The sequence below is a fragment of the Anastrepha ludens genome, chromosome 2 (genome assembly GCF_028408465.1).
Source record: "Anastrepha ludens isolate Willacy chromosome 2, idAnaLude1.1, whole genome shotgun sequence".
In the NCBI taxonomy this organism is placed as follows: domain Eukaryota; kingdom Metazoa; phylum Arthropoda; class Insecta; order Diptera; family Tephritidae; genus Anastrepha; species Anastrepha ludens.
This window is the reverse complement of record NC_071498.1, coordinates 35,072,430-35,216,608: the sequence shown is the minus strand read 5'-3', so window position 1 is coordinate 35,216,608 and position 144,179 is coordinate 35,072,430. Positions and strand designations below refer to the sequence as shown.

The following is a 144,179-nucleotide window of genomic DNA, read 5'->3' as shown; positions in this document are numbered from 1 at the left end:
GATGCTACATTAAATTTGGCAATAAAAATATTTCGCCTTAGATGTGGAACTGTAAGTGAGAAAAAAAAACAAATGTATGGAAACATATTATCCTCATAAATACTAAATCTTTGAAAGCAGCAGGCGGTTGGAAGCAGCTGGTAAACAGCTGCCAACATTTGTTACTATTTTGCTGCTATTCCGGCGCTGTGGCCGCTGTAGTTGCATACAATTGTCGTAAATTTTAAATTATTTAAATGTGTTCACTTACAAGCATGCAACACACAAGCAAGCACTTGCCTACATGGCTAAATATGTATATGTATATGTAGCAAACATACATACGCACATGCATGCATATGCATAAATATGTTACTCATACGTCACGTACACCATTAATATATTTCATGTGCTTTCACACACATCAAGCGAAGCTGTTGTTGCTTTGTTGTTATGCTATATTGCTTTTATATTTTTTTGTCATCTTTTCACTTATTTTTTATACTGTTTTCATTGAATTGTTTTATGTTTTTTTTCTGTTTTACTTTGCCACTCATAAAGCATATCCTACTATTATTTTAAAGTGACATTTCAATATTTAAAGTGTTTACCAATACACACACAATCTGACATATTTGTTTAAATAAAAGCTGTTCCAAAATATTGATATACACTCATACACACACACACACACACACACGAACACTTATAGTCACTTGTATGCACATATATTTGTGTAAATATCCTCTTACTTAAACCCTTGTGGCTGCTCTTTTGTTGCTTGGGATCCTTTGTTGTTGATTGAATTGTATAGAATTTGCTTTAAGCGATTTAAAGCAAAGTACAGCTGGCTGCAGACAGTAGACAATGGACAGTGGACAGTGGCAGTGAGTCTCATGTCAGAAAAGTGAACTTTACTACACATGCAAATTCCTTGAATAAAAGGTGGATTACGGACGAATAAGAAGAGCTTAACTCGATAGTTGTCACTACTGATGTAAGCCTGATAATAAAGGCAGTACTTGAACTCACGCAGGCAAATGTTTGAAAGTGAGCTGCGCAACATTTTATAGAAAACGCGCCACGCATGAATTGAGCTTAAGAGAAAGCAAAATTTGTATGCATAAGGTCTAGAGTAACGGTGTACCGATAGAAGGGGGTAAAGCAAAAATCAATGGTTTTTTTTGATACATCCTAATCAGGGTTGGGCATAATACACTAAATAAGTATTATAATAAGCAGATAGTTAAAATACTGAACAACTGAAAATTTGGTGATAAGAAAACCATAAACCATAAAAATTAGTAGTAGTAGAATTAGGTTGTACTGGAAAATTCAACCCTGATCTTAGTAATAGCAGAGTGATAGGAATTGGTCCTATGCTACAGGACAGATGGCCACGGTATTCCTTACAGAAGTCTATCGCCTCTTGAATGTGGCGTACTGGCCAATTGGGAAAAAGTGGCGGGGCAACAGTATTGGAATTTGTAGTAACAGTCAAGCTGCATTGAAAGCCCTTGCTAACCCACGCTGTTTTTCGATGTTAGTCGGTGAATGTAAGACAAAACTGAACAGTGTTGCAAAACACAACAAAGTTAGTCTTATTTGGGTGTCTGGACATTGTGGTATTGCATGGAACGAGTTAGTTGATAAATTGGCAAATAAAGGCTCTGCCAGTATGCCACTAGGCCGTGAACCCGTTCTAGGTGTCAATTCCCCATCGATTCAACTATGGATTGAGGACTTCATGAGATCTACCCACAGAGGTCGTTGGTCTGAGTTGAACTCGTGCAGAGTAGCCAAGTGCTTTGTGAAAGAACTAAACAGGAAAACAGCGACCTTTCTCCTAAAACTCAGCAGGAAGAACCTGAGAGTACTGCTGGGTGTAATTACAGGGCACAATGTCTGTGGCCAGCATATGGCTACCATGGGGGTCGTGGACAGCCCGATATGCCTATCCTGTCATGAGATTGACGACACTGCAGATCATTTTCTCTGTAGCTGACCTGCATTTTCCAGAATCAGACTTAAGATGTTGGGTTGCGATACACTGAGTATGGACAAAGTTCATACTCTTCCTCTTCCGGATCTCTTAAAATTCATCAATGAGTCCAAGAGATTTGTGGAAGAGTCGCCTCAAACTAATTTATCTGTTTTTACCATCCACCTTTTCATCTTTCCTATCTCTATTCTTTCTACTGCTACCTATCCGGGTGTAGTACAATGGTCTACTGACTGAGTGCTTGGACTTGTCCAGCCCCTCACAAATTTAATATAATCTAATCTGATACGAATTGGAGACTTATGCCTCCGTATCTAATGAACCCAAAAATAAATTAAGTAAGTTACAAAGATTTTAAATAATTTTTAGTTACAGTTCTGGTTTTGTTTAAACGTTGGTGCTTTTTCTGCCTCTCTGCCTGTAGGAAAAATTCAGTAAAATTCAATCAAAAGTTTTTTTTCAGGAATTCGTTTTTTGGAATTGTCGTATCTTATAGTCTTTGGAGTCGAGCAATTAACTTTTATATTTATTTTTACCTAAAACGTAAATTATATGACGCTATTTGGTATGGTCTTCCATAGAAAAAAAATTATTAATTAATTATTTTTAAATTTGATTAATTTTGTTAGAAAAATATTATTGCCTTGAGAATAAACTTTTGTGTTGAATAGTTTATGATAAAAGATATTACTGCCAAGAAAAACCAAATTTTTACTTGTTGTATTTATCTTAGAGAAAAAAAAAATAAATTGTGAAAAGAATTTTAAAAATGAAAATGAAATTAAAAATGTACATTTTTTTCCTTTTTGGAATCTGTAAATTTACGTCACCAACTTCGATAAATCGGTCGCGGCTGAAGCCCGAAAACATTCTAATAAACCTTCCTTGTATGTTGGAAATTAAGGACGTAATATTAAAAATGAAAAGAAAGAATGAGAGGAATACCAGGTGGCATTCAAGCTGAATTAATAATGTCTGATTCGTTAACTTCTGTTGAAATACTACGTATATCCTCACATCTGCTTGGAATAAGGAGCAGCTTTCTCTAACATGGACCAAGAGCAGCACTGTGAAACTACCAAAGAAGGGGAACCTACGAGACTGCAGGAGCTGGAGAGAAATAACACTCCTAAGCTTGATTTAAAAAATATAGCTATCAGAATACAAAAGAAGACTACAACAAATTGAGAACTCACCACGTGAAGAACAGGTGGGGTTTTGCACCCATCGAAGCTGTGTAGACCCATCAAACACACTCTGCATCATCGCCAAGCAATGAATTGAATTCAGATAGCCTCCGGTACAATTAAACGAAGAGCAATATGGATAGCGCTCTGAAACAAAGGAGTCCCCCAGAAACTGATTAGTCCCATAAGTTCACCTTGTAAAAAAGAGGAAGACTGGAACTCTCAAAAACTGCCCTCAAATATCCAGGCTGATGATGAGCTAACGTTTAAGCTACATATTGAGTATGCAGTAGAGAAAGCTGGAAAAGTAGCAGCGGCGCTACCCTGGCTTATAGAGAACTCGGATAGGTCCAGACAACAGCGTAGACTGCTATACATAAGCGTAGTAAGAAGTGTTCTTCTATACATTGCACCTATCTGGTCTGATGCGCTGGATAAAACCTCATAAGCATGATCCTGGTACCAGTTTTTTTAATATAATTTTTCAAGCGAAATTCGACACAATGTTCAATAAGCGTTTTCCAGATTCGGTAAATGGAGTGAAGCCGATTGATTTGATTCATTTTGAACTGAAACACTTACGGCTGGGATATTTTCTGTACTTTGACCAATGCGTAGTTTTACAGGCATAGGAAAATTTAAGAGTGAACATTTTGACTCAAATTTACCCCATCTACAGCATGCACAGTCCGTTTGATGGGGCGCTTATTACAACAGATTTAATCAACCTAAAATTGCGACCACCAACTCAGAGCTTAGCAATCATTTTTAATCATTTTCAAAAGTTGTTTGCTCATAAACAACACAGTGATGAAAGCGTAAACTTTGAACGACTGTTTGACATTGATAGATCATAAAAAAGTTAACTTGGCGTTTTTTTATAAACACAAAATTGTTACGTCTCTTTGGAAAACCGCGTGTGGTGCACATCTCATTATCTGTCTCGAAAGCTTTTAAAGCTATGTATCCCCATACCTAATTCTTATTTCTTAGAATGAGGTCTTGGCTATGCTTATCATTCATTTGGTAATTCCACTATTATCCTCAACTTTGATCATTTGCAGCTGAGCTTTTAGACGTAATGCCAGTGCAAATTAATTATAAGCCGTATGACACATTTCGAAACTTAAATTACTTTTCTTTCACACTTCATAAAAATTGTCTACCAACAAAGTCACTGTGCCAATTTTCGCCGTGGGAGAATTCCTTTGAAAATTTAATAGACATATTTAAAATGTAAGCAAGTCTTTAAAAGCACCGCAATATGTGCCCATTCCAAAAGCATGGCGGTGCAACACACAACCCATCTCCTGCAATTTTATCATCCGCTTTCATGTTTACTTTGCGCGGCAATGACATTACCGAATGTGAAGAAGTGGCTACGCCACCCGGTGAACGAGTGAGTGAGTGAATGAGCGAATCGTCTGCGGTGAGTGGTGGCGTGTGTGAATGAGTCTGCACTGCGATGCTGGTTGCGGTGGAGGTGGAACGTTCGATGAAGTCTTTGGTGGTCGTGACGCTATTGCTGCTTGCTAATGTTTGCTATTGCCGCTAAAGATGAAGGTGGAGGTTTTGCTACTGATTTTGGCTGCTGTTTGTGAGTTTAATTAGCCTGCGGCTTGGCAATGGCTCAATCGGCTGCCGCAATGCCACAGTATGCCGCACTGACGCAAAGGTACAAACAAGTACAAGCATGTAGTAGTTAGTGGTTGGTGGTAGGGGTAGGTGAAGTTGAAGTTGAAGCGCGGGGACGTAAGATGTGGATGTGGATAAGTGAGTTCGAGTATATTTGGGCCGTGGCCTAAAATAATTACGCAGCAATCTTTATTCGCTAAAGTTCTGGCAGAAAAAAGGCTACCATGCAGCTGGTGAGCATTGTTGTTGTATGTAGTGAGAAGCTGCTGTTTCTTAATTATGCTGTTGCTTCTGTACGAGTACTAAACCACGACACTTTCATACCCTGCTAAGGAATATATTTTCTTTTATACGCGCATAGGCGTAAGATTGCTGTCTCGGAATTTTTTTGTGCGCTTTTTTTGCTCTGTTTATGCCCGAGTGCACAAGTTAATAACTTTTTGTTCAGCTACAGGAAATAATTTTTAAGCAAAAGGCGAATATCTCGCTTTGGGATTTGGCGTATGGCGCAGCATACGGGAAGAGTTCGTTCTGCAAATCCCTCAAGCGTGCGCGTGCTCTTCTGCGCTTGATGTGCTGTTTGACTTCTCAAGGCTTGGAACGCAAGTCGTATAACTTGCGGGAGCACAATTATACGAAACAAATTGTAGGTGAGCTTAGTTGCAGATTGACGGGCCATTTGATGTTGAATTTATGTATTTTTAATGAAATACTGTCAGTTTAGTTAATTTTAGAAAAATTATTGTAATATATTCCAGTACTTAGTTTTTGAGGCTTAGCTGCTGTTATGGCAGCTTATTCTACCTGCCAAGCGACGTTGGTCAACCAAGGCGTGTGGCTAAAGTGTATGGCAGTAGTGCCAGAATGGGTTCATGCATGACTAGAGAATGACAGTGGTAGTCAAAGGGGTTTGGGCGTGACTGTCATTGTGTAGAACCAGGTTTCTCAACGCAGTATTTGCATGAAACAGTAAATGATAGAGAATATTTTTTCTAATAACGGCTGCCCCTCGGAAGGCAATAGCAAATCTCGGAGGGTGTGTTTGCAATGCAATATATATATATATATATATATATATATATAATTGGCGCTTACACCCGTTTTGGGTGTTTGGCCGAGCTCATTCTTCTATTCGTGGTGTGCGTGTTCATGTTGTTCCACAAATGGAGGGGCCTACAGTTTCAAGCCGACTCCGAATGGCAGATATTTTTATGAGGAGTTTGTTCATGGCAGAAATACACTCGGAGGTTTGCCATTGCCTGTCGAGTGGCGACCGCTATCAGAAAAACGTTTTTCTTAATTTTGGTGTTTCACCGAGATTCGAACCTACGATCTCTCTGTGAATTCCGAATGATAATCACGTACCAACCCATTCGGCTACGGCGGCCGCAATGCAAAAGCTTCCCATGAAAAATCATCTGCCATTCGAAGTTGTCACAAAACGTACCTTCCTTTTGTGGAACAGCACAAATACGCACAACACCAGTCGGAGGAGGAGCTCGGCCGCTGAAATATATATTTATCATTCGTTTGGTCTCGGGTTCGAAACACACCGTGACAGAGAAGTATCAAAGTAAAAGATAATGTTAGTTCCAGAGCCTTTGAGTGAATTTTTCTTGGAGAATAGATAGGTGCACACTAATCCACACAATCGCATAGTCTCAAGATACCGAGATCACGGAATACAGTTGATATGAGTTCTTCCATAATTTATTAATTTTTGTCAAGTGATTGATGAATGATTTGGAATAAGGTTTTGAAATCTACATCAACCCAAATGCGAAAATTCATAACGTCGGAAAAACGTTGAAGCTTAAAGTACAGGACTCCCAATTCGATAACATATTTGCTGCAAGAGTTCCATACTTTTTCTAAAGGGTTTTTCAATAAGGGCGGGTAGATGTTGAAATGGAATAAAATGGCGTTTGCTGTGTGGCACGTAGCGCCGTCCTGCTAGAACCACATGTCGTCTAGGTCCATATAGTTCAATATGGGCCATAAGAAATTGGAAGGGCCACCACGTCTACCGAAAAATGGGACCAATGCGTGCAACGTTTGCGTTAATGAACACTAATTTTGAAAATAAAGTTTTATCATTTGAACGTGCTGTTCAATCGTGTAACTTGCCATGATGCTTTGGCATAAACAACTGAATAATAAACAAAAGATTTGACAGATGCCAATTGAAAAACCCTTTAGATAAGCATGCGGAACGACTACCAATTCTTATTTTATTATGTGTAAAATATGCAACGCAGTCTCATTAGATTAATGGGGTAAAGTAAATTGAGAAATTTGAAGCTGATTTTTTCGATTATGGCTTTTGGATTATGGCACTTCTGCGGAAAATGTGCGATATGCAACGCTAACTTCCAAAAGGGGGCATTCATCGGCAGGTTTTAGGTGCAATAAGTTTAAGTACACAGATTACGATTACAATAGTCAACTTTAAACGCATTGCTATTTTTAGACACACATTTTAAATATAATAACTCATAACTTTACGCATTTTTATATTCTACTTAATATTTATTTTTAGCCAATTTAATATCAAAACATGGGAAGTTAAAATGTTTCTAGTTCTTATAGACAACCATTAGACAGCCACTGGATGAGTTTCGCGATCTCGGCATTTCACTAGAAAAAAAAAAAAAAAAAACCAAAGCGAATTATATACTTTTTGCGTTTCAGACGAGCATAGAAGGAGCATCATTATTGGCGGTGATTTTTTATTTAGGGATTTCGGGACTAAGTTGAAAATATCAAGGAATGTCATTATGACCCGCAATTTTGATGTTTTCAACTTAGTCCCGAAATCCCGGTATAAAAAACTATCGCTAGTAACGATATTTCTTATGTGCTCGCCTTAAACGCAAGAAGTATACCTACATACATTCCATTTGAGTTGAAAACATCACTACCGATATTTCGGCATAAAAAGTAATACTAGTAATGTCAATAATATTATTGTTAAAATGATTCCAGGATTTCGGCATTAAAATTAAAAACATCCATTCCGCAAGGCCGGATTAACAAATTACGGTAGTGTTGCCAATATTAACGATAATTTGTTTTCTAGTATTTCGGAATATTTTTTACGGGAGGGGCAAAGGAAAAATATTTTATGCTTTACCCAAAATATAGATTTGGAGGCAAGAGTTACCAAGTAATATTTTTTTGGACCAGTTTAACCAATTGTTGAAATGGGATGATACCGAAATTGTCCTTGTGTTCTAGAATCTAAATTCAGAGAGTTTTTGAAATCACTACAGTCATACCAATCCAAATAGGGGAATAAAAATTTTGTGAAATTTCATTCAATGGCGGGAATTATGTTATTTTCTTCTTAATCGGTATAAGAAATTGCGCAGCGTCCACCCATAATTTAATCCAAATTCACGTTTTCACTATCAGCCATTCTTCTTACTATATTTCATAGTCCTTCTGTCTTTAGCTGTCTCTCTGCCATCTAATCTAATTATATAATATTATACAAAGTAAAAAAACGAGCTTTCATTCCTGACTAATAATGACATTTTTCTAATTTTGCACACTCATTTTCGTTTTCTATTTTCATCAAGCTGTCAAAAAATTTCAAATCGTCCAAAATACTTGAAATAATGCATTAAGAATTAAAATCATACTTGTCCTTCCATTGGCAGCAAGTTTGAAGCAAAAATTTGTCATAAATTTATGCGTTTATTATTTTTGTAATCACAATGAGCACATTTATCGTGAAATTCGCTGAAAAACGTAAAATACACACTCCCAGACTCCTTCTTATTTAAAGGTAAAAAGCGGAAAATATAGACCTTTGAATGCTGCTCGGAGGGTCAGTGGCCAGAGAGCACGGTTGGGGTGCCATAAGATACTCACATTTCGTTACGAGGTCGCAGGTGTTAAGCTGCGCTGTAGCTACAAATAAATGAGGTTAGTAAATTGGCTGTCGAAATTTTGTAGACACCTACACATGCATACAAATACTTGTAACTAATGACAACGTTGAGTTTGAAGGAAGAAGCAGACAAAATTGAATGAACAAAGAGGAGACAAAAACATAGTGTATAGTTAAAAATAGGAATATTTTTTTGTATACAACTAGAAATGCAGCTGATGAAGGTAAAAAATGAAAACAATTGGTTGAAAGTGCGTGAGAATGATAGGCGGGCCAACACGTTTCTACAGTATACCCTGCAGGGTGAATTTGAGCTGGGGAAGTCATTTTCCAAGAGGACTTCAGAAATTATTTTTGTTTTCATTTTGCGTTATACAAATGAGTTATGATACCCTGCACACTCCTTGTAGAGTAGTTGGCTGCTTTATTTACTTTATTGTATATGGATAAAGCAGATCGCTTGCCCATAAGCCAGATCATGTTTGAGTATTTCATTTCCAACTCTTCTTTTTTCTTCTTAACATGTTCGTTCAATTTGGGTTTAGTAACTAAGGTCATCCCAGATATTTAGCGCTGTTGTGACGGGTGTCGGACTTGTATTCCCTTTATGTACAAAGGGAGGTATTTGTTGTGTCATAGGTAAAGCCGATATGTGCCGATTTTGTTTAACTTTTTGCACCATCGTGTTGTCCATTCAGAGATGTTGTTGAGGTGAGTTGCACTTTTTCAATTGACTCGGAATACGTTTGACCAACCGACAAAATGGCCATATCATTTGCAAACGGGGCTGTGGTGCAATAAGTCGCAAATAAAAAGTAGGAAAAGGTAAATTGTACTACCCTGTAGAACACCAATTTTAATTTCTTTGAGTATGCGAAGTGTGCATGTGTGTATTTGACTCGAAAAAAGCGATTTGACAAATATAATTTTAGTAGGTTTTGATATTGTTTTCGCAGTAATGCGTTAATCTTATTGAGTATACCACCGTGACACACTTTTTCGAAGGCTTTGGACTCGTCAAGGAAGACAGCGGAGCATACCTGGTTTTTAACAAAGGCATTTTCAATAATTCGAGTCAATTTGTGGACTTGATCGAAGGTTGAATGCTCTGAGTGAAAACCAAATTCGTGCGTAGGGATTACGGTATATATACATATATACCTATGAAATGAAACTTTCAGCTATTAGTCCGTAAATGTCGCTAGGAGTATTTTTAAACCTTCCAAATTTGGCTTGTTTTTTTCGTCTGTCATCTGTCAACAATATTCAGTTCATTGTTTGTTACGTTTCGTACAACAATGCATTTTTGTCGCTCTTAAAGCGTGTAATCACAAAAAACAATAATAATAATAACAGATTCTTCTTACATTGGTAAAAGAACATAATAGACCCTAATTGAACAAAAATTACATATTGTTAATATATAACAGACTGTAATAAATAAAGGGGAGAAAAAAAAAATTTCGTGCCTTCAAACTACGATTTGCGGACATCGTAGATTTTCTGTTATCAATTGAAGAAAAACGCTTCTCAAGCTCATCAAATGCTTATAGAAGCTTATGGTGGACATGCTCTAAGTAGAGCACAGTGCTTCAGGTGGTTTGAAAAATTCCGAAGTGGTGATTTTAGGGTGGAGAACGAGGACCGTGGCCGGCCACCGAAAAAGTTTGAGGACGCCGAATTGCAAGCATTGTTGAATAAAGATGATGGTCAAATGCAAAAAATGATGGCAAAGTAGTTGGGAGTGACGCAAAAAACCATTTCCAAACGTTTGAAAGACATGGGCATGATTTTAAGGGGGGAAGCTGGTCTAGAATTTTGAAAAAATCGAAAAATTTTTTTTTGTCTTGCTTTAGGGTCTTAGAAATAATATACCAAATGAGGGATGCCAGCAAAAATGTCTAAATGCCCAAATTTTTCATTCGACGGCAGTGCCTCGCAGGTATGCCCCGAACGCTACTTACAACTTTAAACGCGTTTTTCTCGAAATCACTTTTTTTAAACTGGCCGAAGACATAACTCGAACAAATCTTTACCGATTCTTACGAAATTTTGACAATACATTCGAAATACCTTTCTCCGGAGACGTACGTAAGATTTTTTATTTATATTACATAGTTTTTTTTTTAATCAACAATTTTATGTCGTTCTTTATAGTGAAAATTGTAACTTTTTGTTCAAACGTGCACCATTTCGCGAAAAAACAAAATATCGAAAAAATCCTACGTACGTCTCTTTCTGTTGTTATATAGAAACTAAAAAAATTTTATTTTTTGATCCAGGACAAAAATTAAGGAGTTTACGTCTTCGGCAATGGACCCACTAGAAAAAAAGGCGCCTTAGGAGAACTGCTGGACAGCGGCCATTTTGAAATTAATTCAGACGAAAAATTTTGTATTTGTACCATGAAAGCTATATTATTAAACCTATTTCACAGATTTTCGATTGATTCCTTTGTTGAGTCAAAATAAATTCATAAAATATGCCCATTTTTTGCGCTCTAGACCAGCTTCCCCCCTTAAAGGTCGGAAGATGGGGGCCGCATGAACTGACTTGATGACAATGCACCGCCACATCAAACAAGAGCGACCCGGGAATTGGTGGAGACATACGATTGGGAACCCCTGGTGCATGCGGTTCACCTTTCAGACTTGGCGCCTTCCGATTATCATTTGTTTGCATCAATGGGCCACGCACTTTCCGAGCAGCGCTTCAATTCTCACGAAGAAGCCAAAAAATCACTCGATGATTGGTTTGCGGCCAAATACGGCCAATTTTTTTCCGCGACATCCACAAATTGTCTGAGAGATGGGAAAAATGTATCGCTAGCGATGGCTATTATTTTGAAGATTAAATTTGTAACCATTTTTTGTTAATAAACGTTATTGAAACACTAGGAAAGTAATTTTTTCATTCATTTTGAAATCATAGTCAAGTGAGATATGAGCCGGTATGATGTTACATCGTGTGTGGGTTTTCCTGGCTTGTTAAACATGATCACCTCAACTGATTTCCAGTAGATGCGAATGCATTTTAATCCCTGATATAATATTTTGATGGAGTTACTTTAGGACTTCGCTGGTGATTAGATCAAAGCCAGGCGACTTTTCTAGTTCATGTTTTTTAATTGCTTGATTTACTTGAGCATTTATTGTTAGGAGGATTTTAACGTTATTATTAGATGGGAAGAGGAAAGTCCAAATTCGGCTGTGGTGTATGGTTTAAAATTGTGATCAAGAATATCGTCAGAAAATGTACTTCAGAATTATTATATTAACTATATTTTGAAAAGTGCCCAGTATATTACAGAATCCATTAGTTATTCCTCTGAATTTGCAAAAAGCCAGAGCTTCAGAAGATATCAAATGTAATCAAGGCTAATTTTCGACAGAGAATTGACGGCAGCGTGAATATTAGGTTGAATTGTAATAATGTCAAATTGGCGCTTCTAGGCTTCTGATTATTCGAATTTTTTTATTAGATTCTAATATAGCTGAACTTTGCGAAAATCAATCTATTTGGCAAACATCTGACATTAAACGAAACTCTGACGCAAATTAGTATCTACTATTTCACACTTTTGTTATATCCGGATTTCAATTAAGGTATTAAAGTTATATATTACAAAAAAAAAAAAAAAAAAAATATATATATATATTTAGAACTTCAATTCGTTTGCCTGCTGCAGGGATAGAATCTAGTAGAACTATTTGCAGGTATGCCAATTTTATGCCCTTTCCACCATTGCAATAGGTATATAGCGAAAAAGAGATATGGCGAGCGATATTTGGCACATCTTAGAATACTTTCGTGTAGAATTCATCTGTTACTGCGTGTTAAACCCGCACTAGTCAGGACTTTTAATTCACATGAGCTTCGATACAAAGTAGTCAATTTCCCTGCAGGGTTGCGGATACTCGCTATAAAGTTAGTGAATAAGAAGCAAACGTGTTGAAGAGCTGTGAAGGGAATCATCAAATGCTACATTTTTCATGGACGACAAAAAAGCTGCATAAATATAAGTGTGTCTGTATGCATTTGAAGTACAATTAATCAAATTGTAGTCCTTTTTTCGCTTGGCATGTAATTTGACAAGTTTTTGAAATTAATTTAATTGAATAATGGATGTCAATAGTGCTCAGCAAAAAAACAAAAAACCATACGGAAAAACAAATAGCGGAAAAGAAATGCTTGATAAAAAAACGGATTTCTGGCACGCTTATTTGTGCATGGAAGCGAGATAGGTATACTTATGCGTATATAATTTAAAGAATTTTAGTCTCTCGAAAACAGAAATAAAATTAAACAAATTTATAAATTACATAATTCTATGTTGTATATATAATTTTTTTTGGCAAAAATACGAGTAATATTTCCCTATAATACTTTGGTTCCTCAGCTCTCGCAGAAAAGAGATAATATTTAGGTTGGACTCAAATGAGGTGGGAATTGGCAAATGAGCCTTTGCATGGTCAACAATTTAACATAACCCAAGTGCCTGTTAATAGAAAAGTGGGTGCTTACATGCCTACATACGATCAGGTGAACCTACATAGAGCCTTGAACGATGTCGAACTAGTATGATAATGTTGGGGCTTAATTTTATCGAAAAATTTAAAGCATTCTTATTGCTCTGGCTTCTAGGCTGTTATAACTAAGAGATGACAAGATAGACACAAACTAAGTTTTTATATTCAGCCTGGCATTCCTTGAAGTGTTTGAGAGAAAGATTCTGCGGATGATTTTTGGACCTTTGCACGTTGTTGACGGCGAGCGTCGTAAGCGATGGAACAATCAGCTGTGCGATGACAAAGACATAGCGCAGCGAATAAAAATTGAGCGGCTTCGTTGGCTGGGTCATATCATCCGAATTAATACGAATGCCCCGGTCTTGGAGGTATTCGCTGCGGTACCAGCTGGTGGTAGCAGGGGAAGAGGAAGGCCTGCATTGGAAAAATCTGGTGGTGCGCCAGTTAGCACGTGAAAGAAACAACTGGAGCGCTTTGTTAAACTCGGCTCTCAGCCAAAATCGCGTAACCGGTTATCGCGCCAATCAAGAAGAAGAGTAATCGATTGAACTGCAGGTAATTTGTACGAGTACAGCTGGGAAGGGTTTTTTAATTCAAACATCTTCCAGTTGAATGTTGTTGGTACGTGAAAGCTATACTTGCCTTGTCTGCGTTAAAGAATATGAGACTGCTACACTTTCTCTCCGAAACGTTTCTTTTCGAAAGGCTTTCAAAAATCGGATACACATTGAAAAACGTAAATGGAGATATTCGACACTATTATTTTTGTAGTTGAAACATTGCCACCTTGGCAGGCAATTGCACACCTCCGAGTGGATTTCGGCATAGAAAAGGGTTCTCTTATAACTATCTGATAATTCAATGCAATGACACGGTGTGACGCTAAATGTTATACTGAAAAAGCTTTAAAAGCTGTGAAACTATAGATATCATGTAGTAATCCTAAATACTCAGTTTCGTATGAATATTTAACAGCGGCAGTCGGGTCTAAGTTCCCGGAACAACTACGATTTATATTTGGCCAATGACTGTCTCTTCAGAAGCATTCCTCAAAAACTTTTGGGACAATTTTCATCAGCGTACCAAGTAACGTTATACCGACCTATCTCACCACTGTCCACTCTATCAACATTTTTGGAAAAGTTAGTTATAAATTTGTATTTTGTAACTAGTCGGAATGAAAACTTACTAACAAATGTGATTTGGTGCATTAGGATGTCATTTGATTCAAAGAAACAGGGCGCTTTTAGCGACATTTTTTTAAAAAACGACCAATGGCACGGACGCTACTTATCAGGTATTGTATTCCATATCTAATTTCCACGTTTATACTTTTTAGTAAATTTAAAGTTTCAGCGTTCTTCAAGCAAACACTTTATTTAAAGAGCAATTAATCTTATTGGAACATCCTACATAAATTTGCATATAGTGTATCTGATGTATTTCTCTGATTTTCATAACACACATTCACTTAGTGTGTTTTATTTTAATTATTTGCTTGTTGCATTCTTTCCAAGTAGTAAAAATACTGATTTGTTGCTTTAAAATCCGAATTGAGTGTTTTCCAGTTCATAGAAGTGCTGCTGTTAGAGCATTTCAACTATTTGGGATTAAGAAAAATAGAAAATTGTTAAGAAAAAACAAAAATAAATTGGATACACAGAAAAATAAATACGTGAAAGAAAAAATAAAGTAAAAAATATATTTTTAGTAAAGAAAAACATAAAAGCACTAAAAAAGTAAATTGAAATAAAATAGAGAAGTATTTACATACATAACTCTGTTGGCCTTTACATATACATACATTAGGGTGCATTACTTTCCACAGATAAAAAAATATCGGTACTCTTTTCCAATGAAGTTATAAAATTTCTTATAAAGGTTCTTTCAAAAGTGACGCCTAGATGTCAGTAGGGAATAATTCCTAGACGGTACTTTGTTTTGTGTCATCTTTGACATTTGCCAAGTAGATGAAAAATTTTACACGGTAGAGTAACACCTTAAAGTTATTCAAACTTATTATGAAAATTCGTGGGAATAATTGGTTTTTAGTGGAAAGAATCGTACAAATGAGTCGAAAGTTCGAAGGTTGGTGAGGATAGAAAAAGGCTCATGTGATTGGGGTTTTTTAAAAGTAAGGTTTATGTGAGCTGAAACAGCTGAAACACGGCATTCGGATGGATATTGGTTGAACTCAATGTGATAATGTGGGAGCGAGTTCTAGAAAATTTTCATTCACATGCAACAATCCGTAGACGTGCTCATCGTGAACATTTATAGTAAATGATGTAATTTTCTTGATGACCTTATGTTCCACATTGGAACTCTAGGAATCTATGATTTTCTTATACACTTAATCGATAAGAGCCGTATTTTGAATAAAAAAAGTGAAATTATTGAAACTAAATTGTTATATGTTTTATTTTAAAATGACATCTAAGCGCGTCTTTTAAAAGATCATTTGCTTCAAAACATTTAGTTGTTATAAATAAATTTAGTTTTCGAAAATATTTTTTTCTAAAGGTAACCTGAGGTAGTAAAAGATTTTAATGTTATTATTAATGTTTGTTATTTCTATTTTTTCATATATTTTCGACTTTTTTTAGCGGATATGTTTCAGGAAAACGTGAGTAACTCCGCTCGAGGGATATAGAATTTTAAGGTTTCATTGGAAATATTATATAAACGGTGATTTTTTAGCTGTTCTCTTTTTAAACAGTTGGTTTAAACAGCTGTAGCACGTTTCGTGTTTTGTTTCACTGTCAAACATCCTCAGTTTGGTCTATAATATAACCATGAATCGTCTTACAAACGAACAACGCTTGCAAATCATTGAATTTTATTATAAAAATGCGTGTTCTGTTGAGAAAGTTTATCGCGCGCTTCTTCCCTTTTAAGGTCGGTTTAATCGACCCACTGAAGCGGCTATTGGCTATTCGAGCTATTGTGACTAAATTTAGAACCAAATTTATATTATTGGACATCAAACCACCAACACGCTTACGTAGAGTGCGAATTGAGGAAAATATCGCAGCTGTATCGGCCAGTGTTAATGATGACCATCAATTATCGATTCGTCGCCGTTCGCAGCAATTGGCCCTCTGTTACTCAACAACGTGGAAAATTTTGCGAAAGGATTTAAGTGTGAAGCCTTTCAAAATACAACTGGTGCAAGAATTGAAACCGAACGACCTACCGCAACGCAGAATTTTTGGTGAATGGGCTCTTGGAAAGTTGGCCGAAGATCCACTTTTTTATCGAAAAATTATGTTCAGCGACGAAGCTCATTTTTGAATCAATGGGTACGTAAATAAGCATGATTGTCGATTTTGGAGTGAAGATCAGCAAGAAGAATTGCAAGAGCTACCAATGTATCCAGAAAAGGTCAAAGTTTGGTGCGGTTTATAGGTTGGAGGTATCATTGGACCGTACTTCTTCAAAGATGCTGCGAATCGTAACGTAACTGTGAATTTTTGCTCAAAATGCAAGAGCGTGACTTGCTACATGCCACACAGCACGCGGAACAATGGACTTGTTGAGAGGCGAGTTCGGTGAACATTTTATTTCACGTTCGGGACCTGAAAATTGGCCGCCCAGATCATCCGATATAACGCCTTTAGATTATTTTTTGTGGGGGGCTATGTTAAAGCTCATGTCTATTCAGACAAGCCTGCTTCAATTAACGCATTGGAAGACGATATTAAAGCATTTATATGTGAGATACCGGCCGAAACATTGGAAATAGTATGCCAAAATTGGACTAAGCGGATGGACCATTTGAAGCGCAGTCGCGGTCAACATTTGCATGAAATAATCTTCAAACATTAAATTATATGGACTATACTATCGATTTAAATAAAAATTTCATGCATTTTTCTGAACTTTACGTGTGTGTTTTTTTGAAAAACTTTCCTATAGCTCTTAAAAAATCACCCTTTATTTTATTAGATTTGTGTTCTTTGAAAATGGGCCCGTACAAAACTTGTTTTTTGACACGTCTCCATTTCATCGACACATCTCCATTTCATCGATATAATTTTAAATATTTTTTTGTATTTTGACCTTTTACGCTAAAACTCTTTTACCATCTGAGGAATTTATACAAAAAAAAAAAAATAAAAAATAAGTTTTAAAAACTAATTTTATTTATAAAAGATATCGATTTTTGGTGGTATTTACAAATCGGGTAATCTTACGTAAAAAAATTGTGACGGAGGTTTGCTAGGCGCCCTAATGTACAGGTATATATATTTATATAAAATTTTATACATCTATAGGACTATGAATAAGTTCGTGCGGTTTTTTTTCGAAATTTGAAACTTTATTGACGTAAAATGGTTACAAATTTAATATTCAAAATATTGTCCATCGCTTACTACTACTTTTTCCCATCTTTCTGGCAATTCACGGATTCCCTTTGTGAAAAATTCGGTCGGTTTTGCCGCAATCCACGAATCGATCCATTTTTTGACTTCATCGTAATTACGGAAGTGCTGGTCAGCCAGGCCATGTTGCATCGATCGGAAGAGATAGTAATCGGATGGCGCAAGGTCTGGACTATACGGCGGGTGGGGTAGGACATCCCATTTGAGCGTTTCTAAGTATGTTTTGACCACTTGTGCAACATGTGGCCGAGCATTGTCATGTTGCAAAATAACTTTGTCGTGTCTATCGGCGTATTGCGGCCGTTTTTCTCGCAGTGCTCGGCTCAAACGCATCAATTGTCGTCGGTAGACATCCCCCGTAATCGTTTCATTCGGTTTCAGTAGCTCATAATACACAACACCCAGCTGGTCCCACCAGATACACAGCATAACCTTCAGGCCATGAATATTCTGCGCCGACGTCGATGTTGAAGCATGGCCAGAGTATCCATACGTTGCCCGACGTTTTGGATTGTCGTAATGGACCCACTTTTCATCGCCAGTCACAATTCGATGCAAAAAACCCTTTCTTTTGTGCCGTTGAAGCAGTTGTTCGCATGCCATAAAACGGCGTTCAACGTCTCTTGGCTTCAATTCATACGGCACCCAATGGCCTACCTTTCGGATCATTCCCATGGCTTTTAAACGTTTGGAAATGGTTGATTGATCAACTCCCAAAGTTTTTGCAACCTCTTCTTGCGTTTGAGCCGGATCTTGATCGAGCAATTCCTCCAATTCGGTATCCATGAACTTTGGCGGCGCACCCTCGCGTTCTTCGTCTTCCAAGCCAAAATCACCACTTTTAAAGCGTGCAAACCACTTCTGGCACGTTCGCTCAGATAGAGCATGCTCACCATAAACTTCCACCAAGATACGATGACTTTCGGCTGCTTTTTTCTTCATATTAAAATAATGAAGAAGAATTCCCCGCAAAAACACATTATTTGGCACGAAATTCGACATTTTCAAGTGTGGTAAAAATATTGTTGTTTACGCTTCAAATAAAAAACTTATACTGACGTTTGTGCCTTACGACAGTAGCTCTCCAATGAATGTTTGGAAATGTGGATCGATGGAATAATAATCAAGTTACGCCATCTGTTGTAAAACCGAAACGAACTTATTCATAGTCCTATATATCTGCATTCATATATGTATTCATGTATGTATGAATATGCGCTTATTTGCTCCCGTATTTAAATGTTAACAAGTGGGCGGGAATATTTGAATGTTTATATATATGTATATATGTCTGAATATACAAATATGTTGGTATGTACAGTTGTCAGACTTTATTTTAAGTTTGTATGTGCGTAGATAAATCAAGAAGCCCTCAAGCGGTTGAAGCTTTATCCGGGCGGTGTTAAAAGTACTGAGAAGAAGAAAGATTTATGGTGAGCTGGCACAAAGTGAGACGCAGTACAGGACAGCTTGTGAGGGTGTGAATATACTTCCAGCATAAATATAGTAGTGGCAAAGAAGAATCTAGATTAATATTGTGTGTGTGTTATAGAAACAAGTATATTTTTATAAAACAAAAAAATTATAATAATAATAATTATGGTTGATTGCACGAATATTGATGATATGTGATTTCAATAAGATAGTGCAACATGCCACAAAACCAACGTTACAATCAACTTACTGCAAACAATTATTTCGTGGAAGAATTTTTCGATATTCTGCAGCAATTTTACAGACAAGGGTAGAGAATTTAACGGTTCTGGGTTATTTTCAGTGATTTTATGGGCTGTTTGATGTGGTTCTGTTCTCAAAGATGTAGTCTATTTGAGGCAACTACATAGTCTTAATGAATACAAATAAGCTTCGGAGGATAGCATTCGCTTCGAAATTATCGAGATAGAGCGGCAATTATGCCTCAACTTCAACGAAAAAACAGCAAAGAAGCGACGTCTGTAAGCGCTCACGTCGTGCACGTCCCGAAAACATAATTTATCATTCATAAATTGTAGGCCCTCTTTACTTTATATATCAATAGGTAAACAGAAAATGAATTCTCATTCAATTCTCATGCGATTAGTTTCAATATAAAAAAGAAACACGTACTTGTAGAAGAATCGAGAGGTTTTTATTATTCAGTAAAGCATTTTAAATTTAGCAGGCACCTGTGATCGGTTTCGAGGCAATGAAAGTTGAGGTTTATATTTCGACCTTACGGTCTATTATAGCCAGCTCGCAACCTCGTATTTAAATTGCGACAAAAATCTACTTTTTTATTATCCACGAAAAATTCATATGCAAGTAAAACTAGCGCTTTCATATATGTAGTAATATTGGGGTACTCAGTTGTTTATTGAATTATATTAGTGATACAAAAAAAAGTTGTTTATAAAAATTATAGGGAAAAAGTTGAATTTTCATAATATATTTTTTAAACAATAAAAGAAATAATTTTTAGGTAATTTGTTTAAACAATAATTTTTTATTGTTGTTTTTTTACTCGAAGTACACTGTGGAATTTTATAAAAAAATTTTTTTATCAAAGTTTGAACCCTTCTTAAAAGATACTGCAAATTATAGAGATGGGTTTTTTTTTGTTCTCGAGAAATTAATTTTTGAATTTTACACTGCATGACTCGGCCTAGTAGCTGCGCGCGGCAGCTCCCGCAGCATGCTTTATTCTTTACCAATACAGTATAAAGAACACAGTTTTACATCATTTTTTTTTTTTATATTATTCCAACTTACTAAATTAACATTTTTTATTAAATAAACACCGTTTTCCACCCCCCCCTGGAGGTACAGTACGTTAAGTGCGTTTTAAAAAAAAAATGTAAAAAAAAGGTGGTATCCCCAGTAGGCCTAATCCACCATTCCCTTTCTCTATATTATAAAATAGAATAATACATAACATAAGTTGTATACATTTTTTCAATATAATCAAAAAATTTTTTTGTGTTCCATTTAGAATTTTACAATTGATAAGAATTATTATGAAATATTAAATACGGAAGATAAACTATCATTGAAGTTAGACATTTTTTTACATTTAATTTTTTCATTTTCAACTGGAATAAAAGAATGAAAACCACGTGTGCCACTGATTGTTTTGCATGTTAAAAATCGTTTACTTAAGAACTTTTTTATATCTTCAAGAGCTTCATTGGAACAAAAGTTAAATGTAATTGAATCAAATTTGTTTTTAACTATGTTATGTTATGCAGTTTCAGAAACTTCACTAAGAGCAATATTATTAATATTATCATTAGAATCAATGCTTACGAAACTATTTTCCGACGGCTCCTTTCCCTTTGATAACAGCATCTTGCAAGATAAGCAAATATATTCCCCCAAACCTGGATGTTTTTCTTTCAGTGATGCAGACGATTTAGCAACATTCTTTTCGATCCAAGAATGATTGGGTAACTTGAAAGGATTGCAACAAACTTTTTTCGGCATGATGATTACTTTGCAAAATTAAATTTTAAACTTGGAGCACTAACAAAATCTAAGAGACGTTGTTCACTCAAAAGTAAAATTCAATCTAACTGAATTTGAAACACAGCCACTCGCTTCACAAAGAAAAATGTAATTATCGTTAAAAGCTCATTAACACAGTGCGGAGTGACAATTTTAAAAACTTATTCATAGTGGGCTGCGGGGGGTCCGGACCGATTAATCAAATGGGATACGAATATAAAAGGACCATAAATTATACTTATTCCACAAGTTTCCTAAATTATAAAATAATTGTTGTCAAAGAACCTATATACAATAACCTTACATAAATTACTACCCATTATGGCGATGAAAAACTATTACTCGTACGGCAAACTAAATTCAAACAATATTACCTTTCTTATTTCGGAAACTTCTAAGATTCTATTAATAAAAATTAACAGTAATATTAATAAAAAATGTTAATTTCTTAAGTTGGATTAATAATTTAATTATTTTTTTAAAAAATAATAATTAATTTTTTAAAAAATATATTATGAAAACTCAACTTTTTCCCTATAATTTTTATAAACAACTTTTTTTTGTATCACTAATATAATTCAAGATATAAATTATCGAAAAAAAATAGCATAAAAATTCAATAAACATTAACTTGCAAAATAATTGAAATTTTGCAAAACCCTTTGGCATGCTTCTAAAGAGTCACAAACACAACAAAATTCCAAAGTATAAAGAAAATTGAAGGACCAACTGGTATTACTTTCATGGAACGCCCCAAATATAACAGAGACGCAAACGTATCTCGCCGGTAGTGATTTATAGGGCCAGCGCAAGATAACCTCAAAGCCAATTTTCATTAGATTTGTACATCCCCTACAATCAAAGACAATCCACCAAGAATACACAGGAATATGAAGAAAGTGTTCGATAACAACTGGGGTTATGTTACTTTGGACTCTATAGTTCAGGTATTAGTAGCTGAATATTTTATGTATTCAGTTACAAGACGGTTTCAGTCCCAATGCTAGCACTATTTTACATATACTTAAACGTCTCTTGTCAGGGCTGATATAGAAAGCAGTTTTTCTATGCAAGATATTTTAAAAAATAATCGCCATTTTTGTAATTTGAATATTTGAAAATACACGGGGTTACTTAAGGCGATGGGTTATTTGGGAGTTTAGATTTAGTGACTTTTAAATGTTGTTTTTATTTTTATGTTATTTTATATTTAATTTTTGTGCAATTTTCATCGGTTTTTTGGGCTTTTTCTGACATGTTTTTCGGTGTCCAGACTCCGCTGGTAATAGACGATATAGGGAATTTCCCGACAAGGCGTCCGAAAATAGTAACTTATAAGTACTATGGCACTAAATCGCTATGCGCCCAAAGCCTGTGTGATAGCAACTAATAATAATAATAATAAATCAAAGTTTAGATGAGTTAGTTAGTTTTATTGTTTCATCGAACAATGCGACTTCAGATGCGATTTATTGTGCTTGAGTGCGGGCTTTTATTTAAAGGCTTCTAATAAATTTGGTCACCATAGCCGTTCCACATAAAAACCGTTTGCCGTTCAGAGTCGGCTTAAAATTCTAGATGCCCTCATCTTTGAGACAACATTAAGACGCACGCCCGAAATGGAAGGAGGAGCTCAGCCAAACACCTGACAGAAGTGTACTCGCCAATTTATTATTTAATCATTTACTTAATAATTCAATCACTTCTTCGGCTTTTTCGTTTCGTATTATCAATAGAACCAGAGTCATACGACTAGATGAGTACGTCTCCTTCTGGTGAGAGCTGCACACTCTTAGAGGATGTGCTCTGTTGTTTCATCGTCCATATTGCAAAACCGACTGACGCTTGTTTCTACTAATTCTAGTCTTCTAAAATGAAAACGAAAACTACGAAAACGAAATTGAGGTTCTATGCCGTTAATGTGCAGAATTATCTCATCCTTTATATTTTGAATTGTTGCTGGCTTATCGACTTATACCTTTTCTTTCAAATAACCCCAAATAAAGAAGTCCAACGGTGTCAAATCACATGTTCTTGGTGGCCAATTGGCATCGGCGCGACGTGAGATTATTCGGCCATCAAATTTTTCGCACAAAAGAGCCATTGTTTCGTTAGCTGTGTGACAAGTGGAACCGTCCTGTTGAAACCATATATGGTCCACATCCATATATTCCAATTCGGGCCATAAAAAGTTCGTTATCTTCTCACGATAGCAAACACTATTCACAGTAACTGCCTGACCGGCCTCATTTTGGAAAAAATACGGCCCAATGATGCCGCCGGCCCATAAATCGCACCAAACCGTCACTCTTTGTGGGTGCATTGGTTTTTCGGCAATCACTTTTGGATTATTACTCGCCCAAATGCGGCAATTCTGCTTATTGAGGAATCCACTGAGGTGAAAATGTGCCTCATCACTGAACATAATTTTTTTCAAAAATTGGTCTTTCACTGTTGCTATTTTCTGCACTAGTCTGGCCATTGACGGCGCTTGAAAGGGTAAAGAGGCTTTAGTTCTGGAGTCAATTGGACCTTGTAAGCATGTAAATACAAGTCTTTATGCATAATGTTCATCAACGACGAGCGTGAGAGGTGGAATTGTTGGGCACGACAACGAGTTGAGGTGGACGGCTCTTCAACCACACTATCGCGCACAGGAGCAATATTTTCTGCAGTACGAGCACTGCACTGGTGTTTTCACATCTCCTACAGACCCGGTTTGTTCAAACTTTTGCACAATTTTTCCGATTGTGCGCACATTTGGACGATTAAATTGACCGAAAAAATCACGAAGTGCGCGATATGAATTTTGATTTGAACGCCCGTTTTCATTATAAGCCTGAATAACTTTAACACGTTGCTCGATTGTGTATCTTTTCATGGTTCAAATTGAGTTAGTCTGAATTTGTCAAATGAAATACAGAGAAAACTTGACGTTTAGGTGTGGATTACATTCAACATCGGCCCTTAAATTTTAAGCACCCTTTATATGAAAGGAAAAATTATTTTTATTTTGCCAGCCTCTACATTGGACTTTCTATGTCTAATGAATTCCGTGCTCCCCCCATCGTTGACAATTTCTTTTATATTAAATATGGTAAGTTCGCGGAAGAGTTCTGACCCAGAGAATTTCGATGCAACACCTAATTTTGCTGGGCAGCTCACTTGTTCGTTACCTAGGCTCCGTCATGTCCTAACACTTGGCCTAGAAAAATTTAGCGGATGAGCGATTGCATCACGCAATTGCCCTATAGGATATATTTATGAACTTCAATGCGATTTCCATATGTCCCGTGAAATTTCTGAAAGATGGATAAGTCCCACTGCTCTTAAGGCTGCCTCCTTCTCAACCATGATAGAGAAGGGCACTTAGTGCATCTGGGGTGGAAAGTTCTTATCGCCCCTGTTATATCCCCGAATTGTAGCAATTTACTTAATTTTATTCTTGCAGTTCTTTGCCTGGCTGTAGGGGCTAGATACAAGGCAGCAGTTTTTCCAGCCAACCAAAATATCACTGCATTTAGTCCACCCTGTGGCCGTGTTGTTACGTATGCACCTGTTTTTAAAGATAAGATAGTTCTCCGATATTGAAAAAAAGTATACTTGTAAACTTATGTATATTGCATGGCAACCTTTAGAAGAGCACAAAACAAAGCTTTATATTTCGAGTGAATTTACAGAACCCTGCAGCAAAAAGTAAAACATAAAATGCCAACTAAACTTGCCAATATTTTATTTACAATATAAAACCTTTGCTGTGTATGTTTAAAACAAATTTGAGCTGCAACTTTTGAATATTTTTAATTTTGAGTTGTGACGATTTAATGGCTAGCGTGCGATGTAGTGGAATGCTTTCACATATTTATTTATATAAATTTTGTGCGCATTTTTCCCATTTTATCTGTAGGTACGCACACTCGCATGAAGAAATGCTCTGTATATTTGTGGGGAAAAATACCAAAGTTTTATTTAGTAAAAAAATCACTGCTGAATTTTTTAAGAGGTCAAACTCTACTGGAACTCTGCTGGTGGGCAAATGGTGCTCATCGGCAACAAGCAGAAAGCCGAGGGCAGCGGGTGCAGAGCAGAGAGTAGAGGCAACACAAATTTTCGCTATTCAGCTGTAAATATGCGCTCGTTAGGTGCATATGGCAACAAAAACAACTCAAAAAAAAAAAAAAAAATGAAAATAAAAACAAACAAAAAAATGGCAATATCAGGAAGAAAACAATAACAAATGTAAGCGCTGCCGAAGATGAGCGGCGCAGTGGGAGTAACAACGGTAACAAAGGCGGCGATAGCGACTGTAGGAAGCGGTTAGGCAGCCTGTAGCGTTTGAAGTGCTTTTTCATGTAACATAAAATCTTTTACATACAAAATACTACGAATCATATGCGAATTTCCAAAAAAGCGATGAGCGGTTGGTTCGAAATAGAGTGCTGCTGCTGTTGCTGCTTAATGTTGCTTATACTACCCGTATCACGGCAGCAAAACAAGGAACAAGAAATAGGAAAAAATAAAAATATAAGAAACAACAAATTTTTACAGGCAAAGTTATAGTAGAAGAAAAAAAAAACAACTACAATAAATAGCAATCAAGCTATTACAAGTTGAAAGCGGCAATATCAGTAGAATAAAGCAACTGTAAAGGTACAGCAAGAAGGTACATATATGTAGGGGGGCGAAAAGTAGTGAAACGTCGGTGGGAGAGTGAGGAAACAAATACTTTTAGTTTTAAAACTATGCGAACACAAACCCACATGCGCAAATACCTATTATCCAAGCGCACATATTTACGCATGCACGCACACAAGCTTATACATACATATATACGGTACATAGAGCGCATACAGCTTTGTGCCAGCCATCTATAATTGACGCATATTGGTGTGCCTCGCAATATATCCGTAAAAAAGCGCAAAAAATTTTAAATCGCAAATGGCAAACATGTGGGAAAAATAATAGTAATAAAAATGGAAAACAAGCGCATAATAAAAATAGGCCAATGCGCAAAAATGAGCAAGAAGCTGGTTGCGAAAAAATATTTATTCTATAAAATCGCAAATACATGAAATATGTTTGCAGGAAATATTGGCAAATATGTTTGGTATTTGCGCATGCAACCCCTCGAACAGCTGCGGCGCCTATTATTTGTATGCATGTGTGTATGTATGTACGTTAACAAGCAGCAGCGCAATAGAGGCTACCAGTTGTGAGTAATTGCGCTGATAAAGTGATATTAGGGTGACGCACAGTGGGCGCTGGCGGCCAAAAATATTAGCAGACTAAATAGAGATGTATTTTTTGGAGATTTGTTTGGCGACTGTGGAAAATTATTGTTTTTACCAGTAATCTTGGCTCGTGCTCAAGGTGGTGTTGAGAACTGCAGACATTTTTAACGCAATTATTCAATTGATTGAAGACATAAGTGATTGCAATAATTTTTTGCTAGTCCTAACTAAGAGTAAAGTTTTTTTCTGGATTTATGCTCCGTAAAACCTGTTTTACTGATTTCTTGCTAAGCGGACCCCACAAACATGCGACAAGTCTTAAAAATGAGAGGCGTTTGACAATTTTTGTTATTTCTTTTATGGAGTGAAACCTCCCTTGGGCTCACACTTATGTAAGCCAACTTTTGTCCGCTCAAGGGATGGTAGCCTATTTCCGGCGTTTTTTTTACATTTCAATTTATGAAATTTGCGAGCAGATTCATTTTTTTTTCAAAGTACATTTCCACAATTTGGAAGTTAAATGATCTATGATGATTTGCTAAACCTTACTGTGCAGAAATGTCAACACAGTTTGCTATTCTCAGCTGTGAAACCGTAGGTATCGATATCGATAATTGTCATGCAGTTCAAAAAAACCGTTACATAGGTTACCAGTGCAACTTATCTCACTGTTTTCGTTACAGGGCAACTCGTTACGGTTATTTGCGCCTTCATCCCTTTTTGCTCCCATTAATGCGAGTGTAAATATTTGTAGTTATATTCAATCGCCAACCAATCAACCTAGCTTTATTATTATCAGTTTTATTATTTTTGATTTAGATCAATATTTGTTTGAAATGCAACCACCGTGCCGTGATGGCACTATCGGTTCCTATGGCAGTTCAGTTGTAAGTAGCGGTAGCGGCAGTTGCGATGGCAGTGGCAGTTACGTTGCTTTTGGCAGTTTTGCTGTGACAGTTTGTCGTTTGTTCAAGCCGCATAAGGCCATTTTGACACACGCACACACACTCGCACAAAAACTCATACCCTGCAGGGAAAAACTCAACTAATCAAAGGATTTTCTGGTTCAGAAATAGAACCACTTCGCTACTTAGTAACCACGAGTAGGCGAAAATATCATTGGTATATATTATTAAAACATTAAAATTATAATATAATATTAAAATTGAAGAAGTCCTCTCAATTCTTCCAGGGAGGTCGCAGCGGGTAGCACCGGCGTCAGTGACCTGAATACAAAAAACCAAAATTTTTTTTGTTTATTAATGTCATAATTTCTATACGAATTAAACAAAAATGGAAAAAAAATCGCGGAATAAAATGCTTAAAAAAAATTTTTTTTTCGAAAAATTTTCAAAAACTTGTATTCAAATAGAGGGTAAAATCATAAAAAAGATGTGTGCAAAATTTCAGGGAGATCGGCCAATAACTTTTCGAGTTATCGTGTACGCCAATTCGAAAAATATAGTTTTGAGAAAAACGCGTCTAAAGTTTGAATACAACGTAACTATCTCTCCCAGCGCTCGATCGCAAAGAATAGAGTTGTCACGGTTGATGGCCTATAATATAAGAAATACTTAAATTTACGTTCTGAACATTTTTTGCCGCATTCTTAAAAGATTATATTAATATTTTAATATATGAAAAACAAAATTTTTTTTTTTTTCGAAATTTTACAGGAATCTGTACCCCCTAAAAAGAAAAACTTATATCGTACTTGAATTTTGTAGGCTTCATACTACTTCAGCGCTTTATCTTTCCATTATATCGACACTGCACAGTAGGTGAAATGAGAATTTTTCCTTTGAAAATTTAGTTTATAGGAGGTTTAACACCAGTCGAACCTTTTTTCAAGCTATAGTTAATTCATGATTTCTTTTCCCGTTTTTGGATAGATTCGAATAAAATGTTTTCATAAAAAATACGTACTTATTTTAATAGTGATGCCAATATTATTTGTGATTGGCTATCCCGATATATCGGGATATTCTTAATGTGTTTGCTTATTTCCTAACCCTTTCGACCCGACATTCGCACAGCAGTCCAGGTATAAAATTGTTTATCGAAGTTGGTTGATTAGCGAATGTATAATTTAAGACTTATTAAAAATCTGAGATGCAATAACAGGATGGCGCGATGGGTGGTGGTAAACCGTTGTACCACTCGGGCTGTTATGTGGTACAAATAAGTATCAGCCGTCCTGTAAAACATTCTTTAGAAATAAGAAATAATATACAAAAAAGTTTATGTTATATTTTATTTATTTATTAATTTATTTTTTTTGCTTTATATTTTTTTTTTGTTTTATATTTTTTCATTGTTATATGATTCAAGAAAATTATAGAGAAAAATATCTTTATACATAAAATTCACGTATGGTAAGGTGCGAAGGATGTTTTGCAAAACGGTGCTTGGCACTCTTTACATATCGTCTTAGTGCGAGTCTGCATTTATTGGGAACTGCAATTGGTACAACGAAGTCGTGTAGTACTTTCAACAGGAAGGTGTATTTCCTTGCATTTGGCAATTTGTGGTGTTTGTCCAGGTTTTGACCGACGAATGGAACAATGCCTCAGCTAAAGTAACTAAAAACGATTTGAATGGTATCTTTTTCCGGTTGAGGTCGTTGTAAATAACCCAAGCGTTCACTGCTGTCATCAATAGCAGACGGTAAAACACTTCCTTCTACCACTTATCCGATTTCTTATCGTATTCATAAATCCCAGACATCTGATCAGCCAAGTTGACTCCTCGCATGATCTTTCTATAAAATTTTATTTGACTTGGACATTGCACTAGCATTTTTTCTCCTGTTTTCAAGGTTTTTGTAACATTAGTCACAGAAGGTTCGTGACAATTACTCAATACTTATACTTCTTTCGTGTCGTGCCTGATCTATACTTGAATATCTTGGTATGTAGTTTGATATTGTGCAGTTCCGAAGTCCATAAACAGTGTTTTTCTGGTACAAAATTTTCGTCAGGAGTATTCCAAATAATATTTATTTTCGATGCGCCGTGGTTCGAAGCGACGTCATCAATGTCGCTTTCAGTATCATCGTTACCGCTGTTAGAGCTCAAGACACCACTAGGTAAGGATCTCTCACCAGCATCCTCATTCTCCTCGTCTACTGAATCTTCGCTATCACTGAACGTAATGCAATCAGTTGGAAGAAAATTTTCGGAACTTCCCTAGAGAAGTCTTCTGAGTCGCTGGTACTATCAGCTTCTTCTTTCAGGATTTTTCGGATATTTTCAGGGTCCATTTCCTAAGGATAATATAAATTTTGATCAAAACGAGGAGTCACATTATGTAGTATTTATAAGACTAGTTGTACTGATGTATACCATTCCGGTCGGAAGGGCTAAGCTATAATTTTTCTAAACCGAGTAACAACAATTTAGTAATTATTTATTTGGTTAAAACTAAATTTTCAGTCCTGAAATTTTTCCTAGGATATATGTATATGAAAACAAGTATTTTCAAAAACACAACCAAAAAAACGAAAACGAAAATATAAAGCATAATCCTTTACGCAAGAACTAGCTTTTTGAAAATTTCATTTTAAGTCGTTTAGTTTTACATAGTAACATCGCTGAAGGTGATGGGAATCCCCCGCCATTCAATTTCCAAACTCATTGCGGTGTTCACTGGTCACTGGGTGATCGGTACTCATGCGGAGAAGCTTGGAATTCCGTACAACCCCTATTGCAGAAGCTGTGGGGATCCTGCAGAGAAAGAGACTGTGGAACACTACGCGCTTGAGATTCCTTTTCTCTCCTCCTCCACTACATCAATAGCACTGGATGGCTGTAGAAGGTTTTTTTCTCTTAATCTTTTTACAGGTGGTGGTCCACATTATGGTATCAAAACGGCACGTAAGTGCTACTTGAAGAGTACCTGGGGTACCCTTGCAATCTTACCTACCTACCTATCATCGGTCAGGAGTGGTAACATTTCTCTGGTTTATGTGAATTTCTTTTTTTGGGCTAAAAATATTAGTACGAATTTAAAAAATTGAAAAGTAATGTTTTAATAGATTTAAATATGTATTTGAAAACTGCAAATCTTCTAGCCATGAGCTAAACCTACTGATACTTTACACGTAAATGTTGCATATAGTATGTTGCCAAACTGGCCATGTTGCACCCATGGCACACGGTTTGTGCGCGAAAACATCCAAACTTGTTAAATTTGAATTAATGTGAGTTTTCTTTCAACTTGCTCTCAACAACTTTTATTCCCACTCCACGTTTTAATACATTTAAGAATTTAATGAATTATACTGGGGCTCATAGTAATCAAATCCACGATTTTCGATACCTAAAAAATGGCGAAAATTCGCGAGATCGCAATAACTAGTTTCGCCCAAAGATAAGTTCTGAGCTTGTTTTCTTCTCCCTTGGTACTTCTTATAAAATTCCTATGGAATAATATTGAGTTTTTCGCCTCTAATTCGTACTTATTTTTGTATTTTCCGTTTTGTATTGAACTCGCAAGTATTTGCGTATTGAAAATTCGAACAAACTTGATTTAGTGCTATATAGAGGAGTCATTATTTTAAAGGGTTTTTAAGGAAGTAGCAACAGTAAATGCAGAAAAAAGCCAACTTGATTATTTTGCGCTGAAAACCCGCTAATGACAATTGATTCCTTAGTATATTCCCAGTCTTAGATATATGGAAAAGTGAATCCAGACGAAGTCATCTGGATTCTAAACTCATTAAGAGTGCTCTAGCTCTGTGCTTATGAATTTCTCTACAGGGTAGGTAGTCGTCGCCCACATACAAATAACGCACATAAAAGCATAATAGTAGCTATGTATGTACATAAACAGAAGCACTCTTTGCCATCACTATTTGCGAAATTTGTGTGACTTGATTGATTTATCAAAAGCAGTTGTGTGGCAAAGTGGCCCGCAGCAACAAACACGTGCATACATACACAAGCAAATACCTTCACATTTGCGATATATAAACTTATAAGCAATACAAACACGCACATACACTTAATGCTCCAGCGACCCGCATACTTGCGCGAAACGTTGCAAAAAAAAAACAAAGAAACATCTTCAATCCAGCAATCCACCCACGACTCCTACTCCCATCCTCACTCTCCCACATACTCGGTTGCCAAATACCGAAATGTACGTGTTTGTGATTGCAAAAAGCACCCCAAAAAATTTCCAAGCAATAAATCAATTTTCCACATCAACGCCAAAAACTACGGCGACAACAATAATATAGCTCCTTCGTACCGCGCACAGTTCACACCGGCATCAACAACAGCAACAACAACGGCAACTTCAATAGCTACAATAACAATAGAAAACTAGCCTGGTTGGCTGACTGTACTTGCAACACCTGAAATGGCGCAAATTAAAGCCATTAAATCAAAAAATTTCGAAATGAGAATCGTTGAAACAAATAGCTTTGAGTAGCTGGGCAGCAGCCGCCGCAGTGACCGACCAAGTTTTATTTATTTATATGCAGGGTGAGGGCAGGCCCGGCAAGGCGTAGTGCACGGCTTGGAATGTGTGTATTTTTTTTAAGTTATTTTTGTCCTTTTATGCGAAAAGCGCTATGAAAATAAACTGAGAACTCAACCAAGCGGCAGGAAGAAAGGCAATAAAAATTAATACGCTCACACACATATAGACTCATGCCCGCAAATAAAAGTCACAAGAATCAAGCGTTTTCCTATGAAAACCATCGTTTTCCTCTCAAAACAAAGCAAAAAAAAAAAATAAAAAATAACAGCTTTCAGCAAAGAAAAGAGTGGCTTCACGCGCGCCCTAATGCTTTGGCAGGCACCCAAACCCGGCGCTTAGTCGTATAGAAACAGACGGTGCGCGTGAACTTGAATGCATAAACAACAATAGTAATAATAAATAGCTTTTGATTTTTTCCTCGGAATTCCTATGCGCTGCTTGAAAGAAGGGGACGATTTAAGAATAAAAATAAAGCTACGCTCATAAATATCTGAAAAACAAGTAATAATGCGCACTCGGCCAGTGCGGCAAAATTTTCTACCCATTTCCTTTTACTCCGAAGCAGTCGGTTTTTCTTTATTAGCAAGCAAATATTTTTGCGTTTAGGGGCGTCTAGTGGAAAATTGCAATGGTACTAGAATAGATTGGAAGAAACTTGGAAGGAGCTAAATATAGCAGGTACGTGAGTAGAAGTGGGAAATCAACCTGAGCGTGTGGCTTATCGAAACTTAAGGGAAGCTCAATAACGTTTTATTCCAGGAATAATTAAAATTTTATTACAGATTCTCTGTTTGCTATTAAGGAAATTTCGTGGTGGAAAATGGTATGGTACAGGCAGAGGTTGCCCCCTCCTGTGTTGACAATTGACATTGACAAAACCAATTACATAAACCCAAATCTCGCCGTTTTTTTAGGTATACGTGTTTTCACAATAATATCAGCACAACATTTGCATATGCTTAGTGCAGCACTCAGACATTAATTTACTCCATTGTACAACACTTGAATTCCCTTTTAATTTTCTTTAAATCAACCCGTTCTCCGAAGAAATCTGAGTAGATCTTGTGGTGCCAAGGAGCCAAGATGGTCGCTTCTTAACACATCAGTGCCAAAGACCTCTAAGCTGATTCGAGCCAAGGCGGGGCAGATGCACAGGAAGTGGTCCGCCGTCTCATCCTCCTCTTTCACCAGCTGAGCAGTGTACACTGTCTGAGATGTTCGCCCTTTCCATATGCTTCGCCCACAGAAAGTGGCCCATCATCAGTCCAACCAGCTACTTAGGGAGTGTAGAACAAAAGGCCTTGCAACAGTCGATCGGACATGACAGGTAACATCAGTTTAGTTCATCTGCAGCCTCTCTCAGCCTGCCAAGCTCGCTTGTGGGTTGCAGTAACCCATTTGCTGACCGTGGCTTTGATGGCCGCAGAAGGGAGTGGCAAAACGGAGCCCATCTTAGCTAAGGAGTCAGATGTATCGTTTCCCATGATACCCACGTGTCCCGGGACCCATGTTAGCATCAGGCGGTTATGTCTAACGACATAGTTCAGCATAGATTTACAGGACTCGGCTACCCCTGATGTGGTTGGGGGGCTGTCTAAGGCCATGAGTGCAGTTTGGCTGTCGTTGCATACACATATAGATCTGCCTCTCCATCGGTTTTCCACAACAAAGTTCATTGCTTGTTGAACCGCATACACCTCCGCTTGAAACACAGATGCATGCATTCCAAGAGCAAAGTGCAATTTTGTCCTGCTGGATTCCATGTAGACCCCTGAGCCGGAGCCAAGCTCGGTCCTGGAGCCATCCGTAAAAATGCGAAAACAGTGTTTGCCGGGCTCATTTTCAGAGTTTGATCCCGACTGTGCCTCGGGCAGCACTACACTGTGTCTCTTTTCAAGTACGACTCTTATTGGCATGGAGTCAAGGGGCATGGAGAGAATCGTTGATTATGCTTAGTTAATTATTTAATTTTTGTGGAATTTTTTTTTATAAAAGTATATAAAAAGTTACATAGCCTTAAGTTTCAAATTGTGTATAAAATTAAAAACAACTGTTTAATCAGAGTTTTTATAAAAATTTCTAACGCACAGTTTGTGGTCTATTGATTTTTAGTTTAAAAGTGCCTAAGTTCAATTGGCTCAATATTCGTTTTTTCAGGTGGTTTCGTGCATTTTTCCATATTTACAAAATATTTGGAGCACACGAGTTTCTGTGATTGAATTTGTTTTCTAAACTTTAATCTTTGTAGAATTTACACTATAAAAAATCAAAAAATTTTAAATCAAAATTAAAATTGTTTTAATAAAATTTTCAGAAAACACCCCTCTGAACGCGTGAAAATTAAGTGATTTTCATGAGTTTGTTTTATAAGTAGGAATGATTATTTGAGGATCTGACAAATTATGGTTTATTTAAAATATATTCAACTATACTGACACAAATTTTTATTCAAGAATATTAAAAATTAACATTTGTTATTAATAATAATGCAATGACGTGGTAAAAAACTGCTGCACCCTGGTGGCCATCATCTGAAAGCAAAAAACCAAAAAAATTCTTAATCTATACATCAAATGCTATCGTACGTGGCGGTTTTTTTTTTATTTTTTTGTTGTTTTGGAGAAAATGGTGCAGGTTTGAAAAATGAATTTGTGTTTTTACCCTTTTTTTGTTTTCGAAAGGCTTGAAAGAATATTAATTTTTGGAATTTTTAAAAACGGCTATGTACGACTGTAGCCAAAACATGTACAAAAATTAAAATAAAAAAAAATTAAAATCGGTTCATAAGCCTTCGAGAAATCGAGGCCACCGTGTTCAGAAAAGTCGTTTTGAGAAAACGCGTTTAAAGTTTTCATTGGCCATTATAACTCGCTATCTGCACTTATTGTATTGGGTATACTTCGTCAATTTTCAAGATTTTAAGTTAAATTCTTTTTATATATTTCTCAATAAATCTACTTTAAGAAAATGCAAAAAAAAAAAAAGTTGATTTTTTTGAAAAATCATAGTGGTGTTCCCCCTTAAGGTTTGATTTTGGCATAGTAAATGGGGAGTTTCAGATAGCCAAACATTTCCGCATATTTGAATTCAGGCGGATTATTGTATTTCAATTAATTTTGTATTCGAAATATAGTGTAAAAACAGTTAAAATATGAAGTAAAAAGCCGAATATTTCATGTGATTTCGGAGAAAGTACAAAGTGAACTTTTTTCTTTTAATTTTTTATTAATATGACATAAGTACAAATTTTGAACTACATAAATGGTATATGTATGTATGTTGACGCATATGTATCGGGTGTTGTTTTAGCGGCATGAGAATTATCAATATCGATAACTATAATTTTACCAGTCAAATGACAGAATGACCAACTGTGTTGATATTTTTGATCAGTAAGGTTCGGGAAGTCATCATATCAAATATTTAACAAATCCAGAACAACACTTCCGAACTTTGAAAAAAAAAAAAAATAATAAATAAAAAAATTTGTTCTCGAAATTCAAAGAGCACTGGCGGCATCATCAATCCTTATTTCTATCAAATGAGGAAGAATCTGCCTTTACGGTAAAAGGCAAGCGCTATCGAGCCATGCTGATTGATTTATATTTTTCAAAAATTAATCAAGTAAACATCGACGACATTTGGTTCCAACAAGACGGCGGAATTTGCCATGAAGTGCGCTTAAAAATCGACATATTGCAATATTCAAGCCACCATTGTCGCCATACGGTCAAATTTATTGGACAAAGTAGTTGAAAATTGAACGGGTCCAATGGACCATGTAAGTCATAGCCGCGCGGACATGTGCCGGTTATCATAATAACACGTTCCGTCCCGAGTAACCCGCACTTGGGGTGCGGGCATGCTTGGCCTACTTAATCCATATATAGTTTACGATTTTCTTGTTCAAGTTAAATAAGAATTCAGTTGCATTTTGAAAACAAATTTAATGGAGCAAGTAAAAGGTAGTAGAAGTATAATATAGAATATAGAATATTTGACATAAAAATATAAAAAGGACCTACTAGTGTTCCATTATTGGTATTCCCGCATACCTCTCCGCCATCGTTCTAGTGCGCCGACAGTAAAACTTGGACCGGCAGGAAACTCAACGGACTCGCGCTTGGTACGGAACGTGTTATAATAGATGCTATGGAATTATCTACCATTTTCATTTTAAGTTCTCCAGCTCTTAAAAGTACACCATTTTTATACATTAGGGTGGAGTAATTTGAATGACATGAATTTTTTCCTATCGGACTCAGATTCTACATACAATTCTATGAAAAAAGGTCCATTTGAGCAAAGTTCTAACGCCAATTTCAAGCCATCACATTTTAAAAGAAGCAATTTTTATTTAGTGTGAAGATTAATATTTATTAAGTACAAACAACAAAAAATTTGTAACTGGGAGTTTCTTGGTAAGCCCATTTTTGCTCGAGCAAATTACATGTAATTTATTGGTGGCTTTAGGACAATGCTTGAATGAAATTTTTTTATAGAGATTTGTGTAGAATCCGAAATGTACCAACCCTAATGTATGTGCAATTGATATTCTTTATTTATGCAACTTAATTATCGAAACACATTTGAGTAAAATAAATATATGTAAATATATGCACTTAAATATATGGATTCTACTCTAGCGGTTTCTTCAATTCTCCAGTATTCGCAGCTTGAATTGCTCCATCAAGAAAACCAAAGCGGAGATGCCTATTCCTGTGGCATACAACACCCATAGCCATATGAAATCCACTACTTTCAATGCTTTTGTTGTTGGCCTTTTACTTGGATCTGTCATTATGTAGCCTGTAGCTTCCAGTGAATCATAGTAAGACATGCCATGATAATAATCTATGATACCCGCTTCACGTAAATGTAAACAGAAACGATCGAGCAAGTCCTTATAGATAGAATTTTCGAACACAGGAAAAGACACAAACATATTATGTGCATAGTAAAGCTCAGAGCTTAAACGGAATAGCGGCCGTGCGAAATGATTTTGACGTTCCTTAAATGCTAGCCAAGATTTCGCGTCAATAGTATAGCCATAGCGCGTGTCCATCTGCCTGCGGTTATGTTGGAACTCGGCATATGTTTGGATGTGCTTGAAAATCGACTGATATTTAGAAAAAAATGCATCACCCCGATATTCTTGCAAATCCTTTTCATAAACTTGTATTAACAATTTGCGCTCGACAACGCCATCGAAACTGCGTATTGGTGGCTCATGTGGTAATACCGTCAACCAATTGACCAACATATTCGAGTACATGGCAGTGAAAATAAAGCCCGTATAAATGCTCAATGCATAACAAAACGTGGTGTGATAGCTGTTTCTGTGCACCTTCGGTGATTGACTTAGTATGCCGCGTAAGATATTAAAATTACATGCCCACATATTCCACAGAAGCATTCGAATTGTCAGATGTTTAAATTTTTTTAAAATACCTTCTAACTTGAGTAGTACCGATAGAGTCCAACATATCAGTAACAACAGTAATATGAGGTGTAAACGGAAGAAAGCGAAAATTATAATATTAGTTTTAATTGGCTGCTCCACAGGCAACATTGTCAGCCAATGCACCATTTCGAGTGGATAAATATGGTTGTCCATATTGCCATCCAACTGCGGCTTTGACCCAGTGAAACCGAAGTCGATGGTGCCATTGCGTGCAGCGGTATATATCTCAGTCCAATGTATTGAATTTAAATACGACCACTCATATTCGCCTGGCAGTTGAAGTATGCATCTGTAGTGTTCCATAAAATATATAAAAAGTCTCCCTATATAGCCAGTAGCATGGAGCTGTTCCACTTTAGGATCATGATACAGCATCGAGTTTGGCTCCATCCGATCTAATAAAACCCAGATTCGTTTGAGACGCAGATCCAGCAAGCGATAGGGCATCAGCGGCTGGTCAATGTGTATATGTTTGCGCTCCATTTCGAAAACTGGAAATTGAGTGTAGCTATGATAAATGTGTGCCACATGAAAGTCGCTTGCCAATATAATTACATTCAAGAGTTTCAATTTTTCACAAAGCATAAAAAAATCCTCCAGCTCTTCTGATTTAGTCTCCGACGACTTTCTGTTTAATATGGCAAGAATAGGCTTTGTGCGCATATGTTGTAGATTTGTGCTAAGTTCGCGCAACAGTTCGTGATATGTGATTTTGTCAAGGCAGAGAATGGATAGAAATTCTCTATTAAATTTGTCTTTCACATAAAAATCGTTGGAACCATTGTGTATTAGATGTGGATTAGAAATGTGGGAGAGTAGCTCTTCGGCAACACAATCTTTCGCCACTCGTGCCAGTAATAAGACGTTGTTGTAATGTATTTCATCTTGCAGGCGTTGTAGTACTATCTTGAATTCATACAGAAAAGAATTCGTGGCTTGTATGGAATTTTTTTCAGCCGCTGCAAAGTTTTGTCCACTCGTCGCACAAGTCGCACTGGTCGACACAACGACGATGCAGGTGGCAATTATTTGAACAACTAACAACATTTTACTTCGCACACTGACCGGTTAATGATTTCACTTCTTAGTCGTAGTACCTTTCCTACCGACTGAAAGCGAGATTGCACTCCCATTGTTCATACTGTCCAAGGTAATGACACACCTGTTGCTGTTGAATAAACATATGACTTGCAAATATTTTACTTAATGAACTCCATGGGGAAAATTGAAATAATTTTTTCCGCCATAAATATATATGGATTGAAAAAATCCCTATTTTGAAATTTCATTACTCTAGCGGGTGCTCTGCCAGGGATTTTGTCTTCAAGCGACATTTTTTCAATGCCCGATTAAACGCTTAATCGCCACATAATCAGTAGATGACTTAAAAGGTGATTTCTCTGCGAATGGTTAGCGAACATTTGTAATTTCCGATAGAGTTTATCGAAAGATGAGTTGGGCAGATACTGGTCAGCTGCTAAACGAACTGAAACTGGCAGTTAATATCAGTGTAAATACAATTTTATTTTAATTATTGAATCCACAACACTGTGTTCTTTATAGACAAACGCACATTATCATAAAGTACGTACTGAGTAATTTAATTTAAAACTCAATTTCAGTATTTCAGTATTACTTGCAATTACTTTAATAGTTTCATCATAAAAGGTCCAGAAATTCCGAAGATTAGAGCTTATCGGCACAAATAAAATTGGGTAATCGGCATTTCCGTTAATTAAGTTGTAAAAGAATGAGAGAGGACATATCATTTATTTTCCAAAGAACTGAAATAAATTAGCGTTGTGGGTTGTATGGTGGAACAGGAACCTCTCGAATCGTAATGAACGTTGCGAAACACTTTCTGAACTCAATAAATTCTATCCACAGAGAGATGGTCATATGGTCGGTCAGATAATAGCTGCTTATTCCAATTGAAAACTGGCAACAAATGTAAATAGAAGTTTAAGAGTATAAAGATCAGAAAACTCGGCGGTATTATTCCGAATGAAACACAGATCTAAATACGGCTTTGAAAATTAATATGACTGGTAAAAGAAATACAACTCTATGTATTATCCTAAGCATCCGTAAAATTATTTGGGACAAAGTTACCAATCGAGTAAAGTGTGAAAGTGTTGTTGATGTTTATACTGAAGCGTTCACTTTGCCCCATAAATGTAGACTGTGGAAATCGCATGAAACTAAAGGGTGATTTTTTAAGAGCGATAGGAAAGTTTTTCAAAAAAACACACGTAAAATTCAGAAAAATGCATGAAATTTTTATTTAAATCGATAGTACAGTCCATATAATTTAATGTTTGAAGATTATTTCATGCAAATGTTGACCGCGACTACGCTTCAAATGGTCCATTCGCTTAGTCCAATTTTGGCATACTCTTTCCAATGTTTCGGCCGGTATTTCACATATAAATGATTTAATGTTGCCTTCCAATGCGTTATTTGAAACAGGCTTGTCTGAATAGACATGAGCTTTAACATAGCCCCACAAAAAGTAATCTAAGGGCGTTATATCGCACGATCTGGGTGGCCAATTGACAGATCCCGAGTGTGAAATAAAATGTTCACCGAACTCGCCTCTCAACGAGTCCATTGTTACGCGTGCTGTGTGGCATGTGGCACCGTCTTGCTGAAACCACATGTCAGGCAGGTGAAGCTCTTTCATTTTGGGCAAAAAAAAGTTGGATCTCATTTCACGGTAGCGCTCATCGTTCACAGTTACGTTACGATTCGCAGCATCTTTGAAGAAGTACGGCCCAATGATACCTCCAGCCCATAAACCGCACCAAACTGTGACCTTTTCTGGATACATTGGTAGCTCTTGCAATTCTTCTTGCTGATCTTCACTCCAAAATCGACAATCCTGCTTATTTACGTACCCATTGATCCAAAAATGAGCTTCGTCGCTGAACACAATATTTCGATAAAAAAGTGCATCTTCGGCCAACTTTCCAAGAGCCCATTCACCAAAAATTCTGCATTGCGGTAGGTCGTTCGGTTTCAATTCTTGCACCAGTTGTATTTTGAAAGGCTTCACACTTAAATCCTTTCGCAAAATTTTCCCCGTTGTTGAGTAACAGAGGCCCAATTGCTGCGAACGGCGACGAATCGATAATTGATGGTCATCATTAACACTGGCCGATACAGCTGCGATATTTTCCTCAATTCGCACTCTACGTAAGCGTGTTGGTGGTTTGATGTCCAATAATGTAAATTTAGTTCTAAATTTAGTCACAATAGCTCGAGTAGTCGCTTCAGTGGGTTGATTAAACTGACCATAAAAGGGAAGAAGCGCGCGATAAACTTTCTTAACAGAGCACGCATTTTTATAATAAAATGCAGTGACTTGCAAGCATTGTTCGTTTGTAAGACGATTCATAGTTAAATTATAGACCAAACTGAAGATGTTTGATAGTGAAACAAAATACGAAACGTGCGACAGCTGGTTAAACCAACTGTTTAAAAAGATAATATATTAGCTAAAAAATCACCCGTTACAATGCGCACCTTCTGTATTCTTAATGAATGGCCGCGCCTCATAGTTGTTTTAAAATAAAATATGTAGAAATTTAGACTCTTCAGTTTCTCCTTTTGTATTCGAAATACGGCTCTGTGACAAATTACGTCAAATGCCCCCCATGAGAACACCTACTGGTAAAATCCGCCAAACAGTCGATGCATGAATGTCTAATTGCTGAGAACTTCGAGATATCGATGTTGAAGGTTGTTGAGCAACACTTTGCGCTACAGCAACAATATTTTGGTCTGCCAATCGTTTTTCTATTCTCGCCAGAATCAGTTTTGATTTGAGTATTCCTTCATACGATTATTCTACTAATTTTGCCGTAGATTGTTCTTAAAGATCGACCATTTTCATAACAAGTTTCAATAGTTATAATGCGTTGTTCTAACGTGTAAAATTATACATCAGTCTACTTGAGAAAACATAAAACCGTCTAGCAGTTACTCGTTACTAACATCTGGGCATCACTGTCGAAAGACCTTCGATAGAGTAGCCATAGCATCCTACTTAAAAAACTGGGTTCAGTTGGTCTTCACCCTACCTTCCTCAAGTAGTTTGCATCTTATCTCACAAATAGAACTCAATTCGTTCGTGTAAGCAATATGAAATCTGATACCATCAAAGTTACCTCAGGTGTTCTCAAAGTAGCCATCTTGGGCCACACCGATATGCGCGCATGAATCTTAAACTTTCTTATATAAAAAAATTTATTAATTTGCAGGCAAATTCGGTATTTAACGATTTACAAATCGTTTGTTTGACGATTCAAAATAAATTTGCATCCACTATTCTGGTACCCTCAATCATCAACTATAATCGTTTTGGCTTTGCAGAATTTCGAAAATGCAAAATTATGTCCCAAAGGAATTCAGCTCTTAGCCAAAACAATATTGTAATGCAGTGTTTAGGATCGCATCCGTTTCAGCTGATTTCTATGGATAATTTTTGATTAAAATGCATTTCTAAAAATTGATTTAGCGACAGCTTGAAAGCTGCCAAAGTAGTATTGAAAAAAAAAAACGGGAATACCCATTGTGTTCTGATCCCATTAGCTAATGTATGTATATCCCTAATGTCTTCTGCAAGTCCTTTAACGCCATAAAAAGTTGCTTTACACAAGGAACATTACCTACGGCTCAGAGCAAAGGGGGAGTGCGAAGGGTATCAAAATAATGCGCCTAAAAGAAAGAGCCATAAAATGTGGCGACAAAAAATATATTGGCTGACAAGCAAAAACAAAAACCAAGCAAAAACCTCGAAAAGGTAGTGAGAAAAAATTTAGCAACGAAGTAAAAAAGGAAAATAAGTCACAGGAAAATAAGTCAACAATCAACAAAATACGCAACGCACATTAAAGTCGAAATTACAACGAATTATGGGCCAAATAGCTTGAAATGGACCAAACAAATAAAAACTGAGGGAATTGAGAAAAAACGCCGGACAAGAGAAACAACAATAAAAAATGTCACTTCAACTCAAAAGGCAAGGCAGAAGTGTGTGGACGAGTGGTCAAGTGCGGTGGGGAGTTGGGCATACAGTCAACCAAAAGGTTGTGTAGGAAGAGTATCAAAGTGAACGACAGAGATGGAGGTGGCAAACAGGGGCATAGTGGGTGCGGTGGAAGTTTGATATGGAAGAGTCTGGTGTAAAAGCAGATGCCACCGTGTGAAGCTAAAGGAGCAGTTTTCGGTACGCTTTGGTGCGTTGGAACTTTTTCCACAAGTACCGATGCTGTTGTGGCGGTCGTAAGTGTACTTGTGGCGGTAGGTCAGCGGTGGCGCACTTGTGGCTGATCTGGTGGGGTGTGTGTGTATGTGGGCGAGTGTGCAAGGAATTGTTTCGAGAGGCACTCGCAGAGCGAATCATACAATATGATGCTATAAAACACTTGACGCCAAATCCCTGGTCACAAACAAAGGTAGATGCGTCAAATGGAAGGTCAGCGAGCATTATACCCACAGCGATCATCAAGCCCTAATTATAGACATCCCGGAAGGAAAAGAAGACAACAATTATATCTCTGCTAGTAATTCTCTGCACCAGGCATGGAGACTGACAACACTGGACAAACCTCTATTCAACTTTGTATTAAACGAGGTCATAGAGCGCGTACAAGAAGAGAAATCAGCAGCAAGGGCAGCAAATAGGCTTGTGCAAGACATTATAGTAGCCTGCGAAGCATCGATGGCCCGTAAAGTAAAAGGCTGTCATCGGAAGCAAGTATACTGGTGGAATGACACAATCAAAGAACTAAGGGCGAAATGCTTCAGAGAGAGAAGGATCTGCCAAAGACTACGGAATACTGCGGAGCATCAAATTAGGCTGGCAAATTTTAAAAATTTTCGAAAGCAGCTAAAAAATGAGATCCGGCGAAGTAAAGCAGCCTCATTTAATCAGCTATGCAACGAGGCAGACAAAAACATATGGGGTAATGCATACAGAGTAGTAATGTCTAAAATTGTTAAAGCGCCGCAAGTAAAATGCCCTAACTTGCTAAATAATATAGTTCGGACCCTGTTTCCTCACCGCAAAACAGATCCAATGTCATACATTTCAGCATCTATAAATGACATTGATGATATAACACCTGAAGAAGTGGTACAAGCAGCAAAAATGATTGGAGATCGCAAAGCTCCCGGCCCGGATGGGATTCCGAACATAGCATTAAAAACAGCCATCCTGGAAAATCCCCAGACATTTGCTAGGGTGATGCAATTGTGTCTCGAGCAAGGCGTGTTCCCGAATTTCTGGAAGAGGCAAAGACTAGTGCTGCTCCCGAAGCCAGGGAAGCCACCAGGTATACCAGGATCCTACCGTCCCCTATGCCTCCTTGACACGATGGGCAAGCTTTTAGAGCGGCTTATTAACAACAGAATACAGCCGTACACTGAATGCGAGGCGGGACTATCCCCGTACCAGTATGGTTTCCGAAAGCGAAGGTCTACTACAGCGGCAATACAAAAGGTGGTCACGATTGCTACAGACGCGATCGCAGGCAAACGATGGAGAGGCGGTGATAAGCAATACTGCGCAGTCGTGACTTTAGATGTGAAAAACGCCTTCAACTCAGCAGACTGGGGGCACCTTCTGAAGGCACTTAAAAAGCTATCTGTTCCGGCATACATATATAATATTGTCAGAAACTATCTGAGCGATCGAGTTTTAGAATACGACACAGAAGGTGGAATAAAAAAGTATAAGATTACAGCAGGTGTGCCACAGGGCTCAGTGCTAGGCCCCACGCTTTGGAATATTATGTATGATGAAGTGTTCCGACTCCCATTTCCAACAGATGTACACATCGTTGGCTTTGCGGATGACATAGCTCTCGTAATTGTAGCTAAACTGGTGAGCGATATCGAAGTCAAAGCAAACACTGCAATTGCTACCGTAACAAACTGGCTGGATAGCGTAGGTTTATCCATTGCAGCGGAGAAAACGGAAGCGGTCCTCATCAGTACCCGCAAGAAACCAGAGATAGCCTCTTTCAGCATAGGCACACATAAATTTAAATCGTCTCGTCAGCTCAAATATCTGGGTGTTATAATTGACGACCGGCTCAGTTTTGGCCCACATGCGGAATATATAACCCACAAAGCATCAAGAATGTTCAGTGCGCTCTCTAGAATGCTCCCGAATGTGGGTGGGCCGAGAAGCAGCAAACGCAGGCTATTATCTAGCGTCATCGCATGCACCCTGCTATATGCAGCACCAGTATGGGCAAAATCCATGAAGGTAAAAGCATATAGAAGACCGTACGAAGTCATGTACAGACTTTGCGCACTGAGGGTGATAAGCGCATATAAAACCACCTCTGACGAAGCGGCAACGGTGATCGCAGGCATGATTCCGATAGATATATTGGCGGAAGAAAGAGCGAGAGTGTTCGTGCAGAAAGAACAGGACCACAGTAACATATCCGCGATCATAAAAAGAGAGAAGGCTACATCCATGCTGAAATGGCAGGAGCGTTGGGAAAACGCGACAAAGGGAAGGTGGACTTATACACTAATCCCAAAAATCGAAAAATGGCTAAATAGAAGCTATGGTGAGCCTAATTTCCAGCTAACGCAATTTTTGACAGGCCATGGTTGCTACCAGAAGTATCTACATCGCCTTAGGATACGTGATTCGCCTTTATGTCGAATATGCCATGAAGAGGAAGATGCAAGACATGTATTTTTTGTATGCCCGGGATTTGTGACTATCAGAGAGGATTTAGCTTCACTATCAGATGATCCGATAGTACCAGAAAACATAGTGGACATCATGATGTCTTCAAAGTATGCGTGGGATAAGATCTCGGCCGCAATTAGCCAAATAATTTATGCATTAAAGCTCGCAGACATATCCGAGGTCAGCGGCAGATAAACAGACGAAACTTGACAAAGGAACGAACTCTTAAGTCGACGTGTGACAAGTATGGTGGGAGGGGGTGGACAGGCCCAACTGGGGTGGTTTGCTTCGGTAACAAACAAAACTGGGGGAGGATTAAAGTACATGCAACTTTTGACGGACTGCATGTGAAGTGTAACTGACGTAGAGCCTAGAGTTCAACCGCCTTCCCGACGATTTACTTAACGGTAGTACCGGGAGGGGATCGGTACATGGACGGTAGGAGGTTTAGTTTGGGTTAAAGTCCTACACTGACGGGGTACAGGCTTTCGATGCTTCCTCCTCGTAAAAAAAAAAAAAAAAAAAAAAACAAAGGTACACGCGCGCACAAACACATAACTCACACCCACACATACGCACACGCTTTACTCAAAGGATAGCAAGTTAGAATTGACATACGCACCTAAATATCTATGATATATGTATGTATGCATACTCCTCTATACTTGTATGTAGATGTTCGAATGTATGAAAGCCTCGAGCGAGCGCATATAAATATACTGCTGGTGTGTGTTTGTGCGCAGGAATTTATTTATTTTTTTTGCCATTTTTGTGATTATTTTTGCACACATATGCGCATCTATTATTACGTAAATAAACCACACATGCACCTAACCATGTACCGTTATGCATGCACACACACACACACACACACTCAAAGCAGTCACAAACATACAAAGTCAATATTAAGCGCCTGAAGCAAACAAAATCAAAACCAAGCAATACAATGGAATAAATTGGAAAAAATACCTACTTGTGCGACCACACAAATGTACATACAGCACTTACACACGAACGCTTATTTAAACTTATCTCGCATCTACCCTGCAGGGAAAAATTGAAATAATGGCACCCATCTTTAGTTCAGCATTGGTAGTGTTTTGCGATTGTGAACCACTTCGCTACTTATGCGACGGCTAAGAAGTGACCGCTTAACAGGAAAACAGGTTATTTTGTGGTCGGAGAGGTTCAAGAAATATAATATAATATTTACACGTATTGTTCTTTCTACATTTCCTTAATCTGTCACAATCTTTTGTCGCCTCAATTCAACCCCGATCCTTAGCGTTTGTGTCAAATCTTTTCAGATACGAAGAAGTGATTCATCGAAAATTCGAAGCGCATTTGTCGAAGTGCGGGCATTTCTACAAAACATGTTTACCAACGTATATCTCAAGAATATTCGATTCGAGCAAATTAGAATAAGTTATTAGTATTTGAGCGTCCATTGTTCCAGGTCGGATTTTTATACCTCCACATCCGTATACGCCACAACTCAAAACCTACTGAACCAACCTATAGCAATTCTCCACATAATTTATTAGGTATCCCCGGAAACTTTATTGCTTTTTTCATTATAAATCTTAAAATAACCAGTTGGCTTCCAGAAATTAACTGTCAATTGCACAATTTTCAATTTGTTTAATAGAAATTTGGGATACACCTTTTCAACTATTTATTTGTTGTATGGACATTTCTGGATAAACGAAAACTATTTCTAAAACATTATCACTAAAAAAATCCTTATATTGATGATGCTATTTTTATTTTTTTTTTGGAAGATATGCTTAAGGAAATTTTAAATGACTTAGCTAAGTCTTGGCGGACTTAGGCTTTAGGGTATCGTTGTACCCTTTCTTTGAAAATTTACCTATTCACGTATGTTTATGCAGAACTTTTCGGCTAAAAATCTTCAATTATCTGAAGAAATTTGGATTTTTTTTAGCTAATTTAATTTATGACTCGGTTTTCGAAATATTCTGGCGGAAGTCTTAGAATATAAGAAATTTTATAATTTCGACAGAAGTAGTACCACTTTTTGTACAGAGAGTCATGCACCCTAATATGCATATATTTGTACTAATAACACTCATGCATTTGTTTGTGACCTGGCAATGTCAACATTTCATTCGAAGTTGTATATATTTTTTTATTTTTTTTTATTTTATTACTATTGCAATCTAGTTAACAAAACTAATAAGCAATTCATTTTACATATATTTAATTAAATTAAAACATCTTAAGTAAAGACAAAATTTTATGAAAAGAGATAATGCGGTTTTGTCCTTTTTAATCTTCTCGTGAAGTCATCAGTTACAAGTAGTTTGGCTGCTTCATCATTGATGTGCTGCTGAAGTCTCTCTTTATGTTTATTTGCGAATTTCTTTATGATATCCGTAATGGTGTCTATATTAAGATCCTTATGTAGATTGCAATTACGAATGTACCACGGCGTTCTAACGATGTCGCGTAGTACTTCATTTTGGAATCGTTGAATGATGTTTTTGTTGCTTTCACCAATACTTTTTCTTGTATTTAAGAATTAGCTCCTCGTGTTTTTTCTTGACATGTGCTTTCCATCTCAGCTTAGCATCTAAGGTCACTCCTAGATATTTTGCCGTATTTGCATGCGGTATTGCCGTATTATTGATAAATATTGGTTTACAATTTATATTTTTATTAGTGAAGTCAACATGCACAGTTTGATTTCGTTTAACTTGACACGCCATTTTTTGGTCCAATTTTGAATTGCATTTACTGATGCTTGTAACTTCTGAATTACTTCACTTTTTCATACTTACTACTTTTTCATCAGTTGCTAATACTGCAGTATCATCGGCAAATGTTGCAGTTGTTGTATTGTATGTGGCTATATCGTTAGTATATAAGAGATGCAAAACTGGTCCGAGTACACTGCCTTGCGGGACACCTGCATTAATATCTTTCAGTTCTGAATAGACATCTGCTTGCTTTATTCTAAAGTATCTGCTCGTTAAGTAGGATTCTAAAATGTTTGAGTACTGGATTGGTAGAACTGCTTGAAGTTTATGGATTAGTGACTCATGCCATACTTTATCAAAAGCTTGCGATAGGTACATCCAGGAATACCGCAGAACAGATTTGTTTTTCTTCCTGTGATTTTTCAATTACATGAGTAATGCGGTGCACTTGATCAATCGTTGAGTGCTCATTTCGAAAACCAAATTGATGGTTTGGTACAAGGAATTTTGCATCTAACAATGGTTTTAATCTTTTTAGCAAGATTTTTTCAAAAAGCTTAGATAAAATTGGTAACAACGATATTGGTCGGTATGATGTCACATCGTGTGGTGGCTTTCCTGGTTTTGGAAGCATAATAACTTCCGCCATTTTCCATTGTTGCGGTACATATTTTAAACGAAATGCAGCATTAATCAAATGTGTCAATTTGACAATAGCATTATTGGGCAATTCTTTTAATATTTTCCCTGTTATAAGGTCATAACCGGGTGCTTTTTTGCTATCTATTTTATTTTTAATAGTGTCCTGTACCTCTTTAAAGGAAGTCTAGGGGATTTTATCGAATTTTTGTCGAATAGGGTGAGGTATATTTTCTAACTCACCTCCTTCGTTAGGATGAAAAATGTTTTGAAGATATTGTTGTATATATTTTTGTTATAGTCAAGTTCATGAACGGGTGAACCGGTGGTCGTAACTTTAAGGCTTCGCCATCTCGGCTATTGGCCATAAGAATCGTTGAACAACATGGGCTGAGAGTGCTTCAGTAGATAAGTTTGAGATTCGGTTTTTCGTAGCCGTAGGTGGTTCAGTTTAAAATAACGCAAATCAGTATAATCCACACTATACAGGGTGGCTGATGAATTTTGCTACATTAAGAAACTCAAATAACTTTTTTTTAGTGTATGGAATTCATTTATTTTTTTTTTCAAGTTGAAGGTCATTAAATTTTATTAAATGTAGCTTAACTAGTTTTAAAAATAATTGAATTTAATTGCCCCCCATGCTCGTTGACACAAGTGCGGCATCTTAGTAAAAAGTTGTTCATTGCTGCTTTGAGAGTTGCGACAGGAATGGCCGCAATTGTTGCCCGAATGGATTGTTTTAGTTCATCCAAATTTGTTGGCTTTGTTTTATAAACTTCTTGTTTACACCCCACAAGAAAAAGTCAGGTGCAGTAAGGTCAGGCGACCTGGGGGGCCAACGAAACTCGGAGTTTCTTGAAATCAGTTTATTGGGAAATTTTCGTCGCAACTCTGTCATAACAGTCTGGGCTATGTGAGACGTAGCCCCATCTTGTTGAAACCACACAGAGTTGAAAGGAATTCTCTTTCGGCGTAGTTCTGGATAGAAAAATTCTTTCAGCATTTTCAAATAACGGTCTCCAGTAACCGTAACGGTGTGACCATTTTCTTCAAAAAAATAAGGCCCGACAATACAGCGTGAAGAAACCGCACACCACACTGTCACGCGAAGAGGATGCAATTCCGTCTCGTGGAGTATCTGTGGGTTAGAAGTACTCCATATTCGACAATTTTGTTTGTTCACATTGCCGTTTAAATCGAAATGGGCCTCATCAAACATGAAAAGGCAGTTTAACATGTTTTGGTCTTCTTCCACCATTTGCAGGATCTTCTGGCAAAATTCCAAGCGAATCGGCCAGTCTGCTGCATTCAGTTTGTTAACCATTTGAATTTTGTAGGGAAATAACTCTAAATCTTTGTGCATTATTGTTTGCAAAGACTGTCGGCTGACACCAAGTTGAGCAGATAAGCTTCTTGTTGAAACCCTTGTATTGCTTTGTATAGCTGCAGCTACAGCAGCGATCGTTTCCTCCATCCGAACTGGTGGGTTTCGATGATAAGGCCTTCTTGCGACTGTTCCTTGCTCAGCAAAATTATTCACCAGTTTCATTATGGTCCATCTGCTCGGGGGATCGCCGCCAAACATCCGCCTGTACTCTCTCTGTACCAAAACTACGGACTCCAGTGCGTGATAGCGGCGGACTATCCAAATTCTTGTTTGCGTGTCCCAGTTATCCATTTTAATAAATTTTAAAGATCAATCTGCAAATTAAAACAAAAATGGAACAGATAACTTAAAAAGAAAAAAAGTTATTCAATTTTTTTTTGGTAGCGGCTTTCATCAGCCACCCTGTACATAGGAATAGGGAATCCTCTGCCAATGGTGTGGTAACTAGTACTTAAAGATCTTGTCCTTAACTCTCGTAAGAATAACTTAACCAAAAAAGTGAAGCTTCTATATTATTTGAAGCGCTGGAACTTCTCCTAAAATTTGAACTACGTCCCGCCTCCTCGAAAGTAGCAAGTGAGCTGGCTAAGAACCGTGAATATTGTCTTGTTCTCTGGATACAAGGACATTTCTAAAAGCTCGAAAGCATCTAAAATCAGTCAAATCTGTCCACTATGTGAACATCTCTTTATCCTCAAGCAAGCTATGGATCAGCTTGGTCTACATCGGGCTAATAGGATATGGAGGTGAGCTAATTATGTAGTAGGCAGGTTTGGCCTAGAAGGAATGAACACAGAATTGAGTCCCTGATCAACCTAAACTGACCTTCATTAATGCATTAATTGGTATCATCACTGGGAACTACCTAATGGGAATATATGGAAAGCAAAAGAGAATTACCTTAGGTGATTTTTGTGGCTGCTGCAATAACGAGGAGAAAGTGGGCGGTATTGAATACTTTCTCTTCCCCTATTCCGCTTTTGCTGAAACGCAATATCGCTGTCTGAACTAAGCTAAGCTTCTTTGGATGTCTAGAATCTCTAACTATCCAAAATATTTCAACGCTTACCCATGAGGCGAAGTGGTTTCACCACCATAGGAATTAGAAGGATATATATATATATATATATATAATTGCCCCTTACACCCTTTTTTGGGTGTTTGGCCGAGTTCTTCCTCCAGTTTGTGGTGAACGTCTCAATGTTGTTCCACAAATGGAGGTACCTACAGTTTAAAGCCGACTCCGAAGGCCAAATTTTTTATGAGTAGCTTTTTTATGGCAGAAACAACTTTTTCTATAATTTTCGTGTTTCATCCATGAAATTCGAACCTAGATCAAACCTAACCCAACGGAGTGGTATGTGAATAGTCCTTCAAACCGAGTTTAAAAAAATCAGCATCGGCTGGATGCCAATTTTTTTTCAAGGGGTTGAAATATGTCGAATTCAACACTCGCTCGGCAGATCAAAAATGGTTACAGGACAAGATCTAACTTATTTACTAGCACTAAAATTCCGAACGAAATTCATCACGAATGAATTGGTTTAAACGGAAATTTAATTGGATCTAATTATTTTTTAGCTTTGTAAATTATTTTCGGGGTTTTGTCACATGAGTTGCACCTTCTCTGACTCATCTATTGAAAAATGAACATTTTTCAAATTATCGCCTCGCCAGTGTATATTAGAGCAGGAAAGGTGTTCACATTAGTCATTATTCGATACCATTTTCGTAGAGCGCAACAGCTTTGTGCTAACAGATTTTCCTACAGGGTGTGTGACAGTTGAATAGACATTGTTATTTGTAGTCAAGCACTCAAAGGCTCAAATTTTCTATTACACAAATAAACAGGCACAAACTCCTTCACCTACATACATATGAATGAGCACACACCGATGCACGTGCACATCTGTGTCCGCCTACAGTTCATGAAATAACAATGCGCTTAGGTGCCCACATAACTACCGTCAAGCCATTCATTCAGCTGAGTCGACCGACCCTTCAGCGCCGCCCAATTTCTTGCGCTTCGACTTCTGCAGGCTATGTGCGTAAGTATGTGGGTAAGTTTCTTTTTGTGTTTCCTTGCTTTCGTTTGCCTACCTTGCAATCTTCTGCTTTCTTTCCCCTTTCACCATTTACCAGCTTGTCGCTTTGTCGACCCTTTGTTGTGGCTTAAAGCATCCTTTACGTACCTCATTTTTGCCACCTCATTTACCCTTGCCCTCCTACCCTTTGCGCCTTTACTTTCTCATTAATGCGAATTTTTTCCAATTTCATCGCCAATTTTTTCCGCTTTTTTATTTTTTTAATTTTTCTCTAAGCTTCTTGCTTTTTCGCTTCAAGCTTTTCTTTTGTATTTTCCTTGAGCTGCTTGCTTGTTTGTTTACTTTCCTTAGTTTGCGTTTGTGTTTATCTACGACTTTCGGCTCTTCTTAGATATTTCGCCGCCCGCTCTGATGTGTACCAATCTACCAACTACTAGTTATTTTCTTAATTTCCCTTCGACTTCCTTCTTGCTTGCCATATTTGCCTTTCCTTTTTTAATTATAACCGAAAAGTAGAAATTACTTTATAGCTGAGCGTTTATCTGCCCAAAGGGTTAATACACAGTGGCGCAGTTATCGCATTCACGCTCGTAAAATCGGCAAGCTTTACGCATCAGCGTGAAGAAGCATCAGATAAGTGCGACGTTTGAAGTAGATGCTCGTACTGGCCTCCCACACCCGCCCATGTGGCTTGTGTGGCATGTGGAACATAAGTGGATATGTGTGTGCGTGCGTACATTGGATTGCATAGTTACTTGTGGGAATACTGCACTGTAATTGCTAGTGATGATAAAAGAATATTTTCATTGATTGGGGGCGCTCAAATGAGTAATATTTACTTGATTTGTTATTTTTGGAAGGGGAAAAATAATCTCAGAAATGGTTTAGCGATTTAGACGTTTTCTGCCAAAGTGAATTTAATTTAGCGCAAGTTGGCTGTGAAAAGTTTATAAGAAATATTTACTCGCAAGGCACACATGGGAATAATTGTTGGTAGCTGTGAAGTGCATGAAATTTTCTATTTGATTAAGGCAAAGCAGAGCTAAAGTAGGATTGTTCAAGCCTCATGAAATGATGTCGCTGGTTTTTAAGTACCTAACTTTGCTTCCGGGGGTTTGTTTTCAAGGAAATTAAGGCGTTATTTTAAAAACATTGTTGTATGCTCGCCTGTTATTGTCACTGCTTTTTCTCATTTCCCAGATAGCGTGGGAGTTCCGAATCGGAGCTGCCCGTCTTTTGAAGCGATACATGAATCGATCTACATATTTTTCGTTTTCTTCAAAAGCGTAGAAATGATGACTAGGAGCAAAAGCAAGTGTAATATTTGAAGAGTACGGCTGGTGAGAGTAAGACTAACCACTTAAGGGTTTCTAAGTATATCTCCATTTCATTTGCGAGATGAGGTTATGACCTTCTTGATTAGTAGCCATTTTTTTTCAGTGCTTTGTTCAAACCCATTAATTGCGTACGATACCGGTTGTTGCAGCAGTTCAGCAAACCCTGCCAGTACGATGCAGTCAATGATCATCATCTATGCGTCACGGTAGGTCCACATGCGTGCGGAGTACCTTCACATGCCCCGGGCATATTTCTGTTATGGTTACACTGCGATGGGGACACGACGTGAATATTTGGCGTAAGCCAAGTTATATACTTAGAAAAGTAAGACATTTCTGGCCGCTACTCAAAAAATATAACTCATCCCATAATTATGATACTACAGAACCCCGACAGTAAATCAGCATCAATTTCACCTACATTAAGGTGCTCTCATCAAAGGGGGTAGAAACCTTGCCACCGAACTAGGAATATTTCGCTAATCATATTATTTTTCTGATAGAACTAGACGATCATCCTCAATATGAAACAGGTTCCTTACTCAAACTGGGTATAGGAATGTTCAAAGACTATTTGCATAAGTTAACACAGTTGCTTTCATGGCCAAACATTAAGGCACGAGCAGTCCAACGCCTGGTACACACAACCCAAAAAGTGACCAAACAGCAGTCTAGTGCCTGGCTAACTCAACACCCCACATCCGCAGTCAACGGAAATACCCAAAAGTTTTGTTGGCAACGTACGGGCGTAGCTTTAGAAATTTTGCTTCAGTTTCAGAGTTAAGACCAATTGCAAATCAATTTAAATTTTAGATTTAAATAATAAATATCGACTTAGCCGGAGGTTTTTATAATTCAAAAGGTCCATTGTTTAGCTTAACTTATAAAATGTATATGAAATCAGAGGAATAGAAGAGATCGCAGGTGTCGTATTGCAAATTATTCACAGAACTGTGCTGGGGCACATGACTGAAGGTTGATTAAACTTGGTTTAGTTTCTAATTTATGGTTAGCGAGTTGGTTGTATATCGGAAAAAGAAGAAATTAGAGGAGAGATAGATGGACTTTTATAAGAACGTTTTTCATGACAGAGGTGGGTTGCTATTGCTTGCTGAGCGCCAACCACTATTTGGAAGAACTTTTTGAGATTGGGTATACAGTTTAATCAACAGCCAAATTTGTATTTCAATTACAAACTTTCTAGGCTATGGCGGTGCTGATTTATTAATATAACAGAATCGATAATTGCAAATGGGTTAAGTTAGTTAACACTCAGAGACCCTAAGACCCATTGTGGTACCGACATTTGATTTTCATCCTCTAACTAAGTTGCTTAAAGCACTTAGATCCTTTTAAGAAGTAACTAGTCACTTCAGTGAGAAATTTTGCAAATTCCAGAGGTCTTCAAAGAAATAATCGCCAAGATATTTTGTACAGCTTCTTTGAAGTGCAGGGCATTCAGAGAGGAGATATTGTACCTCAATACCTCAATTTCTTTTTCACATCTCACAACTCTTGCAGAAGTCATTGTGAGGAACATCCATTCTACTAGTTAGGGTGCCAATAGTGCAGTGACTCGTCACAACAGCTGTGAGGACTCTGGTAGTTGAACTGTTGATTCTAAGCAGACGTTTTGTGCTTTTAAGATTCAGTTTTGACTAGAATACTTCGGATACCCTGCAGTTTGTAGTTGGAGACCATCTTTTCTATTGGTTTCCACGATTACGCTGAAGTCAATCGCAGTGTGTAGTTCGCTTAGAGGAATGCTTATGTTCTCTACCACTCGCTGAAGGTCAAGTTGAGAGTCTTTCCGTGCATACTATTCCAAACTTTCATTTCCTTCCACTCCAGAGTGGCCTACAAAGTGTGGTGTTGGGTTGTTGGATAAGCGAATGCAACGTAATGCATTCTTTAGCACATCTTGAGTTAATGCGCGTTGAAGCCAATGCCTTGATCGCTGCTTGACTCTCAACAAAAATGGCAGTCTATTAGTCATATCGTTTTTGCTGCTTTGTCTATAGCGTAGATCTCAGCTTGGAAGACGCTACACCAGTCTGGGAGTCTAGAAAACAATTTAAGGATAACTGTTGCCAGTACACTCCCTGTCGAGCGCCATTGCCCATCTTTGAGTCGTCAATATAAATACGGTGACCACTATCATCTGTTATGACTCTAGTTTGCCCATCCTTTCTGTTAGGTATTCGCATTTTATGTTATACTCTTTACACATTTTTCTTGGAAACCAGATAGTCTGTTTTCGATTCGACTTGGAAGTGTTCCACAGATAGTAGAACTGCTTTGCAAATGGGCTTCAGTAGGTACATCATCGAAGGTTCTTTGCCATTAAGAATTACTAAATAGTTTTTCTATTCACTCCATGGCTACTGATATACGAGTAAACACATTTTTATGATACATACATGCATCACTATGTATTTCATGGTGGAGTTGCAAAATATCGTAATGTGAGTAATAAATCATTTTTATCTTTACACATACATATGTAAAGGCACATGTGCATACAGTTACATGTATTGGATTTACTAAAAACATTTGTTAACCAAATGTACATACACTAGGGGGTCTCGTGAAAGAAGTTGCTGGGTTTCTATCGGAATTATACAATTTTTTCTAGTTTAAGACCTGCGTCAAAATATCTCGGAAAAATCTGAAGATATCAAAATACCTCCAAAAATTGAATAAAATGGATAAAATAAGTTCTTAATTTTTTTGTTTTCGAGAAGTCAACTCAGATAATAAAAAGTTTAAACTTAAATGTTTAAAAATTTTGTCAACAAAATTAAAATGCATGAGATTTTTGATGCTATATTGGCCTTGTTTCTGGAATAACTCAGCGATATGGACTTCAAAGGCTTCACTGGAAAATTATTTTCTCTCCTTTTTCATTACGCCCCACATTTTTTTCGCATATATAGAATTTATATAGAGGTCAGTTCGTAAGTTCGTGCGTATTTTATCCATAATTTCACTTTTGTACAATTTTTGCATATAAAAATTATTCGCGGAATATAACGGAACTATTTATATTTTCTTCGATGTATTGTGCATTCAACAAGTGATTTTAATCGCTAATAGAAGCACGTGTTGTTAAAAAATAAAATGGAATCTTCGAACGCGTATAAGAGGCATATTTTGTATTTTTTTATAAAAGTGGTAGAAATGCAACAACTGCTGCAGCAGAAATAAACACTGTTTACGGAAAGGATGCCGTGAGTGTAAGGAGAGCGCAAAAGTGGTTTTCAAAATTCCGAAGTGGTAACTGCGACGTGGAGAATGCCCCACGCGCTGGTCGTTCTGAAGTCTTTAACTCCGACTCCTTGCTCAAACTTTGGGAAGCTGAGGCAAATTTGACAGTCGATATGAAAGCGCAGAGGTTAAATTTATCGCATGGAACAGTTCACAGGCACCTGGTTCAGTTGGGAAAGGTTGTAAAAGTTGGGAAAATGGGTTCCACATAGACTTTCCGTCGCCAACCTTCAGCAGAGAGTGAATGTGTGTTCTCAGCTGCTGCAACGGCTTGAAAATGAAAGTTTTTTGAACCGTATCGTTACTGGTGATGAAAAATGGGTCCTTTACAATAATTCTGTTCGCAAACGCTAATGGTTAGATAAAGAAGAAACACCAGAATCGACCCCTTTAGATGACCTTCACCCCAAGAAGATTCTCCTGTCTATTTGGTGGGATATGGCCGGTGTTGTTTATTGCGAACTTCTGGAACCGAACCACACGATAACTGCTGATTATTATTCCCATCAGCTATCAAACCTGAATGAGGCCCTTAACAAAAATCGACCGTCTTTAGTGAATAGACGCAAAGCTTTGTTTCACCACGGCAACGCAAGACCTCATACCGCAAGGCAAACATTAGGCAAGCTGAACGAACTCGGATGGTTGCTAATGCCGCATCCATCATACTCCCCGGATATTGCACCTTGTGATTATCAACTTTTCCGTGGCCTTCAATCCCATATGAGTAACAAGAACTACTGCTCAAACGAAGCTATAAAAAGGGATATCGAAACGTATTTTGGTACCAAGGGCAAACAATTTTTTGAGCAGGGATTTAAAAATTTGCCTAAACGTTGGGAATACATTGTAAATAATAAAAGAAAATATATTATTGATACATCTATATACATCTTTTTAATTAATTTTAAAACCATCTTTAAAAAACGCACGAACTTATGGACTGACTTGATATATTGATTGTGTTCAATATTCTGTTCTGATAAAGTACAAAAAAAAAATTAAATTTTGAAAAAATAAATGTATGCACACATTTTAAACTTAAACTTTCCACCATCTGAGGTTACTTTTTGGAAAGAAAATATATTTAATAACTAATCTTATTTGAAAGTGCAAATTTCTTTGCAAATCTTTCCAGTTCAAGTAAATCTTAATACATTTCCGAAATATGTTGCAGTAGCCTTAGAATACGACAAGTTTTAGAAACCTGTTGGGAAACAGCATTAATTTTGTCGTTTTTTGTGTTTTTTTGTGCATTGCGAGTGAGTTACCCTAATGTATATGCACTCCCATACATCCCTAATCTACGGCGTTTCTAGCATGAAGGCATTAAAGAAATATGAAAACGGAAAACAGAAATAACATTTATTGAACCAAAAGTAAGGCAATTCAAAACTAAAGCCGAATAACATTTTATTTATACAATTTATATCTCTGTATAAAGGAAATATGTGCACATCTATGCTATATAGGTTCGTTGCGTGGTTGTGAAAATTGTTTGGAATTTTCGGAGTCATACAAGAGCATAACAAATTATTTTTATGTAAATATTTGCATTGATATATTGCGCACTTAGTGTGCTTTGATACACATGCGGTGTATTTGCATTTACGGGCACATATAAGAGTACATACATACCTAAGTAAATATGATGACAGTATTGTTTAAAATGCAAGGAAAAAGGGGTAGTAGCTAGGAAAGTCACGTGCTAAATTATAACAATTTTTAACACATATGCACACACATACATATGCACATAAGTAACCACATAGTTATAATAAACAAATAGCAATCAATCAGAAGAAGATGAATGCTGAGCGAATGAGTAACTGAAATAAACTTACGACACACATACACACATACGTTGGCGCATCATTGGAGCAATTGGACTACCAAACTGGGAATAATCATTTAATTTAGTTTGAATTTTTTTTACCCAAATTTCGAGAAAATAACACCAAAGGCAAGCTTGCGAAGATACGAGGTGTGTTTAAAAAATAAGGCGAATTCTCTAATTTCGCGGCCGACGTACATCCGAGTTTCGATTATTATTATTCTTATGTTGGTACACTCGTTTCGAAGATATGTTCACTCACGGTTTAGTTGGTTTGTGAGAGGCATAAATAAGACAAATGCTTTGCGTGTTCGGCGGTAGTGGATGTTTTAAACCCCTTTGAAAGGAGTTAAAAGCTATTTTTAGAGAACCGGTATCCTGTGTTATAAAATTAAGTAAAATATTGTAGAATAACATTCGGTTAATATTCTTATATGCGTAGATAAGCCAGAAATGAATTTCGAAGTTAATTTAATAGTTATTTGAATTTAGCGCCAAAATGATAGGAGGAGATTTGGCGGGTCTTAAAACACTCAGGCTAAAAAGCTCATTGTATTTAAAGCTCTGGAAAGAGGGTAGATAGTTAAGGAGGGAAGGAGAAAAGTATTAGAGAAAGAGATTGGAAAGAATTGATACAGAGATAGAGATAGTTAGTCCTGTGAGAATTTTCCAGATTCTTTGGCAAATCTGTAAATATACTCCAGTTTTAGAGAACGGATATAATTCATTCTCATGACATCGGAACCCAAAACTCGTAGCCGTGCTCTAGCAAAGGCAGGACACTCACAGAGAAAGTGCTCAGTGCTATCCGCCTCCTCCAAGCATGACAGGCATACCGGGTTCTCGATGATTCCAATGGTGGTCATATGCTGACCCCATGGGTTGTGTCCTGTAATGATACCGACTATCAACCGAACGTCTTTCCCTCCAAGTTTTAGTAGAAAGTTTGGCAGTTATCTGTTCGGACTTGTCACAAAACACTTTGTAGTTCTGCAGCGGTCTAGACCGGACCATCGCGCTTTATGTAGATTGCCTACATAATCGCTGATCCAATTCATGATTCCTGCGGAACTGTTTCCGATTATTGGCTCTGGCCCTTGTGGGGGAATCGCTGATCCACGGTTGGCCAATTCATCGACAATTTTGTTTCCTTGAACACCGGAGTGTCCTGGAACCCATATAAGTACAAGCCTGTTTTGTCTTGCGACATAATTAAGTTTCTTCTTATATTCTTGAACAATCTTTGAGGTTTGCTTCAGGTTCTCCAGGGCCTTCAGTGCAGCCTGACTGTCACTGAAAACTCCAATCTGTTTCCCGCTCCATCTCCTCTCGATTATCCATTCGGCTACTTTCACGATGACAAAAACGTCCGCTTGGAAAACAGTTGCCATTTCCTCCATAGCGTAGTGATATCGTTTAAGTACCATCCGGCTCCAGACCCTATTTCATTCTCGGACCCATCGGTAAAGAAAATATTCGACAAACCTCCCTGCATGCATTCTGGATTGCTTCATTCAATCAATCTTACATCAAATTTCCTATGGGTATCATTAGGTCGTCTCTCGGTGACAAAAACGGTGGATACTGCTCAGATAGCAACTTAAAGATTTTTGGCACCACAGGCCATTTCTTTGATGAGGAGCGAATAATAGGACAAAGTAGATTTAGTGATAAGCCTGCCTGGTCTGCGAATATTTATTACCGCATGAATTTGTCAAACTTCTGTGTCAGCTTGTGGCTAAAGATTAAGCGATAAAGAAATACATTTGGAAGAGGAGAGGGAGAAAAGAAGGGGAGTTTAAAATACATATTTTAGCGGAAAATTTGAGGTTAAGATCAAGATAACAAAAATTTAGGAAAGTTCATAAAACTAAGCAGCATAAATTAATATTCGTAAAGGGCTAACAGCAAGTAATATGAATATTTAACAACTTACAAAGTGACCGTAATTAAATTACTTATTTCTCTCTATATGCAGAAATTTACAATGTAGATATATTTGCGGAAAATATATGCAATAATAATTTTAGTAAAATTTAATTATTTTGGAATTACAATTCAATTGTGTGACTCTCTTTGCTTAGTGCATCTGTAGTACTAAATAATATGCAAATACTCTTATGAATGGATTTAAATGTATTTCATATGCTCGTGTGTATCGAAGAGTCATATGCATCTACTTACATACATATGTACATACACACGTTAGGGTGCACCACTCGCCATGCAAAAAAATGCAAAAAAAGAAAAACTTGGTACTGTTTTTCCAATAGATTGTAAATTAAATTATATTTTAAGACTTCTGACAAAATATTGAGGAGAAGTATCTATTAAGATTTACCTCAACTGAACCGATTTGAAAATACCTCGAAATATCGAGTTTTTTATAATATAAATAAAATTAGTTTTTCCAAAAAGACACCTCTGATAATGGGGAGTTTAAGTGTAAAAGGTATGCACGTAAAAATATTTAATATTTTTATTAACGGAGTAAAATAATGCGATTCTATTCGGTTTTTTGACTTGCTTTGGTTGATCGGTTTCAGGAAAACTTGAAACACTCGACGAATTTAGACTTTGAGAGTATCTCTGGAAAGATATTTTATAATCCCTCATATTTGCTGACCCATTTTTAAGCCAATTCGCATCCAAATGTTTATTTACAAAGATTTTTGGGGAGATCCCTTAATACATATACATAAGTATATTAAATATCATATATGCTTAGGCACAAACTTATGTCAGCCGATTTATTCTAAAACAACAAGAATTTTAGTTTTCAAATTGTTTAGAATTTGATTATACCTTTATAAACATATATAATATTTGCTGGTCTAGCTATTGGAGCTGCTGGAAAGGTGCTAAACATTTTATTATATTTCTTTCATGTGCAACATTGCGTATACGTAACAGTTCCTTTCCACTTAGACTTACATACAGCATTTCTTTGAACGGCAAATAGGTCAAGTCAACTGCATGTTATGCAAAAAAAAAAACTAAATATGAGTGTGTGCGTTCAAATGGAATTCAACTTTTTCAAAAAAATGTCATTTTTTTCCTCGTAGGTGGACTAGAAACTTTTCATATGTGCCTGTGTGAATCAGTGCGTATACGTAACACTTTGGGAATCGATTTAATTTATTCTTCCTGTGAAAACTACAGGTATACACATATATATTTTCTGTTGAAATCAAATGTAGTACATGGTGAGCTTAATAGTACTTCACAAGCTCGATATTAGTTATAATTCAAGCGAACAGTGGCATGTAAAGCGTGTGGATGTACGGGTAAGATTTTAAGGATTCAGTGAGTAAAGTGAAGTGCTCAAATGAAGTGTATTGAATTGAATTAAATTTTAAACTTTCTAGAATATAGTGCTTAATTGTTGCAAGAAAATGCTTTTTTAAATTTCAAAGGTTCGTGAAGACATTGCAAGATTTTCTGATCACAATATTTATTCCAATTTGTTTTTGTAGCCAACTGAATTTGTGCATTATGTGTATCAAACAGGAAACAAATTAAATCCAAACCATCTATTTAAGTTGACTTATTTAAGGGTTTTGGGAATCAACACGGATTATGGCACAAAATATTAAATTATATGTGAGAAGAAGAAGAAGAATTCCAAAAATAACTAAACAACAACCAAGCTTCATGTCACCCGCTGACTCTTAGAATAAATTAATTATGAGATCTTCATCCTAGGGCTAGCATTTCTAAAGGTTGCGTCAGCTCAATTCTCCAATGACACTGTTGTGCAGAAAATCTACCGTCTTATATATGCAGGCAAAGTTGTGACCTAAGCGGTGTTTAACTGAAGTGCTCGAAGATTTACAAAAGCAGCATGATGCATCTTCGGAATTAACCAGAAAACCGCTGTTCACTATTTGGAAGAAAACATCTAACACCGTTAGCAGAAAAAGTTCTCATTTTTGAGCCACTTCAAACTTGCACTTTGTAATGCAATGTACCACAAAACTGCATACTCGACATTTTTCCAGAAGTTTGTTATAGTATAAACTATAGTTTTATAAGAAATAGTTGAAATAAAAAAATAAATAAATATTCAAAATTTGCCAATATGTGATGTACACTTTATTTTGACTTTAACTGTATATATTAGGTGAAGCAAAATGTTTTGAATTTTTCCCATCTCAGTTGCCTTTAAGATTTATATCTTACGATATATATATATAGGGCCGTCGAGGTAAATCCGGAATGTTGAACTTAAAAACAAAACTAATGGATATTCACTCAAAAATAATTTTATTTGCACTTAACTTTGTATAATGTGAGTACACATATCATAGTTGAAAATTATTAAATGTAACCTCCATCTCGTGCAATTACCTGGTCCAGCCGGGACCTGAAGTGCCCACATGCGCGAGCTACCTCCTCTTTGTCCATTGTGGTCATCACTTCCTCGATGGTTGTCTTCAGAGCGTCCTTAGTGTTATAAGGCTTCGAGTTAACTTTTGTTTCAACTGTGCCCCACACGTAATAATCAAGAGGATTGCAGTCTGGGCTTGAAGGTAGCCAAAAATCTGGTGACCAGTGGTAGGGTAGGTTATTCTGGAGCCAAGCCTGAGTCTTCTTTGCCTTGTGAGCAGGTGCGGAGTCCTGCTGAAACACATATTCTCTTCTGGCAACTTTTGCAATTTCGTAAACTTGCGTTTTTTGTTGTCAAACCACTCAATTATCTCTTTAGAGCTTTTTCCGGTGCGAAGTGACTCTAGTATCGTAGCTCTTATGTCCTGCTCTCGACTCATCGTTTCACTAGCACTTACTCTGGCACTTCAATGTCAATCAGGAAACAATTGGTACACTAAAAATATGTCCCTTTATAAGCGGTTTTAGACTTAACGCTACTGCTTCAGAGCTTTCGAAATGTTTTCCGGATTTATCTCGACGGCCCTGTACTTATACTCGTATATTGTAGAAAATCATACCATTCGATGATCTAAAGCTGAAATTATGCTTAACAAATTTCTTGATAGTTTTTCATTTGGCGTGGTCAGTTGTGTGTGGTTAAGTTCCCAATTGGAGGCTAAGCAATTGAAAACTTAATACAATCTGTGGCATTATGACTAAGGAGAAAGTACTTAGTTCTCTCATATGTATATACTATTATTTGATGCGAAAAATTGTTGTTGGGTGTGGCTGAGCTTGTCTTATACTTTGTGCTGTGCGTTATGAGGTACCTAATTTTTATGCCTTCACTGAATTTAATTAATTTTTGTGACATATATTTTCATGTCGAAATTACACTTGAAAGTGTGTCATTGCTCGCAAAAAGGGTGTTTTCTGTTAGAAATGGTATTATTTGATATTTAAATATTTATTATAAATAAAAAATATATTTGTGTATTTTCCTCTATGAACAATAACATACTAAAAAAATGTCTAAGAATATTCTCAGTGGGTTTTGAGCCTACGACCTGAAGCATAGTAGTCATGCACACACTCAGCGGCCATAATAATAATTGAATGGAGAATGGGAAAATATTTGGAGGCTTTACTAATGCATATTTTCATGCTGATTTGCTAGACTCGTTCACCCAAATTGCCTGTTGCGCTATTCATTATATCCTTATCTGCAAAATACCAAGCATACACCTTCTTCTATTTTTCACATGCGTGATCATTCTCAGTAACTTAACCTAAATATACTGCACGCAAAATTAATACATGCTTTTTGTGAGACCACTATAAATGATTCAATTGTACAACGCCATTGCGTATACGTAACCCATACGGATTGCAGCTGATTGAAAATTTCACGAAATGCTACTAATGAGGCGCAACTAACAAATCTTCCAATACAAAACCGAAAAGTAATCGTTTTAAACTTTAATGTGGTTTGATTTGAATGAACAAGTGGAAAAATCTAACGCCAATCGGAAAGCCATACAGCTGGTCATCGCCATGCAGTGTTAATGGGTTAACATCAAATTTATCAGCCGTGCACACTGGCAAGCGATTTTTCATGTGGTAAAAAAAGAACAAAATACAAGAATAAAAAAAGTCAGATTGAAAAATCCCGAAAGAAATAAAAAAATAAAACTTGAGCTTACATTATCTGCTTGCCGTAGGACAGACGCACGTGGAATTCTCAACTAACAAACGTATTAACTTATATGTATGTACGCATGTGTATATCCATGCGTTGGACAACCTTTCTCTACTTTTTTTTGTCTTTCCGTTTTTGTATTTTACACCGGGGTATTGTGTTTGGGACTTGTGAAACATGGCACATAATACAATACTTTTGTGCAAAACAAGCGCACACACGCACAAACTTATTCGGGAACAGATTTATAGCAGCAATGCATACTCTTGGACCTGACGCTGCGTTGGCAGCATGGTAATGACCCAGTAAAAAACTCCAAATCAAGTTACGACTACGGGACGCTGCTTTACTGGTACTCACACTACCAACACTGTGTAAGAAAGTTGAGCTGAAGTGCTTGGGTGTGGGTTGAAAATGACCAACTTAACACAACCAACATAACAACCATCTCAACTGACCCACATCTTTTACAATGCTTTCAATATCTTTTGCTGGTATCTCTGACATTCAACATAACTTTCCGTTTTCTGCTTTCAATTCGTTATTCCTGCTGTTTGTCTCCTTTTTATTTTTTGCAGTATATACCTACAAACCTTTCCTTATGGACTTTGACGGCCATGAAAAACCTTACTCAAATATCAAAACTTTGCTTACCGTAGAAAACATTGTTTTGCCTGACAGCTTGATAAAAATCTTTCAAAGAAAATGCAGTGATTAACTTTTTGTTCGACGTCGAGTTCAGAGAAGCACTTGTGTGTCTTGTGCAAGTGCGTGCTTGTATAGGTGTGTATGTGTGTGTGAGTGTTTTAGCCTGAAATATTATACTCAATCTAATACCAAAAGCAGCACAAATACACAAATAACTACACAAAAAATATAAAAATAAAATAAAACAAAACACAGCAGACGAAGAGAAATGCAGAACACAAATGAAAGGATACAAATTTGTACCTGAGCAGCAGTGAATGAAATGTCGATGAGCATTGAGAGCTGAAGTCAAGTCGCTAAGCTGAAAGCAATTTCTTAATTGTAGGCGATATGTTCTCAAAGGAGATAAGCAGACGGGCAGCAGTTGACCCGGCAAAACATATATACATACATATATATATATATATATATATATATATTCACACCCAAATGTAGTACACACAAACACATATACATACATATAGAACAATCAAAAGTTATACGCCATTTTGAATGGCCATGCCGAAAAACGAACAGCCATTCATCTAAGAACACACATACAGTGACACTGACATATACACACACAGTCCCATTTTATTATACGAGCACACCTATATTACCCACCTTTCAAATTGATATCTGTATCATCATTTCAGGCATCCTGGCATTTTGGCATTCTTCTGGCACCATCATGCCGCCGGAAACCATTCATTCATTCCCATTGCATTCCATTTCATTGCAGCTACCGAAAAGCGTTTAAATAGCATTGTGTGAAAAGGCCATACATTGACTGACTGATTGCGAAGGCCGTGCGGTCGAAAATTATGACCAAACACCAGCGCACACAAGCACACAGAGCAGAGCAGCGTGGTGGGCGAAGAAGGAGAAGATGATGAAGAAGACGGCACCTATTCTCATAATAAATGGCAAATGTACACACATTCCAATCGAGATGCAGTACTATGAGGCGGGGAATTTATAAGTGCATATACACTTATACAAGCATATATATACTTGTGTACAGTGGAGGTCGAAATAATAGCAGCGTGGCATAATGCAAAGCTTTGGCTATTTATTTTTATTAGCATAATTTTTGTTATTTGTTTTATAAAAGTAAAGTTCATACTGCAGCAAAAACCATATAAACCAAGAGCTCAAACGATGTTCAAAAAGTTTCAAAATTCAAAAGTTTTCCGCAAAATTTAAAATTTCTCTGTCAGAGTTTTTAGAAAAATTTTGAGTATGTAGTTATATACTCCATTAAATTTTGCTATAATTTTATGATATTTTGAAGTCACTTAAAATTCGCGTTAATTTAAAATAAAATTTTTGTTGACGCTGTTGAACATTTTCTTTTATTGTATATACTAAAAATTTTGAGTATTTTTTTACAGATTAGTTTCAAAATGCGGCATTTGTAACAATATGGCTCAGAACCATACCCTAAGTTCTTATCGTAAGTAAAACTTTAGTTGCTTGTGTGTCAATGTAAAGACTCTAACAAACAAACAGTTCACCTCACATGCCTCACAGCAATTTTTTCGATTGCAAAATTTCGAGCTTCTGTATTTTTCTTTAGTGGGAAAAATTGCTACCAAAAATTTAATAGACTATAAAAGATTTCTAAGCATAATATTTTTAACTTTTAGTGCTGGTGAAGATGCTTAAGGGCTCTTCATTTTTGTTTCTATAATTTAAATTCATGAAAATTATTATTTTTAATCATTTAATGTATTAAAATGTTAAAGTAAATTTTTATTATATTATAAGTTTTGTTTTGTTATAAATTAAGGGGTCCCGGTTTGCTAGAGATCGAAGATCTTGGGTATTTTCAGGATTTTTTTTTACAATTAAAAAAAATATAAAGCGATATTTAAATTTTTTTGGATGTTTCCTTAATTTCTTTTACATACAAAAATGACAAAGTTTTTTTTTTTTTTTTTTAATTTTAATAATTTTAAAAATGTCGCTGAAGTTGACCCCCCGGAAAATTGGACCTGGACGGCGTTGTCCATTTTGGCTCTTCTATTTATCTGAAACACAAAAACCAAAAAAAATTATAAAATAATAGAATAAAAAAATGTTGACAAAATGACGCGGTTTTGAATTTGACACTCTGAATATCGGGGGTTTTTCGGTTTTTTAATAAAAAAATACGAAATAATTATCTGATTCTAGTACGATGAATAGCCATTGATGTTGTGAATAACTTATTAAAATTTCAGTCTATTCGGTTGAATAGTTTTTTGTTTTTTTTTGACAACACCAGGCCGAAAAAAGTTGTTTCGAGATAAATGAGTTTAAAATTTGAGGTACGGGAGCGCGCAGATATCCCCCTATCTAGTTAATGGGATGTAGAAGTTTTAATATTGAGAATTCCCGCATGAAAATTTCACAGTATATTTTTAAAATAGTATACTTTCGAAATATCGAAAAAACAAAAAAATTGATTTTTTGAAATTTAATTTAATTTTAAAAGATTTAAAATGTATTATTTTTTGATAAGCTTTATTCGCAATGTAATGAGTTGCAGTACTTAATAATTTTTAAATGTTTCTTATTTTTTAAGTATTGAATTTACTTCTTATGGATTAACTTTGTTTCGATTTTAGATTTGTAATCTTATGATTACTTCTAGTGGGTCTGTTTGTAAATATAATAATTATACGATTTTTTTTACTTATTGCTTTGATTCTGTCTTAGCATCGACATATGATTTTTTTTCGGCAATATAACAGAGAAGTCATCAGGGGACTAGCAAATAGTTATAGAGTGCGGTGGACAATACTTTCAATAACTGATTATTTGCTGTATAATTGAAAAAAAACGCATATTTGCAAGTTCTTCTGGTTTTCAAAGAAATTTTGATTTATTTACAATGAGCGGTACTGTGTCTCCAAGAGGCTTGCAGATATCATGCGTAGCAGTGTTACATTCCGTTTAGACTCCTCAACTGCGCATAAAGCGGCCACAGTTTTCCTACATCATTTCGATTTCTATTCGGAAATAGAGCTAAAAATCTTTTTCTGTCTGATCCTTCAAGGCAAATACCTTAAAATATTGCTCATTTTAAGAAATACTTCATCAGACAAAAGCGAGAGATAATGCGTAACATAAGATTCAGGCAGGTGTAACAGCGTAATGCTGTGCTTTTGCTTGAAACTTCTTGACAGACTATGCAAAATGAGCCAGATCATTATCGCGGTCTACTTTAAAATTTAAGATATTTTTAAATTATGTCTTTGCGAATGTTTTGTTTTTACACATTAACAATTTCTTAGATACAGAATATTTTTTCTCTGAGTGTCATAAATATTTACGTCAATAGTGTAGATGGAAAATAGTAGGGACGTATCTACGGCGTTGGGTCAAAATGTCATGACGATAAATAAAATATAATAAAACTAGCTGTACCCGGCGCGCGTTGCTACGTCATACAAATTTTTATAAAAATCGGTTGAACGGGGCAGAAGTTGCTACTCTCCAGCGCCACCTGGTGACGAGTGGTATCAATGAGCATATGCTAAAAACCTTCTCCGTCGAAATATACATTTATATATTATGTAAATTTTAATAATAATCGGTCTAGTAGTTTTTGAATTCATCGATGGCTCACAGACAAACATTCAGTTTTATTTATAAAGACAAATAATGAACCACTGCAGCTCTAAAAGGTTTTTCACTCCATACTTCCAGTTCAAAAATGAGCTCGATTGTGATATGTTTTATTTCGCTAAGGGTATTTATATATAAATGGATCCCTGTATGCATTTAAAAGTATGTGAGATGGTGTGTGAAAGTGGCCAGAAATTCAGTAGAAATTTCTAAACGGGCTTCTCCAATGAAATCCTCCCGACATAACTACCAAAAGAAAGCCTGTAAGCATGTTGCTTACCATATCCCAATTGGAAGTTCTTTGCTCAAATGCACTCCTCCTCAACCTGCTAAACTTGCGCAAGTTTGCATTTATTTGTATTTGTCTATACAATTTGTATAAGAAAAATGGGCGCGTACACTTCTGTTAGGTGTTTGACCGAGTTCTTCCTCTTATTTGTGGCGTGTACCCTCATGTTGTTTCATAAAAACAGGGATCTACAATATTAAGTCGACTTCGAACAGCCATAGTTTATGTATGAGGAGCTTTTTCGAACCTACGCCATGATTCGAACCTACGCATTCACCCATTCACCCATTCACGCACCAACCCATTCGGCTACGGTGGCCGCCAATGTATACCTATAAATAATAAAAATAGTATCAAATTAAAAACGCTATACATTTTTTGAAAATCTTTATAACGATTTTTCTTTAAAACTCGACAAATTTTCATGAATGAATTTTCCCACAAACTATTACAAATTATCTGTAAAACTTAATTCCTTTTGTAAGTCCTTACTTAAAGTAAATATGTAAGAACGGAGTTCTGGAATATTTCTCAGGTAAGTCTCACGGGTTATTCAACAGGTAATAGTAAATATTAGTAGTAGTTTAACTGAATTGATTTCTTAATTTATTTGGTCTCTATTGCCTTCTAACTGGCCAAGCTGTATTTAAATTACTCTAATTGGCAATCTTTGTTTATAGATTTTGACACTCTGGGTACCGAAAGCTAAACCAAAACACCTTCTTTTTGTTTCTCATCTACTGCTACTACCTGCTTAATGTGCCTTGGTTAGACTGTATGGAAGCCCTTCTTAGAGAAACATGTGGATCATCTCACATAAAAAAGAAGGGAGAGTGCAGGGCCTGCTAACTGCCAATGGAAGGACTGGAAGTACTTCTAGAAACGGTTTCAGGTACTACTGCTGTAAATTGGGAATGGTAATCAAACCCACACACACTTACATACAGTGTTGCCAACGCCAATAAATCTGTGCCGCTAGGGCCAATATCAAAAGTCACTAGAAAGTCGCTAACTCCCTCAGGGGCGGATCCTAAATTTCATTCTGAGAGATGCCCAAGAGGCCAGCTGCGGACTTAAAGTTTTTAGATGAATAATAATTAAACCAGTAATACCAACTCTATTGAAATTTTGAGTTCAACGGAAGTTAGTTTCAATCTCCTAAAATACTGATTTTTTCAGAGGTAAATCCATTATTTAAGCAACCTCGAGATAGATCTAAATATTTTATATTTACTTAAAATGAATTAAAAAGTAAGTAAGCTAGAGGATAGTAAACAATCAACAGAGCCGATATCAATTCAATTGATTCACGTATAGAACATAATAAAATCCGGGTATTCCCCGACCGCATTGCTCTTATGTGATAAAAGTGGTAAAAATAATTTGGTTACTCATTACTATTGTGTGAAACAAGGTGTAATTGAATTGGAATATATTTTATTATTTCTTAAGACAACGCATGATTTGTTAATTTCATAAAAAAATTTAAGGTAAAAATAAATTTAAAATTTCAATTAAAGATCGATAATTTTTCAACGATAACACACCAATAGGTAGTGCTTTATTTTATCTATAGTCAGTAAATTGTTACTCTAGAGTATGGAAGGTAAAGGGCATTCACGGGTAACCAAGTTGACAGAAAAGTATCTATTGCCTAAAAAAAATATCTATTGCCAAAAGTCGCCAGATAAGTCGCTAAATCATTTTTGTCGTCAAAACTTTTTTTTTGTCGCCAAGACTCAAGCAAAAGTCGCCAGTTCTAGCGACAAAGTCGCTAAATTGGCAACACTGCTTACATACCGAAATTCCTGTACTGAAAAGCAGTGGCATTCACTGAAGCAGACGTAGAAAAGTAGATCAAATAAGTTGTGAGGCATGGTGTGAAGTGAAAAGAAGGTTTGCGATGCTGTGGTGACTAAATAGAGGGGTAGTGAAGTGCAAAAGGTGATTTGGAGTAGTGAAGAAATTTGATGCAGTGATTGGTACCTAAGGTGCGGTACGTTGTTCTTCTAACTTTTGTTGTATTTGAAGCGTCGTGCAGAAAAGTTATCACATTTAAAATATCCTCAAGCTGAAGTATGTGGCTGCAATGCGAAACAAAAGAAAATACCTGCTGTACCTGTATGACCATGTAAATTCTACATATTTTTAAGTATTTAAGGAAATACCTAAAGAAGGGTTCATGGAGTTTATAGCAGCAGTGTTCGTGTGAATTACGCTTTCATCAGTTTATAAGGAAAATGTGAGATATTTCATAGCACAAATTTTATGTGCAAAAATTACGGCCGCAATACAGTGAATTATCTTTTAACCGGATTAATAATTGCTAAAATTGCTAAGGAGCTAAAAAATAAAATGTAGTAATTAATTGTATTATAAAATATTAAATATTAGAGTGGAGGTAAGAAAATATATCAATTGCATATTTAGAATGAATTGTATGTTATATAAAAATCTTTCAGTAAAGAGAATATAATAACAAAATAATAATAATAACATATTTATCGGTTATCCTCCTCTCACCCATGTCAGGCAATGAACGTATACCCTAGGAATGCTAATTATAGCGGAAAATTTTGAGTCCGGCATTAAGGGGTATAAACTTTATCAAATATCCAAAAAGGCTGTAAGTGCCAACTAAGAATAGCTAAGCATTTGAAGTAGAGCCTTCGAATCCTGACCTAGACCTGTTAAGTGAGAAGACTGCTGATGAAATACATCTTTCAGTTGGTTTTAATCTCAAACATTAGTCATAAGCCATTTAATGATAATTATCCCTATTTGCACCACTGCAAAATTTTTAGCTTTTGTTATCAGCGCAGCTGAAAAACTGTACAATTTTTCATTCAAGGAAGTTTGCATAGAGTGATTTCATAAATTATTAAAATTTCCTTAAAAACTTTCTGTTTCGATTACATTAGGGACGCCCCGAACATATTCATTTAAATCCTCATTTCAAAACTTAAAATAAGTTTCTTGAAAATGGGAAAGATTTTATTGTAATCTTATTTAGTAATAAACAAGATTTTACTTTATTAAATTCCGTGTTTAGAAATATTTCGCGATCCCGGGAGTATTAAAAGAAATCCCGGTATTTGCGAGACTTCGGAATTATAGGACTGATACTACTAGTACATACGCTTTTTTTGACGTCGTGACGTGGAAGGCAAACATTTAGCAAGGTTTGAGTTTAAAACTGTTCTGCTACAGGAATTCATCAGCTGAGTAAAAGCTGATTTCCTATAGTATACTTGCAGTCCAACATAGAGAATAATATCGTTTGCTTAGCATTGACTTACCACGACATATCTATCAGGGGTAAGGTTCTAGGCTAATTTATAACTTGTTTCCCGATGATTCCAAAAATTAGACTTTAAGGGCATCGATGCTTTATTGTTACTAATAATGTTTCCTTTAAAAATTTCGAAACTTAAAATTACCGATTTTTTATGTATTTATTTATAAACTTGGCCTAAAGAGTAAATCTTGTAAGATAATTTAACAACCAATAACATAGTGGCCTTGGCTTGATATGTAAGAACAGATTTATGGTACTTTTATATTTGAAATGCTATAGGAATAGATTGGATCTTTTGTGGAATTTGTTGGTTAAGAATATTGAGTCCAAAGTATAAGAAGATGGGTAGGTGATTGGGTGTGATATAAAACCCTAAGCCTTAAATATTCTACCAAAGTCAACTAAAATAAAAGCGGAAAGTTGCATAGGGAAGTGACTTGGTGCATTCCGGTTCCATCGCTTTTTCCTCAAAAAACCATTTTTGGTTCATTGGTTGTTTTTTACTTAAATAATGAACAGATTTTAATACTAGTGTTTAATCGGTCATTTTTTTAACACCACTTATTTTTAATGCAATACTGGAAGCAAATTATGCAAAAAGTAGTACTCTCTTGTAGGAAACTTGCCAAGGATTAAAATTCTAACTACTACTTTTTTCTTCATTTAAGCAGGAGATTTATATATTATACTATGTATCCACTAACAAAAATATATATATTTTTCTGAAATGTATGCTAAATCTATCGAGAGCTACTCTGACAATGCCAAGGATACTTTTTTCCCAGAAGTCTCAAGAGATGAGACCCCAACTACTGAATTTCTAAAATTTTTGAATAAAATGCTTCACAAAATACTTGGAAATATTTGTCACTGATACGTTGAAAAATTATTTTAAATAAATAATTCAGGAAGTATTGCTCATTTACTTCATAGTAAATTGAAAATTTTGAAGCTTTTTTCTCAACATTTAGATTTTTTGGATTACGAAACTATTGAAGTAAATTAAGGATATATTTTCTTGTAGCTTTGGAAACTTATTAACGCATTGTAATTGCATAAACTTTATAAGGGTTCAATGTCGTGGAACAATATTTCGATATTGTTCGGGGAACGAATTATTTATTTTTATTTTTATTTTATTTGTTACTCTTACAAAGAAATAAAAAAAAAATGATATTTGCTTCATTTCAACTTGATAGTGCGGTTGTTTTGTAAGTCTTCCAGAAACTTTCATATATACAAGTAAGTACATACAATTAATATAAGCTGCTAAATGCAATAAAGTTCACTTACCTTGCAATTATTTGCGTTTGAAATTGAATTATTTAACCTGAAAATTAGGAAAACAGTTAATTAATTGCGATAAGCAATCGTTGAAATGTTTCTAAATTTTGTGTAATGAAATTTGTTCAAATTTGCTAAATATATATGCATGTGTGTGCGTCATCTATATTTCATAAACAAATGTTTGCGGTATGCAGTCCATAAACCTGTAAATCGTTCATTTATTTGAGTTTAAAGTTGAGTTGTTTGTCGCTGGGTGGGGTGAGATCGTGTTGTTAACCGCTAATTCGATATCCGGGAAATATTTACTAACCGTGGCATTGATAGCTTCAGCGGGGAATGGCAAAACAGGCTCCGGACCAAACAAGTTGACTTAAGAGCCCATCCTAGGTAAAGAGTCAGAGATCTTGTTACCCGCGATACCCACGTGTCCCGGGACACATGTTAGCATCAGGATATCATGTCTATCGACACAGTTCAGCCTGGATTTACATGACTCAACTACCCTCGCTGTGATAGTACTTGCAATAAAAACTGAATCTGTTATATAACGAAATTGTATGTCTCTATGATCAAAAAGTACCGGGAATTTTTAATTTAAACGAACCGCGCATATGGGAACCGGTCCATATTTTTCCGTATGTTGGTAGGACAGACAAACATCTGGCACTATTTATCCGTTTAGAAGCGATTGAGAGATGATATACGACGCAAACGGCCGGAAATGTAGGCAAACAATTCTAGGATTTCGCATGATGATAACGCGTCATTGCACCGAGCCCAAATTGTGCTGGATTATTTGATCAAACACCAAGTATCTAAATACTAAGTGCGACTTCTTTTTGTTTACCTAGTCGAAGTTACCACTTCGTGGAAGGATAGAGGAGATCAAAGAGAATGCGACGAAGGCCATTCCTTCGTCGTTCCATCAGAGATGCATGGAGGACTGGGTTAAACCTTGGCACATGTGTATTGCCTCAGACGGGTCATATTTTGAAGGATATAGAATAAATTTGCCTGAAATTGAACTCCGTTTTGTTTTATTTAAACATTCCCGGTACTTTCTGATCATAGGGTATATCATAAGGCAAATTTTAATACATATAAGCGCATAAAATATATTCTCTTCCTTAACAAAGTTATTGCGCAGAAGCACCTGATACCAGCGTATTAATTTGGCTTTTACCCAAAACATTCAACAATCGACCAGGTCCACAGGCTAACTCAAGTCATAGGAAATATCTTCGAAGAGAAAAAAGTGTGCTCTTGTGTCTTCCTACATCTATTCAGGGCTTTTGACAAGGTATGCCGCGGTGGCCTTTTCAACAAAATAGAAGAGTTATTACCCACTCAATATTAGAACATTTTAAAATCCTATTTATCCAATCGCTTCCTTCGAATTAAAGCTGATGCCCACAGGCTAGCGTTTTGGAGCGCATCCTTTACCGAATTTTTACATGTGATTTGCCCAGCATTTAGAACTGCGTCACAGTACATTTAAACAGAATCTATGATTGGACAGTTACTTGGCGCATTAAATTAAATGAAACAAAATCCGTTCATATTGACTTCACGTGCAATAAAATGAGATATCTTCTACTATATATTAATAGAGTGCAAGTCCCGTATCATAACAAGTCTAAATACCTGAATATGGCTCTTGATACCAAACTCATATGGAGTGCTCACGTAAAGAAGAAGAGAGAAGAACTTGACATTAAATTCAGAAATATGTACTCGTATGGGCCTATTTATTTACTTACAATAAAAGACTTCTCTACAACCAATTGCTAAAACCAATTTGGTCGTATGGAATCCAACTATGGCTTTGCTCAAGTTCCAGCAACACACTTCAAATCCAAAGGTTCCAGCAGAAAGTCTTGCGATTCGTTACTAACGCGCCCTGGTATGTACGCATATTAAATGCGATCTCGGCATAGAACCAGTTGCCGGAATTAGAAAAAATGCCTCAGTCCCCATTATCCAACACAAATGGTTTGAAAGGTTCAAACGCAAAAAGTCTCACCACCTGTTGCAGTAATCAAATCCCTTGCAAGTCTTTTGTAAAGTATCATCATATTAATTGTATTATACAACAACAAAAGAAATTTGTTCGTTAGTTTATTTACGGTTAACTATGTTAGTTGCAATGTAAATGGAATAAAAATAAATAAAAAAATCCTAACTATTTAACTTTTTTTCTCTTTCTCATGTTTTAATTGTCATCGGCTAAGATTGTTAGATATTAATAAATCAATAATAATATATAAGTGAAGCATAGACATAGAGTACTCTCTCATCGGAGGTATTTGGTGTAATACTTGACCCCAAGCTCCACTAAAAGCTGCACATAGAAAATCGAGTTAAGAAGGCCCATATAGTCTTCTACGCCTGTAAATCTATGTTCGGAAAAAATGGGGTATCAAGCCACTTGCCGTACTTTGGATGTACAACTTAGTGGTTCTGGCGATCTTGACATATAGTTACCTAGTTTGGTGGGTTGCTCTTCAGAAAGGCTACAACACCACTAAACTAGAGAGAGTGCAGAGAACTGCATGTGTGGGCATCACTGGTGCTTGTAGAGCATGTCCCACTGCTGCGCTCAACGTTATTCTGCACTTACTTCCTGTGGATCAGCAGGTTAAATCCATTGCTGCTCAGAGTGCTATTAGGTTGAAGGAGATTGGCCTTTGGAGACAACTTCCTGTAGGACATAGTAGCATTTTGAAGCGGATCTCCCCTTCCTTCTCTGTTCTTCGCACTGACCTCTCCATCCGCAACCTGTGTTTTGAGGGGTGTGCTAGGGCTATCTTTCCGAGCAGGCAAGATTGGAAAGAGGGGGAGTCGGCACGGATATAGATACCTCTGTTTTTACTGACGGATCCAAGATTGAGTTTGGAGTGGTAGCGGGGGTTTACTCTAAAACAGCCAGCATTTCGGTCCCCTTTAAAGTATCGGAAACAAGCAGCGTTTTTCTTTTTTCCGATAATCAAGCTGCGATCAAGGCCCTGTCGTCGCCGTATTGCAGCTCTCTTCTGGTGAACTCCTGTAAGGAGGAACTCAAACGTCTCGAATGTGGAGGAAACATTTCCCTTATCTGGGTTTCTGGGCCCCGGAAAATAGAGGGAAATGAAATTGCCGATGAGCTTGCAAGGAAGAGGTCGACAGAACCGTTTTCAGCTGTCCCCTTCTCAGACATCGGTGTCCCCTTGACCGTTGTTAAAGAGAAACTACACAGTTTTGTTTTAAAAAAAGCGTAAGATAGATGGAGGTCTGTCTCATCGTGTGCTATTTCGAAAACACTATGACCTCAATACGACAGAAACAGAACACTTAAGGTGATGGGAATCCCCCCGCCATTCAATTTCCAAACTCATTGCGGTGTTCACTTGTCACTGAGTGATCGGAACACATGCAAAGAAGCTTAGAATTCCGTACAACCCCTATTGCGGAAGCTGTGGGGATCCTGCAGAGAAAGAGACTGTGGAACACTTTCTCTGCAAATGCCTTCTCTGGCGGCTAGGCGCTTGAGATACCTTAGCGTGCCCTTTGGGGATTACTTGAAGAAATTCTCCAGCCTAGATTCCTTTTCTTTCCTCCACTACATCAACAGCACTGGATGGCTGTAGACGGTTTTTCTCTTCCCTAAATCTTTTCACAGGTAGTGGTCCACTTTATGGTATCAAAACGGCACGTAAGCGCTACTTGGAGTGTACCTGGGGTACTCTTGCCAGCTTACCTACCTACCTACCCAGACATCGCGAGGGCAAAGGTTAGATTCGGTTTAATTTCCGGAATAACACAAAGATCAGAGCTGCTCTCCATTCTTGCCTAGAGAAAAGAAAAGTATGGAGGAGTAGACTACAGCTCCTACTCGTGATTCGTTTTTTCACGAGTTCTACAAACCTGCTGATTCTCGGGTGTACTTTATACACTTACTGAGTGGAAGAACGCAGAACAAAAACATAAAATATATTCCACGCCACCTTGTACATTTATATTTTGTATTTTAAGTTGTTTTGAATATATTTCAGTAATATTTTAAGAAGCAAATATTAGTGAGGTTATCTATCAAAATGAGGAAAATTGAAGAAGTCTTGACAGGCATAATAAGCAAATGTGGTAAAAGGTGCGCATGGAATGAAATGGTTGTGTGAGTAGTCGAATCACGCATAACGCGAATTGGAAAATACTATTTTTGTGTTTTCAAAAACCGTACCCATTCAAAGGCTCTCCCGTAATGATTATTTATTGCACCTGAATTATTCTAAGAACACATCTTCCCGTACTTTATTGCAAATCACTGTGCGCCATAACACACCTACATACACACCGCATATCAAATAGTACATAAATAAATCTATGCGAATAATCAATCGGCCGCAGCGCTAAGGCAACAAGGCATGCGAGCGCCCACACTTTCAGCCGCAAAATTGGATATAAAGAATGTGCACACGCACACACACATAGACATGTTAAAACATAAACGCAACGGAACGTGCCAAACGCGTTAATACATTTTCAAACATACATACATGCACTCACACATACAAACATGGACATACATATATGCATAGCTGTGTTGGTATGTGTGTAGTTGTATATTTGCGTCTGGCTCGCCTCCGCTCAACCACTTGACGCTTCCCATTCCCTACATTTCGCCTTTGCTTGTGCGCCCTGTGTGGGTGTGTGTCTGTGTCTGTGTCTGTGTATGTTCGCCGAAAAGCACGCAATCATGCACACCTACAAAAGCAAACATAATTGATATCGTAATCAATTCAAACTCGAAATCTAAATCTTAAGCTCTGCGCGCCAGCTCAACTGAAGCGCCGTAAATATCCAACCAACCCAACGGCGACCAGCCAACCAACCAAACGTGAGTCAGTACTTTCAGCCGTTTACGCTTGTGATTGCCTGCAGTACAAATCAACGTCGAATGTGCGGTGAGAAGGAAGCTGAAAACCAGAAAAATCCTACGGAATATTTCAAGTCATCGGGCAACGTAGCTGGCAGGAAACAATTGGAGGCAGAGAAATCCTTAGACAATGTGACGCATTCGTTTGTATGTATATAAATCGAGTGTTGCACATAAGTTTGAGTGGATACACAAATACATATGCATTTGTAAGTATTTGTGTCGTCTGCTCTATACAACGTAATGTGCCGTAACCCCCTTGGCCTCCCGATCCCCAAGCAATAAAATATACAAATATTAGCCCTAATACCATTGAGACTTCAAGTCGAGTTGCTTGTAACAACAAAACAATATAACGAATATATAACAATAGCAATAACAAAAACCATAACCTCCGAGCAATGATAATATATAAGAGGAACAACATGAACCAACGAAAGTAATCTTAAGAGGACAACAACAACAACATATCAACCCAGTAGGTAGCTTGCTGGTTGTCGAGAGATTGAGGCAGCTGAGGCAGAACAAAAAAAAAAAAAAATTAAAAAAAGCGAAAACGAAAACACAAATAAAAACGTAAACGAAAATGAAATGAAATTGTATCGGCAAGAAAAAGGAAAATAACAAAAACGCACACATACGTACATTCGTATCTACAATTGTTTGTTACTATATGTGTTCCTGTGTGTGTAGTGAGCAGATAAAAGCATCAAAAAAAGAGAAAATAAAGTGAAATGAATTGTGGCCCTGTGTGCGGCAAGTGGCAGCAATGGTTGTGGCAACTGAAACCACAACAGCTACAACAACAGCAACAGCAACGTTAACACATAGTCATTGAGGCAAATACAAACAAACGTGCAGTAAGGGAATCGCAAAACAATAATAAAAAAAACAATATTGCAAGTTGAAATTGCAGCAGCAACACAATCAAAGTCAGTGGCAAGGAGCGATGGGAAAAGTGCATGCCCGTGCCTACAACAATAATATAAGTAGAAGAAGCAAGTAAAATAGAAGCGGACTGAGTTATTTATACCCGGTGCATGCAGACAAGGTGGTCGTCGTAGTTGACCTGCTTTCTGGTAACAACCATTCAGTTTGCGCAGGGTTCGATGCTCACTATGGGCACTAATAGCCAAATAATTGAAAATTAGAAAATGAACTCCAAATCAACCAATTTTTTTGCCAAATGTTTTTCCTTCCACATTGCCTTCCACACATTTTCCATTTGTGGTTGGCAGAAATCGGTTGTGAAGGTCAATATAACACTCCAACTTCTCATTTCGAAATCAGAGACATGACGGCCATGCAATTTTCTGCTCACTTTTCCAATGGATAATCAATAATTTTCTCAAACAACTGTCGGTTTCTGGCCTGTGGCTGCGTGACTCTTTGAGTGACGTGTCGCCAATCATGTTAGGTAGGCTAAATTAAATTTTTTCTCTGTTCTGAACCATTTTTATGGACTGGTCAAGTGAAATTTTGCATGACTTAGCATCGATCAAGAGAGGTATGCCTTTAGTAGGTTTTGAAAAAAATGCCATTCCATTGCCAACATTACTGATAGCTGAACAGAACAAACAAAAACCAGCTTACCAATTACTTTTTACAGTGAAATATCATCTTGACAACGAGTATGAACTTTAAATTATTTAATTGATGTCTCGAATGGAGTAATGGATTTATTTTTCCCCAAACTAATATTTTTTTGGTACATATTTTATTTTTCCGTTGTGAGCTTTTTTGCCTTTTCCCATAAAAGAGACAAAAAATACCCATCTATTGAAGAGTTAAGGGACTAAAGTGTTCTCTGTAGATTTTTACATATAACTGCTGAACAAATCATATATCCAATAAGGGAGGATCACAAGTTTCCGATGCCAATTTGTCATGAGAATATGCAAATGGGGGAAAACTTTAACCCTCTCAAAAAAAAAAAAACAAAAAAAAAAAGAAAATAATTCAGATGTAAACTTTCAAATCACCGATACACGTATATTTTTCTCTTTGTTCCCTCTGCAAGAACCCATGGGCGGAACCTTTCTATTTTCGAAAAAGTTTGATTTTGTCGTACAGTGGTATTAGTCAACTGTAGTGCATCTTGTTCAGGAATGAATTAGGACCGCTATCTTCGTTCCCACGACAGTCCGTTCAACGTTACGAAAACGACTCGGATTTATATACACAGTCCCTGGTGTGTCCAGCAGCATTCTCCAAGTATTTATGTGGAATTTGATGCTATTAAAATAAGATCGATTGCAGCATAATACATGAAATATTTCCGTGAAAAATTGTTTGAAATAACATGAATAGAAATCAGGCGAGTTGCAGTTAAAAACGATCCTTATTGGGACCATTACAAAGGTAATATAAAAGGAGATGTGCGCCTAGTAGGTTCAAAAAAATATTGTTTTAACCGCTTCTTTTTGAAAGCTTAATATGTTAGGTTTTTGATGCCATAAAAATTGCAGTTTTAGCCAAAGGTCTACAACAGCCAAAATCGTGTTTTCGTTATAACTTTTTTGGGTCGCTTTATGAGTGTGATATATCACTGAAAAGGTATTTCGAAATACTACATACCTACGGGGTACTACATACCTATTGACTCAACTAGATTCTTTCTACAAGGTTGCCCCTATTCGACGGACCCATCTGGCAAGCCTGTATCTTTTGACAGAGACGTCAGGTCGCTTAATGACATACATTACCGCGTTGGAAGCGTCAGTCCAAGCAGATTTTTACCATGGAACAGTACACGCCACGCGAGCGCTCCCAAATTGTTGAAATTTACATTCAACAAAGAAGAAAAGAAAGAAGAAAAAGAAGAAGAAAAGACGACTTGTGATGCCAATTGTTCGTCGAAAGCTCTGGTTTCAACAAGACGGCGCTCCACCACACACAGCACCACACACATTTAACACCACCTGACTTCTTCTTGTGGGTATATTTGAAATCAAAGGTTTATATTAATAAGCCAAAGACCATAGAAGAGCTCAAGAACAATATCCGTGAGGAAATAGCCACTATTCCAGCCGAAATGTTAGCTAAAACTATGGAAAATGCTGCAAAACGGGCACAATACGCCGTACAGGCTCAAGGCAGACATTTGAGAGATATCATATTCAAAAAGTGATGTCAAAAAATCTACTTGAACCAAATAAAATGACTATTATCGTCAACACCAAAAAAATTGTGTTTTTTTTTTATTAAAAAAAAACACATGGGTCCGTCGAATATGGCAACCCAGCACATACCAGTAAACTCAATTACCTCCTTATTTTCCCTATTAAATTAAATTTTAATTTGCATAAAATCTGATATTTAAGTACGTGATGAAGTTTCTTCTTGGGAAAGTTAACTTAAAAGTGAAGCTAAATCATCATGTGGCAAACATTCTAATTAGGTGAGATTATTAGAAACATTTGTGCTTGAGAACAGTCTATTGTGAGCCTCTTATTTTTCGAGTGCTCGCGGTTCAATTCAATAGGCAGTCAAAAAATTTTGCCCCAAGAATCAGACTACACTTTTCTTAGTGCCTCAATCTGAACTCTGAACACAATACGTAAAACTTTCGAAGTATTCCCGTAAATAAAGATTACTTCGCTTTACATATCCAAATGGTTTTAGGAGAGCAGTAGTGTATTTTGAGGTACTCTTTCAATTAAGGGGGGAGCCTGGTTTATGAGGTCTAAAAATTGCATCTCTTTGCGATTTTTTTTTAAGGAAAAAATTAATTTAGCACTGCAAAGTTTTTTCTATCTTTTAATGAACATTTAAAAAGTATAAAAAATTTGTGTACTGGTTAAAATAAGTTGAAAAAAATGTTTAACATAGAAATTAGTAGACCGCTGCAACGCTAGAGTTTCCAACTGGCGTACAAGATACAGCTCGTAATTATTACCTAAAGAAAAAAATTCAAATGGATTTCTAATTATCATGATTTTTTATTCTAGATGAACTAAGAAAACTGAGAGGAATTCCAAAATCTCAACTTTTTGGAGGTTTTAAAGAAAAAAATGCCTTTCTATAAAAAAAAATTCACTTCAACTTGGTATAAAAATCTTGAAATTTTTTTTTTAATCTATTTTGTTAGTTCAAATATAAGAGAATTTAATACTGAAGGGAACAAGCCATGATTCATTTCAAAAGGTTCATTAGTTTTTTTCATTCATGTATGCCAATTCAAAGAAATCATAAAAATGAAAAGTCGAGAAAAGAAGATAAAGTTTGTACTATAGCTGTCCGGTCACAGCGTAACTACCTAACGCTCGCCTACCTTTGGCTTTGTATCTACGGAAATATTGAGAATTAGGCTCTGTAACTTTGTGTGAATATTCTGAAATATATATATATATATATATATATATATATAAAAATTTAATTTTTTTGAACTTATAAACCAGGCTCCCCCTTAAGGAAAACATATTGCATAATGTTACATAACCTCAAAAATTGCGAGAAATAATGCTTGTTTGTACTTTTAGTATATTGAAAACGTATTCCCTTTGCTAAGGCTAATATAAATTTAGTTTCGTATTTAATATGTGAAATACTTTCAAAAAAGTTTGATCTGGTTCTTGAATCTGAAGGTGGATAAAATTCTAGTGGCTTGTGTTATGGAAGAATCAGACTAAAAGTTGGAAACTTATGATAAATTTTCGTCAGACAACTTTATTGGACGCTAGCCGAAAGGTGTCAGGAGTACATAAAAACTAGCAGTTTTGAAAGGATGTAGAAATTGAAAGAAATGAGTCGTTATATACCACGCAAACAAATTTTTTTTATTAATGCTTATGAGAATTTGTGATATGTGTGTATAATGGGCTCATACATACATTACTTTTATTTAAGTGAGAGGTATATCCTGGTAACCATCCCTTTTTGATCGTAGTACCTCATGTAATTTATTTTCTTTGGTTACAGAAGGCCACCTGTAGAAAGCGCGCAAACGCAATGAGAAAGGAAAAAATCCTATAATGGCGTATACAACCTTTTCAAAGTAATTCTAGCTCCTAAGTAGGTCTAGCATAGCTCCTTCATCGTTTGAAGGATATGTGTATGCATCAGTATGTTTTACTAGCAGAGAATGAAAACTTTTAGCAATTCAGTTGACTCTGGTGAGTGAAAATTGAGGCTCATGTTGGAACCGAAACAGGAATTAATAGGGTACAATAAAAGAATAAATATATACTACTCTACTTTCAACACCACCTAAGATAACTTTCCGATGCTGACCGTGTATACTTCTCTTCAACATAATCAATAAACTGTTAAATAAACAGGCTCCCATTCTGCACAATTTTTTCTGACTTTCATATACCTTTCCAACGCCTGTAAGGTTTGAATTTGAAAATGTTGTGCGATAAATAAGGAAAGCACCTTCCTTAGTGCCCTGCTAATTTGGCATATCTCTATGTATGCATGCAAGTTATACGCCCAGAACTGTCACACCTCCATTCTCCAGTTAAGCATTGGGTACAGAAGACAGCAACAACAAAAACGAAGTTATCAAAATAGTCAACTTAAGAATATTGCGAAATAATGGCAACAACTATGCCGGTATATATGTAGATATTGCCATACTTAAGTGTATATGTTTGTGCATAAATACAAACGTGTGGCCGAAAACTGTAATGAAAATGTTTGGGGACGGGCTAAAAGTAAGAAAAACACAAGTCGAGAAAAAATAAACAGAAATAAAGCAAAACAAAAGCACACATACCCCCACGTATAGAACAAATGGCAAAAAGGGCAGTCGCAAACGTAGAAAAGAGGAAAAACACATGAGCAAAAGAAAATAATATTTTGTCAAGCAGCAGGCCACACAGCATCTTCACACACATGCATTCAGCCTGCTGGCGAAAATATATTGCAAATACTATTCGGCAGTCATATGTTACGTATACGACTGGGTGGCGGTTAACCACCAACAAGCGTCTGAAAGTTTAAGCAAAGGACAGCAGAGCCCGAGTGCAGGTACTCAGGCAGATATCGTCAACCACTGCCTCTTGGCTGGTTCCTTTGGTAACTGTAACTATGGCGGTGACTATGATAGCAAAGGCTGTGTGCAACTCTTACTATTACATATCTACTAACTACTTGTGAGGCAACCTTGTGGCAGTGCGAATTGAAGTTATGACCGTTGTCGTGCTGTGTCACATTTTTGTGGCATCCGAACACGTACATACATACATATATACATGCGTACATGCGCACATACATACGTATATGTATAGCTTTGCGGAGTGAGGTTATTGAGCGTCACTGCTCGTGCATTAGAAGTGAAAAAATAATGGGTTGTGGAGACGTACATATGTAAGTGTGTGTATGCCATGACGTTTACAAAAGGATGCGTAAAAAGATTGCGCCTGGGAGTATGCAATGTGTAGATTGCCTGCCTGGCTGGTTAATGATTGGTGGAAGTTAATTTGGTTTTTTTAAGGAAAATATCATTTGCATACGATTATATCCAGCCATACATACATAACTATATATGTATATTTACACGTTGCCATAGGTACCATGCACCATTGCAATTATTGCTTTTTTCTGATGGTATTGGCAGTCTGAAAGCTATAATTTTTTTGCTTCAACACTCAACGTCGTTTTTCTTCCATGTAAAAAACTTCGAGCATCGGCATAGCAGTATAGCTACCAGTATCGATCGATTTAACGCTATTTAACTTAGTTTTTTCCGTTTGCTTATTTTTTATTTAGCGCTTATTTTTGGAGTTGTCCCAAGTTCAACTCAAGATTCCCACAAACTGATGAATTATTAAAAAATCTATCAAATTAAGTATTTCACAAATAGCATTATATGAGCTCCAACTTTCTGAAAGCGAAAAGCACTTACGAGGTGCGTTCAAAAAGTGTCCCGAATTTGTGTTTTTTCAAAAATATTTCATTATTTCATTAATATCCATTTTGTCCCCTTCAAAGCAGTCCCCCTAAGATATTATGCACTTGTGCTAACGTTTTTTCCAATCTTCGAAAGTCTTCAAAGAATCATTTTTTTTATCTTGTTCAGCTCCTCCTTCGATGCCGTCTTTATCTCGTCCTTTCGTGGACCTCTTCAGTTTCAGAAACAAGAAAAAGTCACAGGGGACCAGATCTGGGGAATACGGTGACTGTGGCATCATTAGTGTGTTGTTTTGTGGCCAAAAAGTCACGCAGGGGCGTTATCGTGATGCAAGAACCAATTTTTGTTTTTCCACAAATCCGAGCGTTTCTGGTCGATTGCTTCGCGAAAATTGCACAAAACTTGCAGGTAATATTCCTTATTGACCGTTTTACCCTGTGGCAAAAACTCCTCTGCAATCGAAGAAAATGCTAAGCAAAACTTTTACATTCGACCGAATTTGGCGCGCTTCTTTCGGTCTTGGTTCTTGCGGCAGCTTCCATTGATGATGATTGAGCTTAGGTTTCCACGTCATAACCATAAACCCACGATTCGTCACCAGTCAAATTTGGGTCGTCGCGGACAGAGTCCAACATCTCATTAGCAATGTTCATGCGATGCTGCTTTTGGACAAAATTGAGCAGTTTTGGTACGAATTTTGTGGCGACCCGTCTCCTGCCCAAATCATTGAAAAAATTCGAATCGCACGAGCCAATCAAAAATCAAAGAAATACGAAACACGTGGAAGCAAAGCAGCTGTAAACACTTAACTGAACATTCACAATGGTCGAACTCGTCGGCATGAGTGAGAGACATGAGTACCATGCGTAACCTGCGGAAATTAAAACTTCGCGATACTCTTTGAAGACACCTCGTACATTAGGAAATAGTCTTTTGAAGTTGAGTATGAAAATAGTCTTTAAACTGGTGAGTGGAAGTCACAAGAAGAAGGTGATTCCAAAAGGGTTGTCTGAAAAAGTCAAATTTGAAGGTTAGGGTCAACATATCTTGAGATAAAAAGGAGGAGGAGCTCGGCAAAATACTCCAAAAAGGGTGTAAGCGCGAATTATATACATATATCTTGATATAAAGGCAATATAGATGCCAAGTTTTGTTCAAATATCTACATTTTTACTCCTGTTATCGCGTGCACGAGTGAACGTCCAGATATGGTTTCCACATAAGATGATCAAGATTATCTGCGTCAAAATGCTAGTTAAGTTATATAAAGAAAACACAACTTAAGGCTGCCCCTGTACAATATTTTTCATTCGGATTTCACATATATAATATTTATGCATACATACATTATTTTATATAATAACTTTCAATATACGTAAATTCCCCCTCTTCCTACACATACGAGTACAATGCGACAATGCTCTTTACGATCCTTTCTTTGTTCCATATAGAGCTGAAAACATTCCTCTATCATCGCTTTCTCTTCCACTTCTTCAACGGATTTAAACTCTGTCTTTGTTAATACGAATTTCTTCTCAGGAAATAGACAGTAGTTGCTTAGTGAAAGATCTGACTAGCAAGTGAACAAGGCAGATGATTTGATATAGTCTTGCTGCCCTTGAATTGTAAACCTATATTTAGGTCGTTTCCTCCTTTGAATTTTACGCAGTTTAAAAAGAACTAGAAAGTAGTAGTGTTAGAAAATAGTTTCGGCATAGGATATCCAATTACCTACGAATCGCCGATTGAAGATGGAGATATCAGACAACATGCGCAGTTAGTAGAACGTTCGGCCCACCTGCAACCATAAACAAACGTCAACATTGCTAAACATGAAACAAAGCGGTGCTTGCAGACTCACGGCAGTGATAACTGGCTTCTAGTCCATAGGAGAGCAGGCAACCATACAGTAGTAGTTGTAATCAACTTTCTCTGTGCCCGCCCAATGGCAGACTAGGATGTTAACCCTTGGCAAACCCCTTTCTGAACACTTCGAAGAACTGGCTGGTATAGACGTAAGATTTCTCAATTGTGGCAACTAAATCGTGTACAATCGCTAATTGGATTCTTGGGGAACTACTACTTCAACCAACCAATTAGAAGGGTGAATGGATCCCTATGAATATCGAAAAAAACAGCCATCATTGCTTTAAATGTGGAAGAGCGATCCAAGTGTTAATCATATTCAAAATTAAGAAGTGTAAGATTGCTAACAGAAAAATGCTTCGAAATTCCTGTTGGTCCTTGCTCAGGTAGGCAGGAAGGTAGGTGCAAGTGGCACTCGATTTCTAAAAACACTCACTTAGGCCGTTCCCGATCCTTTGTGATACCAAAGTAGTAGTTTGTTTGCTGCTCCTCGTTAAACTATTTTGTTTTAAGTGCAAACCCATTGATCAGGCTGCTACTTTTATCCCTTGGGCCATCAGTATCATTCAAGAACGATTAGTCAAAGTATATAAAGCTCGTGGCATGTGACAAGGGACAGTAACGGAGAAGATGTCTAACGGACTCTTGCTCCTTCTCATTATAGCAGCTTTCACAATAGTCGAAATATCGAACGTTCAATCTTTGACCTTGTCGAGCTATGAGACAGTGGCCTGTTTTTGCAACTAATATAGATTCGTTTTTCCTTGACCGATTAAATAGAAGGTAGAGTGTCTGGCGTCCCATTTTGGCCAAATTCTTTTTATAGCATTCCATGCCTGATTATTACCCAACTGGTGTTGGCTGAACTGAGAGTGCTATATGTACCATACAGATTGTACAATCTCTGCAATCTCTATATCAAGAGGGAGGCGCTAATTTGTGTGCCTTAAGTTCCCTGCTATGTCACTATGGTTTGTCATCCATATCATATGGATGCGCAAATATTCCGTCATCTCGTTAAAAGATGGCCGGCATTTGCGACCAATGATGGAATTAGTGACAACCCCACCAAGAAATTTAATCGGTGCTTGGCTATCAGAGTAAATAAAGACTTCTCCAAATGTGCCATTAATGGCTACAATTTCAGCTTGACTCTCTTACCCTATTCCTTACTTATAATTTGGATAGTTTACTTTATTCAAAAACTAAACTAAACATTTCAAAAAGTAAATCACCACACAACTGCCCAACTTTGTATCTATTAATGCAGCAATTTTGCAGATTTGAGAGTAGCTAAAACTAATTTGTTTTAAATTTAGTAAAAATACTCTAAACCAAGCGGCCGCCGTACCCGAACGAGTTAGTGCGTGACTACCATTCGGAATTCAACGAGAGAACGTAGGTTCAAATCTCGGTGAAACACCAAAATTAAAGAAAAACATTTTTCTAATAGGGGTCGCCACTCGGCAGGCAATGGCAAGCTTCGGAGTGTATTTCTTGAAAAAGCTCCTCATAGTAGCTAGTCGTGATTTCAAGTCATACAATGCGACATTTCTGGCACTTTTTGAATCACCTATATTTTTACTATATATACAAAAATAGAAAGGAAAGGAGCAAAATAATAATACTCTTGTGGAGAAGCGCATGGGTATAAAACTACTTTTTTTTTTAAGTATAAATACTCGAAGAAATTTTATAAATCTTTCACTGTGAGGTAGCATCACTGTGCTACAGCATCAACGTTACCACATCATCACTGAGAGAAATTATGTGTGGTGGCACCAACTTCAACTGCGTACAAGTATTTGCCATAGTTTTATTAATCAAAGTCGTTTTGGAGTGAAGTAGAGTGGAGCAAAGTTGTGGTGTAACAAGAACACCCTCAATGTGGATGAATGCTCAAAACTTTAATGCTACTCGCAGCTGTAAAAGAGCAGGATGAGATAGAGAGTAAGGAAATTGTCGGTAGCGGTAAGCAGAGACGGTAGGAGTGTTGGTGCGTAAAAATACAAAATTGAGTACTGGTGTGGTAACTGTCAAGGAGAAAAAGAAGTTCGTGAGTACGCGTATGTGTGTAAGAGCGTGTATGCATTGCGGGTGACTCTGCGTGTGTGCAAATGTAAATGCAGTTATTTGCTTTGCCATTGCGATTCATTTTGTTTCATTGCCATAGCGACAACAACAGAAGCAACAACATGATTGTGGTAAGAATGGCAAAAACAATAAACATCTCCGTATTACGTCCACCAGTATAATAATAATAAAAAGGAGTTGTGTGAAAACAAAGAAAAAAACGCTAAGCAGCCATGCTAACTACTATGCTGACACACCAATAACAAATTTGTGCCACACTGAGCATAGCAGCGAGAGTGAGTGAAGCGCGAAAGTTGATGAGTGACAAAGTTTGTTGCAGAGCAAATATGAGTGAGTCAGAGAGAAATTCACAGAATGAGTGTACAGGAGTATTAGGAGTGTATGTTTCACATTACAAAAGCGCTTATTGAGCATTAATTCCAGTTTGAAAGAGAGAGCAGAGTGCGTTTGAACAATGTTATCAGCACTAGTGTATGTGGAGTAGGCAGAGCAAATATTGTTGGAGTACTCTCCGAATTGTAGGCAACAGACAGTCAGTTTCTGCTCTCAGTTGTTTTCTTCTGCGTGTTTTCTTTTTTGAACAACTTCACTCTTCCGCAACACTACTACCACTACCGCATCTTCAATTCAACGCAACTTTTCTACAATTTTAAATAGAGAAACTTAGTTCAGTGTAATGCTTTGTATATGAGCGTGCCATATAAATCCTGCGGCTACTCGACTGCCTTTGTTGGCTTCACGGCCACAACTACCGCAGCTGCTAGCAAACTCCGTCTGCTGAGTCTTCGTTGCGGTTACCAGACTATTTCCACCGATTCTATTCGCTCGTGATACTCATAGTTGGTTTTGGGCCGCGCGCGCAATGGTTGTGCTGCTGTTTGGTTTGCCCTTGCTCGGCAATGAATTTCGGGGAATGCATTGGTAATGCGGCGACAGGATGTTACAGTAGCAACAACAATCACAAGGGTGAAAACAACCAAGTTGAGAAGCAGCATTCGGCAGTAGTAGGCATCCGTCCCCTTCATATTGTATCCTGCTCGTCATCTTCATCTCCATCACCATTTCAGCTTCATCTCCATTTTCATCTCCATTACCATCGCCATCGCCATTGCCATTACCATTTTCATCTTCATTCACCATGTGCGCTGCTGCTCTGCTTTGCTGTGCTGTGTCACATTTAGAGATTGAGACATTCTTGTGGGTTTTTGTGTTATGGCGTAAAGTGTAATGGAATTTTTAGAGGTTGCCTCAGATTTCCTATTTAATTTTTTCTTTATCTAAATTAGCAGTGTCATTAGACTTAAGCAGTTAATGTGCGTACTCGTGTGCGTGTGTATAGGAAAGCATACAAGCGCACACACTCATAGATACATCTAAGTACTCAAGTAGGTATACCTCAAGTACACTTGAGTGTTTGTAAGTCGTTAGTCCTTAAAAACAAAATACCCCTGCACGAGCGCGGTTGTCTACTGATATGTACATATACATATAAACACATATAGGCATGTATGTATGTATAGATTTATATGTGTATGCATATATTTTGGTTCTTTATTTTTACTGTTCACAATATTTTCAGGATATCCTTACGATTTAAACATTCCACGGTGTTTTTGGTGTGCCGTGTGCTGCCGTCTGTTGGCTTGCCATTTCAGCCATTCAGAAAATAACAAAATTTTAATCCACTTGACACATAGAATACGCTTGTGAATTTAATTTTGAATTATTAATTTGTGGTCTTCAGCTACGAGCGCATGACGGACAGCACACGAGGCTGCACATTTCGTGGCCATATTTGCCTTTTAAATCGCTTTGGTCCATGTCGTTATTGTGTTGGTAAATTATGGAATTGCCGCATTGATGGTGGATCGGTTGGCGAATATAATGAGTGGTTTGGTGGCAGGGTGGTAATTCAGGGAATATACGAGCCATACCACAAATGCTTTCGATAAATGATGAATGTTGCTTTTGATGGCTTGCGACTAATTTGTAGGCGGTTAAACATAATTTAACAATTAAATATGTGCATACAGTGGAGTATCTGTATATGTGTGTACGTATGTATGGGACTTGGGACTTTTAAAAAATTAAATATTAAACATTTTTCTTGATACAGCCACTGCCAAATTTTACTCTTAGTCGATATGAAGCGGTCAATGGTAGATGTTTTTTGCTTCTCCGCAAGAAAGAGACATCCTTATAAAATTAGGGCACGCCAATTACTAAATATGTCACCTAATACACTATAAAGCAGGGTAAGTAGTTATAAACCCCACGAAATCCAACCTTAAATACGTTTCTTCTGAATCTTTAGAGTATCAGCTGATAAGTTAAATTATGACTGCTAAATACATTGCCCTCAGAGGAAGGGATAAAGGTCATTCAGTTCTGGGAGAAGTGCTACAAAGCAAGATCTCTCGTAAACATCTGGTCCAAGGAAAGAGTATTAGTACAAAACTTGCCAGTTGCAAAATGTTACAATTCGCGAGCAAACATAAAACACCCTTTTTCTTTAGACCCTATACCTCTCACCTTTGAAATGAGACTTTCAGCTATTAGTCCATAGATGTCGCTAGGACTATTTTTAAACCTTCCCAAATGTCATGCTTTTTTCGTCTGTCATCTGTCAACAATATTCAGTTCATTGTTTGTTACGTTTTATACAACAATGCATTTTTGTCGCTCTTAAAAATGTCGAATTTCGTGCCTTCAAACTACAATTTGCGGACATCGTTGAAATGATGATTGCGGACTTGTGAAATGCTGCTCACTCGGTTCAAAAGGAAGTCCTTTTTGCATCGAATCGTTACGGGTGATGAAAAATGGGTGTGTTTCTCCAATCCCAAGCGTAAACGATCGTATGGTCCGCCCGGCCACAAGCCAAAAACAACGGCCAAACCAAATCGCTTCGGCCGCAAGGCAATGCTGTGTGTTTTCTGGGATCATCGAGGTATGATTTGGTACCAGCTATTAAAACCAGGTGAAACAGTTGACGGTGCACGCTACCAACGACAATTGGCCGATTTGAACAGCGCTATACACCGAAAACGCCCAGAATATGCCGATCGGTGTCACAAAGTAATTTTTCTTGATGACAATGCATCGCCACATCGAACAAGAGCGACCCGGGAATTGGTGGAGACGTACGATTGGGAACCGCTGGTGCATGTGGCTTACTCACCAGACTTGGTGCCTTCCGATTATCATTTGTTTGCATCGATGGGCCACGAACTTTCCAAGGAGCGCTTCAATTCTCACGAAGAAGCCAAAAAATGGCTCGATGATTGTTTTGCGGCCAAAGACGGCCAATTTTTTTGGCGCGGCATCCACAAATTACCTTAGAGATGGGAAGATGTGTGTCTAGCGATGGCTATTATTTTGAAGATTTAATGTGTATCCATTTTTTGTTAATAAACGTTACACTCTATACCGAGCTACAGCGATTTGAAGTAATTTGAGATAGAAAATACGACTATAAAAAACCGCCAAAACCACGGAGGCCGATCCAGGAAACATTTCCCTCGCTGAGCAGCCGTTAAGGCGAAAGTCAACCGCATATAGGTATTTCGCTGTACATGCGAGGCGCCTGCTCCGCATCCATTCTTTATTTTCTGGCGCCATTGACGGGCGAACAACGTTAGACAAGCCGACATTCAGGCGCAAAACAAAATAAATAGGATCAGCGGATTCCATACTTTGAGCTTCGTTAGACAAGTCAACAACACTAAGACGCTTTGGTTTTCACACCAGCAAAGCCTGTGATGTTACTATTCTTATATATAGACCCAGTGAATCTCTAATACAAACTTCATGCTGACTCCAATGCAAAAAGCTTAAGAAAATCTTTGCCCTCTACAGACCTTATTTTTAGACACATGGTAATTCTGCAAATCATTCTTTGAAACTTGTCAGTGTTAGACTCCTTCATTTGGGCAACGAAGTGAGTAATGAAATGGAAAAGTAATGAACTTAGACTACAAAAGATTAATCCGTTGAATCCGTGAGATACTAGGGTAGGTTTGGCGAAACTCGTCAGTTTCACATACGAGTAAACAAGTACGTGTAAATCGGGACGCAAATGAATTGAAGATGTCTTTTATCTTATCATTTAGAAATGGTGGGGGGAAAAATACGAGCTTACAAGTGTGACATGGCTTCAGGGTATTACTATGCCAGAGATATTTAGCAATCAGTTCCTCGAGTGATTGTCGGTAACAGCTAGTGTGCTAAGAACGTTCGTTAAATATACCAAACTTTGAGTGAAAGTTAGATGCAGGATAGTTTTATTCGTTTGTTATCAAACACCCATAGGGGCTTTTAGAGTTTTCCGATAAGACATTTAAGTACTTGTGCGAGTAGTAGGGTCAAGACAATCCATCTTATACTTGCCTCATGCTCTTCGCTGGCTACAAGTACATGAATTTGGCTGTGTTGCTGATGCGAAGGTGTTTCGAACTCGTACATGCTTCTTGTAGGAAAAATTCACTAATCCTGAGACCGAAAGAAGCAAACTTCACTCTGACTTCTTCAATATTAGTGGAGGGGGTATGAAAGTACCTTTGTTTTTTGTAGCTGTCTTCCCATCACCTAAATTGTTACAGTACTCGGCTCCCAGTATTAATTGAAAAGTAAACTGCTAGACCATCACGCAAGGCAGCTGTGATGTTTATAAAATGATATTTATGGAGTCAATATTTTTCAAGTCAGCTTAGGTAAAGATTGAAGTAAAAACTGAAATGTTATTTGTTATTAATTGCCTACTGCCGCAGACGAGTAGGTGATTACTATCATATTTGGTGGGTCTGGATTAAGAACCCATTATAGGTATGAAGAGGCAATGAGCTGGAGCTAGAAACGCTGTTTTGGCAAATGGCAAACAGTCTGGGCAGGCAATGGCTTGTCATACCTTTTGGAGTAGGCGTAACACTACATGTCCTTCCCTTCGTAGACCAACATGAATGATTCATACCATAAATTGGAGGAGAAGCTCAGCTAAAGGATGTATATTTATAATTCGTTTGAGAATTTAGTGCAGCAAGAGACCGCGATTTTCACCTTCTCTGTGCTATGCGTTCACTGACTTGGCAGTAGTAAATACCAGTTTCATTTATAACAACAGTCTAGATGCTTAAATTCTCATTTTTCAACATCGAATCTATCAGTGTAGAACGGAGGAGGGGACCATCGAAACCAACCCAAGAGCAAGAGATTCGCTTTCATGAATGTATTTATTCAATCTATTCTATTCCATTCTATTTTAAAAACTTTTTCAGGCCCCTCACTGAATGAATACGAGTACATCGGGAAATGTTCCTATGAAATGAGACAATTTTTTCAATTTCAAACGTTTATTAACAAAAAATGGTTACAATTTTAATCTTCAAAATAATAGCCATCGCTAGCGACACATTCTTCCCATCTCTCAGGCAATTTGTGGATGCCGCGCCAAAAAAATGGCCGTCTGTGGCCGCAAACCAATCATCGAGTCATTTTTTGGCTTCTTCGTGAGAATTGAAGAGCTGCTCAGAAAGTGCTGGCCCATTGATGCAAACAAATGATAATCGGAAGGCGCCAAGTCTGAAAGGTGAGCCGCATGCACCAGGGGTTCCCAATTCCCGGGTCGTTCTTGTTCGATGTGGCAGTGCATTGTCATCAAGTCAGTTTATGCGGCACCCATCTTCCGACCTTTAAAATCATGTCCATGTCTTTCAAACGTTTGGAAATGGTATTTTGGGTCACTCCCAACTACTCTGTCATCATTTCTTGCGTTTGACCATCACCTTCATCCAACAATGCTTGCAATTCGGCGCTCTCAAACTTTTTCAGTGGCCGGCTCTCCACGCTAAAATCACCACTTCGGAATTTTTCAAACCACCTGAAGCACTGTGCTCTACTTAGAGCATGTCCGCCATAAGCTTCTATAAGCATTTTTCTTCAATTGATAACAGACAATCAACGATAACCGCAAATCGTAGTTTGAAGGCACCAAACTGGACATTTTTAAGAGCGACAAAAATGCATTGTTGTACGAAACTTAACAAACAGTGAACTGAATATTGTTGACAGATGACAGACGAAAAAACAAGTTTGGGAAGGTTTAAAAATACTCCTAGCGACATCTACGGAAGTCTCATTTCATAGGTATATACCTTGTATATGCAAGTCTAATATATGAGTACATCTGAGATTCTTCAATATTTGTTCGGGTGCATTGTGCTTTAATATTTTCTGGCGCATAAATTGTCTGTCATATTATATAAACTGTGGCATAAAAAAATTATATAAAAAATCCTATAAATTGTTGTCAATTAGTGCATTATGAATTGTTTGGCGGTCAGCCGTCTGCCGGCACACTCATCCATTCATTGCTGGAGCAGCCGCTCGTGCATTCACTCAAAGATTAAATCATTCAAATGCTTTTACCAATATTGTTAATGGCTATATGTTTTTACGTTTGTTGGTGCGTATGTAAGAATATTAAAATAATGTGCAAAATTGCTTTATATGCGTATATGTTGTATATGTGCCTGTGTAGGTGGTGTATTGTACATTAAATATGCATGAGGTTTAGTTATGCACAACAACGAACACAAATACAGTCAATTACCATTGAATTATAGCCAGTGCAGAAACTGAAATTACACAAATTAAGACGCAAACACAAATTAAATTATAAATATATATATATATATATATGAAAAAGTATATCTATTTGTTGTTGCTATATGGCTGAAATCGTACCGGTCAAACAGAATTCCATTTGTTGCAATTGGGAATACCAAAGCCCATACGTTTGTGTCAACTTCTGGAGTACCATAAAGCAGCATTCTGGGTCCAATATTCTTTATACTTTTCATTAATGACGTAGGTCGTTGTTACAGCATTCGAAATATTTACTCTATACAGACGATTTGAAACTTTCTCTCTCGGATACATTGTTATTACAGGAAGACTTGCATGCTCTGAATGACCGGCCTCTGCTATGTTTTAATGCAAGTAAGCGTTATCACATGACGTTATCCAAGTCCAGAGTTTCCCCCTTTCCGCAACTTATTAAGTTTTAAATCTAATTTCTGACTCAGTCAATGAAATTCGTGGTCTTGGTGTTATTTTTGATTCGTCTTTTACGTTCATTATCCATATCTATTACTCCGAAGGCATATGCCAACTTTGCTTTTTTGCAACGCTATGATACTGACTTTAAAATCCCATACCCTAGACCACAACAACGAAACAAAGACCGCATCAAGGGCACAAACAACCAGGCCGATTCCTTGGTCGACAGCGGCCAATTTTACAGTGCTGACATTCAGGAGAAACGGCAAAGTATTAATGAACGCCATGAACGGAGCTGTAATTTGGCTGTACACCGTCAGGCTCGGTTGAACGAGGCAATGACTTTGCAACAATTCCTCCCCGATATCGCCTATGGATAAAAGACAAAAAAAAAAAAAAAAATTCTGGTTGGCTTTGGTGACTATGGTCGCGATTTGACCGGTGTAGAAAATCTGAAAAAGGAACATAAACGTCTAGACGCTGAATTGGCAACACACGAACCAGCAATTCAAGCTGTACAAGAAGCAGGTGATGGATGGTAATGGATGTTTCCAATTTCACCCAAATTGAACAGCGACTTAAGTCCCTAAACTAGGCTTGGGCTGAACTCAAGAGGCCAGAGGCTGGATGAATCCCTGATATGTCAACAATTTTTAGCCCAAGTAGAAGAAGAAGAAGCTTGGATAACAGAGAAACAGCAATTACTCTGGCTTGATGACTATGGAGATTTAATGGCTCCCGCGCAAGGACTTTTGAAGAAGCATAACGCATTTGAAACGGACTTTGCAGCTCACAAGAATCGCTGTTCATTAATATGCGATCAATAAACTGAATTAGTGGAAGTTAAAAACCAACACGGTGACTCTATTGCACAACGTCGTCAACAATTTCGCAATAAACTGGACAATTTGAATGCATTGGCTGCCCGTCGCAAAGGAGCACTTTTACTGCTTACCTGCAATTTATGTGGTAAGCTGATGTGGTCGGGAGCTGGATCGCCGATAAGGAGAACTATGTACGGTCCGATGAATATGGGCGCGATCTTTCAACTGCTCAAATTCTGTTAACAAAGCAAGAGAGATTTTATGTTGGCCTCAATGCCCTTGAACAAGAAGGTATTCATAATATAACCACTCTAAAGGACCAACTTATTGATGCGAATCACGCTCAATCAGCGGCTATTTTGAAACGTCATGAAGATGTCATTGCTCGTTGGTACAAACTGCGGGAAACCTTTCAGACACGCAAACAACGCTTGTTCACCATGCAAGATTAGTTCCGCCAAATCGAGGAACTCTACTTGACATTTGCGAAGAAAGCTTCCGTCTTTAATTCTTGGTTCGAAAATGCCGAAGAGGAGTTACTGATCCTGTTCGCTGCAATTCAGATCGAAGAAATACGTGCTCTGCGCGATGCTTCACTTTTGTTCGCTGAGGCTGACTTTAAGGCTATGGCAGCGCTCGATCAGAAGATCAAGAGCTTCAATGTTGGGCCTAACACATACACTTGGTTCGCCATGAAAGCTCTTGAAGAAACCTGGCGCAACTTGCAAAATATCATTGAACGAGATGGCGAATTGGCGAAAGGAATTTGCAAAACATGCTAATCTTTTGAATGCGTGGCTAACCAAAAGAAGAACTAGCATGACGGAAGATTCCGATTTGTTGGAATAGCAAGTGGAAGCAAGGCCGTCGAAGTACGCGCCCGTCGTGTTTACTTGAAGAAAATCAAAGAATTGGGAGCATTACTAGAGGAACATTTGATATTGGACAATCGTTACACAGAACAATCAACTATAGGCCTGGCCCAGCAATGGGATCAGCTTGACCAACAAATACAAGCACGTAATCTCTCTGACACTCTGGAGTATCTAAAGATTCACTAAAAGATTTCTTAATTTCTTTTTTCTTTGCCTTACTACTTTAGTAAGAAAGTGCCTAGAAATGGAGTTGGAAAAATGCCTAAATGCGCGAAATTACAAACTATTTTTTCTCGAAGCCAAATTTTTAAGTCGGCCGCGCGCATAACTCCAGCAAAGCTTTGTCGTTTGGCTTCAACTGAAGTATTTGTACAATCGCAATAAAATTCGGAATGCTAGGCTTTGCTTCCAAAATAATTTTTGGTCGATTATTATTTTTATTTCTTTTTTTTTTAAATCAGTGTATAAAAAAACACTGAAAAAAAGACTTCGTCGACGACAAGTTGTGCAGCCGCGATTTTTCTGTATATTGCTGGCTATAATAAATCAATGAATAAAATATATGAACATATAAATATATTCGATAATGAACACAATGAACAAGACGCACATCATCTCCTGTATCCGGAGCAAATTATCAAAAATACCGACCGCATAAAACTTATGTGAGTTCCAGGCCATGCAGGCATAAGAGGGAACAATCTAGCGCACGAACGGGCTAAACTCGCTGGGAAACAGCCACTAACATCTTTCGACTATGTTTCGAAAAAAGACGTATACAAATTATATATCACAGGCACCATACCTGTAATGCACAATAAAGTATCTTCCGAAACCAAAGACCTTCTACACTGTTAAAAACTACTTCCTCAGAAAATATATCAAAAATGTTAGAGTTTCTAGTTAAATCTGGATTGAAAAAATTGATTTGATGTTTGCTCCTCTAACATATGTAGTTACTATATTTTTACCATAGTCTTAATTAACTAAGTTTTCTAGTCTCCTTTTACATGTAAGACCTTTAAGCTAACTATATGCTACTTTTACATCAGCGAGCCGAAGGTCGTGGCAGCCAGTGCTCTTTTTTTACGGGTAAGAATAATTGTATTATTATTTCACGTCTGTAAATAAATAAATAAATAAATATAATCCATATAGTTTAGGACACATGCAATACAGGGCCTTTTTCAGAACTTTGATGTATTCCATTCTCCCTTTGAAAAATATTTACAAAACATCATCCTCACCAGCATTAGCTTCACAGTTTTGGCAGACTATAGCTTGCACAGCTACATCCCTCCATTTAACTCGATCTTTAGTCAGCTCCTTCCAACTACGGACTCATTATCCGTAGAGCATTTCCATCGGAATCCAGCTACATTTCCGTGGTCTTCCTCAGCTTTTGTTTCCCAACGGTGTTCTTAGACACGCTTTGCTAGTGGCTTTAGTTTTTGGCATTCTGCTAATATGACTTATCTTATTAGTGGACAATTTATACATCTTACTACGTTTTCTATATTTGTAAGAATATCGAGCTCTTCGTTATATCTCATTCAATACGCACCATTTGCTATACAGAGTGGAACATATATTTTTCTGAGTATTTTCCTTGCGAAAGTTAATAATTTCCAAACCATGTTTAGTTTTATTAGGTTTTGCTGTTACACTAAGCTAAGGAACAAATAGAGCAAATAATAAATACAACCACTAACAAAAAAAAAAAAAAATGTTTAATTAATCATCGTAGGTTGGTTTTAAATAACTGTTTTACTAAATACTTTACTTTGACTGCAGTTGTCTACTTCACAAGTGTTAAATATGGCTGGCTTACAACGCTATTTGCAAAATTTATAAATCTTGCGAAAGTGTGATTAACTTTGCGCCTCCTTGTATTTGCATAAGAATTGAATAAAGGTAAAATTATCGCTTAAAATTGTAGTCAATGAACTTCCAATTCCAGACTCACTATACAGAACAAGCTGTTAGTGTACAAAACTATGATTAAACCAATCTGGCTATATGGACTACAGGTGTGCTGAACGGCTAAGAAAACTCATATAGAAAAAATTCAACGACAGCAATCTAAGATTCTTCGAGTTTTGACCATGTCTGACAGGGACACGAAAAATGATGACATCCACAGGACTTTTAATATAGCAAGAGTAGACGAAGAAATCAAAAAGATAACAACAAGGCACTTTGAAAAAATACACACACACAGTAATGCAGAAATCAACAAACTTCTTGAGAGGGAAAGAAACGCAAAAAGACGTTTAAAGAGAATCCGACCAAGCGACCTAGTATGATAAATGCTAAAAAACCATAAATATGTAAAAAAAAAATTGTTAAAAATAGTTAAAATAGTTGTAAAATGTAATCATGTAAAGTGAAACTTGTATTGTATTATTGCATATTATTTAATTGTATATTCTTTCGTTTATTTTAATTTTATCGCTTTTGACACTGGCCATTAAGCGATGTATATAAATCCTTACCAAATTGTTAAACAACATACTTAATGTCAATGGACAGATGTATAAAATAAATGGGGACAAAAACAAAAAAATGCTTCTTACTATAAACAGCTTGATATCTTCACCAGTCGCACATTCGATAACACGTTAAGAGTGCAGAATCACAACAAAGTACCAAAAGGGCTAGCCCGTAGCACTTGTATGGAAGCCATGCAACACACTCAAAAGCTTCCCGAGCTATAAGGCGCCACAAATTAATAAAAAACAGGTAGAAAGCTGCACTCTCCGGCACACGAGCTATAGAGTTTAAATAAATAAACCCGTAAACGAACTCATGCTCAAAGTAGAGGTGCCATACCATATAGCCATAACCTTTTGCCACAAAACTAAAAAAAAGTTAATAGCATGGTTATTATTATCTATTCATTAATATAATGACATCATAACCACAATACAGCAAATCACAACGCAACACAATACAACACAATGCAACTGGTTATGGTCACGGGGAAAACCCAAATTCAATTTGCCTCTACGGCTATAGCTATGAGTACGGAATTATGGCATGTCACCTCTAATCGATTACGATCTTGCTCAAATTTATCGCATTATGGTTATGACACCTCTACCTTGGGCTTCATTTCGAAGCTTAGGTGACCTTCCTATTCTCTTTGCTATTCCAGATCACTCTGCAGTTCCTAAGTTAGCCACTTGCTGTTAACGGATTAAACGTAAATTACATTTTTATTTATGGTACTTTTCCGATACCTCTTATTTATCTATACTTTTTTATTGCATGCTTACCTTAATTGGCGAATAGTAAACAATCAGTTCCAGTTCAGTATCCAATATGAAAAGTGTATAGGGTTTTCCAATAACAGGTGTTAGGTATTAAATAGGAGAGATGATTAATAATTTTTTATGGCCGGAATTGGATGGTATTGATCTGTATCAGCAGAAAAAACACCTACAGGTATGTTGACACAAGCTTAACAATTAATGACACGCTCATAGAAAGAGTAAAAAATTTCAAATACTTAGGTTGCTGGATTAACGAAAATTGGAGTTCTTGGAAAGAAATAAAAGCTCGAATTGAAATTTCTAGGGCTGCATTCCATAAGTACAAAAAGAGGTTGTCTGTAAAGTCGGTTTACTGACGATAGTTTAACGTGATAACGTCATAAGAAAATACTGATTGAATGGTTGCATTTTCAAAAGAAAATTTTAATTTTATTTGTTTGATAGATATTTTGTATGGATATAGAGAATGAGTTAACATTAACATAACATAATATACTTTAACATAACATAACAAAACATAACATAACATAACATAACATAACATAACATAACATAACATAACATAACATAACATAACATAACATAACATAATATAACATAACATAACATAACATAACATAACATAACATAACATAACATAACATAACATAACATAACATAACATAACATAACATAACATAACATAACATAACATAACATAACATAACATAACATAACATAACATAACATAACATAACATAACATAACATAACATAACATAACATAACATAACATAACATAACATAACATAACATAACATAACATAACATAACATAACATAACATAACATAACATAACATAACATAACATAACATAACATAACATAACATAACATAACATAACATAACATAACATAACATAACATAACATAACATAACATTACATTACATTACATTACATTACATTACATTACATTACCTTACATAACATAACAAATTACCCCGTATTAAAGCACTTATCAACAGCTTTCATTTGATACCCATATTGTACATACACAACCAAAGGTTACCCGGGTCCACGTTTTGACCTATATCTCGAGACCCCAGTCACGGAGCGGCATGAAAAATACTCTGTACTAAAGCATTCACCAACAGCTTCAATTTGATATCCATATTGTACAAACACATTCTAGGGTCCACGTTTTGGTCTCTATCTCGAGACCCTAGTCACGGAGCAGCATGAAAAATACTCTGGACTAAAGCATTCACCAACAGCTTCCATTTGATACCTATATTGTACATACACATCCGAAGGTTACCCGGGTCCACGTTTTGACCTATATCTCGAGCCCTATTTCCAAAATAAAATATAATCCATGTTACTCGTGGATGATGTAGCTTTCGAATGGTGAAAGAATTTTTAAAATCGGTCCAGTAGTTTTGAGCCTATTCATTACAAACAAACAAAGTTTTCCTCTTTATAATATTAGTATAGACAACATATCTTATAAGGTATATGGTAAATATTACCATACATTTTTTCCTTCATATATAATAAAAAAATTAATAATTATAACATTAAAACAAGAGGTATTATTAACAAACTTGGTTTTATTTTAAATTCTTCAAGTGAATCAAATTAATAATAATCAATAAGAAGGCATATGCAAATACAAATACGTGAATTTATATATGTACATTTGCGCATATACATACATACATATATACGCTCACTTAAGTAGGAGAGAGCAAGGTGTCGAACGTTGCCGTTCGTTTGCTTTGTTTGCTTTGTCGTTCGTTCCGCCCTTTCGCTTGCAGTTCATTCAATGCAATGAGCAAGGTAACGGCAATGAGCAAGGTAACACTAATATGAGCAAGGTAACACTAATGAGCAAGGTAACTACATATGAGCAAGGTAACGACACATTTTTTCGTGCGTGCAGCCTGTTAAATCGAATTATAAGACGTTATCACGTCAAAAGGTTCTTAATAATCACGACTTCAATATTAAATTAAAAATTCGATTCGTTAAATTTTACGTGCTGTCTGTACTTTTGTATGCTATGGAGATATGGACCATAAAACCACTGAAATGAATAAAATAGAATCATTTGAAATGTGGATATATAGAAGAATTCTAGGAATACCCTGGACAAATAGAGTAACAAATGCTGAAGTATTGCGTAGAACTCAGCATGATCGACAATTACTAACCACCATAAAAAGAAGAAAAGCTGCGGGTTATATAATGAGAAACGACAAATAAAGGAAAAATAGAAAAATAGAAGAAACGAGGCATAGACAGAAAACAACTATCCAGGCTGAGAAATATAAGACATTGGACTGGAATCGGCAATGTAGAAACTTTATTGAAGACAGCGAGAAATCGAGACCTTTATCATGAAATTATAAAAAATTAATAATAAACGTAAAATATTTTTATAATTCGATATTTAATTGTAATATATAATAATTGTTGTTTGCTTTTAGTCGTTCGTGAGTTATAGCGTCGCAAACATGGAGCAAAATAAAGAGAAAATACGGCATATTTTACAGTACTACTACGATAAAGGCAAAAATGCATCTCATGTTGCCAATAAAATTTGTGCAGTTTATGGACCCGATACAGTTTCCATTTCCACCGCACAACGATGGTTTCAACGTTTTCGTTCTGGTGCAGAGGTGATTGAAGATGCGCCACGGTCCGGAAGGCCTGTCGTCAAAAATTGCGATAAAATCGCTGAATTGATCGAAAGAGACCGGCATAGTAGCAGCCGTAGCATCGGCCAAGAGCTGGGCATGAGTCATCAAACCGTTATAAACCATTTGAAGAAGCTTGGATTCAAAAAGAAGCTCGATGTATGGGTGCCACACGACTTGACGCAAAAAAACATTTTTGCCCGTATGGATGCATGCGAATCGCTTCTGAATCGCAACAAAATCGACCCGTTTTTGAAGCGGATAGTGACTGGCGATGAAAAGTGGGTCACTTATGACAACGTGAAGTGCAAACGGTCGTGGTCGAAAAGCGGTGAAGCTGCCCAGACGGTGGCCAAGCCTGGATTGACGGCCAGGAAGGTTCTTCTGTGTGTTTGGTGGGATTGGCAGGGAATCATCCACTATGAGCTACTCCCCTATGGCCAAACGCTCAATTTGGACCTCTACTGCCAACAACTGGACCGCTTGAATGCAGCACTCATGCAGAAGAGGTCATCTTTGATCAACAGAGACCGAATTGTCTTCCATCAGGACAACGCCAGGCGCCACACATCTTTGGTGACGCGCCAGAAGATCCGGGAGCTCGGATGGGAGGTTCTTTTGCATCCACCGTATAGTCCGGATCTCGCACCAAGTGATTACCACCTATTTCTGTCCATGGCGAACGAGCTTGGTAGTCGGAAGTTGTCCACAAGAGAGTCCTGTGAAGATTGGCTCTCCGAGTTTTTTGACAATAGGGAAGCGAGCTTCTATAAGAGGGGCATTATGAAGTTGGCATCTCGTTGGGAACTCGTATCGAACAAAACGGCGCATATTTGACTTAAATCGCATTATTATAACCAATTTTATGAACAATTGAAAATTCAATAAAAATACCGCAAGACTTTTTTGACAACCTTAAATAAAGTATAAATTTTATGTTCGCCTATATTCGGAATCGAATTGGCAAATAAAGAAGAAGAAGATCTGTGCAACGTTTATTGTCAACAAGACGGTGCTACGTGCCACACGAAATCGTTGATCTTTTACGGGAAAAGTTTCCGGACCATGTTATCCCACGAAGAGGTGCTCACAATTGGCCACCGAGATCTTGTGATTTAACACCTTGTGACTTTTTTCTTTGGGGCTACGCCAAAAGCCCAGTTCCGATTCAAGACCTCAAAGATGGAATTCGAAATTCGTGAGGCTATCGAGGACATAGCACAGCCACTTTGCAATTCGGTTATGGAAAATTTCATGAAAGTGATATTGTCCTGTAAGCGTGGTGGTCGTGGTGGTCATTTGCCTGATGTTATTTTCCACTATTAACGGCATACCTTCCTCTTTATAATGAAATAAACATCCGATCATTTGTATTAAAAAGTAGCATATTTTTTTGAATATCAAAATAATACCTCTTATTGGAGAACCCTTTATAACTTAGGTACACAATTTTGCTGTTGGAAAGAAATTAAGGCGAAAAGTCCATGTATAATTTTCAAAAAATCAATTTTTTTTTCATATTTCAAAACTATAGTATCTTAAGAATATACTGTGAAATTTCCATGCGCAAATTCCTAATATAATATTATAACTTCTATAGCCCATTAACTATGTAGAGAGCGGTCCGCGCGCTCCTGTACCTCAAACTTTATAGGCATTTATCTCGAAACTGTATTTTTAAAAATTGCTCGTGTTGTAACTCAAAAAGCTATACACCGATTTGTTTGAAGTTTGGTGAGGCCTTTCTGTACATTACTATCGGAGGGATAAATCTAAAATTTCAGATATGTCGCGTCGATAAATTACTTTTTGGGGGATAAAAATGTCAATAAAATAGCCCTAAATTCTGACTTTTTTGTTCAAAGGCTTATTTTATAATTAATTTTATACTTAGGCTTTTAATTTTGTAGGTTCATCCTTTGCGTTAATATGTTATAAAAAAAACCAATTTAATTGTTTTTATTTCAAATCGATAGATTAAGAGTAATAAATACAGCAGTTTGGGACCTCGCGCCCTAGGCAGCCGACAAGAAATGATCTTGAGTCGCCATTACATCGTTCAATAATGTATGTGACTAATTAATTAAAACACATTTTTTTGCCAAAATTCGTTTTTATTCATCAACATAGTCCCCTTATAGGGAGATACAATCATTCCAACGCTTTTCCAATCTTTCGATACCGCCTTTGTAAAACGATTTTTCTTTGCCTCCAAATTAGGGCTCAGTTTCGGCGATTACTTCATCATTTGAGCCAAATCTCTTACCACGGAGCATCTTTTGAGGTCTGCGAAGAACCAGTAGTCGCTGGGGGCCAAATCTGGAGAATACGGTGGATGGGGAAGCAATTCGAAGCCCAATTCGTTCAATTTTGGCTTCGTTTTCATTGATTTGTGACACGGTGCATTGTCTTGGTGGAACAACACTTTTTTCTTCGCCTTATGAGGCCGTTTCTTTGCGATTTCGTCTTTCAAACGCTCCAATAACGCTATATAATAGTCGCTGCTGATGGTCTGCCCCTTCTGGAGATAGTCGATGAATATTATTCCATGCGCATCCCAAAATACAGACGCCATAATCTTGCCAGCCGGCTGCTGCGTCTTTGGTCGCTTTGGGCGGCTTTCACCGGCTGCATGCCACTCAGCAGACTGCCGATTTGACTCTGGAGTGAAATGGTGGATCCATGTTTCATGCATTGTGATGTACCGACGCAAAAACTCCGACTTATTGCGCGTAAACATGTCCAAACAGCTCTTTGAATCATCGATTCGTTGTTGTTTTTGCTCCGGTGTGAGCAAACGCGGCACGCATTTGGAAAACACCTTTTTCATACCCAAATGTTCGTGTATTATGGTGTGTACACTGCCTGCTGATATCTTTAGAATGTCAGCAATGTCACTCACTTTCACTTTACGGTCGGACATAATGATTTTCAGTGTTTTTTTAACGTTTTCCGGAATAACAGCGACATTTGGCCTTCCAGTAGATGGAATGTCATCGGTGTCTGTACGACCACGTTTGAATTCGGCATACCAATAACAAATGCTTCTTTTTGATGGAGCAGAGTCCGAATAATGTTTTTCAAGCCATTCCTGGCATTCAACAGTATTTTTTTCATTAAAAAACAATGATAAATCAGCCCACGGATTTGCTTTGAACTCATTTTTTTTTAAACTCAAAAGTAGCGCCACTTAAAGCACTGTAACTTGTAAACAAATGGTCGGATTAACATATGATTTTGACAGTAAGCCTAAAAAGGTTGCCAACTTTCGAAAAAAATATTGATTTAGTACTAGTGCCGCCATCTATGTGTCAGTCACACACATTATTGAACATCCTGGTAAATGCAGTTTCTTATGAGGCTTTTCAAATAATCTAAACCAAATTAGGAATTAGCAATACAATGTATATTACAAAAAAAAAAAATTGTTGTGTTTAAAAAAAAACGACAGCAGATTCACAGCTCTCCCTTCTTCACATATGCTTTATCTATATCTTGTCATATATTGGCTGCTGCACAGTGTAATCGGTTATATTTCAACGGCCAAGGGCTGTATGTAACGCAAACATTGGATTTTGTAGATGCAAATATTTATCAATTTTCTTTTATTTTAATTAATTTATTTTTTATGGTTAAATAATTTTTCGTTTATTTGAATATTTATAAATAAATTCAGTCAAAATATGCAATATTCAATATCTGGGCTTTAGCAATTTTTATTTGCGGTCGCATGCAACCTAATGTACACGTGCGTGTAGATAGGTATGTGCGTGCATAACGATGGTTTGAAATTGGTAAATAGAAAAGTTGAAATAGTTACAAATTAGAATTTGCAGCAAGCAACGTCAAAAGTTGGAAATCAAATGGATTAACCGTAAATAATTGACTGTGAGTAATTGTGTGACGTGTAAAATGTTGCTGCGCCCATTTCAGCTACAATAACAATATGAGAAACAACAACAGCAAGCTGCAAAGCATATGCATGATTTTTGGCTGCACTAAGTTTATGAATAACGCTTACTTTTTTCTTTTACTTCAGTATTTTTTTTGCACCCTACTAAATTACAGGGCAACACTAAACTTATTCATCGTATTAGTACGTGACTCAAATACTAACCAACAACTCCTTTCAGACTCAAGCCACGTCACTGCACGCCACCACGCACGCTGCGCCATTCATCCACCCACTTAGATGCTTACTTACTACTTAAGCAAGTACTTACATACCTACTTATAAGAAATCGTGTGGTGCCATATTCGGCACTCCTCTTCCTCTTCTCGTTTTGCTCTGCCTTAGCGTAAGTAAATGTGCATCTTTGCTCATCGTTATTTATAAGTTTATGCAAGTGTAAGCAATTTTATTACTTAGTGAAGTTACTTACTTAGTTTCATTTGTATCAGTTACTTATGCACATACATACACATCCATCTGAATACCTACGTATATGCATAATGCAAATGTCCCTACACACATATGGTAGTGGCTTACTTTATGTGCGTACGTGAAAGTTTTCCTACAAATGTTAGGTGTCTCAAGTTTTTGTTTTTCGAAGACAAATTAGTTGTAATATTAGTTGTTGTAATCAAGTGTAGTACATAATGCACGTAAAGGATTTTACTGCACTCCACTACGTACTATATGGCCATGCTTCAGACTATTTGCTTAGGTGAATGTGTTGTGTATTTGCATGTGTGTTTGTGCGTATGTGTGTGCCTGCTGTGAAGAAGTTTCTTATGTTTACCTGCAGCCAAAAACTAAAACAATAGCTGTTATGATCTTTGAATGACTAACCCTCGCTCTCCTTAGGGTCGCTTGGGTCGCTTGGCAGTTAACGCAGCTGCACATATGATTGTAGATATATGTGTATATTAGAGATGCTCAACCCGGTATCCCGAGATCCGTGGCATTTTTAATTCGCAAAATCTTGAAGCTAATAGAGTATGAGTACACTATTTTTGCATGATATATAATAATCGGCCTGCTTTGAATCTCGAAAATTCCGGGAATAGGCAATTCAAATTCCAACATTTGTGAGTATACCATTTTACATCACACACAGTTGTAAAATTTTTATCTCAGCCTATTTTGAACCTCTAAAAGTCCGGGACCAGGCAGTTCAAATCCCCTCATCAAAATGTTGACAACTCTTCACATCCTAATGCCTGTAACTGCCAGGACTCGTCCTTCAGTAGACGCAACGTCACGATTGATTTTGATTACAAGTTGGGCACTACCACCCGCACATGAAGAAAGACTTGGGGGTCATCTTTACATCGAAAATGTTGTTTTCTTAACATATATGATTGCCGATTGCCAAGTCTAGATCTATGCACGGCTTTGTACAGAGTGGGTTAAATAAGACCTACTAATGTTAAGCTCAAATAACTTTTTTATTTTTTGACATATTTATTTTTCCCTTTTTTTATTATGGAACCCTACAGCACACCACAACGCGTTAAAATTATCGAGTTTTTCTATTCTTGTCAACGATCAATTGTTTTAACGCAGCGTAAATGTCGGCATATGTCGGATAAAGCGCATTTCCATTTAAATATTGTAGTTATATCAGCAAACAAAACTGTGGATTGTGGGGCTCTGAAAAGCCAAGGGCAACACACCAACATTAATTGCACCCATCTAAATGCACTGTTTGGTGCAGTGTTAAGGCCACAAGAGTTATTGGTCCATATTTCTTCAAAAATGAGGATGAGACGCCGGAATCGATTTCAGGAGATTCTTACCGAACATTGATTGAAAACTTTTTGCGGCCAATTGCGGAGCAATATCCTAATTTGTGGTTTCAACAAGATGCAGCAACTGCTCATACTGCTAAGCAAACTATGAACCTGCTGAACTTTAGATTTCCTTTGGCCACCTCGTTCGCCAGATTTGACTGCGCCCGACTTCTTTTTATGGGGATATTTAGAAGACAAAGTGTATCTTAATAAACCAAAGACTATTAGACAGCTGAAGCAAAATATTCGAGACGAAATACTGAGCCTTCAACCAGAAACATTATGTGGTGTAATGGAAAACGCGTTAAAAAGCCAATCTTTGTATCGAGAAAAATGGTGGGCATCTGTCTGTTGTAATATTTCATACATAATTTCCATAAAATATATTCAATGTGTAAAAACAATTAACCAAAATAAATGATTATTGCAAAAGTTATTTGTGTTTAACATTTGGTCCACCCTGCAGTAAGGAATTGAAAGGAGTTCCAGGAATTCTACTCTGAGAAATTTGCATTTTTCTCTTGTTAGATCAAACCTCGATCATTGCAGCATTATCTGGATCCATGCTTTATGGGTTCATATTTAAGAATTGAGAAAGTACAGAATCATTTCACTAGATTTGCAAATCATTTCCTTCGATGGCCTTGTAGTTTGCTTGCATATAAAAGCGGATTAGTTAGATTGTGTAAAAATGTAGATATAATCTCTAACTCACGAAAGACTTTTAAGTCAAAATTTAATATGGAGATACACCTTTTGAATTGTGTGTAATGTACTCACCGCATTGTGTACCATATACTTATATGACTTGTATAATATACAATTAAGCTATAGTACTAGTAATTCATTTGAGTTCTACACTAATTGACGAAAGAAAGAATAAATAAATAAGTCCCAACATTTTTGAGTATAATTTTTTACGTCATATGAAATTCGAAAAACAAAAGTCACTAGAAATTACATTCCAAAGAAGTGGAAACAGCTCTTGATGGAACGGTGTGGCAACTGACAAAACATGAATTCCATGTCGTACAGACAAAAAAACATCTAATTGAAGGAGAAGTTAGCAACGCTTTTTCTTTATTAATAAGTAAAAATATTATGAATTGTATTTGAAAATGCACAGAAATTGAAGCTTTTGAAATTGTGGGTTCTATCAGAAGAACAACTTTACTAATTTTTAGCATTTTTATATGGACCTCGTGCTTATGAAGCTAAAAACCTGGGGACATGCATTTTTTAGAAAATCGATGGGTAGGAAAGATTTCATGGATATCCCGCAATTTATACGGCTGGGTATGAAAAACGAACGAAGTTGAAGACTGAAAAACTTTACTATTGATGAACAATTTTTTCCCACTACAACCTAGTGCAAATTTTCCCAGTATGTGCCGCATAAACTGAATAAATTTGGAATTATAATATATTTAACATCGCAATGGATTTGGCAAGTAAATATATTATAAATGCCTTTCCATACTTAGGCAAAAATGAAAATAAGCCAGAATGAATATCTTTTGAGGGGTTTGTTGTCCTAAAACTAATTGAGCTGATTGAACTAGCTGATTGAGCTCATTGAACTAATTATTTACTGGTTGGGGTAGGAATGTGTTTACTTATAATTTTCTTACAAGCAAATCACTTTCTTCAAAACTTTTGGAAAAATACAATTTACTTTATAAATCTAATATTAGTTTCGAGCAAAAGTGATCGATTTGTTTTTCTAAAACTTTGCACAAATGGCTTAAAACTGTTATGTGGTTGACCTTTATTCCCTGGGCGATGCTATGACTACTAAAATGCCGGTCATTTTCGATTATTTCTGTGATTTTATCAATTTATTTACGACGACGGGCCTGCCTGTGCAAGGTGCATATTTAATCGAAATTGCACTTAATCAGCTCGTATAGCAACAGCACCATAAACACCGTTCACCTATAAAATATACCTAATATTCTCTTTGTTTACTTCTGTTGTTAACACCCTACAACTCACAACTGAATGGAGCAAATAAAAAACAGCAAACGAATATTTTTGGTGTGAAATTTCACCTGGGCAACGAGCATAAACTTCAAATTCTTTGATCGGTGCTTTACGAGATATCGATCACTAAAGCCATCTAGGGAGAAAATAAACGATTAATTTTTTTCCAAACTAATATCTGTATACTCACGGTGTAAAAAGCCAAGTCAAATAAGAAAGTTCTTTTACTTAGCTCTAAACATACTTCACCAAAAGTTAAACAAACCCGAAAAAAACTTCCTGAAACTATTTCATTTAATTTGTTGCGGATATAATGGACGAAATGGCTGAAAAATACACTGTTACACTATAAAAATACAAAATTACACTATAAGTATTTTTTAATATCCTCGACATGGCTGTGATTAACTCTTGCCTTCTGTACCAAAGAATTGACGGAAACAAGTATTGCCAGAAAGGATTTTTATTTCAATAAGCAGCAGAAGGATATCAAGATTCATTCAAATCAGAAAACCTGAGTGAACTACAGATGGCAGATAAAATAGGAAATTCTACAAGAAAATGCTTTCAAATTTGATTTTGCTGCGAAAATAAAACCACACATATCTACGTTGGTTGGTACAAATTTGTGGGTAGTGTGCAGTAAAAAATTTCAGTTTGCATAAATTATTTATCATAAAATGTATAAAAATTCTGTAAGTAGAAAATAAAAAATGAATTCCATCATTGTAGCGAAAAATTATATTTTTTTGTTGTATTGTTTTGATTTAAATCACTAAAATCAGCGGAGTAAAATATGTTACTATAAATTTTAACTCTTGAACTATAAATTTTAACAAAATCAAAGTCTTCTTTAATTTGGAACTGTCTGGCATTCTCGGACTAGAAAATAAAATCCCGAAAGTCATGTGGTTACAAAAATATCTCAATAGGTTTTCTTATGCACTTAGATCTAAGCGATTAAAATATTATGTTTCTAAATATTTTGATTTGCCTAGGAAAAGTTTGGAATAAGTGTGCAAAATAATAATAAATAAAGAAAACAGCATTGTAAGGAAATAGTTAGAGTGTGGGTTGTGGAGTAGCTGGCAATACGCATGGACTAGGAGTCGACGGGGCGTATGAGTGACTTATTGCTGCTGTTAGCAATGGCGTACAAAGAAAGTAAGCTTTGTTCTTTCTTTCGTACCATAAAATTTCACTGTGGATATCATGTTATTTCACGTGAACTTTTTAATTATATTTGTCAATAGTAAGAACTCTTATGGGGTGAAGCTATCTTTTGAAAGCCGAGATACTCTTGGTCGGCATACTTTTAAAAATCGACATGTAAAATTTTTTGTCCTGAAATCGAGTGCTTTCACCCACGTATTAAATATATGTACATATGTATATATGTATATACGGAATAGCATGCGCGTAAAAAGTTTTATGCTGAATCCGAGTGCCAGAAATTAATTTTACTCAAGAGATTTTTCTATGATGTGTTTTATGCTCGCAGCGAGCTTCGAATGGTAGTCACGAACAAATCTATTTGTTGCGGTGGCGGCGTAAACGATTTGTTTATAACCACATTAGGTATTTTAAATGGGCAATAATAATTTAAAAAGGGTTTTTGGAGTACATAAATTGAAAAAAAAACAGGAAAAGTTATAGAAGGATTGTGGAGTTTTCTATTTATTTATTTTGTAGCTGGTATCCGTCGCATTGCTGCCGGAAATATCGTTTGAATAAAGCTTATAGAATAATGAAGTTTATTATGGAAACGAAATGCAGCCCGAATAGGGGCACTACAAAAAACACACTGGAAAAACCTGCACCTAGAGAGGTGAGAAAATTAATACAGGACATTCTTTAGCGCGAAAGAAGTCAAGACCCCATTTTCAAAATACTTCATAGGTACTAAATTAAGTGAAAACCGGGCATAGTTTCCTCCTGCCAACTCCAAATGGGCTATTATTCAAGTGCATTGCAGTAGATGATATTTTTTTTTAATTTTGCGAAATAAATACAATTTTTGATTCACCGACTCGTGAATATGCAACGTAGGTATAACGGGGTATGTGAGAAACGTGAATTTTCTGAATTACATAAATCCGTACACTTGATTATTAATGATTAAAGATAATATAAAATGAACGGGGAATTGCAGTCGTTTGGAATCAAATGGTTTTGGAAATAGTTGCCTCAATTCACTGCCTCCCTCAATATTGCATGACAATACGATCGCCGGCATGACAACGTACATATGTAAAATATCTGTACTTATAGCTGAACTAATCCATAGCTTTACAATGTGGTGTGGTTATAACTTTTTTGCCAATAATTCCACTACGGCACAAAATTCGGTCCAACTCTTTTTGTTTCTTTTTGTGTTTTTTGCTGCACAGGAATAATTTTGCTTCATTGGGAAAGTTGTTATGACAAGTGTAAGTAATAAGCTGACCAAATTTCATGAAAATTCGAACGGTGTGGCAACTCATAAGGTACGAGCAAACCGGAAATCAAGCATTCATTTTTATACCTATGTTAGAAGATTTGCTGGCCTACCCGAAATTCAATAAATTTATTTGTAATCGTTGACTATCACTTTCTTCCCACAGGCCTGATATTATTCTCAGCTGTTTCGAGGTACGCCTTATTATCAACTTCACTTTCAATTGGTTACTCTAATGTGAGAAATCGAGCATATCTAGGACAGTTTACAAATTAATTTTAGTTTTAAGTTTTTTGTCAAAGTTATAAATATATCATTCCCTGAATACCTGACTTGACCTGAAAACCCAGTGCCATCTCCTTTTCGTTGAAGAATTTGTGGTGGCGGTCCTGCTGAGCCCATTTCTATCCAGTAGACTTTACAATTCCTTATTTTGCTTAATTCTTCAAGCTTGAGAAAGCCGCGCTAATGTCGCTGAGGTCGCTAACGTCGTTGAGACCAGTGCTGTCAATAGAATGTCGACTATAGAATCTTGTGGGATCCATAACCGCTTTGCGTTTGGATTTGAAAAACTCAGTTGCTACACCACCGGATGCAAGTGTCTTTGTTGTTTTTCATTTGCTTTAGAGAGACATGGAATTCGCCCTGATATTATGAGTCTGGGCTCTTCATTATACCAGTTATTCCTGCGTAGGAGTTGTTATTTGAACATCCTTTTCAGAACAGTTCATATATGGTTAAGGAGATGAAGTCCCATAGCTCATTTACCGAGGTGACCATAAATTAACTTATGCAGACAGGATTTAAAAGTAGAGCCCGTCTGGAAATTCATTGCGCTACTTAATGCAAATTCTTTGTTATTGATGTTGACACCTTGGATTTAACGTAGGTCAAACACACTTGAAGCATATTTCCCCCAAACCACAGCGTTTTTACGCTTTGGATTCGTCAGTTTTCAAATACAATAGATTTTTTCTCCCCAATAATAACCCCTGTCTATGTTATAATAGATAGCAATGAAACTGTGGTCTCTTAGTAAATTTTAATATCATCAGCGTAGTGGGGAAACTTCGAAAAGGGAAAACCAGAACTTTTCTTTTTAATATAAATTATAAAGAGAAGTGGACCGGGAATACTACCTTGAAGAGCACCGGACAATACCGGGTACGGAGGGAAGTTGTGTTTTGTGGTGCAACTGTGTAGGTCTCGCCATATAAACACGATGTAGTGCAGTTTCGGATGGATGAATGGAATCCTAAATAAGCTAATTTACTAAGCAATGTTTTACGGTAGTTGCTATGAAAAGCCTTGGGAAAGTTCTTGTAGGTAGTATTTACTTCATAGACAACCCTAAAGTGGCCTCAATCAGTTTCAGTTACGTAACGGGTCTGTAGTTTGCGATACTATTCACAATCCCACTTTTAAAGATTCGAGTTTTATGATAATTTTTTTAATCTTGTAGCCCAACAGACAGCGAAGGAATTGAAAAATTTTCGTTAAAAGCTTTGCGACCGTATATGTATATTTTGCTTCATTATTTACAATGTCTTCCCAACGTTTAGGCAAATTTTTAATTCACTGCTCAAAAAATTGTTTTTCCTTGGAGCCAAAATATGCTTCTTTTGAGGAGTAGTTCTTGTTACTCATATGAGATTGAAGTCCACGGAAAAGATGATATTCACGAGGTGCAATATCCGGAGAGTATGGTGAATGCGGCATTAGCTCCCATCCGAGCTCGTTCAGCTTGCTTAATGTTCGCCTTGCGGTATGAGATCTTGCGGTTTGATAGCTGATGGGAATAATAATCCGCAGTTATCGACTGGTTTAGTTTTAGAAGTTCATAATAAACAATACCGGCCATATCCCACCAAATATACAGGAGAATCTTCTTAGGGTGAAGGCCATCTTTATCATCTTTCTAACCATTGGCGTTTGCGAAGAGGATTATTGTAAAGGACCCATTTTTCATCACCAGTAACGATACGGTTCAAAAAACTTTCATTTTCAAGTCGTTGCAGCAACTGAGAACACACATTCACTCTCTGTTGAAGGTTGGCGACGGAAAGTCTATGCGGAACCCACTTTCCCAGCTTTGAAACCTTTCCCAATTGAACCAGGTGCTCATGAACTGTTCCATGCGATGAATTTAAGCTCTGAGCTATCATATCGACTGTCAAATTTGGCTCAGCTTCCACGAGTTCGAGCAAGACGTCGGTGTTAAAGACTTCAGGACGACCAGCGCGCGGGGCATCTCCACGTCGCAGTTACCACTTCGCAATTTTGAATACCACTTTTGCGCAGTCCTTACACTCACGGTATCCTTTCCGTGAACAGTGTTTATTTCCGCAGCAGCAGTTGTTGCATTTTTACTACTTTTACAAAAAAAAAAAAAAATACAAAATATGCCTCTTTTACGCTTTCGAAGATTCCATTTTATTTTTTAACAACACGTGCCTCTATCCGCGTTGACAATCACTTGTTGAATGCACAATATATCAAAGAAAATATAAATAGTTCCGTTATATTCCGCAAATAATATTTTGTATGCAAAAATCGTACAAAAGTGAAATTATGGGTAAAATACGCACGAACTTATGGACTGACCTGATAAAAAAGTTGAGAGCTAGCAGTCCCACAAATGTATACCTTAGACTCCAAGCTGGTCTTCACATTTTTCAATGCTTTGCACGCTGTCAAAAATATTAAACTCTCCGATTAATTGTAGGGTATAGCAACCCTTAAATGGATACTTCGGCAAGCTCTGCAGTAGGCCCATTTTATCAATACAATATTGTATGACCATATTGAGGTTTTTTACCTCTGACTAACGAGTTATATGTGTCGTTTTATCCACATATATTGTATTATAAATCTTTGAACAAAAACCTTATAAAATAACTAGCAGGGTCTAACCGTAGCTCCGAGGCGACGCTGTAACATCATCTTATTTGCAAAGGGAAAAACAGAAACAATGCGGAAATGCCTCGGAAAGCGTATTAGCTTATGGCTATCAATATGATGCAAAGTTTGTTTTTACACACACATACACGTACATTCAATGTAAAATGTCATACAGCCAATCAATGAAAAAAAAATTAATCTAGAACATAACTCCCTGAAGCATCGATGAGCATTTTTAGTGAGCAAAAAAGTTTTACGAACTCACATGGCAAGCGAATTGATAAACCCAATCCGAGTTGGCTTCAATAGCAAACAAATATTGCCAAAAGCAATGGATTGAAGAAAAAATTCGACAAATCTACATTTGCAGAGTGGTAAAAAGTATTCATGTATGTGTTTTTGTGTATTGCGTATATACTAGCATGTAGGCACCTAGGTGAAGAAATTTTTTACTGGTGGCAATTATTGAACAATGTATGAATAATTTGTGCAAAATAAAATTTATTAAAAGGGACGTGATAAAATGGGATATGTCCAAATGCTTAACAAAAGTGCAAGTAACCAAAAAAAAAATTGCTCAGTGAAATTTTGTTAAATTTTCTCATAAAATTGTAAATATGGAACAATATGAAATAAAAATTCTTTTGAAAATACATGCTTTTTATAAGAAATTTTTATTCATTCGACAAGGTAGTGAAGGTAATAAATCAATTCGTATGAAAATAGCGAAATTTAAATAACAAATATAATTATTAAAAAAATATAGGGTATGCCATAGTAACAGTTTGGTTACATTTGACTTATTAGAACGTCATGCATTTATTTGGCCGAATTTGCGCATGACGTGCTGATACTTCATTGGAATGGAGGCAATATTTAACATGTTCGTTCTTGTTTATATGAGAGTAATTTGTATGAGTTCAAAATTGTGGTGAAACTTATTTGCGATACACAGCTCCATAATGGCAGAGATAGAGAATTCATTTTACCAAAGTTATAGCAACAGTTTTGAAAAAACTAATGGATTTTATCAATGTGATGAAGAAGTTTTTAGTAATCCTTTAATACTTTTGAAAAATAACAGAAGCTTGAAAATTATTAATGATTTGCGTTTTTTTATGAATTGGATTTATTTGTTTGAATTTGTTTCTTGTAATATTAATTGCCTTAAGTTACCTGAAAATAATCTAGGGGTATATATCTTGAAAAATATGAAATAGATAAGGTCTGGCATAAAATGTACTGCTTTTAATTTCTCACAAAATAGAAAGCGCTGCAAAACGCAGAATTTCTATCGAATACTTGTAAATGGGTATTCAGGGGGTTAATTTTGTCAATGCAGTCACTGAATAACTTTCGCAATGTTCAATAAATTTAGAAAAGCTGTTTTAATTTCGAACCATAATTCTGTCATATCACACATGCCATTTTAACAGTGAAGGGCAAAAAACCTATAATTCCAGTTCCAAACGCTAGGGGGACCCCTTTGCACTAAAGTTAAGCTAAGCTCACGATTAAACTCAACTAGTTTCCAAAGGACAAGCAATACTGATTGACCGTACTTCATCTTAAAAAAAGCTAGTCATCTTATGTTAGTGGTTGGTTTTAACCCCAATATGTCTGGTATCGAGATTTTGTGAAAAACGTTTCCGGTTTTGGCAGTATGTAGTGAAATAATTAAGATTAAATGAAAGCGGGTAATGATAGTGTCACATGTTTTTGAAGCACACACACAATTCGGAAGTGTTTTTGTTGTTTTGTGGGTGAGGTAGGATTCTAAATCCTAGTTCTATTCTCCTATGTGAGGGTCCACCATGCTTGTAGTCGGCTTCGTAATATAGGCTCGTATTCTTATGCCTCTATCTCTGAGGCTCCACATTTTGTGCTGCGTCGAGATCTATCTTTTTTCTCGTAATACGTCTTCAGTGTTCTTTTACCGCTTTCGAGTTATCCAAAAAGAGAATTTAATTTCCTCATATTAAATAAAGTACACAAGTAGCAATGGCTACCTTTGTTGGCGTTCGAAACTTTAAAGTCTTGTAAAACTTGAATCGATGAAAAAATTTGCAGATTCACGTGCATACGAAAACAAAGTTGATTTTATAGGTGCGGTTTTATCAGTGCTCCAAAAATGCGAGCCAGAGATTGCGAACAGTTGGATTTCCGGTTGTGGTAAAAACTAAATACGTTTTTGTTTTCAATATATATTTAATTTATTATATAAAAGTAAGAAATAATCAAATTCGTCGCATCGCCTGAGACTCAGAAAACGAAGATTCAATCTTCTCATTCCAGCGCTGCCACCTTATTGTCGAGCATTTTCCAATTTCTGTGTTGTCGACAGGAATTGAGTCTATTAGACCTTAAAATTTTTTCCAAAATATTCGACTCTTTCTTTCTTTTCTTCAACTCGAATAGTGCTTGCGTTTTTAATTTCGATAATCTTTGAGTCAACTGCACTTCACATTGGAAAATTTAAAGGCATTGTTTCGTGATTGAAATTACATTGAATTGATAATTATTTACAATATTTATTTATGCAAATTAAGTTTATAATAAATTATGAAATATAATAGTTAGGTTACAGATGGTGGTACCAAGGTGAAGAAATTAAATTGGTGGCCGCATATAAATATCTTGGTGTCACTCTCACACCCAAAATGGCATTCGGCAAGCACTTAGAAGCCAGGAATACTACAGCAAAAGCTAGTACTAATTGTAGCTGGAACGATTTTTTAGCGAAGCCATTCATTTCATTAAAATCAAAATGGATGTTGTTCCAAGCGGTATGCAGAGCGATACAAACCTACGCAGCGCAAGTTTGGGGATATGCCTTATTCGATGAGGTAAACACACTTCAACGTTACTTTATTAAAAGAATCCTCAAACTACCCGAGTTCACTCCAAATTACACAATAATATTAGAGACTAGTTTAGAAGGTAGCCAGATGTATTCTTTAGAACTACACATGAAGTATATCTGTAAAACTATCTATTTATAAATAAAATTGCAACAGACTCTTACACAACCTAACACAAGGCATCTTAAGTAAAAAGGTATTTTGGCTTAAGCATCTGAACGACATGGGAATGGAGTTCGGTCTGAAGTTTGAAGAAGTTTGAAAAGAAGCTATAGACTGACAAGATCGCTGTGTGCAATTTCTTACCGAAATGAATATAAAAGATATCAACATGGCAAGGCAAAAAGCACAGTCAAGCGTGAAGCGAATTTATAAACATTTAGACTACTCAAAAGGGGAATCATATATTAAAGAAGATATGCGGCTAGCTGATATTACGACAATTTTCAAAGCAAGATGTGGTTTACTGAAGCTAAATGCGACTACGTATGGAAATGCTCAGAAAATATGCACCCTCTGCAATTTAAACGAGGAAGAAGATATGCAGCACTTCTTAGGAAGATGTGTGGTACTGAAGGAAATCAGAACAAAATATCTAAACGCAGCGAAGCTAAATGAAGCAGGAGTAATAGATATACTTCATGGCCAAAATTGGAGAATACTAACTTGCTTTATATACTGAGCCTTACGCTATAGAAATTTTCTTATTGCAGAATTTAATTTTTGATTAATTTTTTACCTGTGACAGACAACATTGTTATTGCCACAGATCTATGTATTATTTCTTTCTTTGTGTATTTATATATTTGAACTAATTATTTTAAAAATTATTGAAATGTAAGATGAAAAATTTATAAATAAATAAAGGATTACTACTACTACTACTAGTTAGGTTACAGCGCTAGCTAGCAGGGCCATTGGCTGTTGAATTCATAATTGAAAAGCCCAATTGACGATGAGGATCGGCTTGGAATTGTGAAAATAATTTATTAGCTTAATCAGAGTGAGATTTCGCACCCTGTAATTTCTTTTTATATTACATTATATTTTAAGTTTTTTCACATTTGCAATTGCCAATACGATTAAAATATTATTTTATAAAAACTTTGTATCAACATGTTTGCATATTCGATCATTTTTGTTGTTCTTGTGTTCGCCTGATTGTTCGGATACCTCACTTTTTAATTGAGTTAGAAAACTATTGACTCCATTGTGACTGAAGGAAAAATTTGATTTTTCAGCTTTAAATTGTTTTGAATGATGAGTTTGCAAAATATTTTGCTGCTATATAAAAAGCTTTCAAACTGTAGCATAAGCAACAAGAACAAATTGAATGAACAAAAGTGCAAAGCTGCAAAACATTGCTGCTGGGAATTGGCAAATGGAAAGTGTCAGCATTAGAGGGAGCAAAAATATGTACAATGTCAGATTGGAAAATGAAGGGATTTCATGAGCGCACACAATAACAAAGTTGAGAAAATAGAAGTGAAAACAAAAATAAAATGTTTGCTCGAATAGACGAAATTTTTAACTTTGGTTAAGCTAAAGTTTAAACATTTCAATTGTATTAAAGTATAACTTTTCCAACAGAACTTAGCTTCAAGGGAAAGTTAGTTATATTCGCACATATGAACTCATGCATTTGAAATGCGAAAAATGTTAAGTTTGTGTGTGCGCTGAAATAAGCTCAATATTTCTTATGCAATGCGCTGCAGTGATAACAAGAACGGGACGTATGCAATTAGACCTAGTGTCAACTGTCCTTCAATAAGATTCTATTCCAAATTTATTCTACGCTTCTTCTGCTTCGAGAACAGTTAGTTAGTGTTGCTTTAAACTGCATAAATAAATTATGTTTAAAAACAATTTTGTTTTAATTGATAATTGCATTTACAGTCAACTATAGAACACAATAAGCTTTTAGCTATGGCCACCGTGGCATTAAACTAATTTGTTTTTTTTTAATATCCAGGCTTTTAAAACTTTTATGAGACTTGTAACCCAAGAAGCCCGGGATCCTTGGTATCCTAAGAGTATATTTAAAAATCACAAAATCCCGAATCCGCTAATATGGACATTCCTAGTTCGTTTGTGTCAAAGCAATATTTGATTTTTAAGGTGCACGAAAGTAATATTTTCCGAGGGCTAAAGAATTGCACGATCCAGAGTGTTGCTAAAAACGCATGGGATACGCGCACACTCGAACCGTTTCTTCTTCTAGATGCTTCTTCATCCTGTTAAAATATACGTATGACTTCTTACTGCTTATTAAGGCCATAACCTGAGTTCTGCCTCATCCCCTATGTAAAGACATTTGTAAAGTAATATAAAAACAGTGGAAATTAAGCACTCACAATATCTTTCAGTTTCAGTTAATTCCACGCATAATTCCTTGCTTTCGCTATATTATTCGAATTGACGGAATTTGCATGTGAGAAAAATGCATTTTTATATAATAGAAATTTATAGACCTTAAACGAATTTCAATATTATTTCATTAGCCAGCAAAACCTAGTATGTAATTCAAAAATGTTTCAATGTGTTTAAGTTATAAATTCACCATAAAATATACTTCTCCTTCTTTTTACATGGCGCGATAACCGCTTACGCGATTTTGGCCGAGTTTAACAAAGCGCGCCAGTCGTTTCTTTCTCGGGCTAACCGGTGCCAGTTGGACACACCATGTGAAGCCAAGTCCTTCTCCACCTGATCTTTCCAACGCAGAGGGGGCCCTCTTCTTCCTCTGGTATCGCATCAAATACTTTCAGAGCTGGAGCGTTTGTATCCATTCGGACGACATGACCCAGCCAACGTAGCCGCTGGATCTTTATTCACTGCACTATGTCTATTTCGTCATAAAGCTCATACAGCTCATCGTTCCATCGCCTGCGATATTCGCCGTTGCCAACGTGCAAAGGTCCAAAAATTTTGCGCAGAATATTTCTCTCAAACACTCCAAGCGTCGCATCATCGGATGTGGTCATCGTCCAAGCTTCTGCGCCATACGTTAGGACGGGCATGATGAGAGCCTTGTAGAGTTTTAGTTTTGTTCGTCGAGAGAGGACTTTACTGCTTAGTTGCCTCCGTAGTCCAAAGTAGCACTTTTTGGCAAGAGAGATTCTACGTTGGATTTGCAGGCTGACATTGTTATCGGTGTTAATGCTGGTTCCTAAATTCACGAAGTCTTTTAAAACCTCGAAATAATAACTGTCGACAGTGACGTGGGTGCCGATACGCGAGTGCGCTTTGTTTGAAGACAGGAGGTACTTCGTTTTGTCCTCGTTCACCACCAGACCCATTCGCTTTGCCTCTTTATCCAGTTTGGAGAAGGCAGAACTAACAGCGCGGTTGTTAAGGCCGATGATGTCAATATCATCGATATAGGCCAACAATTGTACGCTTTTACAATATAAAAAATTGTGCCTTAGCAATTAAGTTCTGCGGCTCGTACGATCCTCTCCAACATCAAGTTAAAGAAGTCACATGACAGCGAGTAACCCTGTCTGAAACCTCGTTTGGTATCAAACGGCTCAGATAGGTCCTTCCCAATTCTGATGGCGCTGCTGGTGTTGAGCAACGTCATCTTGCATAGTCGTATTAGTTTTGCGGGGATACCAAATCAGACATCGCAGCATACGGGAAACTCCTTTTCGTACTTGTAAAGAAATATTCTGTATACCGCACCTCAAAGTCTCAACGTCGCCAGTGTCTTTGGTCAAAAACCTAAACGAAATTGAAATTAGGCAACGTCTGATCCTTGAAACATCAATATGAGGTTCGAAATAAGACGCGGGCTTGACAAACATCGTCCCTGCGAGAAAACAGTCTTGGTTACGTCCGATCATAGGCTTTCGTGGTTGACATCCGCATAATTGACACTCGTCAGTAGCATTTCGGAATCAAATTTCTAATCAAGGGGAGGTTCCTTTCTTTTTTGGTTTTTCTTATGCGGTTACGACTGCTCGATTTTGGCGCCCGGCTATGGTATTAATGTCTTGTGCTTTTAAGAGAACAACTACTTTTTCATACTTTATCGCTTCTTCAGTGTAAAGATATTCCAATTTTGCCTTACTAAGTCCACGGAGACTCTGGTTACGATCGAGAGGATATAAGTCGAACTACCCTTGATGGTTAAAGCATATGAAGCAGTACAACCGACAGTTAATAACCTCAAGTTTTTGAGTATGACTCTCGATAGTTTGTTCTCCTTCTTCGAATTCAAAACTGCAGCAAGGTCTTCCAATGGCTAGCCAGTAGCACTTGTGACAAAGACAAAGAACGCAGTGCTCATTTTCTTGGAGTTCCTCTCGAAATACTACCTTAGAAACTAACCTCCAGAAACTTTGTGAAACAGCTAATCATTTATTTTCGAATCCCGTGAATAAGCATAAAGTCTGCAATATTTTCTCCCTTTAAGATTTTAAAGGTTCCGGGAGCTTAGTGTGGGCATTGGAACAAGACGTGATCTTCTTCCCTTTCTGTGCATATTGGACAGTTTGGAGAACTGTTATGTCCGAATCTATGGAGGTATTTTCGAAATACCCCGTGCCCTGAAAGGAATAGGGTTAAGTAGAAGTTTGTTGGAACAGTTAGGCATGTCAGGAGACATCTGCATAACTTGACTGACGAGATCCTAGACTACACTCGTCCATTGGACCTGGCAGTATACGGATATGCCATATACCGGATTCATAAGACGCCCATCCAAACAATGAATGCCGCCTTGAGAATCCAAACATCACCTATACATATATATTATATATAATTGGTACTTATACCCTGAATTGGGTGTTTGGCCGAGATAATTATTGTATTTTGGGTATGCGAATTGATGTTGTTGCACAAATAGAGAGACTTACAGTTTTAAGCCGGCTCTGAACGGCAGATGGTTTATGTTTTTTTAATGAGGAGATTGTTCATTGCAAAAGTACTTAGCCACTCGGAGGTTAGCCATTGCCTGCAGAGGGGTGACCCCTATCAGAAAAACAAATTTCTACCATTTGATATTTTCCAACGTTGCTTTTGCATAATTCGTCATCATTTCGTTCGGTGTGAACCGTTGCTTCCGTTATAATTCGCCTCCTCGTCACCCCATCTTCAGCTTTTCTTTTGACATCTGATATGTCCTTTGTTCGTATGTCTTCTTCTATATCATCTCTCCATCTTTTTTCGACCGACCTCTTCTTCTATCGCCTTATGGATTTGTTTCGAAAGTGTTTTTTACAGTTCTATCATTGCTCTTTCGCAAGATTTGATCGTACCATAGAATTCTTTGCACTTTAACGTATTTTTGCATTTTAACGTTTGCACATCGGATATGTGTGTCTAACTCATCAGTGTACCGATGTAATATAGCATTCTACCATATATCTTTCTGCGAATCTTTCTTTCGAAACACATTATTTGATCGACCTCACTTGACTTCAGCACCCAGATTTCGCAACCGTTTGTGAGTGTAGGTCTCGTTACGGTTTTATATATTCGAAGCCTCAGGTATCTGGGAAGTAGTCTCGACTTCATCAGTTTCATATGCGCAAAGTAAGATTTATTTGCAGCGTGCATCTTATCTTGAATGACACCTGTATAACAAGGTACTTAAATGCATTGACATTGGTACAAAACTATAACTGCCGATTTGTAAGATACGTGTTGCATTGCGTGCGGCACCTTCCATATATTTGGTTTTTTCTTCGCTTACGGCAAGTCCTACCATCCTAGCTGATGATTCTTAAATACATAAATGCTTCTTTCGTACCAGAAACTATAGAAAGTTAAACTGCTACCAATGCAGAATCTACCCTGACTTACTCAACATGCATCCAATACTTCGCACGACAGTAACCACGTATTAACGAATTCCCTTAAACCTTCTTATCTGACACCCTTTTCACTTGGGACCTACCTCGTCGAAATTGCATGTTTCCTTGGTTTACCGTTTGATGGACTGACGATGGCGATCGATAGCTTCAAAGTCCTTAGCAGAGCGTAGTAAACTTCTCGAATAGCAATAACTGTATCTTTAACTAGAAATTGAGCGGGAACTTACATTGGCATAAAAACCTAAAAAGTTCAAATTATTATAAATATTTCAGTGAATTTATATTGTAGAAGAAATTAAACATCTGCCTAGAGAGCATAAGAGTAAGGAAATATTCAGTTGAGAGATTCAAAATTTAAATAAGGTTATTCATATGCAAATGCGGCTGCGCTAACGGAAGGGTTGGTGCGTGACTACCATTTAGAATTCAGAGAGAACGTAGATTCAAATTCATGAAGAAAAATCTCTTTTTAATAGCGGTCGCCGCTCGGCAGGCAATGGCGCACCTCCTAGTGTATTTCTGCCATGAAAAAGTTCCTCATAAAAAATATATGCCGTTCGGAGACGGCTTGAAACTGTAGGTCCCTCCATTTGTGGAACAACATCAAGACGCACACCACAAATAGGAGGAGGAGTTCGGCGAAACTCCCAAAAAAGGGGTGTGCGCCAATTACGTATATATAAATTATATTTTCCGATAAACTTTAAGTATTTTTTGAGATTTTGCCTCGGCCTTTATACATCAAATATGTTTATGTTAAAAAGCTGTCCGTAAAAATTCGTTGGTGCAGCATTTTCTGAACTGCGTCTGGTGTATCCTAACATAATACATTTTTCTATATATAAATCTAACCCATACTAAGAGAGACAGTGGCATTTTCAGTCAAATAAGTAAATAAGCAGCAAACGTCAATAATAAAATTTTGCCATCAAAACGAGTGTTGGTGTGACCTATTTAACAATAGGCGTGATAGTTTCTAAGTTTTCATCGTATGGTGGGCAAATTCGAGACTATCAGTCTGGTAAACAAGCCGGCTCAGATTATCGTGTCATGCCAATATTGATGAGTTTTGCAACTGACACCGGAGCTCAAAGTTGATTTCTCATTCGATCAAATTTATCATATCGGACTTTATTTTCTCCAAACATGCAAGGCGTAATTCTTAGATTACCTTATGTGACTATTCCAAAAATGTACCAAATTGGACCCTAAATTATATTTCTTTAAACATTTCGACCACCACGATCTGATTACTGGAATAGTATTTATGTTTACCATTTCATTTCATTTCATTTCGAGTGACACTTTCAACAAGAGTTGTGCTATTTTAATCCTCTAACTTCTCGGAAAGTTTAATTTAAAATATATTTCACAATTTCTACCGAAAAAAGAAGACCGCAAGCGAGCGACCTAATAGAGACCTTTTGAAATTGTGCAGTGTAACATATTTTCGTTAATATTTATTAAATTACCCACCCATCAATGACTTGGCTATCATTTCTGCGCTATTCACTTATCGATTACTAATTGATTAATGATTACTTGCGAATCGCTGTCACGAACTAGCAAAGAAGTTAATTGTAAGCTAGTCAAGCTGATTAATTGCAGCAGTGGCTGTTGTGGCTGCGGCCACCCTAACCACGTGGTTGGCGCGTGACTACTATTTAAACGGTATTGAGTTCAATGCACACTACAGGCATGAAACAACAAATTATGGAGCAAGGCTTTTCTAATAGCAGTCGGCAATAGCAAAGCGTCGAGTGCGTTTTTGTCATTGAAAAGTTTTTCTCAAAAATCATCGTCCTAGATGGTTAGCGATATAATACTAAGCATAACAATTCGAAGAAGAAGCTTGGCCAATAAGCCAACAAAGAACTTGTGCGCCCAGTTCTGATACATAACAAACAGATATATGTAGCTGCATAAGTATAAGTATGAATGGGTGAGCAAGTAAGAAGAATCAGTAATTGTTCGACTAGTAGTTGTGAAACTATTAATTACTAATTAAATAATTTTTTTTTGCTGTTTAGTAGTCAATTAACCATCATTGAGTGAATATGGGTGAATAAATATAATAAGAGAATTTCGGTCATGTATGTATGTTGCTATATATTTTCTATTCATCCTTGGCTCTTTTGTGTGCTTACCTTTGTATTTGCACAGCATAATAACAATACAATGAAGAAGCCAAAAATGGCCGACGAATTGCTAGTTTAATGCTGGTCGTAACACAAATTGCTGAGTAATACAATAGATTTGTGTAATATTTTCTTGAGAGATGGATGAATGTGAGTGAGTGCTCGAAGTAGTTTGAAGGGGTGCACTGCGTGCATGTATGCGTGTGTATGAGAAAGTTTGTTTACCGTTATTGCAGGTATTGTTAAAGTTTTGCTCTAGAAAAGCTACTTACTAAGAGTTCCGCATATTCATTTACTTATGGTTTGTGTGTGTGTGTGTGCATGCCTGTGATGAATGTTGAGTGTATGCCCTGTGGGAAAAGGTAGCTGAATTTAGATTTTACTATTTTTAGTGTGGAACTGGTAAGATCATCTAACCAACTGCTTTCTACTCCACTTTGACAGTGACAATTCGCCCAGTTGAGTATCAATAGCTTTAGGAGCCATAAGATGATGAATCAGAAACAAACTGCGCTGTTGACCTGACCAGGAAACAGCTGCAAATGCAACTGTCAAAGGGGTGAATATATTTTGAGTATCCTCATAAGGATTTCTATCCAACAGCGCCTTGTGAGACCATTATAACTAGTTAGAGTAGCGGTTTTGTTAGCCTTTGAAGTAGATAGTGGGTTCTGATCATTCTTGACCAGAAGGACTTTGCAAGTTTGCCATCCGATGTTTTCGTTCGAGCTGCTGCATAGCCCGATTATCCGAGAGCAGACCACATATAGCTAAAGGGGCTTCCGCACAGTTCTTGCATGATTAAATCACCTCTAGCGCAGCATGTCTAACCAGTTCATCAGTCTGTAGTATGCTTATGACCTGGTACGAACATAAATGATGCAAGTATGCAAGTATTCAAATGCCATCATGGCTGAGGCAATATGTGTTATGTGAAATTATTATAATAGTCGACAGATAAATCTTTTTACTTTCCCTTGGATTTCTAGGGACTATCATATAGGAATGTAAAGGGTGGTAAATTTCAAGGGCCGATGTTTAACGTAAACCACACCTAAATGTCAAGTTTTTTCTGCAGTTCATTTGACACTTTTCAATTTCAGACTAATTCAATTTGAACTATGGAAATACACACAATCAAGCAACCCGCTAAAGTTATTCAGGCTTATTATGAAAACGGGCGTGCAAATCAAAATGCGTATCGCGCACTTCGTGAAGAAAATCATCTTCAGTGATGAGGCACGTTTTTACCTCAGTGGATTCGTCAATAAGCAGAATTGCCGCATTTGGGCGAATGATAATCCAAGAGTGATTGCCGAAAAATCAATGCACCCATAGGCCAACGTGATTTATGGGCCGGCGCCATCATTGGGCCGTATTTTTTTCAAAATGATGTCGGTCAGGCAGTTACTGTGAATAGTGTTCGCTACCGTGAGATGATAACGAACTTTTTATGGAATTTATGGAATTGGAAGACATGGATGTGGACGATATGTGGTTTCAACAGGACGGTACCACTTGTCACACAGCTAACGAAACAATGGTTATTTTGCGCGAAACATTTGATGACCGAAAAATCTCACGTCACGGCGATGTCAATTGGCCACCAAGATCATGTGATTTGACACCGTTGGACTTCTTTCTTTGGGGTTATTTGAAAGAAAAGGTGTACGTCGATAAGCCATCAACAATTCAAGAGCTAAAGGATGAGATAATTCGGCACATTAACGGCATAGAACCTCAATTATGCCTCAGCGTCATCGAAAATTTGGACCATCGGATGGAGGTGTGCCGCCGAAGCCGCGGAAACCATTATCACCCTTATATGGCAGAAAGCTCTAGTTATGCAAAATTTCTCCTACAATTCTCGCTGCTCCCCTTGACGTCATTCCAGCAATTTGGACCCGTAGTTTTGTGACAACTCTGAGCGACAGATTTTACAGAAATGGGCTCGAACTAATAATTTAAACTATTACTACTCTATTTCAGTATAGCGCATATACTACGTTGCCCAATAAGTTTTGCGATTCGATAAGAGAGGACGTCGTTACTAGCTAAAATTTTGTTTCGTTTTGTTGGTACACCTTCAAACAAATGTATAGGAAGTTTCATTTCAATCTGTCAATTCATTTTTTGTTTACAAGCCGTTTAATACTGACGTGCCACATTATTTTGTACAGTGGAAAAAATCAATTATCGTACAGTGATTGCAAGTTTATTTTTGGAACGCTTTAAAGTAAAGGAAATTTATGAACGAAAGTTAAAAGTGTATACGGATTTTCGCTATAAATTAGTACAGTAGAATGATGGGTTGTTGAATTTAAATGCAGCTGTACAAGCCGTGAAGACGATCCACGTCAAGGACGTCCAAAAACTGCAACAACATCAGAATTCTAAAACAAATACAGGATATCGTATTGCAAAATTGTCGAGTGACTGAAAGAGATTTAGTAGAAGCCCTAGGCATCTATTAGGTAGTGTAAGCAATACTTATACTGAAAGCTGTGAGTACAATAGATGCTACCAACAGAAACGTAACACATTTGATTGCGATTTTCTCATCCACATTTAGAGCAAATTTCGAAAGGATAAAGTTGATTTTGAGCGTGATTTCATTCGAAACAAAAGGCTTAAAAGTGGTATGAACCTGGTTGTTCGATTCCGAATCGAGTTGTAGGCATCCGTTTTGGGAATGCGAAAGGAAATTTGCCTGTGGACTTCTTGCAAACTGGTAAACTAATAAATTCTGAATATTATTGTAACCTTTTAGACCAACTGATGGAAAAAATGTCATATTGTCGTTAGGACAATGCCCGTGCTTCAAGAGGATTTTGATTTTTTGCCTAAAATCCATGACTTAAAATTCGAATTGTTGGAGCATCCCCTGTATTCACCAGATTTTGCCAATAGCGACTTTCATCTGTGCCCGGACCTAAAAAAATTCTTGCGTTGAAAGCGTTTTTCATCAAATCATGAGGTCATAAAGGCTGCGGAAGCGTATTTTACAGCCCTTCTAGATTCTCACTTCAGGGATCGAATTCATAAAGTGTAATTTCGTTGGAACTAGTGACATCAATACAGGGAGACTATACTGAAGAATAAAGTGTATTTAAAAAATAAATAAAATTGGAGTTTTCTTACCGAACCGCAAAACTTATGATTGTTAGTTTTTTGACTGAAAAGCTTACTTGTAGTAAATTTGCTAAACAAACGATTTTAGAGTCTCAGTTAGGAGAAAAACTTATTATATATCAAAAAAAAGTTTAAAAGGAAGAACAAAGGAATTTTATAAATGTTGTTTTGTTTACCACATGCCAACTAGGTAAGGTTAGGTTTGGCAGCTGCATCGCACATAGAGACAACGATGCCACTTAGACCACGAAATGGGTCCGTTGTGAGCCGCGGGGGCTGGGCTACATTTCCCTCTCCATATTGAACCATCCTGAGCTTTTGACAAAGCGTAAAAGGTTGTTGATACCTAAAGTGTATAGATTATTTATATTCGTTAAGAAGTAGGATTTTAAAAATCGGTTTCTGCTTCTGGCTACAGCTGGGTATGTGGGAAAAAGGTGTTGAATTGTTTCCAACTCCTCATCATGCGTGTAAACGCCTAATCTCTTTGCATGATTTCCTATAAGACAATGTCCTGTGAGGGCCCCTACTAAGGTCCTGATTGGAAGTCTACTCAGTTTTATAATATTCTTGGACAGACGTAAGTTTAGCCTTGGCCATGTTTGCCTAGCAATTTCACAGGTGTTAACGCTAATCCATCTTTGATTTACAGAACTGATTAGTGCGTCCTTAATGAGAAGCGTATAAGTTGCGAGAGGTATCTCCATAAAATTACTTATGTCTGGCATACAGGTACCTTCTCTACATGCCAACTAAGTTTTATGCTACTTAGTTTTTAAAATCAGAAAAGAAGGTTATTTGAAGCTTTTATTTCTCATATTCTTGCAACATTTTTACAGGATATTTGACTAAGATTATGAATTTAATTTTGAATTAGTTTAACTTGTTCATTTCTTCGTCGTTTATTAAAGATTTGAACCTGTTTACACTATAATGATTAGTACACTCTCCATCAAAATATATTTTTTTGGATATCACTCAGAATTTATTAGCTGCGTTTGATAGCTGAATAGCAAAAAATTTCAAATTGCGTTTTCTGATAAATTCAGCGTATCACAATCCACCGAAGCCAACTAACCTCTTCCTTATGAGGAAAGCAATAATTATTTAATACACAAAATTGAATTGTAATTCGAAACCAAATTATAAACGATTACGCTCTATCTGCACCCTAAGAGTGATTGTTGAGCAGTCGGTGGAGCGGCGTTCGCCTCTATATCTTTGTTTCATGGAATTCGAGAAGGCGTTCGACACTTTAAAATAATCAGCCCTGAAAGGGATTGGTACGCGGGCACTTAATGTCGTGTTAATCATGAAAATGCATTGAGTGCCAGTATTGAAGTACAAACTGGGTTCAGAGATGGCTGTGTGCTTACGCCGCTTATATCCTCAAAGCTGCATGCGGTCAGCGCTTTTGTAGCTCGAACAAGTTTAAAACTCAACATTGCCAATACAAAACTTACGTGCATTAACACCAACGAAATGCGAGCCATCAGATCTCCGGCACCCCCTTAGAAGCAGTAAATGTATTCTGCTATCCGGGCAGCATTATCACAAAAAAATGGCGGATCAGCAGCAGCTGTTCACAATCGCATATAAAGAGAACGTTCTGCCTTTGGTTTGCTGGATAAATTCTATAGATCGGCGCACATATCCAAACGTACGAAATTGCGGTTTTTCGACGCCTATGTGAAATCGGTCGATGCAGAAGCACAGAAAGTAGGCTATTCGTAGATACAAATAAAATTTCTAGCTTCAAATAAATTAGATTATAATCTTTTTGGGCTCAGGCCCTATGTTCCGCCTTTATACCATATAAATAAGTTAAGTAAGTTATATAAGTTTCATATTAAATCACTTTTTTATTTTTTTTACATATCTTTATTTAGTCCCGACCACGACTTATCGTCGTCAATCCATAAATCAAATAACTAACTTCTTATTCTACGCTGCCACCTTAAACACCCTTTGTCTGTCTATGTTGTTGTTGTTGTCATATGCCTTGATCCCGCATGCCCGGTGACACTGTTATTGGGATGCATTGTTAGCGAACGCCACTGTTAAGTTGTTGTTAAGCAATGCTCTTAGTCTGGGTACCGTAAAGGGATTTGCTGTTTTTCATTGTTACTGATGATCACGTTAGGATCGCATAACTGGACATATTACGGCGTGATGATTATAGACGGCGTATTTGTTTGTGAAAAACAAGATCAAAGCAATGCTAACTGCTGTGTCAAATATTAGGGCAGGCATGATATGATAACTTATACGCTCAATCTGGGTAGTGCTGGCATGTTGTACGAAATACTAGCGACTAGTCACTCACGAAGGTGGAGCAGATAGGCATTTTGGAACCACTTTCTTTTATAGCAAATGTTTACAAGGAGTTTAGGAGGAGTTTATAAATTTGTGTTCGGCCAAAGTTAGGTAAATTATGGCCAAAACCTGAAAGATTTCGACTTACATACATAAATACACTCACTGAATATTGGCTAGAAATCAATCATTTGCTAAAACTCACCAACGAAAGTGCAAAGGTGCAACCAGTAAATATCTGCAAAATATTGAATAGTTCATTTTTCCTACAGAGCATTTACATCACACATACAAAAATATGGTTAGAGCTTACCTAACTTTGGAGAGTATACTTCTACAAGTATTTTGTAGCAGTGCCTTATTGAAATTATACAAGTTTATTCTGCATAAGTGTGCACATGTGTGTATGTGTGTATTTCGAAGTATTTTTGTCGGAAAGTTTGCCACTTATTTATTGGCAGAAAGTTATTGTACTCAGCACAGACAAAATAAAAGTCGTCGATATGGTACTACAAACTTGACTGAACACAAACACACATACACACGTATACACAGAATCAGTTGAAACAGACGGTACAACCAACATTCTCTTGGACCAGATTGTACGAGAACTCTTCCCTCCGCAGCCTGACTTTGTGAGAAAGATAGATAGCGAACCAGCCACCAACATCCCGGCGGTAAATGTAGCCGAAGTGCTCAAAGTAAGTAGCAAATTATCGTCTCGAAAAGCGCCTGGGCCAGATGGAATTCCAAACATTGCGTTGAAAAAAGCCGTGCTGCAAAACCCGTGCTTGTTTGCGAGAATTTTTAATGTGTACCTGCAAGAAGGCGTCTTTCCAAATATCTGGAAACTACAAAAATTGGTACTTGTACCAAAAAAACCAGGTGCTTGCGCTCCAAATGAATACCGTCCACTGTGTATGCTGGACTCCATTGGTAAGTTGTTTGAGCTTGTGATTAAAAACCGGCTGGAAATATATGTAGACGGACAGCTGTCAAGCTACCAGTTTGGCTTTAGGAGGAAGCGATCTACCACAGACGCGATAGAGGCCGTAAAAGTAATTGCGGAAAAGGCAATTGAAGGCAAGCGATGGTTAGGTGGTGCAAAAGAATATTGCCTAGTAATAACATTAGATGTCAAAAATGCGTTCAACAGTGCCAGATGGATAGACATACTACACGCCCTCCGCGCGATGCAAGTGCCTACCTATCTACAGCGTATCATATCCAGCTACCTGTCTGATAGGGTGTTACGTTACGGCAGCGACAGCGGAATTGTTGACTACCAGGTCACAGCTGGTGTGCCACAAGGATCCGTTCTAGGGCCCCTCCTGTGGAACATTATGTACGACGGCATTTTGCGACTAAAGGTACACAAGAGAGCAACATTCGTTGGCTTCGCGGACGATATATCAATCGTTGTAACCGCGAAAACGCTCGCGGAAATTGTAAATATCGCGCAACAAGCTATAGGCGCGGCTCAAAGATGACTAGGCGCGAATGGTTTAAAGCTAGCTACGCATAAAACAGAAGCCGTACTCATCAGCAGCCGAAAGAGAGTTGAAAAGGTCAAGATTAGAGTTGGGGACAGCATTATCGAGTCAAAGCCATACATAAAATACTTAGGCGTCTTGGTAGACCACCGAATTAGCTTCCGATACCACTTGGAATACGCTAGCAACAAAGCTGCGACTGCGACAGCAGCCCTGGCTAGAATAATGGCGAACATTGGAGGACCAAGGCAGCAGGCAAGACAGGTCCTGGCTGGAGTAGTGAGGTCTATCCTTTTATATGGCGCGACAGTTTGGCGCGATGCATTCCAACACGCTTCATACGTACGAAGTAGTAACTCCACGTACCGCTTGTGTGCTCTTAGAGTCTGCTCTGCCTTCAGGACAGTCTCAGAGGATGCGGCGCTCATCATAGCCGGTCTATGCCCACTCGACTTGATAGCGCAGGAGATGTATGAAATGAGACGTATGAGGAACAACCAAGCCCAATGCGATCAGCTGGCACTGAGAAAATCCATAAACCACCGCTGCGTGGACCAATGGCAGACGCGATGGGACAGTGCAAATAAAGGCAGGTGGACCCACCGTCTCATCCCCAACGTTGAAGCTTGGCTCCAGAGAAAGCACGGAGAAGTAGACTTCTATGTCTGCCAAATCCTAAGTGGCCATGGTTGCTTTAAAGCGTACCTTCACCGCTTTGGACACGAAGAAAGTCCATACTGCGAGCAGTGCACACCAGCAGTTGAGGAGGACGCAGAACATGTGCTTCTCACGTGTCCCCGCTTCAGAAGAGTAAGGGCTAAACTAGAAGGCAACCTTGGCAGCAGCATCACGCCCGAGAATTTAGTGCCACTGATGTTGATGAGCCAGGACAATTGGAGCAAAGTCCAAAACATGGCTGCTGAAATAATGCAGCAACTTCGAAATAGCGAGCAGGCAAGGAGGATGCGCGAACGTCAAATAAGAACGTGAAGCAGCACACCTATCCAGAGATGAAAACACAGGTAAACTGACGATACCACTATTAGAAACTAGCTTTTCTATGGTAACGAACAGGGACATGGGGGGAGGGGGCGTATAGATCCGACAGGGGTGGTTGTCTTCTGATATGACCTAACAGTGGTGGTAATAGGCAGATGCAGCTTGTGACATATTGCATCAGAACAGTAACTGACGTTGAGTGCAACGCTCAAACCGCCTCCCGACGAAATACTTGACGGTAGTACCGGGGGGATCGGTACTTTGACGGTAGGAGGTTTAGTTCGGGTTAAAGTCCCACACTGACGGGGTAAGGCTTTCGATGCTTCCTCCTCATAAAAAAAAAAAAAAAAAAAAAAAAAAAAAACACAGAATCAGTTGCTTTGAAGCAGCCTGGCAGTCAAACCTTCTAGTCCTCTTCTATATTTTTTCAATGCTATCAACTTTTGATCGTACGAAATGTCTAACGCCAGTCCGCTCTTCGGTACTATACCAGTTAATCAACCAGTGGGCATCAGCAACTGTATTTACGTGGTAACGAACAAACTAACAATGGACGGAACAGACAGATGATTGACTCCAGAAATGTTTGTATTAGTCCAATACTCATCTTCTGAACGTTTGAGACAATCCTATTTATAGTAATAGAATAATATTTGTTTTGCGTACAACTCTAATTAGTCACTTTAGAACTGGTTTCAATCTAGACTCCCTCGCACTAGTATGACTTCTTCCACCAAATCTCATGAACTAAAAAGTTTATTGAACAGTTCAGCATTTTACTGCAGGGTCCGTATGAATAATTCTGAGTGTGAGAGCTTCTTAGATTGATTGAAGCTTCAACGCCAACTTATGTCACACATAATCCAATACGCACACACACACACAGGTACATACTTTTAGGTGCACATACACCAAACACCGCTGTAGGAAACAGGATAAGCGCAAAGCCAGCACATATGCCATACCCACTAGGGAGTGTGTGTGTGTGTGTGTGCCAACACAATTGAATCATTTATGATGTTGATGACAGGTGAGAAGAAATAACACCGAAGCACGTAAATAAGTAAAATTGCAAGTTTTTGGCGAACAATAATGTAGTCGAACTTTCGCCATAAGATGCCCTACAAAGCATAAGCGCCTAAATGTACACAATAGGCAACGAGCCCGGGGAGCAGACGGACATGGATAGCGTTTGCCATTTATCGCGCGCCCCCCCTGCCTGCTGTCTATACCGTAATAAGTATGTGCTTTTATATGAGTGCAGGCAAGTGCAAGTGTGAGTGGGCGCGTTGGTGTGTGCGGTTATGAATCGGTGGCGTGTTAACGCCAAAAAGTATGCTGCTCAAAAATTTATGTCACGCCAGTGCTAAGCATGCAAATAAAGCAATCACACACAAACACGCCCACAGTCATTTACACACTCATACAACAATTGCATGATAACTACACAGAGACTTGGGGCACCAGCAAAAAAAAAACCCCGAGCACAAAAACCAATAAAAAATGAACGGAAATCACGAAGCAAGCGCATACAAATAAATCTAATTCTTGCTTTGCACACACACATGCATCATTCTCCAAGGAATTTGTTCGCTTTTAGTCCTTTGTATATACATACATACACACTTTCGTATGAAAGGACAGACGAGAGTTGTCGTTACACATGAAAATTATGGCATACCATACATAGAGGAAGGTGTAGCAGCGGAAAATCAAAAATGGAAACGCTCACACAGAAATATTCACACACAGATAACAAAACAAAAAGAAAAAGTATTAAACAGGAAAGCGAACGGGAGCAGCAATGGCGAAAGATGAATGGAAAATCAGAGTTTATTTGTGAATGTAGAAAAAAAAATTTAAATGAAGAAAGAGTGAAAAGTGAGTGGAGCACCAGAGGGATGCGGTGACAGTTAAGGCGCCAAAGAGCTGCTTGAGGATAAATTAGAGTTGTAAATCCAAAGGAGTTTGAGTTTATGTAGGTGACTCTGCTATAGCTGATGCTGATTGATGGTTGAATAATGGAAGAAATGGTATTTCATTAGCGCGCGAAAACAAATTTTAAATCAATGCACTTTAAAACATCGCATACCTTTGCGCGTCCGCGTTCTGCTATATAAACACATGCACAAGTCTATGCTTACAGTGACTTTGTATTTACTTTGATTTGTTTCAGCGCACCCTTTTAATTTTTATGTATTTTCATTATAGATATTTATGTGTAATTTCCAACTTCCTATATGTGTATGTATGTGTGTTTGAGGGCATTCGAGTGATTTATTCCATTCTTCATTTAATTCATTTTGCACTTTTTTTTCCTCTTCACCAAATTGTAGTTGTTCGTGTTCAAGCCAGTTTCCATATTTGAAAGAACTCAACATTCACGGGCCATTGAAGCGTCTGTAAGCTAAGCGGATATTGTCAGAAGCGCGGAAAAATTCGCAAAAGGGGATTATTATAATGCAACACACATCCAAAAGTAGACAAAAAACTGAGCTCAATTCATACAGATAATCACATATACAAGCACACACTTGTGTACATTCATACTAGTGCACAATCGCTTGAGTGCCTGCTCCCATACCTACGCCAAAAAGTATATTTGCGTCAGCTGCAAGTGCATCTGCGCCGCATATTTTGAAATGTCAAGCAATTTGAATGGATTTATACGAGTATGCAAATTAAATACAATTTCATAAATATTAATGTAATTAATTATTTTGTTTATTTTGTTGAAGTTATAAAATTAAATGTATTTTCATACGCTTCAGTTCTTAACTGATAAATAAATGAACAACTGCTGCAAGCGATTGGCTTTATTGAGCCTGAGGGTGTATAGCGCACATGAGTTGGAATTGGAGAGAAGATCGATAAAAAACGTTTCAATAAATTAAAATAACTGACCGTCATCCCATTTTCATTTAATTATATTCCAATGTGAAAGCAACAACAAAGTTATCGAGCAAGATACGCCGCTAGCGAGTTTGGATATACCTCATAAAACTGGTAAAACTCACTTTATTACAAGCAAATATGATTTTAGACTGCTCTATTCACGCGCTGCCAAGATATGTTTATTTATACCAGTTGCTTCATCTATTCGCCACTTGCTAACTCTCGGCGAAACAAAGAGGTCTAACATGAGTTGATTTTTGTGACGTCATCCTAGTCCAACTGTCGATAAGCGTGACCAGATTACCATTTTCGTATCTGGATATTTTCTGTTCTAGCCTCGGGGTTTTGGTTCCTTCTTCATGACATTTCTGTTTTGCTTTACTTCTTTTTACATCTGGTAATATTATCGGCGATTGCGATTATTATTGTCGAAACAATCGGTTGAAACTCATTTCGCCACACACCGTGTGGATTTGTTGACGATTTTAGTTCCACGTTGTTTATTACTGAGTGAACATGGAGCGCGGTAACAAATGATTGCTATGGATGGTATTTATTTGCGCGTTATAAGAGTGCAAAAGTGGAGGAGGAATAGAAGTCGTGCAATTGGGGTGCAGCACTGGTGTAAAGGGCGAGATGAGTAGTCGCATATAATTTTTCGCTTTTTTCACACTTTCTATGTTTCAAAAGAAATTTAAAAATGGCAACCTTCAGCAAAACATTTATTGATAAACTTTTAGATTTGTACAAAAGCCAGCCATCATTGTTTAAAATCATTGTTAACAGCGATATATATATTATAAGGATAGAAATGTGAAATTTAAAACGAGTCAAACTTTATTAAAAAATATAGAGAAGTAGACAAAAACTCTATTATCGCTAAAACTTTTGTTAAGAGAATTTCCTTAAAAAACAGCCGAAAATCACTTTTTTGCTATATTTGAGGTTATGTTGCAAGATAATCTATTCCTTTTCTAAAAATTTCTTTATGGTTTCTTCAGTATCAGCTGCTATTTTTTGGTTTATTTTTACCATAATTACATCACTAGGGTTTTAATTTATATTCAATAAATTCAGGGCTTTTTGAAATTTATTAAAAGGTTTTAAATGCTAAGAAGAGTTGAGAGAAGTATATCCAATATTTTGCATAACATAAAAGGCGAACAATTTAGATTTGCACTTTCAAATCTTCAAGTATTATGAGAATCAACAAATTTTTAATTGCACTGAAACCTTCTCAACATAAGTTTCAACTGCAATAGTGGCCTCTTTAACATTTTTTTATATTATAAACATTTTTTTTAACTTACAATTTTGGTAACTTCAAATTAAGAAAAGAAGCAAACACCAAACTCTAAATTTCGGGTTTTTCGTATAAAAAGCACTAAATTTATTGCGAAGAGCAGCACTGCACACCTACAACAATGTGACGTCAGGCCCTCTCTGATGGGCGCAATCTTGTTTCTATTATTCTTGGTTACACATTTTGCTTCAATCGTGCGAAACAGCGCCACTATTTCAGTGATTTCCAGTGAAATAGACAAGTTTTAAATATTTTTCACTTGATAATTTTTCTTTGTTTTTGTTTAATTTATAAGTTGAAAGTTATTCGTCGTCAAAATGAGGGACATACAAGTTTATCAAAGATAGCAAAGATAAACTTGTCTATTCAGCTAAAATAATTTCTAAGTTCAAAAATTAGGCATCAAAACACAAAAGAACAACTCACAAGCAGGCCTTTCCAAATGTAAAATTAAAAAAAGCCGTGATTTCGGTTCGAAAAAGTTTTTTCTTTACGAATAAAAAGCTTAAGAATGAATCAAGTCTCAAAATGGACACATCAACTATAGGGTTTTTCAGTAAGAGCGCTTCAACTTTTGAACTTTTTTGAATAAAGCACAAACGGTTTGACTTTTTTAACTAATTTTTTTTTTATTATCGAGTTTGAACATATACATTTAAGTATGAAATTCGATTTCTTTTGCATGACCACCGCGTGCACGTTTTACGAAGTCCAATCGTTGAACCCAATTTTCGACCACTCTTTTGCATAAATCGGCCGAAATTCCAGGAATTTCGCGTTCAATATTGGCTCTGAACTTACAAATCGTCGCCGGCTTGTTACTGTAGACCAATGACTTCACATAACCCCAAAACGGGACGGCTTGTTAAATGGACCGTAAAATGGCCGTAATGCTCTTAAAATAGCAGCAACAGAACGATTATTTTCATAAAAAATTTGCACGATTTGCAATCGTTGCTCAAGTGTGTAGCGTTCCATGATGAAATGTATACTAATGAAGTTTACAAATGGCAAGCGAAAAATAAAAAATATTGCGTCGTTCGCCCTCCCTATCGGAAAAAAGTTGAAGCGCACCTATTGAATAACCCTATATTAGAAAAAACCTAAAAGAATCCGAGCCAAGTGCCATTACCGCAGCCGAGACATCTACAGGCTAGATTAAGAGTGTTTTCTTTGCTTGAAAAAAATGTTCCGTTATTATAGGCCAGCATTACGAGAATAGAGATGGCCATACACCCCGTGAAAATGTTGCTTATTCATATGAGAATAGAGCGAGAAAAATGCAAAATTTCCACAAATGGTATATTTATTATAATAACACAAATATGATTTATAGTATATTAGCTTTAACCCGCGGCCCCGCTCGCGTAGGAGTAATTTTGAGGGACTTAGGATATGTATATAGAAGAATTACAAACAATAATTTCATAGAAAATAATTTTTTATTAATAACCATAATATTACAATACCCGGCATCTGTTGCTATGCCTCGTTGAATAAAATCAAAAAAACCAATCAGAAAAATATCAAGCAAAACTATTTTTATTAATCTCAAACCGTTTTTGAACTTTGCATTTGGGTCTTAGTTGAACAGCTTATGTGGATTATGAAGTCTAGAGTGTGCTATAAATAGTTGGAAATAGGAAAAACTAAGATTTTTTAGATTACATTTAAGCAAATATTCGATTATTAGTGGCGAATGAGCGTGGTGGCGCAGCCTGGGGGCTGTGGGAAGGGAGTTCTATCATAAAAACATGCCTATAACCTTCATTGGGTAAAAATATGAATGTATAAAACTTTTTACGTCATTTGGTGTTGTCGTTTCGTTCTCAAAATAAATTTCCATAATTTGGAAGAATTGTTCTGACATTAAACGAATAATATTGACTTGCCAAACATTACTGAACAGAAATGTCAACACAGTTTGCAATTCTCAGCTATTTCGACAGTTCGCATGATCGGTAGTCTAGCGTAAGTGCACTAGTCCGAGAACCCAGCGGTGGTGGTTTCAAATTCCACGCAAACGGTCCTCGCACTTTTCCAAATTTACCTTCTTTCGTTTCTAAAAAAACAAAAAAAAAATAAACAATTCCTCAAATTCTATCCCTCAACCCTGAAAACTTATCCTTTCCGTCCTTACTCCCGCTCCAAGCAGTAAGAAGGCGTTATTCCTAAGCAACGACAGGTGGGCATTCCCACTGTTTAGGGCTGGTAGCGGCAGGCTAATCACCTACCTACCCTGTCAGAAATCAGAATAGATTCACGAAACCAAGGCAAGACTGAGTCTTGTCGAGGTCCTATGCCCCCGAGAGGAGTGAACAAGGAAAAAAATATTGAATATAATGAATTAGATCGATTTAACTTCATTTTCTTCAGCGATTCAGTTTTTCGTATAACTATTTTGACGAACTTGTGTGCAAAAATAAACCAAAATTAGCTGAACAACACTCACTTCTACTATATGTGGAGGTTAGATGAAGTCGCATATTCACCTGGTGTGAGTGCAACAGTTTGAGAATAGTTCGCGCATCCCTATGAGAATACTACATTATACCATTTAATTATATTACATATGTTAAATATTATATTATATTAACACTTCGCCCTCGCTCCAAGTTTTAACTATATAAGTATGAGTGTGAGTGTGTATAAATATACTGAGTTTTCGAAACCTACCTATGGTGCGCTGTTGTTTTTTTGTTGAATGCTTTGTCATGTAGATTTTTATATTAAAGAGTAGCTCAATGTCTTATTATAAACGCTATTTAAATCCAAGTTTCAAACTTTACACAAATCATAAGGAAATTCCATAAATTTTCCTCCCAATTTTACGCGTTTTGTTTAGAATTTTTAGAAATTTTGGTAGGCAGTTTTATAGATATAATTTTAGTTGAATTAGTGCAAGTTTGAAGTTTGTGAAAAAATCCAATTAATTTGTTTTGCCATGCGCAATTTTCTCCATATAAAAAATGTCCTGCTGTATGTATGTATGCAAGGGCACGAATAGCTAGAGTAGTTTAATATAGTGTCGTATGAAAAATTCCGAATTCGATGAAGTTTTGCCTACTGAAAGTGGTCATGGGCGTTCAAAAAATGGTTGATGGAATGAGATGATGTTCCTTTTTATGAATAAATCTAAAAATAAGGGATCAGCAGGAAAACTTATCACTAATGCAAGAAGCCTGTTTGTCGCGAACACAGCAAAATACTAGTGAAATGCAATAATTGCCTAGAAAATAAAAAAAACGTGTGTATTTTTACTAGAAGTGCAACCAATTATAAAGGCCATAAATTTAGTTTGGAAAATTACGTTTATTCAGTTCAACGTAAAAATTTTTTAAAAATAATACAAAATTAAGAATCAATTTACTTTTTCTCGATATGACCAGCTTTTAACGTAACTATGGCCTTGAGACGGTCGCAAGCTCCCGAATGTGACTTACCCACTCGCGGACAATGCTGTTTTCAATGCCTCGAAACTGGGTAATCTTTCAGTTCGGACCTTGCTCTCCAAAATGACCAAAGAGAATAATCCATCGGATTCGCATCTGCTGAATTTGAGAGCCATAGTGTGGACGTTATGAAGTTCGGAACGTTATTTTTAGCCATTCTTGGTTCAATCGAGCTTTGTGAGACGGTGGCGAGCCCTGTTGAAACGCCCATAGTCTGTCACAGAAATGTTTGTCTGCCCACGGCTTTAAAGCAATCTGCAGAATACTTTCCCGATAATATTTCGCATTTACCTTGACGCCAGCCTCAATGAAAACGATTGGAGTGCGCCCATCTGTGGTTACAGCGGCCCAAACCATTACCTGTGGCGGGTGCTGCCTCCTGGTGGCCAATCGATGACTCAAATTCTCGTATGAACGGTTAAATAAACGCTATCGTTTTGGGAGTTTACGAATTGCTCAATTTCAAAAGTTTTTTTGTCAGAAAACATAATGTTCGGAAATTGACCGCTTTAGCCCAAGCGAAGCAACTCCTTTGCTCTCTCAAGTCTGACTTGTTGCGGCTTTGGTGTGAGATCATGCGCCTTTTGGATCTTGTAAGGCTTGACTTTGAGATCAATTTGTAGTATTGGGCGGATGCTACGGCCAGATATTTTCAGTTCGTTCGCCATTTGGTTGGCACTTCATCGGGGACTTCGCTCAAGTCGCTTCTTCACTTTCTGAACCATTTCCCGTGACATTGCAGTCTTTTGATGAGTACCTCCATGACGTTTCGCGATGCTACCAGTGTCATTGTAATATTTTATAGTGCG

The 144,179-nt window shown here is 37.0% G+C and overlaps 1 protein-coding gene and 1 pseudogene across 1 annotated transcript; one reads left to right on the top strand and one right to left on the bottom strand.

Annotated features, from left to right (window-relative positions):
- Positions 1-36,464: 36,464 nt before the first annotated feature.
- LOC128857183 (uncharacterized) lies at positions 36,465-38,321 on the bottom strand. The gene has a single exon (XM_054092854.1). It carries the CDS (start codon positions 38,319-38,321, stop codon positions 36,465-36,467), a length of 1,857 nt encoding a protein of 618 aa, XP_053948829.1.
- Positions 38,322-43,356: 5,035 nt separating this feature from the next.
- On the top strand, positions 43,357-98,179 carry LOC128857114 (spectrin alpha chain-like; annotated as a pseudogene).
- Positions 98,180-144,179: the final 46,000 nt, after the last annotated feature.

What these genes read in the sequence shown, in the direction of transcription:
- LOC128857183 (XM_054092854.1), bottom strand. Translation starts at nt 38,321, where the DNA reads ATGTTGTTAGTTGTTCAAATAATTGCCACCTGCATCGTCGTTGTGTCG.